General features: G+C 32.1%; 2 protein-coding genes across 6 annotated transcripts; one reads left to right on the plus strand and one right to left on the minus strand.

Moving 5' to 3' along the window:
- Positions 1–22,483: 22,483 nt before the first annotated feature.
- On the plus strand, positions 22,484–46,789 carry LOC139513386 (MOB-like protein phocein). Of its 2 annotated transcripts, none has more exons than XM_071301803.1 (8): positions 22,484–22,621; positions 37,943–38,005; positions 39,223–39,323; positions 39,982–40,024; positions 40,738–40,824; positions 41,847–41,926; positions 42,786–42,897; positions 44,450–46,789. In XM_071301803.1, exons 1-8 carry the CDS (start codon positions 22,553–22,555, stop codon positions 44,573–44,575), a joined length of 681 nt encoding a protein of 226 aa, XP_071157904.1. In that variant the 5' UTR covers positions 22,484–22,552; the 3' UTR covers positions 44,576–46,789. The 2 variants fall into 2 exon arrangements, with proteins under 2 accessions (XP_071157904.1, XP_071157905.1); XM_071301804.1 differs by lacking the exon at positions 22,484–22,621 and adding an exon at positions 24,597–24,603.
- Positions 46,790–62,884: 16,095 nt separating this feature from the next.
- Positions 62,885–110,546, minus strand: LOC139513387 (secretin receptor-like). Of its 4 annotated transcripts, none has more exons than XM_071301806.1 (14): positions 110,426–110,546; positions 81,028–81,086; positions 79,670–79,769; positions 79,118–79,228; positions 78,489–78,616; positions 76,584–76,678; positions 73,658–73,823; positions 72,168–72,324; positions 71,309–71,369; positions 70,540–70,609; positions 69,926–70,011; positions 66,874–67,012; positions 66,126–66,167; positions 62,885–63,519 (listed from the first exon to the last, which is right to left on the minus strand). In XM_071301806.1, the coding sequence occupies exons 1-14, from the start codon at positions 110,433–110,435 to the stop codon at positions 63,214–63,216; spliced, it is 1,530 nt and encodes a 509-aa protein (XP_071157907.1). In that variant the 5' UTR covers positions 110,436–110,546; the 3' UTR covers positions 62,885–63,213. The 4 variants fall into 4 exon arrangements, with proteins under 4 accessions (XP_071157907.1, XP_071157906.1, XP_071157908.1 ...); XM_071301805.1 differs by having other exon boundaries at positions 69,920–70,011; XM_071301807.1 differs by lacking the exon at positions 110,426–110,546 and adding an exon at positions 92,397–92,490 and having other exon boundaries at positions 69,920–70,011.
- Between the last annotated feature and the right edge of the window lie 33,633 nt (positions 110,547–144,179).

Genomic DNA, 144,179 nt, shown 5'->3' on the forward strand with positions numbered 1-144,179 from the left:
ACTTTCATTTATATGTAAGAACTTTTCAATTTTAAGACAGTAGTCATTCTTACTTATTCGCCTTGGTAGGAACACATTAATAGCCCCCTTTATGTGATTCAATAATAATTTTCTAGGTTTACTTACATACTTTAGCTTATTTTATTTTTATATGAATAAGACAAAAAACACAACAGATACTCATACCATTAAGCTATTTCGTGTCTGATAGTCTATTTCACAGAAGAAAACACATTTTGCAATCATTAATTATCGTTTTATTTCGTACTAAAGAAGTCAGGTGTTTCTGTTTCATTATTTTCATATTTATCATTTTCTTTTTATACCTTAACTTGTTGGTTATCAAATAAAACAAAGATTGAGTTTATATTTACGACTAATTACTATGAATTTAAAAAGGAACTTTATCAAATTGGGTTTGAAGCTGAGATTAAGTCAACACTTTGAGTTGTTGGATTTCATCATTTCTGATCCATGAACTGGACTGATTGTAATATATATGTTGTTTTTTTAACGATATAAACCTTTATATTAGATGCAATCAACATACAGGATAAAATGTTTTAAACATATCGAGAAACCCTCTCATGCAAGCTGACTACGAACTATTACTGTAGATCCCTTTTGGTTCAATTAAATGTTTGATATTCTAAATTTTGTATATAAATAAAATCATTATATATACCAGGACTAAATTTTGTATATACGCCAGACGCGGGTTTCGTCTACAAAAGACTCATCATTAACCTTCGAACCCAATCTGGGCTTTCTAGCTGAGAGTTAATCCAGAAAAAAAACATCGAAATGATCCAATATTATGCAAACAAACAAAAGTAAAAACCAATACAAAGATTGCAATCAAATACCAAAATTCGAACAAAAAAGAGCATTTTAAACTCAAGCAAATATTGTGGATGATCGCAGACGCTCTGTGTGGATCAGGATTGCATAGGTGTCTTACTGGGGGAATCATTCGTACTGCACATGGCAAGCCAAAATCCGGGAATACGTTGTATCTGATTAGCACCAAAAAAATGAAAAGAGGTAGAATTGGGACTACGACAAATGAAAGATTTAATACACTCAAGGTAGTCTGTGACACAGATTATTCATAACGATTGGTTTATTCGGAAACCCGACTGTCTTTTGCTAAATGCGTCCACTAACGAATCAAATTTGTTAATAAAATAATCAGTATTTTAATGAATCCACTGCTTACAAAGTTTGATTGTTATGTTGTCGTAAATGAAATAAAACAAGAGGCAGAAGAAACCTATAGGGGACAATAAAAAATCGTAAGTCGTTAACAAACGGACAATATCAACGACAAAAAGAAAACTACGGAAAGAAAAACCATTCAATAATGTTTTTTTAAATACACTTGTTTAACAAGAGAAAAACATATACAAATACAGTCACATTTATACCCTGTCTTCAAAACACTTCACAAAATTCTAAAGACTGAACAACACGAACCCCACCAAAACCAGAGATAATATCATGTGCTCTAGAAAGATACACCGGTCCTGCTCCAATAGAAGCAGCGTTGTGTTAAACCATGAATTAAAAAGTCGCATTGTCGATGTCATAATCGAGGAAATTAGGACGGAGTTGTGACTGCTTCAATTTGTTAAAAGATATTTAATAACAGTAAGTCAAATTATGATAGGGTTCGTCTTTACTATGAGAACATTTTGAAATTTAAAGTTGCTTGTTTCTTCATTCTGTCATTGAAGTTGGGAGAAAATGATATAGAATGACATGTATTCTAAACGAGCATTTAACGTTTTATAATAATTCGATTGCATTGAAAATTTATGAAAAGGATGCGATAATATTTGCAATGAAATGTACTTTTTCTCACCATTGCGAAATTTTTGTCTAATGCCAGGAGATTCAAAACGACTTAACAACTGATCTGAACAATCTAGCTGTTGCCATTAAACCTTATATTCATTTAAACTTACATACCGTGATTTTTTTTTTGTATCAAATTATATATTTGAGAAATGCTTTATAAACCAACATGTTGAAATAACACTACTGGAAGATAATAATAGGCATCACGGGAATTTTTCATAAAGTTACATGATGAATAAACAAATAGAATTAATTAATAGACAACAGGTATTTGGTATTACATTGTTTATTTTCCAGCTACTGTAACTTTAGTTTGATGTTGAGATGACTTACTTTCATAGTTATGTATACTTACGGATGCTAATGAACAACAATCCTAATTTCATCAAAAGTGCTAAATTGTTTCTCATCACTAGCAATATATCGCAATAAAAATACACAGCATCGCATTATTTGGCAAAATTAAACATTGTAGATCCACTAAGATAGAGGCCTTTTACAGGAGTAAATAGTCATCATGTCTTTAGAAATTATATCATTCTTGAAAACGACAAAATAGAGCTCCAAATCTCACAATTCTTGTCGAATTTCACAATCACTTGTCGTGGTTAATGCATTTTCCATTGAGCGAATTTAGCATCAAAATGAAATAAACAAGTATCCTCTATAATTATATGTTGGAGTTAATCAAGTCATTGTTTTATCAGATGCCACACTCTATTAATTTCCAAACATATTCTTTATCCGTAATAACTTCTTTAGATCAAAGATTGTATTGATATAACAACCTGAACAAACTATTCATCATAAGCAATTCATTACAACAGTAAGAATTAGTAACATTAGTAGAACGGTACACAGAATATATAGTTAGAAGGTTATAAAGTTAACCTATTCATTTGGAACAGTAAATGTTTAGCGTTAATCTGACAATGAGACGATCCGGATCGATATGTATAAAATAGTTAAATATAATTCAGTATACCAAAAATAACACAAAACCATTTGTCATTTAATTTAATAAGGTAGAAATGTAATTATTACCTCTTCAGAACACATAATTTCTTTACTTGATAATTTGGATCAAATTGTTTATACAGTTTAGTTCCACCTTGTTAAAATTTAAAACGAATTGTTAAATGTATTTACAAAAAGTGTTTGGGTAAAAAGACATTTATGTTTGAAGTTTTTAAATGAAATCCCTGATTGCATTGTATTATGTTTTCGATTTCATATTATCAACACAAAACTCCAATCATTTAAAAGAGCTTGAGAGTTGTGGTGGAAATCATATATATTATGTTAGTCCTTAGAACAGAAATAAAACGCGACCTCTTAAGAAAACAATATTGAAGCCTGAGTCTTCCTGTTGTGACATAATGAACATCTTAGTTTGAATTATCCTTATCTGATGTATAATCATAGAAGTGTTTTTTATTGACAACTGAGACCGGAAATTCCATAGTGGATCTGTTTTCCTTTCTGAATAAACAACGTTGTTAGAGACATATCTTCAGACATTTGAATCCGTCACTTCAACATTTGTCAAACGTCACAAGTTTCTAGTCATAATGTACGCTGTATAAATTGCATAAAGGGCAAGACGAAAGATTAAAAGATGAAGAGAAAAACAACCAAAGTTTTCTATGTACCAAAATTTGCTTCCACAAAAGCAGGGATATGAAACCAGGGCTTGGTGGTGTTTAGAAAGATGCTGGAAAGAAGATGATACAATTAGGAAAGAAACTTAGATTCTCTTATGAAAGACTCGGATAATACTCAAGAACTCATATCGTTCAAAAGACAATTTCAATCAGCATCAATTGACAATTATCCGTTGAGATTGAAAAGGAAAGAAACTTGGTACACCTGCTCATGAAAAGAGTGACTCAGATGTGAAGGGAACTTGTTTCAACCTTACATAGTAATTCAACTGTACAACTAGTCAGGTATGGAGCAGAGAATTATGGATAACTAGATTTACATGTCAAAGCGACGAATCATACGAATGTTGTAGTTTCCCTTTTTATTAACTCATGAATTCAGCGATGAATACCATTATCTTCTATACAAGGAATAACTGCAATGTGGTTTGTTTCTGTCTATGAAAAAATAACATAAGAAATGTGGTGCACACTGGTTTAAGCCCCAGTCCCACTAGACCACGATCGCACCACGTTCACCGCGATCTTGAATTAATTCAGATCGTGGTGAGGTCGCGGTATGAGCGGCATGATTTATTCTTTTATTTTCGATGTTTTCACGATGATACTTCGTCCTCATTACGCTTCTACATCGATCCTGCTACGATTATGCCACGTTCTCACCACGCTTTTTCTACGATTATCATGATCTTACTATGCTCCCACGTTCTCTCTACGACCATACCACGAGTTATCCGATTGCAACACGATCTTACCACGCTTCTACTGCGATTAAAGCACGTTCTAATCACGATTATACAACATTCATACCGCGATCTTACTACGTTCTCAGCAATAACGTCAACACCCGTGTTCCATATTTATACTGTTCTATTCTTTCTATTTCTGATCAATACGTAGATTTCTCGGAAACAACACAGTCATGCCACTAAAATCTACCTCAACACGTGGGCTTGGTAAAAGGGGTAGATGTAGAGACAGAGGGAGCCCTAATAGTAACAAATCCTAATCCAGCAGAGATGTCAGACCGACCAATCCAACCTGAATCACAACCTTATGTTGGTCTATCAAACCTAAAATAATGGATGTGTCAAGCATTGTTGAGCCGTTAGAAAAAGGACAAGAGGTCCAAATTACATACAGACAAACAAAACCTGGAGAGCTTTTATATATGTTATATATATGTGAAAATGACAATGAGCATGATGGTCGTTGTATGAAAGTAGTCAGATTGTAAGAAGAGCGTGATCAGGACGGCATGGGCGTGCTAGAATCGTACTATGGTCTTGAACGGCGTGGTGTAAACGTGGTATAGTCGTAGTGGAAGCGTAGTTAGGTCGCGTTGAGAACGGGAAGTCGTAGTGAGGTCGTGATAACGTCGCTAAGAGATCGTTGCGAAGTCTCTTCGAATAGATTCACACTTTCGCTACGCTCTCGTTACAATGGTACAGCGCCCTTTGCGATTTTACCACGTCCTAATTGCGTTTTCGAAACGCTTCTACTACGACCTGATTTCGTCACGATCGTTTTGAACATGTTCAAAGTTAGCCACGTCAAGATTTGCATTTGTTCCACAGATCGTAGTGCGATCGTGGGCTAGCGGGACTGCGGTATTACTAGCGTAGCGGGTTTTTCAAAAGTGTGCATAACATCTTTTATGTTATTTCAAATAGACGGAAATTTTTTTTACAGTCAGTCCTTTAATTCTAAATTCTATATTCAAAAAGTAAATTGATGATGCCACGGTCACATGACATAACTGTTGCTATGAGCTGTTGAAAAAAAACACACTTTTAGCCAATCGGAAGACGTGCTACATCCAAACAAGCAAACAAAATATCAATGATGAAATAATTGATATAAATCAAGCATGGTTTTTCATTCTATCTTTTTTTAATGGAATTTTCATTTTTTTTTTTCTGTTTGCCAAATAGCATGTATACATTGAGTTACTTATAGCTATTGCTGTTACCAAGTGTGCCTTAGTTACCGAGTTATCATATCGTTCCCAAGATTTCAGAATGGTGACAAGTTGAACTGTTTAAATCATCAGGCAAGTTCCGTCATTACAGACCACTTTTATAGCCTCAATGAGATTGCCTGGACGTTAAACCAATTTTACATTTACTTGAACTGGCATTACAAATAAATGATATATTTTCCGTACGCACAGATACCGTATTGTTTATTTTAAGGAACGCCTTTCGTATACATTATCCTTCAGAACTATGCCATTCAAGCATACTGAACCGTGCCCAAATATTATGTTTTTTTTTTCTTTCTCATTTTTTTTTATTTATCACGGTCTCGTATATTTAGTTATGATCACGTATGTGTCATTAATTGCTGATGGAGAACATCCGTACATGTATCTCTATAGTTCTAACACTTACCGTTGCTTATCAAGTTTCTTAACATATAAATAATTTAATTGTATGTTCCTATTACGGTTGATGATTGGGTGGATTTATTGCTTTATGTGATAAAGCATATTTATATTTCATTGGGTTAAATTTTGTTTTATCGCGACATAGGAAGTTTAACCTCGGCTAAATGTCTTTAGAATGGTGGACTTGTTCTGTATAATCTTTAAAATGTCCTTAACATTCAGCGGGATAATACTGAAAAGAGAAGTAGCTTTTATAAGGTCAAAAAAAAAATATCTGATTTTTATATCTTAAATAAAGGCAACAGTAGTATACCGCTGTTCAAACTCATCAATCCATGGACAAAAAACAAAATCGGGGTAACAAACTAAAACTGACTTACATTTTCATTGTTTTATTGGTTACTTTACAAGTAAAAAGAATATTGAACACCATGCACTCAATCTAATCTATGTGTACACTTTATATTGACATGTTCACCTGTCTGTGTGTAACATAATCACGTGAAAGACCATCTCATGTTGCTCATTTTCTCATTATTTCTGTCTTTATGTCGTAGATATTTCCACTTCTACGTGTTTACCTGTTGTCACTTTGGTAACACGATGAACATTGTACTGATAAAATAACAATAATAAATTGGCATCCTTAAATTTCAAGTGTAATTGATTCAACTGGCCATCTAATTTGTGTAGCAATCATTATTGGAGAAGAGCAATTACCGGTAAATGTATGCTTTTAGGAAAGATACAATTCCTGTATTAATGTAAACAAATCATCGGTGAATCCTGATACTCCGAGGTAATGATTTAAATTATCTCCAGTAACAAATATAGAACAAGGGAGATAATGATATCCGAGTGCATAAACATGTAATTCAAAACAAAAGAAATAATTGAGGAAATTGGAAAAGAACACGTATTGAATTCAGCATACATTTAACCAAGGTTATACTATCATAAAATATTTTGATCATTTAACTAACAATAATTTCAATGATTGAACAATCAAGTCGGTATGCACAGCTTACTTGATCGAACGAAATTTTAGAGACGCATGATTGATAAAATATTAATGTGGTAAAATCACAAATTCATTTGACGTGTTTTTCAACCGTGTCAACGTTGTTTTCAGTAAAGTGATTAGGTCATCTTATTTGACAGTTGGATTTATTTTTTAGGTTGTCTCCAGACATTTTTACTTTGATGCCTTGTTTGACCGTCGAAGTATTTAATTGACATTTCACTTCCATGGTTTAACATTGATGTCATACATTTTCAACGATTCATGCTGTCATAGCAAAAAGGAAAATCACTAAAATACCGAACTCCGAGAAAAATTCAAAACGGAAAGTTCTTAATCAAATGACAACATCAAAAGCTCAAACACATCAAACAAAATAATAACAACTGTCATATTCCTGACTTGGGACATACATTTTCTTATGTAGACAATGGTGGTTTGAACCTGGTTTTATAGCTAGTTAAACCTCTCACTTGTTTAAAATTCGCACCAAATTCTATTATATTGAAAATGATGAACAAAACAAACAGACATAATTAGTAAAATGTCAAAATTAGGGGTACAGCAGTCAACATTGTTTCATAATTTTAATCACAACAAAAACAATCGAATATTTACTTAACAAAGAAGCATATCAAATTCAACAATCTCATTCATTGCTTTGTATAATTAGTATTTTTTTTATGTATTTTAAATCCAACCATAAAGGATTGAACGATTTTAACTACTGTGATCGAATAGATTAACATAAACTATGACGTAGAATCGCGCGTTTGAAATATTATTATGTGAACAAATTGTAGGAATACATATTGAAAATCAGTTTTTTTTTTTTTTTAAATATGCATCTCATTGTCGAAATTTCATTTGATCTTTTTCAGGTATTGGTCAACTCATTTTATGCTACTGTCAATATTCATTGCTATGATTAGAATTCAAACATGTTTTGGTTCAAAAATTGTTAAATTGAAGGTAATTGTAATTTGTGTTTTCATATTTCTATAATTATAAAAATAATTTACTAGTATTTATAAATCTGAAAGATGAAGAACAAAGCTGATTTCGTGTAAACTTGTATCATAAATATATTAAGAAGAATATAATAAATTTGAAGTAAATGGAAGAGTGATGTAACACAAAATTAGTTAAACTAAATCAACCATTCTTCTATATGTAAATGAAAAACATCAGATAATGCAAATATTTGCTTTCTTAACTCTTTGGTAAATGAACTGTACAAGTGCAGATATTTGATTTCTTAACTCTTTGGTAAATGAACTGTACAAGTTCCGTTAAAATCTGATATCATGGCTGCAACTTTTCCTTCTCTTTGAACACGTTAAACAACCTGGCATGCTGTTGGAACTGAGTTTTTTACGTTTATTTACTTTGTGACTGACAAGATTCCAATTAAGTCCCAGTTATGTATTCTTTGAGATTCTATCTGTGGTAATTAGAATTTCAGCGGTTATTGCTTTTTCTTAAGATAATGACTTTGTTTTATACGATATTGATTAAATCTTCACCGATTTGTTTTAATAGTGAACGACATTCTATAAAGTTTTACAAGTCCTGCGTTAAACTGTTGTATTTAGGTTTTTTTATGTAAATAGAAATGTAGAACCATGAAGGGCTACAAAGATTGAATTTATTTAATAACTAAAATGTTTTAAAAAATAAATTATTATGCCGAATTAAAAACAAAAAAATAGCCAACAGATTTAAAGTCCATGGTCAATTGCGATATTTCAAATAATAATTGTTCTTTTAAACATGGGTTTCTTGAAATCTTTGTTTTTCACTGCACTCATCAGCTTTATCCGCAATGGAATAAAACTCAGGTTTGATATGAAATATTTGTCTGTTTTTAAAAAAGCATAGCTCAAATCTGGCATTTAGAAACTATATACATTCTACAGCCATGTTTATGGGAATTGTTACATAAAATAAATTAGATATAATTTAAGAAAACGTACATTTGAATGAAACCATCTGGTTGGCAACAGTAAATTATAAGTCAGAATTGAGAACATATGTTATGTAACAAAACATAGTCTTTGATGATATTTTAGTCAATATGTAGGAAGACAAATCTATTCATCGTAGGAAACACATCATTATCTTAAGACTTAAATTAATATGTTTTGCAGTAAAGTTTGAACATTATCGGGGAAGAGCAGATTGCTGACGAAAGGTTACCATACATTAAACGACATTACAAACATTGAAAAATACTTGAATACTATGATAAATACAAATATACTTTGTAGATTTGTAGAAAACACAGACGATATCAACGATAAGATCAGTTTATGCGACTGTAAGAATTTTAGCTAGCTATAAAACCAGCTTTAATTCACCATTTTTGTACATAAGGAAATGCCTGCAACAAGTTAGGAAAATGACAATTGTTTTCATTCGTTTGAGAGCTATTGATGTTGCCCTTTGAAAGGAGTTTCTGATTTGAATTTTCCTTGGAGTCTTGCTATCTTACGTTTCCCTTCTTTTTGTATATTTCGAGTTGATCGGTTGGCTAAAATTTATTAGAGTTGTAGTTTAAAGTGCGAAGGTTATATTCTCAATTATAAACTGATTTTACGGATAAAGCTTTCTTTCTGACTAATGTTTTTGGTGTATGGAGGACATTTGCCTCAAAAAAATAAAATCACAAAAATACTGAACTCCTAGGAAAATTCAAAAAGGAAAGACCCTAATCAAATGGCAAAATCAAATGCTCAAACACATCAAACAAATGGACACAATAGGTAAAAATGTCAAAAATATGGGAACAGCCGTCAACATTGTGTTATCATCCTAATAACTATAAAAAAAACAACCAAATAAATGTAACAAAGATGCACAAAAAGGCATACATCAAAATTAACAAACCTCTTTTTTTTTTTTATTATTATACGATTTTATTTATCTATGTAAGATACACCCATTAAGAATTTAAAGATTTTAAGTACTAGGACCGAATCCTTACCCTGCCAAACACATGGTTACACAGTGCAAACCACCACTATTATAACAAACTAGTGACTACTGACAGCTCTATGGTCGGGTTGTTGTCGCTTTGACACATATTCCTCATTTCCTTTCTCAATTTTATAGTATATGTTCAAATTCTGATAAGAACAGAACAAAACCTTTCAACTGCTAATCTGCAGATGTAACTATGGTGGGCTAAATAAAGGCAACAGCAATATACCGCTGTTCAGAAGTCCTAAATCGATTGAGAGAAAATAAATCCGGGTAACAAACTAAAACACATCAACTATCAGAGTAAAACAACGAAACGACGGAAACACTGAATAATTAAACTCATCATAGATACCGGGATTAAAATTTTATATTTACTCCAGACGCGCGTTTCGTCTACAAAAGACTCATCAGTGACGCTCGAATCAAAAAATATTTAAAAGGCCAAATAGTGTACGAAGTTGAAGAGCATTGAGGACCAAAATTCCTAAAAGTTTTGCCAAATACAGCTAATGTAATCTATTCCTGAGGTAGAAAAGCCTTAGTTTTAATTCAAATTTTTGTTAACAGTTAATTTATAATTATGAACATATCAATGATAGCTCAAGTCAACACAGAAGTGCTGACTACTGGGCTGGTGATACCCTCGGGAAAATAAATCTCCACCAGCAGTGGCATCGACCCAGTGGTTGCAAATAAACTCATCATAGATACCAGGATTAAAATTTTATATTTACGCCAGACGCGCGTTTCGTCTACAAAAGACTCATCAGTGACGCTCGAATAAAAAAATGTTTAAAAGTCCAAACAGAGTACGAAGTTGAAGAGCATTGAGGACCAAAATTCCTAAGAGTTTTGACAAATACAGCTAAGGTAATATATTCCTGAGGTAGAAAAGCCTTAGTTTTCTCAAAATTCAAAGTTTTGTTAACAGTTAGTTTATAATTATGAATATATCAATGATAACTCATGTCAACACAGAAGTGCTGACTACTGGGCTGGTGATACCCTCGGGGAAATAAATCTCAATCAGCAGTGGCATCGACCTAGTGGTTGCAAATACTCATCATAGATACCAGGATTAAAATTATATATTTACGCCAGACGCGCGTTTCGTCTACGAAAGACTTATCAGTGACGCTCGAATAAAAAAATGTTTAAAAGGCCAAATAGAGTACGAAGTTGAAGAGCATTGAGGACCAAAATTCCTTAAAGTTTTGCCAAATACAGCTAAGGTAATCTATTCCTGAGGTAGAAAAGCCTTAGTTTTAATTCAAAGTTTTGTTAACAGTTAATACATATCAATGATAGCTCAAGTCAACACAGAAGTGCTGACTACTGGGCTAGTGATACCCTCGGGAAAATAAATCTCCACCAGCAGTGGCATCGACCCAGTGGTTGCAAATAAACTCATCATAGATACCAGGACTAAAATTTTATATTTACGCCAGACGCGCGTTTCGTCTACAAAAGACTCATCAGTGACGCTCGAATAAAAAAATGTTTAAAAGTCCAAACAGAGTACGAAGTTGAAGAGCATTGAGGACCAAAATTCCTAAGAGTTTTGACAAATACAGCTAAGGTAATCTATTCCTGAGGTAGAAAAGCCTTAGTTTTCTCAAAATTCAAAGTTTTGTTAACAGTTAGTTTATAATTATGAACATATCAATGATAACTCATGTCAACACAGAAGTGCTGACTACTGGGCTAGCTGGTGATACCCTCGGGGAAATAAATCTCAATCAGCAGTGGCATTGACCCAGTGGTTGCAAATACTCATCATAGATACCAGGATTAAAATTATATATTTACGCCAGACGCGCGTTTCGTCTACAAAAGACTCATCAGTGACGCTCGAATGAAAAAATGTTTAAAAGGCCAAACAGAGTACGAAGTTGAAGAGCATTGAGGACCAAAATTCCTAAGAGTTTTGCCAAATACAGCTAAGGTAATCTATTCCTGAGGTAGAAAAGCCTTAGTTTTCTAAAAAATTCAAAGTTTTGTTAACAGTTAATTTATAATTATGAATATATCAATGATAACTCCAGTCAACACAGAAGTTCTGACTACTAGGCTGGTGATACCCTCGGGGAAATAAATCTCCACTAGCAGTGGCATCGACCAAGTGGTTGCAAATAAACTCATCATAGATACCAGGATTAAAATTTTATATTTACGCCAGACGCGCGTTTCGTCTATAAGACTCATCAGTGACGCTCGAATAAAAAAATGTTTAAAAGGCCAAACAGAGTACGAAGTTGAAGAGCATTGAGGACCAAAATCCCAAAAATTTTGCCAAATACAGCTACGGTAATCTATTTCTGAGATAGAAAAGCCTTAGTTTTCTTAAAAATTTGAAGTGTAACAAAAAATAAACATCTATAACATACATAGAAGCGAACCATTAGATAATAACTGCCAAATTCATGACTTTGGTACAAGACATTTTAAGAAAAAATGATGGGTTGAACCTGATTAGGTGGCTCGGTTTATGGTAATGGTCCAAGTACACAGTTATCGTCCCTTGATTTTCGCTGTCCACGAATATAGTCCCTAGTGTGGACAGTGTGTTACCTGCCAATTTTTGTTATACCCCTTCCAAATTTATTTCTTCATGTTTTATGCCTCAAACATGTCAAATAGCAAGATGGGGGATAAAATTACACTGTGAAAATTTACTTCATGAATTTTAAAGTAAAGTAGTGATTTGGTCCAGCTGAATAAGGTTAAAAATTAGTATTTCGGAAGCTGTCAAGAGATTTCAAGACCCCCTTAACATAAAATTGTCCATATTTTGAGTTAGAGGCGATGAAGTTTTCTATAATGTAGATATCATTTCTCCCAAAAGTAGTACAACACACTGTAAAAACATTATTGATAAAGTGCAGGTGGGATCTTTTTTATTTCCATTTATTGTCTAAAAGAAATGCACTACGAAAACAATCTGTCCTCGGACCTAATGTTAAATAAAGGGGGTCTTGAAATCTACCTTTATTTGGTTGGATTCCTCGTGTAATACAGTCACATCGCTTCCTCTAACCTGCTGATGTAATAGCTTTGGATGTTGCGAAATATACAATTATAAGATATAGGTAAATAGGAATATAAGAGAGCAATCAACTTATGGTTTATGTTCTGTAGACATACTTTATTGTAGTAACTTGAATACTGTAATCACACTGAGAAGAAAACACATTCTTACGTATTTAAGAGAACAAGCTGTTAACGACGTTCATGAAAAAATGCTATTAAGATTACACTCCGGTGCACTATAGCTATTGCAAAGGGGTGGGAGAAATAACGGTTTAGAATAAAAAAATAATAGCGTCATTTTCTTTCTTGGTAACAGTCTAAGAATTAAACCTTTTACTGCTCTGATAATAAAATATTAAAAAAGAACAAAACAATGGGTCTGCAGTGGTCTTTTGTCAGCTTTTATTGGAACTGATACTTTAACAAAGTGATTGATTGGTTGTTGGTGCTTTTTAACCACTTTTAAGTGCCATTTTTATTGGTGGAGGAAGCCCAGAGAATACCACCGACCTTCGAAAAACTGACAATCCTAGTCAATTAAGATTGAATTCGAGTGCACCCGCACGAGCGGGGTTCGAACTCACAACATCGGTGTTGCCTGGCTAGTGAATACAGTAGTAGAACTACTTTTCTCTTAGTAGAACTACTAAAAACACTTGGCTACCGAGGCCCCTTTTATAAGAAGATGAAGCTATCAAAATAAAGGACTTACACTTTCGAGTAAGAGATATTTTGCTTTCGTTAATGCCAACTATGAACCCAACGGTTTTCAATAGTTTGAACCTTTAATCCGTTGTCTTCGGGTGACTATAATGGTTAACTAGTGTACAGGAGTTCTTTGATAGTTAATTTTCTTGACATATGTAACGACACCGGAAATAGGAAGTCGAGGTATAGTACACTAGTACTAACGTTGTTACGTTATAAAGATTTCAAATGAACATGTCAATACATGGAACTTTCACTATTAGTTTTGAGGTGTAATGGGTTGATTGACTTGATTATAGACATAAGGTCACATCGACTTCTTGCATCAGACAGTAACACCCATGCTGAAGAAAGGTCCGTGTGATAGTTATCGGAGGGGTCCATACTAGTGTGGTATGTTGCAAGGAAAATTCAGCCCAACTCCAACATCCTCCCGATCTCAAAAGCGATAGAACCTTTTGCATTATTTGAACTCGTCTTGCATATTCTTCCAGGCAATAAGTTTAACAAACATTAATCACTATCTATCAGTCAGGTGTCTGTTTATGACCCATATTATCAGTAACATGCTCTATTGCAGATCGATGGTTTAGTATGGCTTTTGCCTATTCAGTATAATAAGTAAGTAAGTAAGTAATGACTTTATTTATAGTGGATGACTCAATTAGCTTTTGCTAACCTACATTGATGCCCTCACTCAGAACAAACAGTACAAATATTACAAAGCTTTTACAATTTTTAACATATGTAGATGCAATATTCATGCTAACTATAAATTGTCTGTAATCAGGTGCTTTATCGTTCAGAATTTTATGAACAAGAATAAGTTTATGATATGAAATTCTAGATTTGAAATTCAACCATTTAAGCTCTAGGTGTTTGTATTGGTGCATCAGGTACATGTATAATCCTTGCAGCTCTTTTCTGCATTTTAAGAATTTATGTATATCCCTCTTCATAGCAATTTCCCAATATTGAGCAACAAAAATCAAATATGGACAGAATATAAGCAATATTAAACAGCTTTCTACTACTAATATCTAAACATTTCTTAATTCTAGATAGTAGTGCGATACGAGAACTTAAGTTTTTACATCCATAGTCAAATCATATACAAAAAAGGAGCGTAATAACCAACATTACCAAAAAATGAGATATTGTTTTAAACTTTATGCACTGTTCAACTTTTCGCGAGAGCTCTACTCATAGTCGTTATGTGTAAAATATTTATTAAATGTATATTATAAAAAATCATTATATATCAGAGGTTTACATCGTTCCTATTATATCAAGAATTCGGAGGAAAACTCTCTGGCTAAATTCAACACCGCCAAATAAAGATTTACTCTGGTTTGTTATATATAACTTACTCAATAGCGCAAAAACAATTACAATAAAGGTTCAGCGGTAATCTAAACAGACTTATGATAAAACAAGTGGTAAGTCCAAAAAATGTTCTATACTAGATATAATGAATGTCACTGTAAATACACGGCGTCCGTACAGCTTGACCACTACCGGTATCCAACTGACCATTCGCATAGAAACGAAATAACAAGAATTCATTTATTAAACAGTATATAAATAGCAGCTTATATAAATATATTTATATCAATTTATTTGGCAACCGTCAATAGCAGTCAGCAGGGTTTAAGAACATCAGTTGTTTGACCTGTTAGTCAAATGCGTTTTGTTAATATATTTTTTCACTCTTTTGGTCTTTTGGAAAATGTTGTTTGTGTTGTATTTAGACCCCTCTACAACGAAATGTGTTACATGCACACGTATAAAATTGCGGTTTTTATCCAACGCGATAATAAGTTTGAACGTTGTTTTCAATATAGACTTGTATATATAATCGCATAGTCTCATGTCCAGCGCTCTAGACCACTCGACCACATCCGCTATATTAAAATATGACTTCAATAGTCGTAGTGTTACCTTATCACGGAAGGCGAATCTAGAGATAGACATAAGACATGTGTTTTAAGCGTGTGAAAATGTTATTATTATTTTATACACAATGTATTTTTATTTGTCAGCATTCTAACTCAACAATTATTATATACCGTATGGGATAATGAACCAATGTATTATACAATCATATATATATATATGATCCTATCCTATTATACATGTTTTAAAAAAAAAATTAAATATTTATGATTATGCAAACCTTTACCATCACCATGTCTGAAGCTCATTCACGTGTCAGCTATCAGATGTTTTGGCAATTTTAAAAATGGCAAGGTATGATGACATCATTGCTGACTACACAGCGATGGTAAATGCATGGAAAAGGATGACAGCTTGAATAAACTTAAAGTAGATATAATGAGATTGTCCGAATGGATTGCCTTAGGAAGAGTTGACTTTTATTCATTTAAATAAGTGATCATACTTGTTTCTCGTTTTTTTTATATAGATTAGACCGTTGATTTTCCTGTTCGTATGGTTTAAAACTAGTCATATTTTGGGGCCCTTTATAGCTTACTGTTCGGTGTGAGCCAAGGCTCCGTGTTGAAGACCATACTTTGACCTATAAAGGGTTTTCTTTTACAAATTGTGACTTGGATGAAGAGTTAATTGCTCACTGGCACTCATGCCACATCTTCTTATATCTAAATAGTTATTGCAAACAAATTATTTACTGTGGATGGGCTACGGATTTGGCATAAATCTTATTTGACCGATTTTGCTTGAAATTGAAAAGAAATAAAAGCATCACCAGCAAATGTTACAGCAACAACTGGTTCTGTTAAAGATCGTTATAACTAGTTCCAAATAATGAATCAATATTATATAGTAGGTCCAAAGACTCAATAAGTACAATGTATTAACTGTTGTTCTTTAGTGATTTTATTCACGCTGACTAAACCTTACAACATATATAACAACCATGAGTACACATTTCATAGACAACACATAACAACATAACACAGAATTATAGACAAAGGGAAATAAATCAAATATATTCAAATATATTCCAATGCTATTTATTACTTCTAAGTCTTATATTGAAATGAAACGCACACATAAAGTCTTATAATCATGTGCTATATAGAATTGTAAGTAAGCACTTCCAATCTCAATGTTAGTCTTCCGACATATTCATATAAATGCAATACTATGCTGTTTCAAGTAAAATTACATATAAACACAATAAAACTTTACAGTTCCAAAATAGACAAGACAATCACAAACTAAAACATGTAACACATGTTTTACCAAATATGTGGTATATGGGTCATGCATTGAACCGTCTAATTTAATTATTTATCATAACAGGGATAAAATAAATAGAACATTCATTCGTCCACTGACCTGGACATTACTCTTGCATCAATCAAAACAATTATGCATGTTGCTGTCCGTAAAGAGATCACTGAGGGGACATGTAGGAAAAGTCGTTATGCGTCTTTGACCTGACGCCTACATCACTCAAGTCATTGAAAAGATGGATAGCGTGTTTGGAGTTGAAAAGGAAAAGGAATCTGTGATGGAAGAATTGAAAGAATTTTCAACGCTATCCAAAAAGAGGACCAGAACATTACCGCATGGAGTTTTTGACTTGAGTATATATTGGAAAAGATCATACAGATAAATCTAGTCAAGAGACAAGATGCAGATGGAATGCCCGCGTCACACTGTCCCGATTTTTACGCCGATGGCAACACGATTATGGAAATTTTTAAAATCAGGACTGATCGTATCCAGATCGGGCTATTCGTAGTGCCATTTTTAACCATCGTAGAACCATCGGCCACTTTTTCTAGCCTTCGGGGACAACTTCGGGAAGGGTTCCAAATTTTTTAACATGTTAAAAAATCCCCGAAGGTGCGTCCGATGTTGAGGGTTCGTATTGAGTTCGTATCACCATCCTCACCATCGTAATGTCACCTGGAATGCATCTTTGAACATCGTATTGCATTCGTGTTTCCATCGGGCAGTTTTGACATTACGATGTCTACACGAATGAACCACGAAGCTACCCGAAGGTCTTACGATGACAACACAACTTCGTGAAGACCTCGTAATCCCGTCGTGTTGCCATCGAATAAAAGTACGAATGCGACAAGATGGAACTACGACGGCAATAAATCCAGCTAAATGTAAGTTAATTTTCGCGCTAAAATACATTTAAAGTGTCATGCGCGATATGCACTGGTCAGTCTAATACGACAGTTAGGAAAGACGTTCACAAAACATGGAGCAACGTGTAATTTATTCTCTTTGCAGAGACAAAACTTTGACAGGCATATTCATAACGTGTAAAGTTAACATGTATATGTATCATTAAAAATACGACATTTCTGTTTTATTTCTGGTTATAAAGAGAATAGGGAAAACATATTATTATTTACCTCCATTTTCATTAGAAGAAGAATCAGATTGTCTGCTATCAGTTAGGGGAGGCGTCGACGCTTGTTGTTCCGTCTTTTGGGGCTCTTGGTCCTGTTTATGGATTTCTTGTTCATGAATTTTCGATCGGACTTCCAGTTCTTTGTCTCTTTTTCTCTGTGCTATGGGTATCCGATTCCAAACTTTTCACTTCTATATCTATTTTTCTTTTGGTCTTGTACTTTCCTTCTAGACTCATACCCCTCCCTCTTCCTGTTCCTCTCCCTCTCCCTGATTTTGGTGGCATTATATGCAGACTCAGAGTCAAGTTTTACCCTTCAAGCCCACGGTCTTCCGTCTTATGATTAAACCAGAAATTAAATGTACAATGTAATATATATTCAATATTGATCAAACAAATTAAAACGCGTGATGCCTTCGACATATAATTTAAATGCATCGTAAGCTGTACACGACGTCTTTTAGACATCGTATGGCCATCGCGCCATCATCGTAATCCATCGTGTAGCCTTCGTAATCCATCGTATAGCCTTCGTGATCCATCGGGTAGGCTTCGGCTGAGATATGACGCTTAAATATCCGTCTTCGGGCAACCTTCGTATGTCCATCTTTTGCTATCGTATATAATTTCGGCACCATCGTATAGACTTCGTTATTCATCGTACTTGCTTCGGTCACTTTTTGGTATTTTAACGAGATCGGGACCAACTTCGTACGAACTTAAAATTTTCGCATTCGGGTGTCCATCGTATATAAAAATCGGGACAGTGTGACGCGGACAACAAACAACATTTTTACATGTTCGATATTTGTACAACTTTGATAATTACATTTCTTAAATAACCGATATGTATAAATATCACCGTCGCGAAAAGAAAAACAAAACCTTGCATTGTTCTGAAAATATATAAATCAAAGACCGTCATACCTAACTCAATTCAATATTTTTAGACGTCAAATCCCCGTGTATCATTGCTGTTGATAAATTGATAAAATCTGACGTGGCTCGGTACTTGCACATCCCGTCATTGTGTTATTGTTCTATGATAATTCTCGTTTTCTTGTCTTTCATTTTTGCAAATGTGCTATGTCTATATGCCTTTTGGCGTTACTTTGATACATATGACGTGGATATGTACTTATACATCCCGTTATTTTGCAATTGTTAAACATTTTTGTATTCTTTTCTTTCATTTGTGTATCCTTGTCTTTCATTTTTGCTAATGTTCTTTGTCTATATGCTTGTTTATGTTTCTTTGATACATATATGACGTTGCTCTGTGCTTATACGTCCCATCATTGTATTATTGTACCAGGGTAAATTTGTGTAATCTTGTCTTTAATGTTTGCTATATTATGCTTTAAAATTGAGAATGGAAATGGGGAATGTGCCAAAGAGACAACAACCCGACCATAGAAAAAAACAACAGCAGAAGGTCACCAATAGGTCTTCAATGTATATATATGCCATTTTGTGCTACTTCGTTACTTATTTGTTTCTTATTATAGTGATTAAGATTATAACATAATGCTGACTGCTGTGTCACTATTTTTGACATTGTTACCTATTTTGTCTGTTTGTTTTGTGCACACATCGTTGTCTATATAGTGGAATTTGATGCGACTGCCATACATGTAAGTGGTTAAGCTAGCTTTACAGGTTTAATCCACAATTTTTTACATAAAAAAATGCCTGTACCAAGTCAGGAATATGACAGTTATCCATTCGTTTGTTGTGTTTGAGCTTTTGATTTTGCCATTTTATTAGGGACTTTCCTTTCGGAATTTTCCTTGGAGTTCAGTATTTTTGTGCTTCTACCTTTTAATTGACTATTATGTCGTGAAATATAAGATACCAAAGGGTCTTACAATGCAAACAGTCACCAAAATCATTTATAAATGAGTTCAAAAAATTTCATAAAAAATAATGAGATACGATAGGTTGCCAATTAGACCGCTATCTATCGAAGTTCAAATGAAGTGGACGTTAGCAATTATAGGTCACCGTCCGTACGACCTTTATAAACAACGAGAAAAACCCACACGTAATCACTAACCTACAGGTTCTTCGTTTGGAATAGGAACATAAAGATTGTGGAGGGGTAAACATGTCTGTGGGCGCTCAACCATTCATCCTAACATGGAACATTGGTGGAACAGCACAAAATAAGAATAAACCGTTACCGTAAAAATGTTTTGAAAAAGGTCGGTACATTGTACGAGTCACAAAAATACAACTAACGTAAAAACAATAGACATAAAATACCGAGATAAGAGTATTCACATTTATTAAAAGCTAGGCTAAAACCCAAAACTGGTTTTATAAAACAATTTGAAAAACAATGAAAAAAATAATTCTTCTTAAACAGTTCAGCAATTGCAGCAGAAGCTATGCTTTTCGTTCATACTCATGGTAAAAAGTTACATAAAACTGTTATAGTACTATACATTTGTCACTTAAGTTTCTTTGAAATCATATTTTGGTATATTTTTTGTAAATTATCATAAAACAATGAGATGGTTGAATTTAACATATTTGCTGACGCCAATCAAAGTACGTAAATTAAGGTGACATGCAGTAACTTATCGATGGTCATATCTCGTAAATCAAGCAGAAAGGGACAAATCAATGTGACAAAAGACAACAACAGTAAAATGTCACAATCAGGAATAGAACACAATCGTTATAAGCTACAGATAAACCGATCAAACGACTATATAGAGATATCAGCAGGGTTTCCTTAAGAACATCTGTTGTTTGACCTGTTAGTCAAATGCGTTTTGATAAAAAAAAATACTTTTTCACTTTTTTGGTCTATTGGAAAATGTTGTTTGTGCTGTATTTAGACCCCTCTACAACGAAATTTGTTTTACATGCACACGTATAAAAATTGAGATTTGTATCCAACCCAATCATAGGTTCGAACGTTGTTTCAATTTAGACTTGTTTATGTGGTATGAGTGCCAATGAGACATCTCTCCATTCAAGCAAACGATTATAGGTCAAAGTACGTCATTCCATACGGAGCCTTCCATTTATTCATTAAAAGAGAAAGAAGATAACAAGGGTGCAATAAGGAATTAGTTCCAATCCACATTAACCATGGTCAAAAATAAAAATAAACACAGCAATTAATGAAGCATTTCACATGTACAGAGAACAGCATATTGAGCGAAACCTAACAAAAAAGAAGGTTGAAGGTAAACTGAGGTACTCCGGAAGTATAGGCAGTTTCTGCTCCATTGTTGATACCAGTCGTGTAATTGCTCATGTATGTTAAAAAAAAATAACCCGGTTATTTTACTTTCGAGGAAAAGAAGACAAGAATGTAAGAACAAGTGACACATATATTCGTGGTCGTCTGTCACATGAAATCGTCCGTATAACCTTCGAAAGAATGACATAATTTCCATGTGTAAGATCAAGAAAAAAATATTTTGTGAAGAACCACAATGATTCCCACACAAAATATACCGAGTTTTAGTAAGGTTATTTGACAGCCATGTCCTTTCCTGAATATACATACAAATTAATCAAACATGTTTTCAAAGAATTCTGTTATGACTGGTGGATGTTAGGTGTCTCTTTTATACAAATTAGATTGTTCTGATTTCACTCATTTTTTCTGTAGAGGGGATGAGCAGAATACTAACCAAGGTCTGTAGTCATTTTTCAGGAAACTTTAAGCCGGGATCACTCTTCTTAAAAACTGATGAAATCTGTCACGGTCTGATTTTTAGCCTATCAGAAAAGAATATGTTATTATGTCTCAATCAATAAAACAATCATTTATGTTATACTAGGTTTAACAATTGCTGATTCACAACATTTCATTAGTTTCACAGATATTTTGTCCACATCTGTAACCTTTTTTTGCCTCAAATTTATCCATAATTTTTTCTTTCTTCTCCACACCGCCGGCGGTTGGTTAAAAATTAAAAAAAGATTTTCTTCAACTATTTTGTATATGATATTTCATTTTCTTGCACAATAAGTTATGAATAGGAATGTGTAATTAACCTTTTTGACAAACTTTGAAGGCCTAATGGTTTGCCAAAAGTCTTAAAATAGGTTTCAATCGGCTTGCAAAAATCAGTGCATCTTTCTTGAAAATTCTTGCCAGTTTTCTGATTTGCGTTTCAGCTTATTCAATCTATTTACAAATTTTCTTCTAACTCTAGGTCTGATCCCGAGTTTTTGTTTAACAAAGATAAATAATACATTTTCTTTTCATATTAAGCCATGCCATGATCTTGTAAAATGTTCAAAGTTACAAAAAAAAGAGTAGAAATAATGATGCAAACGTTAGATAAGTTAATACAGTAATACCAATAGACAGGAAAAAACTCGGGAAATACGAAAAAAAGACAAACATCATCTGTGTATATAGGTCGAAATATTTTTCTCAAAGTTGCAGTTGTTTGACTCCATACTATACAGCTGTACAGTTTGCTCCTCCACGGACTGAGAAATCGATAAACCGAATGACACTAGTTATGTCCCTTGCTAATCTATTTTGAGAGGGCGCTGCAATGAAGATGAAAATGGCCGATGGAAGTACAGCAGTCCTCCGACGAAATCGGCCAGGAACAAAAGCTGAGGCAATTTATTTAGTCAATTATTTAGCTGTGCTATTACTTTGAGCGTATATATTATAGGTCACGTGTAACACTTATTGAAATGATCATACACTGCGATACAATCAAACGTTTGGCCCCGTTCGCAGAATAACATTAATTTTTTCTCACCCTCCCCGCAAAGAAAGGTTGAAAAAAATTACTTTCAAAAACATGAAACAACAAATACAATAAAAACATTTATTAGGCTAATGAAATGAATTCACACAACACAATAGTTCAATACTATTCAATAAACAAATTTAAGAATGACCAATATAGAAATTCAAAAATTGTTAATACATAAGAATTAACCCTAAACCAGTAGAGAAAATATTGAAATACCCAAAAGTAAAAATGGGCACGGGTGGGCGGGTTAAAAAATGTTCTCTAAACTACCAAAATGTGTTGATCGACACTTCAACTCAAATTTCAAAAATAATATATAATAAGAACTAAGTGTTTACCGTGTGAAAGCAAATCTTTGAGTGATGTAAAAAGGTATGTAATTTAACAGGTAAACGAAAGTGAGTAAAATTCAACTAACGAACCAATAAAAAAAATTATGACAAATTCAGTATGACGAAAAGAATATAGCATTGAAATAAATAAATTCCTTAGGAACAGAAAAATAATAACTCTAGCAAAAATATAAATTTCTTTCTCAGTAATTAATCATTTTTATCGAAAATAAAAATTTCCAAATTACTTTCAAAAACATGAAACAACAAATACAATAAAAACATTTATTAGGCTAATGAAATGAATTCACACAACACAATAGTTCAATACTATTCAATAAACAAATTTAAGAATGACCAATATAGAAATTCAAAAATTGTTAATACATAAGAATTAACCCGCCATACCGAAGGTCAGCCAAAAAAAAAACAAACCAGTAAGTGTTAAAAGAAAATTGAACCAAGAGTACACTCTTAATTTTGATATAGTCAGAATCTGCTAACAAATAAGCCTCCCTAGCGCCCAAAAAAGGACCAAATTAGAGATAAGCTAAAGTCAGCCTTCTGAATTTAAATGAGAGAAATCTGCTACAAAAACTCTCCCCCTCAAAAGGGGTCAGAAATAAATGAAGCCTTTCTCGTAAAGAGTGTTCCCTCAATTCAAATGAGCCAAAGTATTGGCTATAAAATGAACAAATTTTTGAATTCCAGCATGATTCAAATGCAACAGGTCAGTTTTGAGAAATAAAGGGAATATAGGACTATGAAATCTGTCATAGAAAGACTTACAAACTGGCATATAATTAACCTTCGCACATCCTGTTTGAGAAAAATCAAAAAGTTGTGAATTAAAATCCTGAACTAAGCGGTCAGATATCCTAAAATCTACTGGTCTAGGTAAAATTGAAGATAAAATAATTCTACAGGAGGCGTTTACACACCTAATTTCCTGAATAATTAAATCAATATTAAGCCTATATTGATTACTAGTTATTGCAAAAATATCATTAGTACCAACATGAATTAAAACATTACAAAATTCGTTAATATTAAAATAGCCATGTCTAATTTTCCATAGCAAACGTTCACTAGTTATGCCACCAAACGCTTGTATCTCTGTATTCTTTAAATCAGGAAAGTATTTAAAAAACGAATCACTCAAAATCAAAGTGCTTCTGCACCAAGCTTTGCCTCCTAAAACGAGAATAAAGTATTAGAAACAATTAACAATAAGACATCATTTTATTTGCTACAATTAGCTTTTCATTCAAACCATAACGCAGATAAAGTTTATATGCAGAACTTTTCCAGTCACCTTGAAGTTGAATTAAATCAGATGGTACACCACATTTGAAAGCCCACGTGGCACCACCCCTTCTAAAACTATGAGTTGAAAATTTACCTGCATCTAAGCCAATACTTGTAATGCATTTTTTCAAAAAGGCATTGAACATATTGTAAGTAACTGGTTTTAAAACACCATTTTTTTTAACAACAAAAGCTGAGGCTGAGTCTGGAACAATAAATTTATCGCACATGGAAACATAGGCCGTAAAAGGACAAAGAGGAGAAGAAGTATTTCTAACAAGAGGAATTTGCAAACTCCTTTCACCAAATTGTATAGTTTTGGACCAACTAAAATTTACAAGCAATATATTGTGTTTTACAAAAATATCCTTCCTTTTTAGACATTTCAACGGATCATCTGCGGTGCCTACCAAATTAGACTTCCGGCACATAAGAAAAAACGCAAACAAAAATAAACACCAAAAAGTATGATGATTACTCTCCTCAAAATTTAAAATACTTTTAAACTGCAATAAAATATTCGGAGAAATGGGAAAGGCTGATTTAACTTCATGCGGATTTACTCTTTTTAAACCTTTAAAAAATAATTTAAAATAGAAAGAATTTAAATGCGGAAAATCTAAATCCAAATACAAATGAAGACATTTAACACCATTTACATAATTTCTAATCGAGTCAGTGCTATTAAATGACCGACTTAAAAACTGACAGTATAAACATATATTCTCTATTGAACAAGGTAAAGGCACTAATTCATAAAAACTACAAAACAGAAAAAATGTTTTCCATTGTGTTTTCAAATTTTTTCTAGTACCAACTGCATAAGCACTATTTATTGAACATCTTGCTTCTCCTTTCAACCTGACTAAATCACCACTCATGTTGAAACCTAAAAAGAAAATCGTTTATTTCAATTTCCTGAAAAAACTGTTTGTCGACAAGATTAAAAAATTCCGACTGATAAAAGGGAGACAAATCCCACCTAGATAACAAATCGGAAACTCTGTTATCTTTTCCATTCAAGTGAATCGCTTTAATTTCACACTCATTTATAGCACAAATAAATGCAATTTCTCTTAAACAAGCTTGTAAAAACCTACTTCTCGAACGACCATGGTTTATGACTTGCACAGAAACGGCATTATCACAATAAATGCAAATTTTCTTTCCCTTTCGAATCCACACTTTTAAACAAACGATCACCGTCAACAATTCCAAAGAATTAATATGCAAATTTTGTTTTATAATAAAACTTGGAAAAGCACAGTGGAAATACTGTGAAGATGAAATACCACCGCATCCGGACAAACATGCGTCACATGAGAAAAACTGATCTGGTTCTGTCCATTCTTCCAGACTTAAAATGGAAATACCATTAAAAATCAGTAAGAATTCTGACCACCAGAAAATGTCCTTTTTGAAAAAATGTTCTCTAAACTACCAAAATGTGTTGATCGACGCTTCAACTCAAATTTCAAAAATAATATATAATAAGAACTAAGTGTTTACCGTGTGAAAGCAAATCTTTGAGTGATGTAAAAAGGTATGTAATTTAACAGGTAAACGAAAGTGAGTAAAATTCAACTAACGAACCAATAAAAAAAATTATGACAAATTCAGTATGACGAAAAGAATATAGCATTGAAATAAATAAATTCCTTAGGAACAGAAAAATAATAACTCTAGCAAAAATATAAATTTCTTTCTCAGTAATTAATCATTTTTATCGAAAATAAAAATTTCCACATGTAGTACCAGTAGTACAGTAGAACTATGGATATATGATGATTGGTACTCAGTTGACGCCTACATTGGTGATGTTGTATGTTTTCTACACAGGTCTCACGATAGACTCATAAGTAGGTCATTTCGTACCTTGATCGCCTTTGCCATTTCGTATCCAACATTAGGGACGGAAAGGGGTATATCAAAAATCTGTATTTTTTCCTCAGATGTATCTTCTTCTTCTTCCATATACAGTTCATACCACCATCTGGTGTATTATCGAACTGATGCTTGGTGCAGACAAACCAATATTTACAGTGCAGTTAAAAAATAGTATGCACAGTTAAAAATTTCGCACAGTCCTTAATACATCTTGGTCTTCTGCAACTCACACTTGAATGTGTCAATTGAGTTGCAGGCTACAGTAGTTGGTGGCAGACTGTTCCATAATCTGATGGCGTCTGGGAAGAACGAGTACTGGTATAGCTGCGTTCTTGTGAATGGAACAAGGAATCGTTGGTTGTGTCCTCTTAATGTTGCTGCTGTTGGAATTAAGCAAGATGTTGGTATTGCAACCAGGTGGTTAACTATTCTGTACATCATTATGATTTTGTTCGTAGCTCTACGCTCTTGTAGGGTTGGCCATTGCAGCTGGTGTAATAGGTTTGTTACACTAGTGGTTCGGTGGTAGTCACCAGTAACAAATCTTGCTGCCCTACGTTGTACCATTTCCAGGTTGTGGATATTGTTTGCTGTGTGTGGATCCCAAATGATGCTTGCATACTCCATCTGTGGTCTCACAAGGGTCTTGTAGCAGAGTTCCTTGGTCTTTCGTGGGCATTGGGATATATTTCTCTGTAGAAAAGCCCTGGTGTTGTTGGCTTTTCTTACTACTTGGTCTATGTGAGTAGTCCAGTTTAGTTTGTGGTGGATGTTGGCCCCCAGATATTTTGCACATTCTACTTCCTCTAAGACATGACCATGGATGATATATGGCTGTCTAATTGGTTTCCTCTTGTTGGTAATGTGGATGACTTGGCACTTTTTGGGATGAAATTCCATGAGCCAATCATTCTCCCATTCTTGTAGGGTTTCCAGATCTTCTTGTAGTAGTTCTGCATCTTTGGTGTTTTTTATTTCCCTGTACAAGACGCAGTCATCCGCAAAGAGTCTGACTGATGATTTGTTGACTGTGTAATCTGGAAGGTCGTTAATATAAAGTAGAAAAAGGATGGGCCCGAGGACACTGCCCTGAGGAACTCCTGATTGGACAGGTGCAGTATTGGATTTACCGTTTTCGAGAACGACATGTTGTGTTCTTTCGTTTAGAAAGTCTTCAATCCAGCTATGTATTATCCTACTTTAATACATATTTCTGAAGTAGAATGCAATTTATTTCATCTAAATCCTTCCACAAATAGTGGACTGTTGCCACTTTAAAGATGCCTAGATGGGTACCCTCTGACGTTTTTCTAAAGAATCCATTGAAAATTTGTCAAAAGTACTTGCAGTTTGAATCTTTTTTTAACAAAAAAGTATTCTTTAATATTATATATTCCATTATGAATGGTGGGAAGAATATACATACATGTAGGTGAACCTTTTCAGAGCATTTTTGTTCATAAAAAGTAATGTCTTCATTTAATGAATGGCTATTATCTATTTTGAATTTATCTGAACCATAAAACTAATTTTTGACTCTTCACATTGAATAATCCGCAAAAGCGGATTATGTAAAATGTGAAGAGTCAAAAAATAGTTTTATGGTTCAATAAAATCAAAATAAATTATTGCCATTCGCCATTCATTATAAATAAATTTCTATAAAAAATAACGCTCAAAGAACTTTTTATATGATGTATATTAACAATAACAATGTACACACATGTTGTCGTATGAATACACAACGTCAGAGTGGGCGTGTCGCCATCAAAATTGACAACATTGAAAATATAACTAATAATTTTAACCAGTCAGAAGACAGTAAAAACACCAAATTTATTTATATCAAAATAAAGAAATAAAAGGGGAGGTAATAATTTTATTATTATTTCTCCATATTTGGTAACAGTATTGTAAATGTTCTCAAGTCGTCCAAAAAGTCAATAGTCTCACATGAAATCTCTCTAAAAAAACACCATGTTATGCTGTCTTCTTAATCTGTAGAAACCTGAAAAATAAAAAAAAATATGTCAAAACCTTTTGAAAAAGCACAGCGAAATCATTCATTAATAAAAAAAAACGCAGAGTGGAATATTTATGTATATATTTTCCTATCCCATTTTTCTTTGACTCCATGGCAATTGCAGCTCCTTTTCCATGAGATCATCAGAGAACGGACTTACAAATGAATTTGCATCTTTACTCATTCTCTCTAAGTATTTCAAAAGTGCAAAATAGTTTTCATTTAAGTGTAACACATGTTTATTACTTTCAATTAACCTCCAAAGTGGAGCAGTAATCAATTTTGAAATTAGCCCCAAAACTTTACAGCAAGCAATTATGTATGTTTTTTTCACAAGTTGTAATGTTAGTTTGTGCAGTTTGTTTTTTGCTCCATGTACATGTTCGAAGAAATTAAGTATCCTTGGATGATGGTAATAGGCAATTTGTCCCATTAAAAATATAATGTTAAATCTATTTCCACGAAAATCGACAAACATGACTTTCTCATTTTCGTTCTCTACATGTGTTCGGAAAGAGCTGTAACAACCACTTTTTTCATCTACACCACGACCAAAACATTTACCACAAAAACGCAAAAAAGATATTGTTTTAGAATCAGTAGAGAATACTTGGATTTCTGGTGCTTCATCTTCATCTGAAAAATTGTCTTGTAAAGGAGACTTAATTTCTTGCATTTTTTCAAATAACTTTAAAATAGGAGACAGACACTCAGCAAAATTGACTAACAAATGTAGCCCACAAAAAAAATTGTTAACTTTAGATGCCATTGATCTTTCAGCATCTGATAATTCGTTCCAATTACTAATAAAGTTTGGCATGATGTCTAATCTATACTGCTCAAGAAGGTCATTAAAAGCAATATTAGTTTGCGCTCTGTCAGACATAAAGTCCCGAATGTTGCATAAAATACTATGCCCTGGTGATATTATATCTTTTTGTCTGTTTTGTTCACATATATCAGATATGTCGTCAAGTATGTTTTTAAATACATCCAATGTCGTACTTGCAGCATTATCTAACATGTCCCTTAACCCAAGAAAGTAGACATTTTTTTTTCATCGCTTAGCAAAAAAGTTTGATAAGTCTTGCCAAATTTTCTAGTCGCATCGCCATACAAACATGTATTTTTTTGTCCAATGAGTGTTGTCCCTATCTGTTTTTGACCAATGGCACTCTGCAATTATATTGTCAACAGTTTTTCTGGACGGTACAGCGTTTGGGCATTTTTTTGCAAGTTTCAATACTTGTTTTATTACTGGTCCAAAATTTTCAGAAGATACATTGTGGGAGGTTAAATTCAAAATGCATTGTAGAGTCTGTGGAGTGTACCTATTACTTTCTACATCAAAAAGGTTCAATTCTGAATTGTCCTGCAAAAATGTGTGCAAGTAGTCACGTTCTTCACTAATACTTCTGATGCTAGTTTCAAGATCTGTCAAGGAATCTTTTTCCTCCATAGAATCTAATGCTCCATGGTTGTAATTTTGTCTTGCTGTTCAATAATTTTGGCTTTGAGTTTCATGTTATCAAGTTTCAAAGTTTCAACCTCACTAATATATACACATGGAAAAAAGTATTGCAACACCTTGATTTTTCAAATTTTGGAAAATGAACGTCTTTTTTCAGGTCGAATATGATCAAATATTTGTATAATGATATTGGTACATTGTTAATGATAACTATGGCATTAAAACGACATAAAAAAAATGTATGATTTTTTTTTTTTAATAACAGCAATTTTGATTACAAAATGAAGTCATTTTTGTACAAAAAAATGCACTTTACAAGTTTTACTGTAATTGGATATAAAAATGTCAGACATTTCAAAACAAAAGTAAAAACGATAGTTTACATCACATTGAACTTTATAAGCCAAAAAATCAGTACTTGGTGTAACCTCCATTCACACGAATAACTGCCTCCAAACGTCTTCTCATGCCTGCTACCAATCGACGAATTTGTTGTTGGGGTAACTGCAACCATTCCTGGTGAAGTGCATTGTCTAATTCATCAAGTGTCTGAACTTGTGGTGCCCTTTCGCGCACTTTTCGGCCAATAATGTCCCATACATGCTCGATAGGGTTAAGGTCTGGGCTACAAGCAGGCCAAGGAAGAGTTGTTATTGCTTCTCCACGCAGATAATCGATAACAGCATGGGACCGATGTGGTCTAGCATTATCATCCATAAAAACTGGTCTTGAATTCAGAGGATGATTATCAAAGTGAGGCACTACACTTGCCGCAAGAATGTCTCTTTGATATTTTTGGCCATTCAGGTTTCCTCTAACGGTTTTAAGAGCTAACTTACAGTTATGTGAAACACATCCCCATACCATAATAGATCCACCTCCAAATGCAACAGTTTCAATGATGTTCTCTTCAGCATAGGCAGTATTTTGCTGACGCCAAACTCGTACCCGACCATCAACCGTGTGCAACATAAACCGACTCTCATTGGACCAATGGATCTTTCTCCAAGACCGTAAATTCCAATGTCGGCGAGGTCTGCACCATTGCATACGGGCAGCTTTATGTCTGTTTGTTAGCAAAATTCTCCTTACTGGTCTTCTAGCACGATAACCAACAGATTTAAGTCGATTTCTAACAGTTCTGTTTGAAAGTCTTCGGTATGGCAACCACTCACTTTTCAGGACTGTACTGTTTGCAAATGGTGTTCTTCTCACCAGCCTTCCTAAGGCTCGGTTTTCTCTATCTGATGTTACATGTAAAGGGGGTCTGCCTGATCTTGCTAGGTCTTTTACATCATTGGTTGTTTGTTTTTATTCACTATACGACTAATTGTTGAATAGTGATGACCAACATTACGTCCAATTTGTCGAAGCGACATACCTGCTGCTCGCAGGCCAATAATCTGCCATCTTAATGCAGTTGAGAGCTGTGGAGGACCCATTCTATTATTTTATTCATATAACTTCACAAACTTGGTAATTTAAAGGGTTGCAATCAGTGGGGATAGAAACACCTGTTTTATGGTTTTCGGGTACAGTACCTGCACGTGCGAATTATGACTTATCGAGTTGACCTTTATTTATTAAACTCAGGTGAGATTTAAATAATGATAAACCAGTTCTATTTCAATAAATAATATCACAAAGCAATAAAGGATGTTTTATAAATTTGTTTTTCTTTTTGGTGTTGCAATACTTTTTTCCAGGTGTATATTTTGTTACTTTCTTTTTTTCTTGAATTACAACTTTGCTCAATTTTGGACTGATTTTTATGCAGTTAAGCTGCATTATGCGAGCACCCTAGATTTGTATTCTACCCAATAAATCCTGAAATACTTGCCATTGTTATTATCTAGCTTGTTACTATGTTATATATAACTAATTGAACACTTTTTTAATACTTTTTATTCTGGATTACAAAAAAAATGACCAGAAAAACCTTAAATGATCGTCGATTTATCCAAAAGTTTTAAAGTTACACATAGGAAGTAGTGCTTATTAAAAATCCTTGTGTAGTTCATTATGACTTGTGCTTTTAGCTAAGATGTCAAAGAACAATTGTATGAAATATTTAATCGCCGAAAATTTCTTAAGACAAGCAGTTTAGATTTCCTAAATGACAAAAGTCGTAGGAATATTGTTTGTCATCAATACGTAGTACAACTACGTCAGTAGTCTATTATATAATTCAACTGTTCATGCTGTTGGCGGCAATTTCAAATTATAAAAAGAAATTTTCGTAGCTTTTCAATTTGGAGGCAGGTGTGCAAATTAGCGGTGGTCCGAGACCTTCCACTTTTGCAAGCGGAATTTCGACTAGGATAGTTGGTTTCTAGCTACGCCCGACGTAGTCGCCTTACATTTGAAAGAAAATAAGAAATTACTTTGCAAACCTTTTCACCATGTTCACCAAAGTCTCCAATTAAACGAGCTAAAAACTTATTTTTATCATTATTATTCATGACGGCGATGTTTATTTTGTTCAACCGCTAGCTTTATACAGAAAATTGCCGACAAATATTGTATAAATTCGAGTAAAATCGTATCTGATTGACAAAAACAACATTGTAAACACATAACAATGGCGGCCGTGAAGACAAAATTTTACAAAATGGGATCCGATTCCGGAAGCGGATAAGGGTAATTCCGGGTTTGACGATCATTTACAAAATAAATCCAAGCAGGTGAAAAAATACATCTATGCATGGTAAATGAATATAAACACTAGTATTGTAAACCAAAAGATATATGTAAAAGAAAGAAAAAGCAGAAAAATATTTTATTCAAAAACTAAAAATTACTTTTTGATAAATTTTAATTTAAAAATCCAATACAACGTGACAGCTGGGAACAGTATATCTAACAATATACATATTCATGGTCACAGTCTAAATTTTCTTTATAAATGATAAATGATGATAATGCATGTGAGATGCTTTTAAAGTGTAAACATATTACTGCAATTTCGAGGGGCTATTTGTTTTTTCTCAATTTTGAAGGGTCAATTAAGGTAGCTGAAAGTTTCATTCTTTATTTTCACAAATAATGCAACTATATTATATATACCTTAATGTAAGTAAATCATATGATATATAGGTGGCATTCTTTAGGCCACTACTCCCTCCTGTTTGATAATTTGGAACAATGGCGGATCCAGCCATTTTAAAAAGGGGGGGGGGGGGGGGGGTTCCCAACCCAGAGTAAAGGGGGGGTTCCAACTATATGCTCCCATTCAAATGCATTGATCGGCCAAAAAAAAGGGGGGGTTCCAACCCCCGGAACCCCCCCTGGATCCGCCACTGTGGAAACGGTCGAGCTCCCCAACCCTAATCCATATGTGGGGCAGATCCAGGATTTTAGGTTAGGAGGGGCGCAAACTTAAATTTTTGCTGAGCAGAGCGAGGCTAAAAAAAAATTGAGGTAAAATTATCGGAATTTTCTTTATTAAGCTGAGAAACAACCCATGCTTTGCAAATTTAAGGGGGCGGTGCAAGCCCGCAACCCTCCCCCGTCTAAATCCGCCCCTGCATATATTCAAGTATAGGAAAATATAATAAATAAAAAATGAAATATAGGGGGAGTGGAGTCCCTGGAGTTACCCCACCCTCCCTGTTTGAGAACTTGGAAACGGTCGAGATCCACACCCCTTAACCATATATATTCATGTTTGTGACAATATGAAAAATCAAATGAAATATAGGAAGAGTCGCTAGGGGTCACCCCACCCCTCCTGTTTTAGAATTTAAAAATGGTCGAGATCCCCATCCCTAAACCATATATATTCATGTATGTGACAATATTACAAATCAGATGAAAGATAGGGGGAGTCCCTGAGGTCACTGTTCACGCTATTGTTTGAGAACTTGGAAATGGTCCAGATCCTTACCCCTAGACCATATATACTCATGTATGGGACAATATAACAAATCAAAAAAAGTCCCTGTGGTCATCCCAACCCTCCTGTTTGAGAACTTGGAAACGGTCGAGATCCCCACACCAAAACAATATATATTCATGTATGGATCAATATAACTAATTAAATGAAATATAGGGGGAGTGCCTTGGGTCACCATACCCTTCCTGTTTGAGAACTTGGAAACCAATGAGATCCCCACCCCTAAACCATATATATTCATGTATATGACAATATAACAAATAAAATGAAATGTAGGGGAAGTCCCTAGGGTCACCCTACCCCCAGTGGCAGATCCAGAAATTTTCATAAGTGGGGCCCACTGACTGACCTAAGAGGGGCCCGCTCCAAGTCATGCTTCAGTGATTACCTATATAAGCAACCAAATTTTTTCCCAAAAAAGGGGGGGGGGGCGGGCCCCCTGCCCCCTAAATCCTCTGCCTACCCCTACCTGTTTGAGAACTTGAAAACCGTTGAGATCCCTACCCCTAAATTATATATATTCATATGTATGGGACAAAATAACAAATCATTTACATTTACTATGGGCAAGTCAGTCAGACCTCATCTTTGATCCCTGTTGTAGTGAACATTTGTCTGATTCGTGTCTCATAACTTTTGTACTATAGAACACACACTCAGTTTTCTTTCCAGGGAAACCAGTCCATTCATACTATTACATGTTCATACTACGTCAAATTGAACTTCTAGCAGTCAAATAAAACCAAGGTTAACTACCAAGTAGAACAACTGCAATCATTGGGAACTTGTACCACTGCAGACGCACCATAAAAATATACATTGATATATGCATTGCTTTTGAAACCTTGATAACATATAAATTATTTGCCTTAATAAATAAATCATTAGATAAACATGAATGTACTATATATGAATGTTTAATGTTGAGGCAACATTGCCACAGTTTTCATAATTACGGTTGCCTTGGTTTTTGGTTAACTGCCTTCAGCGCTTACAGCGCTTTGATTTGCTTATGCTTTTGACTTTTATACCGTGTCAATTGCCTCTGTAACAGGATATGCTTTTATGTTAAATCTGTCTTTGATTTCTTTACCTCCTTTAATTTTCTTCAGATTTTTGCTTTTTGTTCGACTCCAGAAGTGTTTTTTTGTCACTTTTTTTAATTGCTAATTTTAGCTTCTTTGTTGATTTGTTTGTATCTTGAGCATGAGACCTCTTTAATGATGTTAATTCCTTTAAATGCCTATATTTTATTTGTTTTATCTCATGTTCATGTTTGTTTTTTAGACTTTCTAAATCTTGTTTTGACTGAACTTGTTCATTGTGTAAATCTGAGGCTATACTTACACATGTATTTTCATAGGCAGCTATTTCAAAATGATGCAGTTTGCCTTTACTTTTAACTGGGGATATGTTGGTTGGAACAGGTATAGAAAATAAATCATTTTCAAACCCAATTTTAAATTTTCCTCTTCGCTTTTATTTTAGACCGATAACGATACAGTTTGGAAATAAGTGCATTTTTACTTATCGATGAACTGTCAATGTTAGCAACGGAAGCAAGCTTTCAATTAAATATACTTCATCTTGAGACTTACTCTGCTCAAATATTTCTAACGCAGTTTTAACATCTAAATTATAAGTTATTTTAATTATTCAGTTGATATCTTCAACTTAAAAATATCTACATATGTACATAATCAGTCGTCAATGTTTTTTATGCCCCACCTACGATAGTAGAGGGGCATTATGTTTTCTGGTCTGTGCGTCCGTTCGTCTGTCCGTCCGTCCGTCTGTCCATCCGTCCGTCTGTTCGTCCGTCTGTCCCGCTTCAGGTTAAAGTTTTTGGTCAAGGTAGTTTTTGATGAAGTTGAAGTCCAATCGACTTCAAACTTGGTACACATGTTCCCTATGATATGATCTTTCTAATTTTAATGCCAAATTAGAGATATTACTCCAATTTCACGGTCCAATGAACATAGAAAATGATAGTGCGAGTGGGGCATTCGTGTACTGAGGACACATTCTTGTTTCATACTGCATTCATGTACATGTATCTGTCACGCAGGACAGTATTTCTCATATTCGAACACAAGTTATGATATGGTGGATTATTTAACCTCCCGTCGTCCAGAGCATTATGTAAGGCCTTCTCTATTTTGTTGATTAAATAATATGTTAGTTCTTTGAATAGCTTTTCTTTGAAATGAATCTTTTCTGTTTTTTTTAAGTATAAGACCAGTTCATCTCTTAGAATGAGGACTTTAGTGTCAAAATCATTACAAAACCAATTCCAGACATCGTGGGCATCTCCATTTCTTAATATGTCTTGATCAATAAAATCAACCAAACTTACCGCTTTCTTAAAAATTTCTTGAGGCAGAACTTCTAAATCCTCAAGGCAGATTTGAGTGAGTGCTGTCTTCGTTCTCTTGTGAATATTAGTCTGTACCCAACAAGTTCTGGTTGAAATGTCATCTGTATTTGTTGCTGCATCAGAGCAGTTTATTCCAGGTGACTGCATGGATGATTAAGAACTCAATAAACTGAAAGAAATAACAATTTGTAATGTAAAAAGATACTTGTTCTCTTGCACCAAGATATATTAACCTATTTTGACCATGCAGTACCGCCAAATAAAATAAAACTTTTGTTTTGTTTATAGTTAAATGAAGGAAAAATAAAAAAAAATATGATACAGAATACAGAATAATACTACATAGTAGGGATTTATTTATTACATTAAGTCTGTAGTGTATAAAATGTATGACACAATTAGAGCAATATTCTGACTGAAATACATTAGTAACACTGCACAAGTGCATCATCACCTCAACTGAACTTCTCAAGTTCTTGAAAAAATACCCTCCCCCCCCCCCCCCTCTTTTTAACACACCACTGACGACTCTGTGATCAGAAGTTATAATATCCCTAAACTTAATGTATTATTCTTCATGATAGCGTCTGATAACATTACTTTGTTGTCTACAACCACTTTCCGCTGTTAATCTACTCATTTCTTACCAAAATACTGTCATTCACTGGGTGCCGCCATATTGAATCCAAAGCGAGGCTCTGATAACGGGAGTTTTCTTCAAATTCTTGATATGAAAAAATAAGTATTTCACATGTACACGATTCCGTGGATAAAACACAACAACATTTGGCAGAAATATGCCTTTATAATAAATATTTCAACAAATACATGTATATGTTTCAGAGGCGTAATAATTAAATTTTTACTAGTAACAACAAAGTCTTACCTTCAAATTTTCGTAATTTTCTTCTCTTTGAAATATTTTCTACCTCGTGGATGAATACGCGGGCTTTATTATTTACTGTAACCGTTCGTAACCCTTCGTGGCGCTGCAACCGCTCAGATTCTATGAAAAACGACGTAATTGGTACCTACAAACCAGGATTGAATCGGGAGAAAAACTAGAAATGTTCCAGACATTTTCTACAAGTCAAACAGAGTTATCTGCCTTACCATTTTCCGTCCCTACCAACATTAACTTCAATTGTGATGACTGTTAGCTTAATATTATTAACATGATTGCTGTACCCCAATTTTTCAAACAGTCATAGTAGTTTAAATAAAAAATATATAAAAATTTGGGTACAGCAGTCAACATTGAGTTATTAATAATCACTATAAAAACAAACAATTACAACAAATTGAAGTTTCTGTTAAAGTAATGATTAAAATTTGTAATCATGTTAAATATCTACAGATGTAGATCTAGAATAAGAGGAAAATGTGCATCTGACTAGTTTTTTTTTGTAAATAGATATAGGAAGATGTGGCACATGTACAAAATGTATGAGTGTCAATGAGACTAACTCTCCATCAAAGTAACAATTATTAAAAGTAAACCATTAAAGGTCAAGGTACGGCCTTCAACGCAGAGCCAAGTAACAATGTAAATAGAAACATGACAAACTGAAGAGATAGAAATAACTGCTCTTGTCACGTTTATTAAAAATAATTAAGTTTTGTTGGGAAGGGGGATGTATTTGAACATCATGAACATGTGTGAAAACTGACCATATTGACCAGGTAAAGCATTTACATGTTTAATACATTATAACAAAGGTACATTGTACAAATCTGAATAACCAACATGACCAACGTTGACATAGACCATTTGAAGCAAATTTTTGTTGGACATTACTTTACTATCTAGAAAATTATATTTTTTTAGTAGGAAATGAAAAGTTGTGATACTTTGAAATTATATCTGTATTTTTTGGTTTACAGATGTGGTCAAAATGGAGTGACATAGCTTATGAAGAAATGGATAATACATTAGCTGTACAACAGGTGATTTATACAATATTTAATATTTAAGGTAGAACTACTTGTATTTAAAATGATTTAAAAACTTTCGAGTGATAGATATCCTCGAGATATTTAATCACTTTGTTAAACATGTTAAACAAAAAAATAAGCCATGTCATGGCAATTGAATTGAGATATTTTGTAACGTTTTCCCCGTTAAGGTGGTACCCAACACTTTCACTAAAATTAATTTTGCTCGTTTAATTTTCATAAAATTTTGACAAAGTATCTACTTTGACCCTTTACCAAAAATGTAAAAATTTCAAAAATTTTGAACCAACCATTTTATCAGAAAAAATACACTGGTTATATAGCAGTTTGACAAACACCAATTTTTATCACAGTGAAACTTAATATTCCCTTTACAACACAACGTAATTAAAACGTTTAGCTCACTTTACAGAGTTATCTCCCTGTAGTGTTAGGTACCATCTTAAGCACTGATTTGTGTACTATTGATCAGGTGTATGCCACAATTTTCTATATCTGTTCTAAAGAAGAAAAAAAACTCGAATAAATAAGTATATATAAAAGGCTATGAAAAAATCCCTTGGAACTGCAGGCCCATTAGAAGAAAGGTTAGAGGAAATGTGTTACAAGAGTATTTCTATTGAGATGAAAGTATGGATTTTGGGGGTTAAAGGGGAAAAACTAGGTTTTTCTGGTCAATGGACTGTGAATTAAGACAGTTTAAAAGCAGTTTAAGGGAGGTAATTCAAAAACATTTAACATACAATATTGGGTATGTTCGGATCTACCTCCCCTACACTTCTTGTAAATTATGTATAATTATATAAAGAAATGTCGGGTTTTGGACTAATTGCAAAAATAGGGGGGTGGTAGTAGTTTTCAATATTTTTTTCCAAATTTCTCAAATTCCAAATTTTTGAAAAGTTTGAAGAAGAAATCTTTAATTGCACAATATTGCGCAATAGTTTTGTAAGATCTTGACATTTGTTTTGTGTCAGAAACCCATATTAGGTCAAAAATTTGATCACAATCCAAATTCAGAGCTGTATTAACTATTAATCTTGAATGTTGTGTCCATACTTGCCCCAACTGTTCAGGGTTCGTCCTCTGTGGTTGTATAAAGCTGCGCCCTGCGGAGCACCTACATGTATTATGCAACTTACACAGAAAACAGAAGTCATGTGATTTTTTTGTAAATAGCCATTTATCTATATTCTTTCTTTCTACAGTATATACAGCAAGCTATAAACAAAGACGTAAATGATGTAGAAGGTATCTTAAATCAGCCTGATGGTGTTGATGAAGGAGTTTGGAAATATGAACATTTACGGTAAGATGTCTAAACGATAATTAGTAAGGGTACAAATACAAAAGATAATGGTGTACAAAGTGAAGCATGAACTATACAGTATCAAAACAAATACACAAAATTGTTGCTTTCTTAATATATTGACTGAGTGTAAGCTAGAGATTTAAATTGCTTAGGCATCCCTGATAAGGGATTTGACAATCAAATAAGATTATTTTTTTCTAAAATAGAAGAAAAGAAATATGTTTATGAATTGGTCAATACTTTTATATACTACTCTTTTTATGAAATTTCTTACTATATATGACAGCAGAATTGACTACCATTAAAATTTGGAATACTTGAGATGAGTTTCTTTTTTGTCCCATCTAGCCCTTTATACAAACTCATGAGCATTTTCAAACCTGCATATTTATGAATGACAATTGATATAGTAATATAAGTTTAACACCATCAAAGAAAAACATCCCAATTACTTGTGTTTCACTTTATGTGGATGGGAAGAAGACGATATTCCCATTAACATAAAATGAAAAAAGACAATTAAACATTTTAATATGACTAAATTTAAGAAGGATATTTAATGGACAGGTTCAATTAATGGCTTTTGTCTGTGTAAGTGTTGCATATTTATAAACCAGTTTGCAGAATTAACATGATTTTTTTTTATCCATTTCAGGCAGTTTTGTATGGAATTGAATGGATTATCAGTCAAGTTACAGGTAATTAAAAAGCTTCATATTAGAAATAGTAATTTAGAAGTTTGCAGTAGAAAGAATGATTTATGGTCGTTCCTGTTTTATTTTTGTTTTCACTGACAAAGTCAAAAAGGGAAACTTAGGTATGCTGAATACACTTGTTTTAAATGGAAACTACTGAAAAAAAGTCAATAGTATTTGTTATACAGTTGTATAAGCATTGGCATGGAGATTTATATTTGGCCCTGCACCTTCAGTCATAGTTCATTGCCTTGGAATGTTATACATAGTTCAAGTTTGAAAATTGCAATTTTAATTACAATGTTTGCATTATACTATCAAAATTACTAAAATGCAAAACATATCTCTGTGTCAAAGGTTTTTGTTTATTTATCTGGAATAGATAGGACAAATAGATCAGATCATTTTTTTTATACAATGGTACTAAGTTACTAACCCTCTAAGGCATACATGATGAAATGTCTAAAATTAAAAAATTAAAACATCAACAAGAAAACTAACAATATAAAATAGTATAATGTTTTCAATTCTGAATTCTATTTTCACAGCACAGTGTAGGGATTCATAAAAAGGAAAGGTATATTAAACCCAGTATGCATGTACTCATGTGACATTAAAACTGTTTTTACACTGGAAAAAAATTACCATTATCTTTGTGATTGTCATGCCTTTGCTACATTGCTATAATAATATAATGAACATGATAATATTTACAGGCTGAATGTAATCCAGAAACATGTACACAAATGACAGCAACAGAACAATGGATCTTTCTATGTGCCGCACATAAAACACCTAAAGAGGTAAATGTTGAATCATATAAATTCACATACAAAGACAACAACCTCATTATTATCAACAGGAAAGTAGTCTAGTTGGATTTATTCTCTGATTATCACACATTAGTGATTTCATGTCTGCAGTATTTTTTTTATTTTAAAACTTCATTTAATTTTCATTTTAAATGCAAAAATACTAAAGTTATCTTTGATTGATTGAGCATTTTTACAAGATTGTCAAAATCTAGAATATGAATTGATAAAATTGTGACTATATACATTAGACAAGGATATTTTCTGATTTATTTGATAAAACGATCACTATCTATTGGGACAATTTTGTTATTTGGTTACGAATATAACTTGTAAATATGAATGGTTATAATATAGAAGACATCACAATTTATTACTTTGAATATGAAATTTAATTAACAGTAATAACAGAACATTGAGTATAATAGATTAAATAACACATAGCCAAAAGTGTAATAAAGTAGTTTGTTACTCCTCGAACAGACATTGTAAACCAAGGTGAATTTACTCAAATTTAACAGATTCTAGATCTTTTCTTTCGAATGGAGATGCAAATAATACCACTGCAAATATAACAGAAAAGTCCAAGTCAGCCTTTTCCCGCCATTTCTTGAAAATCAAATATGTCTAAAAGAAGCTCCATAACATGTCAACATTTTTAGCTTTTTTTTGTTCCTAAACCAAAGTTCCTCTGACCTAAAGCATCAATTTTATTTTGTAGATTGTAATTTCACCTAAGTACATCCTTAAAGCTCATGTTTTTGATTGATATATTGTGATTATCATGGTTATATATATTGTGTTCAGCACTGACTTTCATTACTGATTTACAGATTATACTCTTTATATTCTTTTATCATTAATATAACATGATTAAGATTAATTTTTGTTTCTTTTTAAGTTCATAAGTAAATTGAATGAATATCATGACCTCTATATTTATGTATATAGATAGATAACAGGGATTTCAATACAGCAGTATTCATTGTATACCTATAATTGTTTAATTTCAGTGTCCAGCAATAGACTACACAAGACACACACTAGACGGAGCTGCATGTTTATTAAATAGTAATAAATATTTCCCAAGCAGGTTAGTTAACAAGGTTTTAGTCTTTTATAGACTTGTCATGTTCTTTGAAAAATGCAAAACCCATCTGTAATCAAATTGTGGTGTTGTGATACTAATATTTTTGATTGAAACCTTTTTCTTACCAATTCAGATTTTTTCATCAACATTATTGTTGATTTTTTTTATTAAAAAAAAAAATTAAATAAAAAAACTCTGAGGAAACTTTAAATCCCTTATCAAATGGCAAAATCTAACGCTTAAACACATCAAAGGAATGAAAACAGCTGTCATATTTCTTACTTGGAACAGACATTTCTTGATGTAGAAAATGGTTGATTAAACCTGGTTTTATAGCTAGCTATACCTCTAACTTGTGTCAGTTTAAGACTTGTAAGTCAAATGGCACTGATTAAGTAGTGCATGGATTAACATCACAAAGAAAACTATTATTCTCAAACATATATTGATTTACATTGAAAAACTTGCTTAATCCTTGAAAATATTTTTTGCTGTGTCAGCATTCAACAACTGCTTTGAATGACAACATTGTGTCTTTTTGTGTCGGGATGTATAAGTACCAGGCCATGTCCACTTGTATTTCAGTGTAATTCAGTGGTTGTCGTTTGTTTATGTGTTACATATTTGTTTAATAAGTATTTGTATAAATAAGGCCGTTAGTTTTCTTGTTTGAATTGTTTTACATTGTCTTATCGGAGCATTTTTTAGCTGACTATGCGGTATGTGCTTTGCTCATTGTTGAAGGATGTACAGTGACCTATAGTTGTTAATGTCTGTGTCATTTTGGTCTTTTGTTGATAGTCCTCATTGGCAATCATACCACATCTTCTTTTTTATATAACACACTTTGTTGTGTTTTCAGGGTCAGTATAAAGGAATCATCAGTAGCTAAACTAGGATCAGTATGCAGAAGAGTTTATAGGATATTTTCACATGCTTACTTCCATCACAGAACATTATTTGATGAATATGAAGTGAGTTTATAAGTTTATTGATATTTTTACGGTTAAAAACAGAAGAATGCTAATGTTATAGTAAATAGATTTAAAATTAAACAGAAATTTTTATATGAATGTCTAGGAAGCCTGAATTAACATCATACATTAAAAGCTAAATGTTGATACTTTAGACAGAACAAGTTATGGCTCTGACCCATATTGCCAAGTTTGTCTGATTTTTCACACCCCTGGTCCTGTGATTCATAACAATCTGTTTTCTGGCTTTAAACAACATCCTCTCAAACCGATGCACCAGTTTTAACCTAACTTGGAACTTAATGTTTTATGGAATTTACTAAAATAATGTGTTTGTTCTTGCAAATCTACAGACATGGCTGCCATGGCTATCAAGATCATACAAGTAATTATTTAAAATATTGAAAAGCATAACAGCTAAAGAAAATCTGCATATGGTAAAAATTCCCAGAATCGTTTTTAAATCATCTCCTAAATTAATAGATAGAAAGAAAAGGTACACAGCAAAAAAGGCAAGCAGGATCTACAAATAAAGGAATAGTCAATCACATCTTTAATTTCCCTTAAATGACAATGATTTTGTCAGTTATCTAGAAAATCATCATATAGATCAATAGAGAGAAATTGAAAACAAATATTATCCTCAAATAAGTCAATATGACTGAAATTATCAAATGACTATAAGTGGAAATGACTCCTTATGGCAATGTTTGCCTTTAAATGGTCTTCTTTTTGCATTTTTATGCCCCATTTATAGGCATTATGTTTTCTGGTCTGTGTGTCTGTTCGTTCGTCTGTCTGTTCGTTCGTCCGTCTGTCCCGCTTCAGGTTAAAGTTTTTGGTCGAGATAGTTTTTGATGAAGTTGAAGTCCAATCAAATTAGAGATTTTACCCCATTTTCACTGTCCACTGAACATAGAAACTGATAATGTGGATGGGGCATCAGTGTACTATGGACACATTCTTGTTGGATATATTTTTGAAAAATACAATAGGAAAAATGAAAACAGCAAAAGTGATCAGATTGACAAGTTTTAAAAAAATGTGCAAACAAAACTAAATAAATTTATAACCTGAAACATAAATATTAATAAAGGTGTAAAGAAATAATAAAATGACATATTTTTGCCAAGTGAATAGTTCAGTCTTTTCATATCTCATGTATCTTAACAGCAAAGCTATTATACATTTTATGTACCAAAAACAATTTTGTCTGTAAAATTTTAATAATTTCTGACCAAAAGATAATTTTCATCATCATTTACCCCAAACTTTTGCTGAATAAACTATGATATTTCAAATATCATATCATAAGTTTATTAATGACAAACAAAAATGAAAATTACAAACAAAACTTGAGAAAAGAAACAAAAGGTTAAGCAAAACACACCACAGAAAAAAATGTTAACATTATTGCTGCCTTATAAAATCAGACTGTTCTTTTAGAAGTCATATTACATGAACCAACACTTCTACTGTTACTTTTTGTATAACTGATGTTCTTCATTTTAAGGTAGTTTTATCTGAACTATGCTGTCTTTTTGTATTTTAGAATGAGACCAACCTATGTAAAAGATTTACAATATTTGTGACGAAGTACAATCTAATGTCCAAAGAGAACTTAATTGTACCTATATTAGATGACCAAGAATTAATTGAAGGAGAAAGTGAAGCATGAACAAGTATTCACCACATTTATAGTCTTAGGTATTCTAAATGGATAGTAACAGCAATTAATGATGTTCACATTGCTAGGACACAGTAATAACTAAAAGGATACTCTATTGTCAAAGTCTACTTTGAAGATGTTTATGTTGAAGAAATAAAACTGTGTATTAAATTGACAAGATGTTTATCAGAAAATACTAATGAAGCTGATGACATTTAAATATTTTCTTCTCATTTAAGTACCATGAATGCATGATAAGAAAATGTATATTTTGATAACTGTTTTTTTTTTTGTAACAAATAATTACTTAAAACGTTTTTGAAAAATATATACTTTATCAGTTATTGCAAAGTTTCAGCTTTAAGGATTTTGTTTAAAGGATAACAGAAGAGTTAAATGATATTATCACAAGCATCTACAATCACTCTGTTATAAACATTCATTAAAGAATAATTGAACTCTTTACATGATGTGAAAATAAAGAGATGTGGTATGATTGCAGTTGAGAAAACTATCCATGGACCACTGGAGAAATATGCTAACAATTTACATATAAAACTGTTTTTGATGTTTACTGTTGTTAACTAGAATTTAAATTATAATAAAATGAGGAAATACTGGAATGCTGATTTCATGGTGTCTACTTTATGGTCAAAATTCCTTATTTTGAATGGTTTCATGTATAAATAAAGGAAACGTCATATATTGTCTTTAATGACATATGCTTGATTTCAAAGACGATGAAAATTTTAGACATGTTCCTTATTGAAGTATAAAACACTTTTTATAGTCATTGATAGTGAAGGGCAACATATGCTCATTCCATATATAAAATTGCTGTATAATCAATGTTCTGGAATTTGCAGATTATTTTACAATGATAATGATAGTACTTTTTCAAAAAATTGTTATGTTAGTATGAATTGAAAATTGTTTCATTAGTTTTAAATAATCAACAGTTTGTATTTCAATCTTGTATAAACTCATTAAAGGTACCAGGCTTATAATTTGGTATGCCAGACTTGTATATTAGTATCATGAAATAAAACTTTATTATGTTTAAAAAAATGATTTTAAGAGAATACATCTTTTGTGCTTATTTTCAATGACAGCTGTGAGCACTCTTTGATTTAGTATTATTTAGTATTGTTTTTTACTTATACCTGTATGTCTAATATAGATCTGATATTAAAGAAATGAGTGGGGTTTTTTTCAGAACTATTTATATTGTATGTTCTTTCTTGTATCTTGTTATTCCTCTGATCATAATAAAAAGGGAAAGGTTAGAAAAGAATTACTAGTTAGACCCCTTCACATGTTCATAAGCTCATCACAAGAACCTTGTCTGGTAATGATTGATTATTTAGGGACTTTGGTGTAGCTGGCAGACAGTCTCTTAAAATTAATTCATAACTTTGTAGACTTCAGGTAATTTAGAGCTTTACATTTTGGACACTTTTGTATTGTTGAATTCAATATGTCTTTGATATTTTTAGTCTTTTTTGTACTTTAAACATCATGCTATAGGTTCCTGTATGGTGTTGTTTCCAAATATCTTTCCTTAGTTTAATCATCTGTATTTTAAATCTGTATCACCAACCCTTCTTTTTTTTTCTTTTTTTTTTTTTAAAGATTTGGCATTTATTTTATTGCATTTAAATCAAGTTATCTACAAAATTCTGTGCTTGAGAAATGTTGTCAGTTTAACAAGATGTACAAAACTCTACATTTAGTGGCAAAATGTTGAGATCAGATTGGTCCGTCGTCTACATTAAAAAAGTATATTGGTCATAGTGGTGTTATTTAACATGTCTTGTACATTTCAATATTTACTGCAGAAATGGTCTTGATGACTTAATGCCCAACAATTATTTAGTTACTAGAGTTTTGAAACATAATGAAGGATCTGAATAAAAATCTAAAGGGTTGAGAAAAGCAATATAATCTAGAAATAAGATAAAATATCTTTCTATTCACAATATTTCACCATAATCCTCAGTGTGAACAGAATCGTCAATTTTATATGTATTTAGAAATCCATAACACTTATAATTTAAAGTAACATACAGGTATCAACCAAAATATATTGTCATCTGATATGGTATTTAAATCCAAAGCATATATTAATCATGTATTTATTTCTATGTTAATAGTTCCTACATAATTTCAGATGTATTGAACATTGTGTATTTTTTTATATGAAATAAAAAAATGTATAAATTATTTTTTATTATGCCCCACCTACGATAGTAGAGGGACATTATGTTTTCTGGTCTGTGGGTCCATTCGTTCGTCTGTTTGTTCGTTCCTCAAGGAAATGATATGATCTTTCTAATTTTAATGCCAAATTAGAGTTTTTCCCCCAATTTCATGGTCCACTGAACATAGAAAATGATAGTGCCAGTGGGGCATCCGTATACTTGGGACACGTTCTTGTTTAATTTTATTTTTTAGCTCTTTTGAACTTTTAGTGTGAGAAATCGTAATAGTAAAAAGTAAAATCACAAAAATTCTAAGGAAAATTCAAAACAGAAAGTCCCTAAGCAAATGGCAATTTTAAAAGCTCAAACACATCAAACTAATGGATAACTACTGTAATATTCCTGACTAGGTAAAGGCATATTCTTATATACAAAATGGTGGATTAAACCTGGTTTTATAGCTAGCTAAACATCTCACTTGTATGACATTGACAACCATGTGTGAAACAAACATCTGGGTGTGGGAATTTTCCGCTGCATTGAAGACCTGTTGGTGACCTTGTGCTGATGTCTGATCTTCTATGGTCGGGTTGTTGTCTTTTTGACACATTCGCCATTTCCATTCACAATTTTATATACATAATAAAGAAGCACAAAAAGGCATATTGACAAAGCACATTAGTAGAAATGAGAGACAGACAAACATAAATTTAGAATTGCACAATAGCATATTGATGGGATGTATAAGTACAGTGCCATGTCATAGATTACCTTAGCTGTATTTGGCATAACTTTTAGGAATGTTGGTCCTTAATGCTCTTCAATTTTCGTTCTTTATTGAGCCTTTTTAACTTTTTTGGATTCGAGCGTCACTGAAAAGTCTTTTGTAGACGAAACACGCGTCTGGCGTATATACAAAATTTAGTCCTGGTATCTATGATGAGTTTATTCATATGTATGAAAGAAACACAAAAAGGCATATAGACAAAGCACATTAGCAAAAATGAAAGACAAGAGTGCAACATTTGAATTTGTAATTTGAAGTCTGTGTATAAGTCATTAAATTTTTAGTGGTATTGATAGGAGTCTCTTGATAATTTTAGAAATGTGAACCCAATTTCCTAACAGAAAGAACAAATTTCCCACTGTGAAGAATGTATCTATCCTTCTTTAAACATTATCTTATTACTAAACAATATACTAATAATAAAATCAAATCTTATAAAGTAGGTAAAACAACAATGAAGAATGTATGGATATGCTTATTTTTTGTTCATACAGCGGTATGAATGACTAAAAGAGGGGCGAAAGATACCAGAGGGACAGTCAAACTCATAGATCGAAAATAAACTGACAATGCCATGGCTAAAAATGAAAAAGACAAACATAAATAATAGTTCACATGACACAACATAGAACATTAAAGACTAATCAACAAGAACCCCACCAAAAACTGGGGGTGATCTCAGGGAGGGTAAGCAGATCCTGCTCCACATGTAGCACCCGTTTTTTTGCTTATGTTTTTACAAACCCGGTAAATAGTCTAATTCGAGAGGTCATATACATGAACGGGAAGGGGACTGAGTTAAGATGTAAAGAACATATCCGATATCATAACGGTCAACCAACTGGTGATGTCTTCCGTAAAAATTACGAAGGATGATTTCAACTTTCCCATTTGGAACTCTTGTAAAAAAACCAATAAACCAAAACAACAAAAAACGTTCCATCTGGATAGAGTAATATAAATTTTGAAAGTGCCAACCCTCTCCTTAACCTTTGGCATTGGTTTAACAGTACAATAAAAGAACAAAGTATAAAAACGAGTTAACTAGAGCCTCTAGTGTTGCCCACCTTGGTATATGTGCATATTCCAAAAAGGACACTCTCCAACAATGTAGAAATGAAGAGAATTCATGGCAAAAATCTGTTTTGTTTATATTGTTTGCTAATTTTAAGCATGTTTATGTTCTCTCTATCTTCTATAGTTTTTTAAAGTGTATCTTTATCTATGACTAGTATAATTTTCTATCATGCATGGCAAAACACAAAAAAGAGAGGTTTAAATCGTTTTTAAAGGACACTAGTCTTCTGACTATTTCCTTCGTATTGTCTTCATTGTAAATTTTGTTTAGCTGGTAATTTTTGCCTTGCTTAGTTTCTATCTGTCATTTATCATGTTTCTAATTTTAAGATATACGAGAAAAACGCAAAACAATTGTCAAAAGCATCGTCTATATATCTTTATTTCTCAACAAACCAAATTACAATGATATAGAGATACAAACAATAATTACATAATGTATATGTACAGACATACAAAAATTATACGAAAGCAAGAGGGAGGTACATATCATATATTACGGTATACATATTAAACTGAATGATATCAAGTACATGAATTACCCAGGACAGTCTAAATGAATATTTATAAGTCTTATAAATTTGCACAAGTCGTTAAGATCAGAAAGATTTTTACTATTCATCAGTTCATTAAATTTCAATGAATTTGGTTGATTTCTATATCTTTTTCTCAAAAACTGTTTACGATCATCATTGAATACAGAACACATACACATATAATGCAATTCATCTCATATGTTGCCAGAATTACAAAGTAAGCATTTTCTATTTTATCTTGCAACACTTTGCCATCTACCAGTCTCAATAGGAAATCTATGATTTCCTGTTCTCAATCTACATAATGTAATAATATTTCTATCATCTAAATTTTTGAAATAATATTCAAATTCACAGTTTTCTTTATGTACATACGATAGTTTATAGCTTTTTGCGTTTCTTACAAGTTAGTGTGCCATTTCTGTTTAAATTGATCAAGAAGATTTTGTTTAACAATAGTATATAGCCATGTATCGTTTACAAAATATTGGGTATCCCACACAAATGATAAACCAGATTCATCAAGAAAGGATTTAACATGTTTCAACCAAGTAGTATCATTTTTATGTTTATACAATGAGTACTTGTATAGTATTTCAGGAAGTTTTTCTCACTTTCCAGACAATAATTTAGTCCAGTAGTTAATTATACTGAGTTTTATATCAATTTTTAAAGAATATCTGCTCAATTCTCCATATAACATGAAATTAGGTGTAGAATTTTTAACCTTAAGCAAAAGTTTGCAGAATTTCATATGAACTCTTTCTATAACCGAATTATTACCAAAACCCCAAACTTCATTCCTATAAATTAAAATAGGTTTAACAATCTTATCAAATAATTCAATTTTGACATTCAGTAGAAAGATTGTGCAATCTTCCTTTTTTGATAACGTCGTACATAGCATACATTGTTTATTTGCTTGTGCTTTTTTAGCCTTTAAAAAACTTCCTGTTCTACTGAATAAGACACCTAGATAAGTAAACCCATTAACAATTTCTAGTACAATATCGCTTTAATTAAACTTAATATCATTAGGTAGTCCAACTTTAGAGAAAATTACAATTTTACTTTTTTGTACATTCACTTTCCGTTTCCACAATTCACAGTATTCAGATAACGTATCCAGTTGCTTTTGTAAGTCAACTTGCGACTCTGATAACAAAACTGTATCGTCTGCATATTATGGCGCGGAATCAGGGTCAAAAATACTTCTTTGTGTATATACATAATTCGATTTACGTATATACAAAAATAATTACGTATTTACGTTAATCCAATTATGTATATGTTACAGTAAATAGGTGAAATTAGGAATCACATGTAATTACTAAAATTTAGGAATTACAGGTAATTCCCGATGCACTTAGTTAATACAAGTAATTCCTTAAACGGCCCAGTTATTACCAGTAATTACCAATTTTAAAATGAATTTTTACACCTATTTACTGACTGCTAAAACAATGTTGTATTATGGTTAAATGATCAAAAGTTATGGTAATACTATCTAGAAGATCAGTTAGTACTCTTAAAATTTTGAATGGTTGATTTGTATAAAAAAAATCTATTGAATAAATATGGACTTTCAAATATTTGGTTAAATCAGAGTAACTTTAGTTTTAATCCAAAATGGTTAAAGTTGACCATTATACAGATAATTTTTTACCAATTTCAGCAGACATGGAAATCAGAAATGGAAAATTCTCCCAAAGCATTATGTTTTAACTTTTTAAAGAAAACTTTGAATTTGAAGAATATTTAGACTTATTACCTTATAAAGATAAGATAAAGTTATGTCATTAGCTTCTAGATATAAAAAAATAGATATTTTTTTGTTGTTGTTAAATCATTAATAAAAATGATATAGTGAAATTATAATTCACTGTTAGCAGCCAATCTGGTTCTATTTTGTTAAATTAGCTGAGAAACAAGGTTGATGAGTTGTGCACTTGCGAGTGAATATTTGGACCTCATTGAATACCTTCAATTCAACTCCTAGCTGGAGATGGGTTATTGATGTATTAAGCTATTAAAATTGTAAGGGTTTTGCAGAACAAATAGTCTTCTTTTGCTGTTAATCGCAGGCTCAACAAAAATGAGGAAAAAATATTAAAATTTTCCTCTAGATACTATCTTTTGACTAGTACTGTAAGAAGCTTCTGTCAAAATTGGGTAAAAATACAGGATGGTTTATAAATTCTAATGTTTTAAAAACCGTAACTGCAGAGTGTATGTAATGTTAACTGGGGAAAAACTAGTTCTTTTATAAGTAATATACGAAAAAAAGATTTTTTTTTCAAACTTTACTTTTGGATATTATCTTATGATCATAAGCATTAAGCTTCTGTCCAAGTTTGGTAGAAATCCAGGATATTTGGAGAACATGATTTTAAAGTTTTAAACCACAGTGCATGATGGAGATTTTAGTTCAACAAAATTATGAAAATCAATTTTGAATTGATATCATTGTCTTGCATGCATATATTTACGGAGTTTCAAAACCTATAAAACAACCATTTTCCAGTTTCAATTCATAAAACACTAAAGAGTATGCACTTTTGATGTGTCTTATATTCCAACATCCCTAAGTAAGCTCACTTAAAATACCCTACCCTTTACTTTTTTATTTGGTATCTTGAACTATGTTTTGAATTTTAAAACAAAAACATCAAGTTAGTAAATAGCTGTAAAAATGACATTAAAAATCAGTGATTACCAGTAATCACTGAAACAACTAGTAAATACATGTAATTACTGAATTGGCTAGTAATTACAGGTATTTACTGAAATGTTTAGTAATTACATGTAATTCCTAATTTCACCTATTTACTGTAACATATATACAGAAATAATTCCGTATACACAGAAATAGAATTACGTATATACAAAATTAATTCCGTATACACAGAAATCGAATTACGTATATACAGAAATAATTCCGTATATACAGAAATATTTATGTAAAGACAGAAAGATAGTATTTCTGTATATACGGAATTCGATTTACGTATATACGTAAATCGAATTCTGTATATACAGAAATAATTACGTATATACGTTAATCGAATTCTGTATATACGTAAATCAAATTCTGTATATACGTAAATTGAATTTTGTATATACGTAAATCGAATTTCGTATATACATAATTATTTCTGTATATACATAATTATTTACGTATATACATAATTATTTCTGTATATACGGAATTCGATTTATGTATATACAGAATTCGATTTACGTATATACGTAATTATTTATGTATATACAGAATTCGATTAACGTATATACGGAATTCGATTTACGTATATACATAAATTGAATTCCGTATATACAGAAATAATTATGTTTATACATAAATAAGTATTTTTGACCCTGATTCCGCGCCATAGCATATAATATGATAAAAAGTTTAAGATAACAATCGGCTTCGGTGGTCGGGTTGTTGTCGCTTTGACACATTCCCCATTTCCTTTCTCAATTTCATTTTTATAGTTCAGTTTCTAATTCATCTGATAGAGTTTTCAATTCATCTATGTTCTTTTCTATTAGAAAATCTTCTCAACCAAAGGGCAATAACTCTAATAAGGAGTCAATTGACGATTTTGACTATGTTGACCAATTTAGCAGGCCAAAATGCAGAAAATGTTAATTTGTTATTTAAGGATAATTACTAGTACTATAATAAGTCTCACCTGGTAGTTTAGACATGTATAGACAATTGGTATAGCTCCACAATCTGAACATTTTTGCCTTTGTCAGATTTTATTTCTTTATAATGGTTTTCAGAATAATAATGATAGACAAAGCTTGCATTTTACACCCTATGTTTTATGATGCGTCTTGGTTGTCAGACGAGGTCATCGGACACAATTCTTTTTTAAACTAGATTCCCAAATAATGATAGTCGCCAAGTGTGATTAAATTACGAAAAGTACTTTCAGAGGAGAAGATGTTTTGTTAGAGATTACAAAAAATTACGAAAAATGGTTAAAATGACTTGAAATTAAAGAAATCACTGGAACCTCCAAGCTTGTTAAATTTATGTACATATACTCATTGAGTAGTCAGACTTATAAAAAGAACCCAAAGCGCAAGACTTGTGCGATGATTCAAAATGGCTGCCGATGCATTTCCCTTTTCTTCTTAATTACATACATTCATATGTTACCTATATATGATGTTGCCACCAAGAAACGCATATTCCAATTGGACATAATTCTGATCCAATTGATTGATAGGGATGTCTCCTTTTAATCAATAAACAAAAGATGCCGCTACGGTAATTTTCTTTCTATTAGGGTTTTGGCCTCCGGTTCGACGGCATAATAAACGTATTACTAGGAAAAGTAATAGTATACAAACAAGCAATCACACACACGTACACATACTTTATTTGCGCCCGAAATAAGCATAATAATAACTATTAAACACAATATAAAAAAAGATAAACAAAATATAATATTAGACAAGTTTCTATTTAATTGATTAATATCAGATGAAGTAGATAAAAATAAGTAATTTGTATTAATAATATATAATATGACGATTATATGTTCATGATGCTCCTTATATTGAGTGTTTCAATAGTCAAAGTATAATAGAAATGAGTTTATATTTTAAAACACACAAACATGTTAGATACATGCCCTCTGCCCATCAAATAAACTTACCATCGGGGTTATCGCAATGATGTAAAAACTTCACCGATGAATAAAAATCAAAATATATTTCATTTCAGAGTAAGTATAAACTTTGCAAGAGAAGGCCCATTGTTCCTAACTCTACTTCCATCCGATTAAGCATAACTATATTGATAAAACAAACTGAATAATCATACATGTCAAACCATTGCTTGAGAAAAAAAATCAACTCCTACGCAACCACTTGTTCAGATGTACATATTTGATCATATTTTACAAAGATTCTACCGAAAGAGATAATAGAATAAAATACTAAAATAATCCAATTATGGACCTTTGTGGGTTTTAAATTTCATACATGATTACAATGCTTTTTGTTATGACAATGCAATAATAATAAAATACAACACAATAGAACACTGAATAGTTATTGCATACACATGGAATAGAAAGTAAATATGGGAGACAATAAATCAATATGTAAGGATCATTCCCGTTGAACAGTATCTAATAATCTTTGAAGATATCGGTTTCACAAAAAAAAAAAAACCCGACTCATGGTGTTCTGAGGTTAATAAAAAGAAGCACAGACTGATTAAATATCAGGGTAGTTTTCTCCTATGTACACGCAGCTTCCAATTACTAAATTTATATTAAAGATAACTTTTATATCGTATGCTGTCAAGAGGTAGATGATAAATCTTCCCAAAATGGCAACATGGCGTATCTTCCTGTTGTGGCAAATGACTAACGAATCGAAATGCCACTGATAACTTAAATTTGTCTTTCATGTCATCTACCTGACTTTTTCTGTGAATATAGTAACAGCAACCTCCTGATAACAACCAACAAGGGAAGCAGCAGAAAATCATCCATTTTGACAGGAAACACTTTACCGGTTTGGACCAATTCAAAATGAATACGCTTAAATTCTTGATAGAATCTTCTCCGTAATTACGGTCGTCATTTCGGGTATGCCACCATTGTCTGATAAAAGGAGTGGCTTCTTCACACACATCAGCGTACCAAGACTCTAACCCTTGGCTAAAGTCAAGCTGCAGACACAATTTTTTGCCTTTTTCAAAATCTTCTCTTGCTTGTTGTAGTCTTGACACTAACTGGTCACGAATTTCTTCACTTGATGTATTCACTAGAACGGCAAATTCATCTTTCCACCATTCCCTGTTGAAATGTTTATCACTAACCTTAATTACTCTTTCATGCTTGATTTTGGTTCGAAATAGCAATAGTTTGTTTTGAATATCATGTGCAGTATGATTGAAATCATCTAAACTATTTACATCAAACATTGCTAATGCATCATTCGCCAAACCACCAGTTATATCTATAATTTGTTCGCTGCTTTGTCCGCCGGTATAATACCCATTTTTGAACACTTCATGTAATAATCCGGGCTGTTCTTGGAAATGGTTCCATAGCATCATAGTCATTGCTGGGACATGATTGTTTCCCTTATGTCCGCACCAGTCTTCTGTTCCGTTGTATCCATATTTACAGCAGACTGTAAAAAAAAATTAATAATTAAACAAAACACTGAATTTGTATTTCACATTCGGAGATTTATCTAACTTTGTTTTTTTGAACGTGGTTATCATCGGGGTTGGTCCCATACTCTTTTGAAGTTTAAATTGTAATCGTGCTGTGGTGGTTTTTTTTTTATTTCTTAGTTCGTTTGAATACTTTTTCTCTTCTGTCACTAGTGGATTTACATTTTTAACCGGATTTTTGTGACAAAAATGTCGGTTATTGATTTGGGGATGTACGGCGGGCGGCAATCAAATGTTGTCCGTGCATTTACTCATAAACCGTTCAACCAAAGCTTTTAAAATTTTAATATGTTGTTACTGACAACTAAATGAAGGTCAAGTTCAATAATGGCGAGTTTGACTTTTACCGTTCAGGTGTTATGGTTCTTGAAAGGTTGAAAAATGGAGTTTCCAGTCGTGTCCGTGCATTAACTCAGGAACCGTTCAACCAAAGCTTTTAAAATTTTAATATGTTGTTACTGACAACTAAATGAAGGTCAAGTTCAATAATGGTGATTTTGACTTTTACCGTTCAGGAGTTATGGTTCTTGAAAGATTGAAAAATGGAGTTTCCAGTCGTGTCCGTGCATTTACGCATGAACTGTTCTACCAATGCTTCCCAAATTTTAATATGTTGTTACTGATGACAAAATGGAGGTCAAGTTCAATAATGATGATTTTGACTTTTACCGTTCAGGAGTTCTGGTTCTTGAAAGATTGAAAAATGGTGTTTCCAGTCGTGTCCGTGCATTTTCTCATGAACCATTCAACCAAAGCTTTTGAAATTTTTATATGTTGTTACTGATGACAAAATAGAGGTCAAGTTCAATAATGACGATTTTGACTTTTACCGTTCAGGAGTTATGGTTCTTGAAAGATCGTAAAATGGCGTTTCCATTCACGTTGTTGCATTTACTCATGAACCATTCAATCTAAGCTTTTCAAATTTTAATATGTTGATACTGATGACAAAATTGAGGTCAAATTTGATATTGACGATTTTCACTTTCAAATTCATCAGTAATGGTTGAATAAATGTTAATAAATCCGGTTTGCTGTCGTTGTGACAGCCTCTTGTTATTCCTACTTTTCTAACCTTTCATTATATGCTAATATGTTAACCTTTTCATGCTTATTTTATGTTATTATTTTTACCTTTTTATGCTTATTTTATTTTAACCTTTTATTCTATTTTTTTACATCTTTTTATGCTTAATTTATTTATGTTTATCGACAAAATTCATTTTATATATGGGGAATGTGTCAAAGCGACAACAACTCGACCATAGAGCAGACAATAGCAGAAGGCCACCAATGGGTCTTCAATGTAGCGAGGAACTCCCGCATCCGGAGGCGTCCTTCAATATATGTATACTAGTACATTGATAATGGACGTCAAACTAAACTCCGAATTATACACAAGAAACTAAAATTAAAAATCATACAAGACTAACAAAGGCCAGAGGCTACTGACTTGGGACAGGCGCAAAATTGCGGCGGGGTTAAACATGTTTATGAGATCTCAACCCTCCCCTATACCTCTAGCCAATGTAGAAAGGTAAACGCATAACAATACGCACACTAAAATTTAGTTCAAGAGAAGTCCGAGTCCGATGTCAGAAGATGTAACAAAAGAAAAAAGATAAAATGACAATAATACATAAATAACAACAGACTACTAGCAGTTAACTGACATGCCAGCTCTAGACCTCAATTAAACTGATTGAAAGATTATGTCTTCATCATATGAATATCAGGCGCAATCTCTCCCGTTAGGGGTTTAGTATCATACTATCATAAAATATATGAGAAGAAAATAACCCATGTCATGCCAACTGTTTTTTTTTTAAATAATTGTGTTTAGTTCCGATGCAAAGACCCTATAAGTGAATCAATATTAAAGCCAAAATATGCAATCTTTAATGACCTGACAACAATATCGTAACTATATCCCTTCTTAATAAGTCTGTTAAAAGGTTTTGTAAGCTTTTGAGCTGAATACTGACATGTTTGTGCTTTGTAAAGATGTAAAGAATATCGGTCTCACTAATTAGCGACAACAAGAATTTTAGCGACAACAAGCGTCAACACGCGACAAGAAGCGACAACAAGAATTATTTTAGCGACAACAAGCGACAAGAAACTATTTAGCGACAAGAAAACATTTTTTTTAATTAAAATTAATTATTGCAATAAATATTAAAAGAATATGCAAAAGAAAATAATTTTAGCGACAAGAAAGTTAAAATTGATAGAAAAAAATGAAACATTATTTACATAATATTCTATCATTTATTATGAATAACAGCCAGTATTACTTTTAATTATTGTATTATGAGATTACTTTTCCTTGTGTTTTAGAACATATTATTTATTTTATAATAAAACATTTTAATTAGACATATCTGCATATATTTAAAAAAAAACCATTAAATACAAATTTCTTTATATCTAATAAAAAAAAATGTTTTCTTGTCGCTAAATAGTTTCTTGTCGCTTGTTGTCGCTAAAATAATTCTTGTTGTCGCTTCTTGTCGCTTGTTGACGCTTGTTTTCGCTTCTTGACGCTTGTTGTCGCTAATTAGTGAGACTCAAGAATATTACCATAAAAGATTGGATGTGAAGTACCTGAAGTATACGATGTCTGCATGTGGAGTTATATTTACGAATTATTTCCTTATACCGATGATAAAATTTAGTAAATATTTTGACTAGTTTGTGCTATTGAAAACCCTGGTGTAATAATTTTTCAGTAATACATAAATTTCTCTCGCTAAAATCTAAAACGTTGTTACATACACGAGCAAATCGTACAAGTTGAGATAAATAAACACCATAAGACGGTGACAAGGGAACGTCACCATTTAAAAATGGATAATTAACCATAGGAAATCAAAAATCATCTCTTTTATCATAAATTATTGTATTAAGCTTCCCGTTAATTATATAGATATCAAGATCGAGGAAAGGGCAGTGGTCATTGATAGTATTAGCTTTATTTTTGAGTAAGTTCAACAGGATAGATTTCTTTAGTATACATATTGAAGTCGTCATTATTGAGAGCCAATATATCATCCAAATATCTTAAAGTATTGTTAAATTTGTATCAAATGTTATTTCGATGGGTCTTTGCTAATTAGACTTTAAAAGTAATAATATCGCGTTAACATGATACATACATGCGAAGTACAAATTTTGCATAATTTTAATTTATAATTTAAAGAATGTGAATCTGTTATTGAGCTTTCAGTTAAAATTATATAAAAAGAATTTCAAAGTGAAAAGCAATTGTATAAAATCAGAAAAATATTCAATTTCTAAAATTATTCTACTTGGACAATAATTTTGGTTGTTTTCTGTAAAATTAGTGTTATATTCATCGGACTGCTTCCCTTACTCCGATAAAATAAATAATCCCGAGTTACATAGGTATTTGTAAATATACACACCAGTGCTGTTTATATTTCAGACCTCTTAAGATAATTATTTGACGAAATATAATATAATGATATAAGCTTACCAATGAATAATTTTGTAAATGCTTTCTGGTCCTCTTCTGTAACTATTGGGACATAACTTTGAGTACTTATAGTATCAAAATATGTCTATGCTATAAATGGCCTTCATGTTGTTTTTATATGGAGATTTAAATCTTGTTCGTATTTTATCAGTTAGTATTTTGAAATTTTCATTTCGTCTTTCATATGTTATCATTTCGAAATTTTCGCTCTATTCGAACATAAGATAAGAAATAATCTAGGCTACTACTGATAAATTCATTACATATTTATTGTTTTAATCAATTAATATAAAATTTCTCTGAATAGGTTAGAAATGTGCAATTAGCATACATTTGAAATTAATAATTTAAATCAAATACTGTAGCTACATTCAAATAATCTTTTACTGTTTTAGCTTAAAAATAAACAAAGAACCTCTATTGAAAACAAAGTGTGCCATTATTAAGGATAATTAATCATAATTACAACTAAAATTGAAATAATGATTTTTTTTGTTTTACAACGATGAAAATTAATCTTGAAAATCAAGAAAACATCAATTTTTGAATGATTTTAAAAAATAGGCTTACCCAATCCACAAATACACAATTTCAAGCAAATATATAGAAATATATACAAATAAAAGCCTTTTTATGAGTAAGAAACAAGGAAATCTTTTGCAAAGACGACATTTTTCCCTTTCATGTCAAGCTTTTAAAATTTGTATTATATTTGACATAATACATTCAATGAATAAACTGTACCATTTTAAGCGTCACACGTCTGGTGCTAAATACACTGTAATGCAAAAGATCGTAAAATGAACGAACAAATCCTGATTCGCGGACGCTAAAAACGAAAATCTTTTCGTTCACGATTTCATTTTCATTTCATTTCATCGTGACCCTCCTGTTACTACCAAACCTTACAACTTTTAGAAGTAACACATATTTCATGCACATTTAAAACGGTAACAATTCAAACAACTGAATCAGTTTTAAAACATTCATAACACATTTCCATTTATCTCTTTGCATGAATGACCAATTTCCCCTTTATATATAAAAATAAGGAGAAACAATATGATTACCAATTATGTCCGCCAAAGATCAAATGAAGTGGATGTAAGCAATTATAGGTAACTGTATAGCCTTCAGCAATGATTAAGGTGGTATGGGTGTCTTCCTCCATCTTGGATTGTAAAAAACAGAGAATCAAAGGTCCAGATTTTCCATCAAGTTAGCAAAATTTGATGCAGGAATGCAGATGTTTAATGTACATTTTCATTTAAAAGTACCAATTTATAAGAATATAACTTCTAAATATTGATATTTTTGCAAATGTTAATTATTTTTGGTTGTTTTTATCTTTTTTTAAAATTAGCATTTTAAGGGGAGGTAACTCTAAAAAAGTGCATTTTCTGAAGGATTCTGTATGGAATTTTCCTATTTTGTATTTTAGCCGGAAAAAACGTACGGTGACCCTATCTTTTCTTTTGATATTCTCAAAGCAGTGTCTGAAAGCTATCTTTTCCTGAAGTATTTAACAATTCTATCATTTTGTTTAGTTTCTAATCACAAAATAGTGTTTTTTCCTGTATAATCCATACAAAATGTGTCATTTTGTCCCGTCCTATAGCTTGAGAAAATGCGCGGTGACCTATCATTTTTATTATATTTTTCAACATGTATCAATAGATACAACGTTTTGGCAAAGAATGAACAAATTCTATCATTTTTATTTTAGACTCCCATACCACCTTAAAACACATTTCAGAAAAAAAGAGGTCTTCTTTTTAACAATACATTTAACGAAAAACAAATATTACCAACTACATCCACTGAAGTAAAGGTTCTTGACAGGTACATATATATTGTGATAGGGTTGAGCATGTTTGAAAGTGCCAACCCTCTCCTTAACCTTGGACATTGGTAACCAGTTAAATAGAGGCTCTAAAGAGCCTGTGTTCTTCATCTTGGTATATGTGCATATTCCAAAAAGAACCCTCTTCAAAATTGTAGCCAAGAATAGAATTCATGGCAAAAAGCTTTTACTAAACCATTTCGGCAAAATTTTATTTGTTAGTAGATCTTCACCTACTGATAATTTTTTAGATTTACCATCACTAATTGTTAACAGTGAAATGTAAAATAATTATAATTTTCTATCATACATGGCAAAACGCAAAAACGAGGTTTAAATTGTCTTTAAAGGGCAATAAATCCAATAAGGAGTCTTCTGATTATTTTCTTCATATTGTCTTCATTGTAAATTTTGCTTTGTTGGTCAGTTTTGTCTTGCTAGGTTTTTATCTGTCTTTTATAATTTTAAGATATAAGAGAAAAACGCAAAACAATTTTCAAAATCATCACCAAAGGGCAATAACTCTAATGAGGAGTCAATTGACGAATTTGACTATGTTGAACAATTTAGCGGACCAAAACGAAGAAAAGGTTAATTTGTTATTTAAGGGTAATTACTACTACTATAATAAGTCATCTGGCAGTTTAGACATGTATAGAAAATTGACTTAGCTCAACAATCTGAACCGGTTTTGCTCTTGCCAGATTTTCTCTCTTTATAATGGTTTTCAGATTATTAGACAAAATTTGCATTGTTCTATGTTTGACATACATGACATCTTAGTTGTCAGGCGGTGTCATCGGACACATTTCTTTTTAAACTTGATTCCCCAATGATGATTGTCGCCAGAGTGATTAAATTACGCAAAGTAGTTTCAGAGGAGAAGATTGTTTTGTTAAAGATTACAAAAAAGTACGAAAAATGGTTAAAATGACTTGAAAACTAAAGAAATCACCGGAACCTCCAAGCTTGTTTAAGTTATTTACATACTCTAATTGAGTATACAGATTTGTTAAAGACGACTGCAGAACCCAAGGCTCTAGACTTGTGCGTTGATTCAAAATGCCTGCTGATGAATTTCCCTTTTCTTTTTAATGATACATATGGGTTGCCATCTAGGAATGCATGTGTAAAGTACGATAACTTCCTCGACGGATAAACATACTGTCAATTTACAAGCTTTCGATACAATACAATAGACAACTTCAGAGTTCGATGCATTTCCGTCAAAAACTCTGGTTTAAGTGAACATCATTCGTGCGTTTAGGGGCATCGTCACTTCCGTTCCAATGTTGAGTGAGTGGTTGGAAAACTTTTATATTATATTGCACACATTATTCGGAAAATTAAATTCTCATAATTGTCTTTCGCCACTGCTGTCATTAGAGAATTGTGATTAAGTACCTACGGAACAAATATTATTTCTAGTTTATCCTGCACAATGACGATCACTTATTATAGACGCCTGATGAACGTTAATAGTGCAGGGATACCGGCGATCCCCTCTATCTGATAAATGACGTCATAAAGGCGCGCATAATTTACGAGTTTTTTCCGCTGACGGATGAACTCGAAAGTGGTCTATACAATGACATTTGTACTATAAAATTGAAAGATGTGTTACATATTTGTTTATCGTTCATTTTTTGTACATAAAGGATGCCGTTAGTTTTCTCGTTTAAATTGTTTTTCATTTATCATTTCGGGGCCTTTTATAGCGTACTATGCGGAATATGCTTTGCACATTGTTGAAGGCCGTACGGTGACCTATAATTGTTATGATATCTGTATCATTTGGTCTATTGTGGAGAGTTGTCATATTGGCAATCATACCACATTTTCCTTTTTATATTAACTGGAATCAACACTGAAAAGTTTGAATGGTTGCCTTTCAAAATTTATTGATCATTAAAAAGTGAGTGTACCTTATAGAAGTGAAGCTCCCATATATGTACGCATCTTAAACCAGGTTCCGTAGAACAGTTATACGATATCACATCGCCTATATAGTAGAATATTCTACGAATCATTTCATATTCTCATCAACCACATGAATATAACGCTAACATAAAACATTACAGCATGCTTATTCTGAGAACGCATGGACGGATTTTGAGTTACTGCCAATATTTCACATCACAAACATAAGTCTTCAACATTATGACTGATAACAATGACATTTTATTTACATGTTTCTATCTTAACATAATGTTAGAACTTATGCACAAGTTATAACAATATAATATACCATAAACTGTATACTAGTAACCAATACATATATATTGCATCGTATTGTTTTGAAATGACCATTGTATATAAAAAATGTTTCAATTTTCATATTGCGATCCTTCAAACAATAGTTATTACATCTCTACGTTTCATTAGCGAAACAAGTGCCAATTTTTTTTTATTGGTGGCATTTGTGTAAGTACCACGAATAGCACAGTCAATTATAACACAATAATGTACTCCAAATTTCTTCAGGAACCAATGTCAGTCATTTGGTCTGTGATTTTCCACACAGTTATCTGACTGATAATCTATCATTGGTGAAGATTCATCCTGCCACTGAACGTGTCCATTTGTTTTGTGGTTTTCATTTGCATCATTTTGAATACGTGTCAGAGGCTTCAGTTCATGGTTTGATGTTTTTCGTTCCGTCTCTGAATTTGAACTTGACACTATAGACCCACGTCCACGTGATACGTATGAGGTGACTGTATCTCGATGGCTTCGAATTAACTCACCTCCATGTGATAATCTGAACCGCTTCCAGGTTTTTGCAATTTCTGTTTGAACCTAAAAGACAAAAACAAAGTCACCATCACATCAAAGAGTTTATTCATTCTGTACAATAATACTTGGTAAATGCATCAAACTATTAAGTTTTTTTAACAATTGGTTCTTTGCGATTCAGATTAAATTATATCTTAGACAATTTCACGGGATGTCAGGAATATGACAGTTCTTGTCCATTCGTTTTTGATGCGTTTTGTTATTTGATTTTGCCATGTGATTATGGACTTTTCCAATTGATCTTCCTCTAAGTTCAGTATTTTTGTGATTTTACTTTTTTTGACCGTTATTGAATAGCTAATTGAGAGAAGACCATTATATAAAATTTAATTTTTGTTAAGGAATATCCGTTTCACAGATAAAAGCGGATATGTTTTTAAAATCTTAACTAAAATCCCGAATGTAACCTACCAACTTAGACTTATGACCGGGTGTGTACTAACACAAGCAACCAAAAGGATACCAAATGTGGAGCAGGATCTGTTTACCCTTCCGGAGCTCATGAGAATACCGTCAGGTTTAGGTGGGTTCATGATGCTAAGTCTGTTTTTTTTGTTGTGTTTTGTGTACTTTATGTTTGTCTGTACGTCATTTTTTTAATCATATCGTTTAAACTTTTCAGTTATTTTAGACTTATGTTAAAGTTTGAATGTCCATCAGAGATTATTTGCCTCTATTTGATGACAGTGATGCACTTCTCATTATGACATCAGAGAATGAGAAAATTACGTTTTGAACGGATAATTGATTTTGATTACTGTCCCCTGGCTAAGTAAATTGTAACTTGATTTATTCAGTACACAAAATATATAAAAAAAATACGCCTAAAGATTGTATGACAACACTAAAAAGAATATTAAGGTGGTATTGGTGTCTTTCATCATCCTGGATTGTAAAAAATAGAGAGTCTATGGTCTAGATTTTAAAATAAGTTAGCAAAATTTAATGCAGTAATGCAGATAACAGATGTGAATTTGCATTTAAAGGAACAAATTTATAAGATTATAGCTTATAAATATTAAAAAAAATTATAAATGTAGATTATTTTTTTCTTGATTTTTAATGTTTTGAAATTGGCATTTTAATGGAAGGTAACTCTGAAATAGTGCATTTTCTGATGGAATCTACATGAAATTTTGCTATTTTGTATTTTAGCTGGAAAAAACACACGGTGACCCTATCTTTTCTTTTGACATTCTCAAAGCATTTTCCAATAGCTATCTTCTCGTATTTTATTTTACAGGCCTATCATTTAGTTTAGCTTCTAATCAAGTATGATGTTTTTTACTGTATAATCCAACCAAAATGTGCCATTTGGTCACAACCTGTAGCTTGATAAAATGCGCGGTGACCTATCATTTTTTATTTTATTTTTGAACATATATCAATACATACTACGTTTTGACAAAGTATGATTAAGTTTTAATTTAGACTCCCATACCACATTAAATAATAAAAATGCAAAACTATATAAAAAAAAAAAGAAACCGCATGTAGTTTTTCCATATTTGACAAAGAGTGAACGGGAAAACATGTAAGATCATGGCAGATAGATTGGATTTTAAACACCTAAATAAAGGCAACAGTAGTATACCGCTGTTCAAGGTTTATAAATCGATAGAAAAAAAAACAAATCCGGGTTAGAAACTAAAACTGAGGGAAACGCATTAAATATAAGAGAACTACGACACAACAGAGACACAACACCGAAACGTAACACACACAGTCATTGGTGATACAGATATTTAAGCTGTCCAGCATACACATAACTAATTCATAGTTCATCTTTATCAGTTGCCAAATATTACATTGAAACATTATGTATCATAAGAAAGCCTAATCGACATTGAAACTGGTTATCGAAAAAAGATATTTCGTTCTGTAAACTTTAGAGTTATATGAATACAGCAACACCAAAAGATAGTAAAATATAAACGCCTTCAAGGAAAATATCAAACCGCATGGTATACTTAAAAAAGTGTAAAAAGAAATAAGAAGATGTTGTATGAGTGCCAATGAGACAACTTTCCGTCCAAATCGCAATGTGTAAAAAGTAAACAATTTTGGGTCACAGTTAACCCTCAACAATGAGCCTTGTCCAAAAAATAACAATTAAATCAGAAAAACCAACGGTCTAATCTATATAAAAAAACACGAAACGAGTAACACTTACGAACCACATCAACAAACGCTAACCACTGAACAACAGCTAGGCCATATACATTGGTCTGCTTGAAAAAAAACACCCACCCAAACGACCACAAGGGAAAAACTATGCTGTCCACTCATCATAGTTCTGTATGCTAACATTCACCTGTAGATCCTTTATTTTAGATGCTAGTTATTTCAGTTTTAATTATCCTTGATTCCTGGAATTAACTTTCAAATACGCTTGTTAGTAAATCGTACCATTCCTCGTGTATTTTTACATCCCTACATATGTATACTTTATCATCTACATCTGGTAGAATACAAATGACTCTTCTCGATGGCCTCATCTGCTGCCAATGTAGGCAATTAGGACAAGCAAGCTTTAGTGTTTTTATTACGTATTATCCTTTAAACAATATATATGTATATTAAAATATCCTAAAGAAATCAAAACTTACATCTCCATTGAGGAAACAAAATAATAACGCTACAACAAAACCCTGAAATAAATAAATAAATTAATCATTGGTATGTATAACACCAATAACTAGTAAAACATTATAAACTCTATGTGTTTATTCTTTCCTCTTCAGAATTATGCACCTTTTTTATATTAATAGTTTTATCATAGTGTATGTTGTAAAATATTATAACAGCTTTTTTTCTTTGTAAAACTAGCACAAACTGTTTAATACGCCAATACATGAACTCATTATAGACACCAGGATTGCAATTTTATCTTTGCGCCAGACGCGCGTTTCGTTAGATAAGAATCACCACTGACGCTTGAATCGACCACTGTTAAAGGCCAAATGATGTACGAATTTGAAGAGCATAAAAGAGACCTAAAATGATAATCCCTAAAAGTTTCGCCAAATACAGCTAAGTTAATCTATTCCTGAGATGCTGAGGTAGAAAAGCTTTAGTATTTCAAAAATATAAAGTATTGTAAACATATTAACTTATACGATTAATTAATTTGGTGTTATTGTAATTGAGTTCTTATAACACGTGGTTGGTTCTATGCTTCGTCGTTTTTATAATTTCAGAAAGAAAGCATTTACTTATTAAATTGTCAAATATGGTGACGAGTGAGCAGGATAATATATAAGATCACAAATTAAAGGTTAAACACTCACAGTAATTAATGTTAAGCAAAGTTAAATTTTCCAGTATACAAATAATCAAAATATAATATCAACTTACTTGAATAGAATTAAAGAACATTTCAAAATATAACTTAACAAGTTCTGCTTCTTTGCTGACGTTATCTGGAAGTCCTATGAACACAATGTAATGTACTCCAAATAAAGGTATCAATACCATTGTTGATTTTGCTAGTCTCCTGAAAGATCAGAACTTAAGTTTGAACCAGTACATGATAGCAAGACATTTAAACCTTTGAAAACATCGTGCATCTAAAAGAAACCGGACCTTTTAAGGTACATCACCGCTTTACATGATTTACTGAACTGGATTCCTGTCAGAAAATTGTATTCTTGATATAGGCAGATCCAGTGTTAATACTAAGAAGGTGCAAACTATCTTGTCAAATATTCATAATTGTTCGGTTTTCGTTTTCTATTATAATGACAATAATTTATTATTAAAATGCTACATAAGTACACTAACACTGACGATAATACACAAGATAGAAGCATTTTTATAACTACTGATATAAGTTGTCACTAAATGTTATTGGAATACGCTTGCCTGAACTAATTTCAGAAGATATTTGGATGCATTGCCACACAATAACAGGCAAAACCTGTAAAATAAGGGATTGCACAAATCAAACCAACAGAGAAATAAGAAATAAATTTATTCTTTGCTGTATTCACGAAGACATCTATCAGTTTGAAGTGAAAGGCTACATTGAAATAAAATGCTGTTCAACATTTGTTTGTCATAAACTGCAAATAAACAAATTAGGAAAGATATGGTTCCCTGAGTGGACAACTGTTTCATATATCAAAAATGACAGACGAGACACAATACAACATAATTTCTAATTATTGGTGTTCAAATCAAAAGAAAACTCAAATTATTTTGATAGACAAATGCACTAAAATAACAGAATCAAATAACAACAAAACAAATTCATCTTATAATATTAAAGGTGATTGTTTTTGCTATAAACGATTAGCAATTTCCAACAGTTTAACGCTCACTGGATTGTTTTCAACAAGCAATGCTTTTTTCAATTTCTAAACCAAACTTTAATGAATAAACAAAGGCAACAGTAGTATACCGATGTTCAAAACTTATAAATCGATAGAAAAAAACCAAACAAATCCGGGTCACAAACCAAAACCGAGGGAAACGCATGAAATATAAGAGGAGGATGACGACACAATATATAATGGTAGTTTTCACTAAAATAAAAAAAAAATAAAAATAAAAAAAAACCTTTTAGAACAAAGATACGGAAAACGAATTTAACTTATCATATAAAAGGTTTATTTGCAAGCTTAATGTACCTGAAGTAGAAATCTCCTAAATAGATACCATATTTTGACTGTTTTATTTATTGTGTCTGTTTATTTAACGCATCAATGTAAAAATATCGGAAATTGATGAGACTGTCATTAAAGTGAGAGGGTTAGCGCTATAGAACCAGGTTTAATCCACCATTTTCTACATTTGAAAATGCCTGTACCAAGTCAGAAATATGACAGTTCTTGTCCATTCGTTTTTGATGCGTTTTGTTATTTGATTTTGCCATGTGATTATGGACTTTCCCAATTGATCTTCCACTAAGTTCAGTATTTTTGTGATTTTACTTTCTACTAAAATATATATATACATCAAATGAAAATATCAAATTATTAAGCATTGGATTATTCATTTATTCACTACCGCTTTTCATATGGCCTGCAAACATGCGCTATTTTAGTGTTCCATGAAAAGACTTTGTTGACAATTGTCCATGATACAGAACAAAACGAAGTATAGCTGCAACATGAGCTGTAACATGAGATTTGATGTCAACATCTACCACTTCTTTATAAATGTCGATATGATAAACCAATACCATTGGTTCATTCTGGCGGAGAAATATCTTCTAAATCATTTATTGAAACCTAAAACTCAGTTAACTACTGTTGCCTAAATTCGTTTATTGCGATACAATGTAAGTAAAAGCTTCGTCAAACAAATTAAAATAGAATAAATTCAAAATGTAACTGTTCATGAAAACAAAAAAGAAAATACCATGGCCTTTCGTAAGAAATGAAAACAAAGTCCCCAAATATAACAAATTTCAAAATTTACAAGTTCGATAATCAATCAAAACAATATACAAAAATGTGTTTCAATAAACACAGAGAAGAACTTTTCGACACATGTTCATTCCTTGTACACACAATGATACAGAATCATGTTTCTGTATCCGTATTTGTTTTTTTAAACATTTATCAATATTGCTTTGAGCATTGTTGACTTTTGCTGTGAGATAACTACCAAGAAAATAGAAAAATATTACAATGCAGTAAAATAAATAATAGCAAAATCACACAAAAGCAGGAGTTTGACATATAGTGCTCTGCAGTCTGTAGGATGTGTTAAGTAAGCATTGGAGATGTTAGTCATTTGGTAAAATAAAACGACATCATTGTGAACAAACATTATATTAAATTTCATGGACTATATACAATACAATGATTTAAAAGTTGTAGCCCATTGATATAATATTTTAAATATTATTGCATATTTGTTTAGTGTTAAGATGTCGTTTTATGTTATTTACAAACCATTTGTTAATTTGTTTTGAATAATACCTGAAAGACAATTTAACAAGTTAAAACTCAATTGCGTGTCTTGGCGTGTGCAAAGTACCAAGCTTTACCGCTTCTTTTAGCAACACAAAATTAATATAAAATAAAAAGAAACTTCAGAGGTTTAAAGAAAAAACTCATCATGCGTTGAGTAGTGTTATAAGTTTAGTTTTATAAGAAGTAGTTAATAATCTCATATGCGGTATGTTGTTGTGCAAGGACATTTCGGGAAAATGTTAGATTTTATATCTAATGCAGATAATGTATTATATCTTAAATTAAATTCCGAGAAAATTGACCAATTCCTGTTACTATTATCTGTTATTTCATTGAAAATATGCAACTACTATTTTTTGAAATTCTATCAAAATTAATATAGTACCGACTATAACTGATGTACATACATGTAATTAATGAGGACAATCTGATTATAAGTAGCATGTCTATACTGGCTAAAAGAGTATTGTTCTACTTACCTATACCTGAATTTCTTTGTTTCAAACGAATTGAATGCTGTCAACTTTGTATATAACACCCGTATAGTGTTCAAAAAGATAATGAAGTTAACCTGCAAGAAAAACAGTTAAAGCTACTTTAAGTAGCCTTGATAGACACTAAAGTACAATCTGTCTTTTTCATTTTTAACCATGGCGTAGTCAGTTAATTTTCAGTCTATGCGACTGACTGTCCCTCTGGTATCTTTCGCACCTCTTTTACAGTAGTTATTTATAATTTGTAATGCAGTTTATCTTGGGTTAAAATAAAGCAAAGTTGTCGAAGTGACAAGTTGCTATCAAAGGTACCAGGATTATATTTTAGTACGTCAGACGCGCATAAGACTCATCAGTGACGCTCATATCAAAATTCAAAATATTTATAAAGCCAAACAAGTACAAAGTTGAAGCTTGCTACGTTTTGACCCCTAAATGCTCTACAACTTTGAATATTATTAACTTTAATGTTCGAGCGTCACTGGTAAGTATTTTGTAAACGACGTAAAAAAAAGCTTGTTATTTCTGATAAGTTTATTCAAACGTTACAAATAATCCTTAGTTCGCAAATAAGTATAAATATAACCATAAAAGTAAATACTTACAGCAACCGATAACACAATTGGTCCTCTCATTATCCAGAAATATCCAGAATTATTATGAGTATTCCAACATCTGCAACAAGATGTAATTTCAAATTTACATTTACGAACATACGTGACAGGAATATCAAACTATGTTATGAAATGCAATAGAAGGATTTTTCAATGCATTATCCACTACCATAACATACTTAAAGTATAAAAGGCTAAAAAGCTATAAAAAAAAAACCAGCAAAAGTATTGATTTTCGGGAGGAAACAATTGAAAACCTGCCCAAAGACAATTTACGACATGCATTTGGTAGTGATAACGTGAGAATGCATTTAAGAGAATATTCTGCCATTAGCATTTTCAAAAGCTTTTAAAAAGCGTCCCTTTTTGCCTTGTTATTGTGTGTTTTTTCCTTATTAGTTTTCAACGACGATATATGTTATACAAATGTTAAAAAATAAGTTTTTGATAGATAAAAGTAAACGATGTGAACTTAAAAGAACAGATTCCGTAGAACTGTTTGACATTTATCATTTCGGAGCGTTTTATAGCTGTCTCTGTGCGGTAGGGGCTGGTTTATTGTTAAAGGCGGTACGGTGACCTATATTTATTATTTCCTGTGTCATTCGGTCTCTTGTGGAGAGTTGTCTCGTTGATCATCATACCACATTTCCCTTTTTTATATTCATGTGTGGTAATGTTAATCTTAATTGACGGGGGATATACAATGCCGGTATCTTTCACTTGGTAACATTATTTATCAGTAAATATGTTTACTTACAATGTATTTTCGTAAATAGCACGAACTATAACCCAAGGTCCCACAAATACTAAAGGTGAAGCTGTGAAAAAAATAAAATATGAAAACTTCATTCTTTAATGCAATTCTAAAACCCTGATAACTATTCTATAACATTCATCTTATATCTTCTTATAAATAATATAAATTTCAGATATTATCAAAACACGGTCCACACAAACATGCCTTATTAACAAAAGGATATTTATGTTAAACTGTTAGCTTTTTCGATAGCTATCGTACATCACTCGATCAGAATTGTTTTTAATGAAATACTGGAATGTTGAAATTCTTTTGTTTTAAAAGCACTACTCTCTAGACAAGAAGTGAGAAATTTAAATCAAAGTTATAAAAGCATGTATAAAATTCTCTTGAGGCAAAGACAAGCCTAATTCATAATACATTTCGTAATGTGTTTTGTACCGTTAAAAGCTGTAACGAGTAAATGAACTGACAGCTAATTCACAAGCCCTCAACACAATATAATGCTAGTAAACGAATTTTCTTTTCTTTTTGTATTGGAATACCATATTATGAATGTAAGAAGAAACAACCTGGACCTTAAAGACAGATTCGAAAGAGGACCAATAAGGTGACGGAAAACTCGAATGTAAAGTCGAATAATTTTTCAAATGAATTTTCCACTCAAACCGGTACTAGGGCTATCTTAAACTTGCATTGAAGTGCGAGTTTTGTTGCTCTATGCTCTTACTATTAAATGACAAATGAGGACAAAATGCACGCTTTCGTACCTACATAATTATGTATTTATATTTAAATTGATACAGAAAGGAAAGCAAACATATACTATTAAAATTTAAATTCACAGTATTATAATTACCCCATCCAAAGAGAATGAACCATTTAATTCCACTTTTCTCCGAGAACACAGCTACGGTAATTAACATATTCAAATATAATCCTTCTACTAGAATCCAAATGTAATTCGTAGCCAGTATATAGTGAAACACAGTAAAGAATAGTTTGCACTGCCAATGCTGGAATAAGATAATTTCACTTTGAAAAAACACGTCGAAAAATCTTTTTTTGCGATAATCATTTTTTTTCATTAGAGCTTTCCATTAAATAGTTCTGAAGAAATATATTCAAAAAAATGTTTTGGACATGCCATGGACCAAATTTATAAAATTTTACTTTTCCTTGTTACAATTTTTCCTTGTTTATGTACATTCTCCACTGATGGATTAGTACACCTTACATTATACACTTTTCTTGATGTTTAGTTGAAGACACAGTCAAGTTCTTAATGACGATCTTGAAACTGGGGGAACGGGTATGAAATTTGCCAAAGGAAAAAAAAACACATTTTCACTAAAAGACTTTTTTTATATTATATAATAGTAAGTTATCTCCGAATCCCCAGAAAGAAAGGCTAATTACAGATATTCAATTGTCCAGTAACCAATCCAGAGTAGTCATACTATCTATAATTTAACCGATTGTGTCCTTGTAACTATGTGTATTCGCATTGCGGTTGATACACACATATCAAGAGACACTTACCCTGTTAACACACCTGGTCTCGCTCGCTCGATTTGAAGTTCGAGCAATTCTCTTAGTTTTTGTTTGTTAACTTTTGTCTTTTCCGAATCCGAATACGAGACTTGAGTGTCGATAAACTACTGTGGCTTTCATTCAGTAATAGATTATATCATACAGAACGTAACCCAACGTCTCCTTGCAATAATAGTAACGGTATTCGAACTTCATGTAACATTGTTATACTTTATTCTTGTAGATTTTTATTAATAAATACTGTTTAAACTAATAATAGTAACGGTTGACTTCAAATTAAGTCAATAATTGTACAGTTACTGTATTGTAAAAGTGCGAATGTGGTCCGAATAAAATGACGCCATCAGTGGTAAACATGTTTAAAAGAGGTTTTTGTCTAGCGTTTTTAAAAATAAAACGGCCATGCCATGCATATTGTTTGAATAATATTTCTCGTAGAATAAATATTTCATTAGCAAGCTCGCGTATTGTATTTATCTACTCTGTACAATATTTACTACTATTCAGGCAATAACAGTAGTTAGTAAGTGTTTCTAGTTCTTTTATTATGTCGATTATATACTAGTAGTTTGTTTTTCCTGTTGGAATGGTTTAACACAAGTCATTGCTGGAGGCTTTTATAGCTTGTTGTTCGATTTGAGCCAATGCGCCTTGTTCAATGCTCCACTTTGAACTATAATGGTTTACTTTTTACAAATTGTGACTCGGAAGGAGGTTTGTTTCATTAACACTCATACAATATCTCCTTATATCTAACAACCTTATGAAATAAGCAGAAGTGTTCAATATACTCACCGTTCCTTCCATTATAAATTGTAATTTACCATTAACTTCTTTAACGTCACTGGCAAAAGCAGCACTATTTACCAAAAGGTTTTCTTTCATAAAGGATATTGATGCTCGCAAGATAAATGATATGAAAAGATTGATGTGAACTGTATTCCGTGGACATCTCAAACGCCTGAAATACAAACGAAAGGTTTAATGAAAGCGTGTCTTCAACAGGATCATTCAATATTAAAATAAAACCATTTTGTTGAAGTAAAGTAATTCTTTAAATTGAGTGGAATTTCTACCGATGTTTTATTTTTTATCTTCGTTTTTGACAAGGCAATTAAACAGAAACATGAATAAAAAAAATATTAGAATAAACTCATCATAAAAACTAGGACCAATTTTTTTTTCACCAGACGTCCATTTCGTCTGCAAAAGACTCAACAGTAACGCTCGAACCAAATACATTAAAAAGAAAATAAAGTACGAAGTTGAAGAGCATTGGGGGTCTAAATTTCTGAAAGAGTTGCCAAAATACGACTTAGGTAATTTTTTTCTTGGGTAGAAATGCCTTATTTTGAACCGAGGATAAAAAGCAATTAATGCATTTGGGGACGCTATAGCTGAATGAATATGACTACATCGACCATACAATTTAGTATATACGTATACTTGCCAGAATAAGAACTTCGTCGTGATGTACAGTATGATTCATACCTCCTTTCATTCATATTAGATTACCGACAAATATATGATTTAAACTTTGGCTTTATTATTAATTCAATCTTTTATTGTCGACAAATGGAACTGTTATCTTCTAAAGATTAGTTTATTGTCAATATATAATAATTTAATATCTTAATTTTAATTCTATCACTAAGACTTGCGTAAATGTATCATTCCACATAAAAACTGGGATAATGGACGTATTATTCCTTAATTGATTTAAATCGATTCCAATTGTCAAAAGTAAAATTATGACATTACTGCAGCTGTTTGACGTGTTTAAGTTGTTAATACTGTTTTCAGTCTTTGACAGTATATGTCCTTTTGATAATAATCAGGTGGGATGTTGTACGTCATATGTCAGGAGTGCAGATGATTTTTTGGTTTTAATTGTTATACAGGAATAGTAAAGCTACTTCAACAGGCATTTTATTTATTTAAGCATTTTGTTTAATGACAGAATTTAAGACAATTCATAAAATGACAAAATTTATGACAATTCATAAAATGACAAAATTTATGACAATTCATAAAATGACAAACATTGACAGGCATTATAATTAATATTAATACAATGTCACTTCGTAAAATGCCTAAAAAATTAGATTTTGAATAAAATGCTGGAGTCGTTCAGACATTTTCTAAAAAGGCATCTAAGATACCGGCATTTTATACATAAAACAATGAAAAGCTTATAAACGACCAAAGCAGCGTTAAGTTACAAAAGTAGTAATCATCATGACAATTTCAATTTGTTACAAGTATATTCTAAAGGGCATTTTATAAAATGCCTGAAAACTTAAGGTATTTTCTCAAATGCCTTAGTTGTTATGCATTTTAAAAATGCATAAATTGAAAAAAATGCGTTTCATTATCGATGACTATATTCAACACAACTTAACAAACGTTCACTTTTAGCATGGGTTTTTATAGAATTTTGGGTCATCAATGCTCTTAAATTTCGTATTTTATATAGCTTCTTAATCTTTTTAAATCTATCACCACCGTTGAGTATTTGGTTGACGAAACACGCGTCTTGCGTACAAAATTATAAACCTGGTATCTTTGATAATTTTTTTTTATTATACAGGCGTCTTCTTATGTAGAAAATGATGGATTGAACCTGGTGTTATAGCTAGCTAAACCTCTAATTTATATGACAGTCGCATCAAATTCTTTAATTATATTGACAACGATGCGTGAACGAACCCCAGACAGAATAGGTAAAAATGTCAAATAAAGGAAACAGTAGTATATATCTCTGTTTGAAATTCATAAATCGATTGAGAAAAAAACAAATCCGGATTACAAACTAAAACTGAGGGAAACACATCAAATATAAGAGGAGAACTACAACACAACGACACACAACATTAAAATGTAACACACACACAGAAACAAACTATAATATCACAATGGCCATTTTCCTGACTTGGTACAGGACATGTAAAAAAATGGTGGGTTGAACCTTGATTTGTGGCATGCCAAACCTCCCGCTTTAATGGCAATGTTAAATATATAACATTAAAATGACAACATTACATGATAGGACTACAATACAAATAAATGGGAGAACATATAGGACCAACACACGAATAATAGCTAACAAAAGGTGACAGGTTGAAAATTTAAAAACTCTAATTTAAATCTCAATTTTAACAATTCTGTCAAAAATAGGGATACAGCAGTCATCATTGTGTTATCATCTTAATCACTATAAAACAAACAAATGTAACAAAGAAGCACAAAAAGGCATACATCAAATTTAACAACCTCATTTTGCTTTTTTATTATACGATTTTATTTAACTATGTAAAATCGACCCATACAGGATTGCAATATTTTAAGTACTACGGTCTATAAATTATGGGCAAATTATTATTACTTAATACAAGTCTTATCAAAATTTCAAACATTAAGAAACATCAACATTATTGTTAAAACCAATTTAAGAACTAGAACATCAGATCAAGCATAAATGTACCCGTCAACCGATCGACTGCGTATTTACACTTTTGTAGTTTGATCTCAATCTATTTTCAACACAAGATCAGCGCATGATGACGCACTTATTTCCAATAGCTTAGCAGCAAATGATATCTACCGTATGCAGTGTAAAATAACAAAAATACCGAACTATGAGGAAAACTTTAAACGGAAAGTACGTAGTCAAATGGCAAAAAATGGTAAAAGCGCTACTGTCATGATATGTTTTTTTTACCTGAATGCAATCATCAGCGTTGTGGCTAACACAAGTGACACTAAAGAAATTCCATAACCTATGTTAAACACCAGTCTGATGTAGGGCATATGTTTCTGTAAAATAAAGTGACATTTTCCAAGGGTAACAATATTATATACACAAGTTAAAGTACAACTAAATCAAAATAACACACGAAGACGTCAACATAATTTCAATAAAACTGTAAAACAACACATGTTCATATGATTGAAACATTATACGACGCTTTGCGATTTCGTTCGCCTCTCAGTACGCTTCTCATCAAATCAATCGATACTAGTTTACGACAATTAATGATGTTTCAGTAATGTTTCAGGCCAAAATATTTAAAAACCTGGACCTAAACGACACGTTGAAGAGTTGAAAAGTCATCACAAGACATAAAACATGTTGATAATAAAAAGATTCTTTTTGTGTTCACAATAATGGACGTTTATGTACATGAATAGTGTTGTTAAAATTATGTAAGTACGTTAGACATACCTGCAGGTCAAATATTGTCTAACAGTAATACGATGACTATTCGAAATGTCTACCCTTTGGGGAAAATATTCAACAAAACGTTCATCACAAAGAACTGTACGTAAAGATATGCATTTCAAACACAGCACTTCTAACAGTTAGAGAAAACAATCTTGGGTAATTCACCACAAGTATTCAACACAATACATTAGCACAATTTCAATTATATCGGATTCTTTGGAATACAATTAAATTACGATATCCTATCAATAAAAAATATTAATAATTTCAAAACTTATGTTTCTTTTAAAGAGAATTAAACAAGAACAAAGAAAGACATTTCGCTAAGTCATGTTTGTTTTAAACTGATCAAGAATACAATAGCAAAGTGTTAAAAGCAATTTGAAGGAATTCTGTTATCGTCAATTCATATATATCAATTTAAATCTCAGTTTTTACAATTCAGTCAAAACCAATAAAGTACTGTATCTTTGAATACACGAAAAATATCATGTCTGATAAATGAAAATTAATCATCTTTCAATTTTGGAAACAAAAAAAAATGTTCTTTTTTCTAAATTTTACACATGTAAAGGATATATATGATTATTCTATCAGATAACTATTCGAGAACTCACGAATTTTGAATTTTACAATATATTCCGTTAAATATTTCATCTAAATTGCATTAACCATAATATATAAAAGTGTATGTTTGGGACTTACTAAACTTTGCAGTACCACTAAAACATTGTGTATGTATGAAGTCGGTCTCAGATTATGATAAATAAAGACAACAGTAGTGTACCGCTGTTCAAAATTCATAAATCGATAGAGAAAAAACAAAACCGGGTTACAGACAACCCTGTTATCAGTTTTCTCTAAACAGGAATTTGGTGAGCATTAGATGCGAAAACGTATTGCACAGGATTGCATGTTCGATACTTAATTTCAGAAGCTCTAACTGATATTCCCAGAGCTAACTGCGACTACATTTCAATACCTGACCATTAGTTGTAAGAATAAGTAAGTATGCGGTTCACAAGAAGTTGAAGAAGACTGGATGCCAAAATGCTTCACAGTCACGTTAAAGCATGCTCACGATAAGTTTGAGTACCTCAGATAAAAATGCGACGAAAATTTAATGAAACGGACTGATGGATGGATAAAAGAATTAACAGAGGTAAACCAGTAGACACCCTCTGTTGGAGTATAACGAGCAAAGGAAGACGTACGACGCCATCTCCAAAGAAAGAGGAGAACAGATTAAACTCAATCCAAAAATACTAAACCTCGGTATACGTCAGTCAGGCAACATACCCAGCATCCAAACAAACAGAGGTCAAATATCTGAATATAAAGAAAACAGAATACTAGTATTTCATATTTAACATTTCTTTCTGTATATTAAGTCATCCATACCTTAATTAACTCTGGTATGTCTTCCATTATTGAAGTATATGGACAGTCTGTGTAATCAGTCCACGTCAGATTTAGAACTGGATGGTAAAACCATGTTCCATTACCGGTACAATATTTGTGTGCAAAAGCTAAAATACCAAATATGCTGTAATCATTTACATTATGATACCGTATTCGCTGCTCTGGTACCAACACTGTCTATATGATCTTGAATTAACATTTTACTTCAATGATATGAAACATTGGAAGAAAACAAAATCGAAAATTCTTGAAATTGTGCTTACACTAAATTATATCTAAGAAGTCACTCAGCTTGAGTGGCAGATACTTTTGTTGGTTATATACTCTCAAATGATTCCAAACTTTTAGCTTCGAGTGAACCTGACGAAGGTTTTTTGTTTAGTAAGAACGGAAATTGGCATCATACTTTTTAACTACCAATTATAACATCCTTCGTTTGAACAAGTACTTCAAAATGTTGAATTAGTAACACACATTTTTTCATATTAGCTTCAAAGACGTTATATCTTATGAAAATGGATTTATGATTTCAAATATGTTATCACTAGTGAGTGAATAATTTGGTTTTTTTTTATCTTTGTGCGCCCGATCTGTTTTAATGTATTTACCTGCAGTATTAAAACCATTGAGATAACTTGGACATGGTATGGTTGCCAAACTTCCAGGTGGTGTTGGTGGCCAACATGATATCGTATCCCAAACCCTTTCACAGAAACTATCTGAAAATTTGTTGAAATAAATGTATGTACATGAGTTATAAGAATAAAGCAATGCTAGAGAGAGAGTCTTAATTTCTGACATATTTGCTTGATACACTGTATTCCGCCTAGATCTACTGTCGATCAGTACGACAAGAACTCATGCTTAACAATTTCGACAACATTCATCATAACTTAAGGTCAAACAAAATGCAATATGAATATTTTTAGTTTCTCGAAGAAAAAATGCTGGAGACTATGACGGACTATTTTAGGGAAGGGAGGGGTTTTATCAGAATATCCAACGATGAATTCTTGTGTCGCTGAAATATTTATTTCTAAATTTATGAAATTGGAATCATCTTTGAAGAAGAGGACATGGAAAAATATTCAATATGAATAATTTACGGACTTTTGGTAAATCAAATTGCTCATAAAAGGATTTGGATTAGACATGCTTACCGTTTTTTGTATTTTGTTCCTTTTCAATAAGTTGTGTGCATGTTTGATTAGCCTCACCAATGCCTTGATTTTGTTCAGGTAATGTAATGTCTACAACACCCTTAAAGAGAAGTGCCATGTCTACATTATCAAGATTTAAAATCAAAGCAATTGTATTAAATTGTAAATTAATTATTCACGATGTTTATTGTTTGTTTCCGTAGAACTTGAATTTTATTCATTTATATGAGATAAACAGTAAAACTAAACATAAGTAGTGAAGGAAGGGAGTCACCATAAACATGTGAATAGTTTGTATGCAAATCAAGCTCATCAATTTTATGATTAGTTTATTTGAAACTGAACTATAACGTATATACTATAACATCTGTATTCTAGTAGATACCAACGAAACACGTAAGCTTCTATACAGACCGTTACCTACCGATGTGCAAAGTAAACAAATGCACACATTACCACAGACAAAATGTAATACTGCAAAAATCTATTCTTTCTACTGCAGATGCATTCATTGAAAAGTGTTGAAATATATATTTCATTGCAAAATTTCTAGAAAATCTGTATAGTCTTGCCCAAAACTATTGCAATAAGAAAATTACTATAAACATGACGATCTCTCAGGCTTGGAGAAAGACTTAAAATAGCCATTTCTATCAAATATATTGAATGTTTTAGGGGCATTAGCTGTCACGTTCATGTTTACAGAATGGTATATTTGATTTATAACATATAAAAAGAATATCTAAATTACAATAAGTCTGAAATGAATAGTTAACAAAACATGTACTCGATAATATATATCATAATGTTGTGTGTGTTTTAGTGTAGACGCCATCTAATTAACTATCAAGATGACCTCCAAATACTACCGACGGTTACATAACCCGATATAAATATAAATATAAATAGCATTTGACCTCGTGCTATGGGAATTTTTATAGGACTGTTTGATTTCATTTTATATGTTAAAAATAACTTTATTAACGCTTTTACCTGTATAAGAATGATTTAATTTTTGTTCATCAGATTCAGTTAACGAAATGATTAACCTTTGTTTCACTTTCAATGTTGACATTATTTTACTTTTAATGAATGAACACAACTTATGCACGCTTTACCAATCCCTAGCTAATGGGTTAAATTGAAGGTCACATGAATACGGATTTAATGAGGGCAAATTTTTCACTTGCAAGTGACTAATTCATCAGCGATATAACGTTGCTTATTTTGAAAAAAAATATAACCAAATTGACGCTAAAACGTATATATGTGATACGAAAATAACGAGGAGCCTGTATGAACAAAATATATGCTCAAGCAAGTAGAAATTACATCAGCAAAAAGAAAAAATGACTTACCCCAAATGCTTCAAGGAAGAAGAATGCAAGTAAAAATACAGGATTCATTTTAAATGCTCCTAAAAAGTAAAAACAAATGAATAAAACTATATAATAATAGATTGATTTATGGGAATTTAACACCACTTTAATCACTATTGTGCTTTTTCGTGGCGGTCAGTTTTCATTGATGGAGGAAGCCAAAATTCCTGAAGAGAAACACATGACAATCCTAATCAATTAAGATTGGAGTCAAGCGCACCTGTCACGTGCGAAATTCGAACTCTAGTGATATAAAAGGTAGTCAAACCACTTGGCGACCGAGGCCACCATTGGATTTTTAAAACTATAAAGTGATCATATTGGTATTTTCGGAGTTCAAGAACCTGATCTTATACAACTCTATCAGCCAAAGTTAACATTGCACAATCTCGATTGTCATGTATCGATAATTTTTGGTTTCAATTCTGTGAAATAGTTATGTATTTAGCTTTTCAAACTTTTGCTAGAAATGAAGGCATCTGAATTACGTGACAACCGCATTCATATTAGTAACAAGATCGGTTACAAAGAACCATGTTCTCTTCTTCAACAAGAAAGTCGGATTTACCCTGAAGAATATATGCTTTCAGGAAGAGATATATCTGGATGTGTCCAGACAAAAAAATATAAGGTTAAATAGACTGGATAACATTGATTTGAGTTGTTCAAAAACATAATATCTAATCGTTCAAACAACAATGTATTAAACATTTTCATAAATGAAACAATAGAAATACACATTTTGATATATGCGCTAAAAGGAATCTTCATAAGTGTTTTGGCTTTATTTGTTGACGATTAACACATATCTAGTTGACTAAGGAATTGCTAGTGTGTCAATATATTATAATTATGTGGCATCGCAATTTTGGATTATCTGTCTTGCATTCTACATTCGCAGTAGTAAATGTTTTCGTTCTGTTTATGACGATTGAAATTGTCTTGCAGATGGCATATATGTAAGACAGTTTGTAATTTGATTGACAACTGTTTAAGATAACCGTCGATAAAGACCTTGACATATTGTATCGAAACATGTCTTCTGTTAATCTATCAATATCTTCAATTGATGGTGTATTTGGGTTGCTATCCCATTGGAGTGCAACCCCCATTTCCTTGTTTAAAAGGACACGCAAAGACCTAAATTTACCATGGTTTGAAACTAAAATGAAGTTTTCTTAGGTTTGAAACTAAAATGGAGTCTTCTTATTTGTATACATATATTGACTTAATATGACGTTTGGAAAATAAAGGCAACAGTAGTATACCGCTGTTCAAAACTCATAAATCCATGGACAAAAAACAAAATCGGGGTAACAAACTAAAACTGAGGAAAACGCATTAAATATAAGAGGAGAACAACGACACAACATTAAAATGTAACACACACAGAAACGGACTAAGCATTAGACAAAATCCTATGAGAATAACAAATATAACATCAAAATCAAATACATGAATTTGGGATAGATAAGTACCGTGATTCGTCTTATAGTAATGTGAATTCACACTCAAAAATAAGAGAAAACAAACGACACAACGGAAACACAACGTTAAAATGTAACACACACAGAAACGAACTATAATATAACAATGGCCATATTCCTGACTTTGTACAGGACATTTGTAAAGGAAAAAATAGTGGGTTTAACCTGGTTTTGTGGCATGCCAAACCTCCCTCTGTTATGGCCATGTGAAATATAACATTAAAATGACAACACAACATTACAGGACTATAATATAAATAAATAGGAGAACATAATTGACAAAGAAACACACGAATAATAGCTAACAAAAGGCAACAAGTTTAAATTTTTAAACTGATCACATTGTAAATCTATGATAAGACTGCAGAGTTTCAAAATATAATTGTTTCTACTGTCACGTCTTTCATAAACTTCATTAGAGAATATAGGCTTATATGAGAACGATGTTCAGTATGTACGCTATATATGACTAGTATGTTCTTTCCAGTATGATCACCTTAACGAAGATGTCTAATAAGAAGAATAATTGGTTCATTTACTCTCATTTTCATTCGCATGACCCAAACATGTCATTTCTATAAAGGCGACTCATTTAAAGAAAAAAAGTGTCTTGCACTAAGATTTTCTTGTTAATATTTGGATATAAGTCAATGATTAACTGATGATATTTACAGCACATTATAGTTAACAAAATAGTTAAATGTGTAAAGATATTTTTGGGCTAGGCCTAGGTTCAGATCTAATTGCACATAAACTACATGTAAAAAGGTCATATATTTGGTCAAATATGACATGTTGCCAAGTGACCGCCCTGCACTCAAGTGTTAATATATCAATCTGTTTTCATAAAAAAAATCAGCATAATTTTCAATCAGTGTTGTTTTCAGTATTAAACCTTAATGTATTAGGAACATTCATTTAACAACATTAACATATTAAAGACTATAGAAAACGTTTCGGGGAATCAGAAAAGAACAGCTAAAACCAGTTTGGTTCAACTTCATGTCAGATAGTTGCAACCTTAGTTTGATACAATTACATAATTTATAAACAGATATATTTGCAATGAAAATTTATCATTTATACCAAATGATATATTGCATTGCGCTATTGTAATCAGCTGGAGTGTCATGTGTCATCAATATAACTTATGCAATAAGGTGCTTGTTATATGAGGTAAATCTTAGCATTGATTACAGTGTCATCACATTACTTTACAAAGATTGCATGCAGTTGTTTCGTTTATGATTGCATTTAAATTGGATTTTAAAAGATTGGCAGTTGAATAATTCTGCAAAAGTATGGTTTCCCCCGCACACCGCAGCACACATTATTTAAGCATCTAATAAAGAAGTAGAAAATGGATAATTGTGTTGAAAGAACAAAAGCAAGATGTTCAAAACATACATTTCATATCTAATGATAATTGAAAAAAATAATACATGTAATAGTAGATTGACAGGACTGACGGGCGTAACTAATAATATATATTGAATGGGGCAGATATCTTGTCTTGCATCAGACCACTTTCTGAACCATTGCTGGTCGATAACATAGGAAGTGTCATTTACGAAATATGCTTTAAAACTGGGACTTTATTACATATTGTATGCACGTACTATGTTTTACTGGTATATTTTGGGGCTGTGTTTGTTTGTATAGCTTCATCCGATTCATGTTATAATCTCGGAACTATTGGCATATTAGAAGGGAAGAAGATCTGTATGTTTTATTTTTAATGCTATTTCTGCATTATTTGATTGTTCATACCTTTCCTTTATTTTTCAATTTGTCCACTAATCCGCATTTTTGTTTTTTGTGTATAATTATTGTTTATGTTTTACCCATCATTCTCTATTCTGTAAAATTCTATACAGACCCTAGAGGAAGATGAACATCAAGGTTTGTGCAAAATTGATCAAGTGGTTCAAGGAAAGCAAACTGTCAATGAAAGACGGACGCAATTGAATCAAATTTAGTCAATCTTAAGGGAAGTAAATGTAATCCCCCCCCACCTTCTCCCTTTTTAAAAAAACTTCTTTTGTCCGTTTAACGTTAATACATTATTCTCGCTGTTAATTTCCGTCAGATAATGATCTTCATGCATCTTGTTACAATGGAAAGTATATTTATATTTGGTCAAACATGAGTTTTGGAAATCTTCAAGTTGGTTTAACCTGTATTTTAGTTACATGTATGACCATTTCTTCAGAACTACTAAACATATTATTTATTCTAAATTAAAACGGCTTATATTTTACCACATTGTCGTGCATGTTGTCGGGTATTATCTTTCCTATTCCGTTCTACCTCTTATTTAAATGAAATAATTCCAAACAATCCTTTGATTAAAAAAAGGAAGACGTAATATACTCAAAAGATATTCAAAATCGAAAATTTTGTGGCAAAAAGTGAAAAAAAAGACGGAAAAAAAGACACTTAACTTTTCTCGATAGAGGGTTGCTGCTCACAAGAAAGCTTCGTACATTTTACGGACACCATCACGAGTTGGTAGACCGTTATGGAATAACCGTTTAACAAATGATATCGGATATGTTCCTTACGTCGTTACTACAATTCCGTTCCCTTTCATGAATGTGACCTACCGAATTAGACTATTTACCGGATTTGTTATCACATAAGCAACACGACGGGTGCCACATGTGGAGCAGGATCTGCTTACCCTTCCGGAGCACCTGAGTTCACCCCTAGTTTTTTGTTGGGTTCGTGTTGCTTATTTTTTAATTTTCTATGTTGTGTCATGTGTACTATTGTTCGTCTGTTTGTCTTTTTTCATATATAGCCATGGCTTTGTCAGTTTATTTTCGATTTATGAGTTTCACTGTCCCTCTGGTATCTTTCGTCCCTCTTTTATATCAAGTTATAAGGCATCGAGCAATGACGTATTTTAAGTGACTCTTTTCTAACCCATAGACATCACTAACAAGTTGACAACTTTAAACAGTTTACACATAGTAACATTACAATTGGTATAATCAAGTAAAGTATCATATGCTTTAAAACTGGGACTTTATTACATATTGTATGCAAGTACTATGTTTTACTGGTATATTTTTGGGCTGTGTTTGTTTGTATAGCTTCATACGATTCATGTTATAATCTCGGAACTATTGGCATATTAGAAGGGAAGAAGATCTGTATGTTTTATTTTTAATGCTATTTCTGCATTATTTGATTGTTCATACCTTTCCTATATTTTTCAATTTGTCCACTAATCCGCATTTTTGTTTGTGTATAATTATTGTTTATGTTTTACCCATCATTCTCTATTCTGTAAAATTCTATACAGACCCTAGAGGAAGATGAACATCAAGGTTTGTGCAAAATTGATCAAGTGGTTCAAGGAAAGAAAACTGTCAATGAAAAACGGACGCAATTGAATCAAATTTAGTCAATCTAAAGGGAAGTAAATGTAATCCCCCCCCCCTTCTCCCTTTTTGAAACCTCTTTTGTCCGTTTAACGTAAATACATTATTCTCGCTATTAATTGCCGTCAGATAATGATCTTCATGCATCTTGTTACAATGGAAAGTATATTTATATTTGGTCAAACATGAGTTTTGGAAATCTTCAAGTTGGTTTAAACTGTGTTTTAGTTAGATCTATGAACATTTCTTCAGAACTACTAAACTTATTATTTATTCTAAATTAAAACGGCTTATATTTTACCACATTGTCGTGCATGTTGTCGGGTATTATCTTTCCTATTCCGTTCTACCTCTGATTTAAATGAAATAATTCCAAACAATCCTTTGATTAAAAAAATGAAGACGTAATATACTCAAAAGATATTCAAAATCGAAAATTTTGTTGCAAAAAGTAAAAAAAAGACGAAAAAAAAGACACTTAACTTTTCTCGATAGAGGGTTGCTGCTCACAAGAAAGCTTCGTAAATTTTACGGACACCATCACGAGTTGGTAGACCGTTATGGAATAACCGTTTCACAAATGATATCGGATATGTTCCTTACGTCGTTACTACAATCCCGTTCCCTTTCATGAATGTGACCTACCGAATTAAACTATTTACCGGATTTGTTATCACATACGCAACACGACGGGTGCCACATGTGGAGCAGGATCTGATTACCCTTCCGGAGCACCTGAGTTCACCCCTAGTTTTTTGTGGGGTTCGTGTTGCTTATTCTTTAGTTTTCTATGTTGTGTCATGTGTACTATTGTTTGTCTGTTTGTCTTTTTTCATATATAGCCATGGCTTTGTCAGTTTATTTTCGATTTATGAGTTTGACTGTCCCTCTGGTATCTTTCGTCCCTCTTTTATATCAAGTTATAAGGCATCGAGCAATGACGTATTTTAAGTGACTCTTTTCTAACCCATAGACATCACCAACAAGTTGACAACTTTAAACAGTTCACACATATTAACATTACAATTGGTATAATCAAGTAAACTATCATATAAGTTCACAAAAAGAGACAAACGTTTAAGGATAGTAGCAAATGTATAAAGTTTTTATGCACTTTTATAATAAAAAAAACAATATCAGGGTATAAATAGAGATTATTTACAATAGAAAATTAATAAAAAAATTCACTGTCATTTCAGATTCTCATTTTCCGCTATCATGTCTAACACGCAAAGAGAATGAACTCAGAAATAGGTTTCATCACGTTTAACTGTCATCAGCATTACAGAGTACTACATGTGCACGGAAACAATGTGCTTTGTCACAATAATCAATTATACTAAAGATTTTTATTTTATTATTGTTTTGTCACTAGGAGGTGATTTACTTCTACAATCATTCTAAAAAGAAATTAAACCAAGGAGACCTTTCCATCAAATTCATTTTTAAATGAAGTGTTTGCTTCTTGAACACATCTCATTCGATATAACCAATTTCCCTTGTTATTATTGTCCTCATTTAAAAAAATCTGTATTTCGAAGAGGTTATGTATTTTAGAAATGTTTTTGAATCAAATTTACTGTATAAGAGATATCTGGTCGGCTGTCAGTTTCCCAACCAGCCAGTACATTATGCGTTGGCATTATTTAACAGAGACATGTGCTACAACGAATGATGAAACTGCCTCATGCATTGTTTGCAAGATTCAGGATTCGAGATTTATTTTTCCACTATGACAGCATACACTACAACAAGAGGCTAACAGAATATATATAACAATACAAAACAGAAGATTGGAATACAAGCAGGTACATATATCACATGATAATTAACACCTATCACAAAGGTATCACGTGATAATTAAGATAAATACATTCACCTGAACAAACGTATTACGAGCAAACGTATCACGAGCTACTGACCATGCGAGGGTTGTAAAGCCAGTTAAGGTTGTTAAACACTTCCAGGATAAGTATCATGATATATAAATTCACCTGAGCATATAATACGATTGTTACATACATAATCAAACATGTGTCCATAGCACACGGATGCCCCACTCGTACTATCATTTTCTATATTCAGTGGACAGTGCAATGGGGGTCATAACTCTAATTGGCATTAAAATTAGAAAGATCATGGACTTCAACTTAATGGAAATCTACCTTTTATAACAGAAACTTTAACATGAAGGGGGACAGACGGATGGACGCAAAGACCAACCCCAGCATGAACACGAAAAATATAGCAATAAAAAGGAAAAACTGATATATGCGCATTATCACAACACTCAAAACAATTTAGCAATAAGATAAGACAAACATGTTTATTGCAAGAAACAATGTTATACTGTATCATAATGATATTCTAATTATTGAAATAGCCAAAAAGTAGGTCGCTAGTTGCATCAGAACGATACCGTTAGAATATCATTCTTATCATGTTAATCCTTAGCACCTTTTTTTGTAGGGGGGGATTTTTTTGTGATATCATTGTACCCATCAACATTCCCATGAGCACAATTATACACAGAAACTTGGCATTCAAATAAAAACAAGGTTTTGTAGATGACTCAGGAAACTAATAATTTCCTTCTCAGAAAAGAACCATGACATTTTTTTACATTCACATCCTCAATTTAAACTGACAAATTTTATTTCATGTGTGAAGCAACTTTTACTGTTTTATTGTTCAAGCCATCGATAAAAACTTGATAATTGTATACGAAAATAATATATTCAGGGGAACATAATTAATATCAATTAATTTTCGTATATTTTTCTGAAAAAATAACCAAAAAGGTAAGGTTAAAAAATGGCCACATAAAATATAAGAAAATTCCTTACCTCAAATAAATCGTACAAATATGGCATAGTCTTGTGATTATTTGTTTTGGGATGTAATAAAATTTTCACTGTGACCTATACCGTTTAAATAGATATAAATAACAGGTGAAAGAAAAATTGTCCCTTTAATCACTTTACAATTTTATGAATCGTCTTTAATACATGTTTGTATATATGATATGTTCTTTTCTGCCTCGATGTACAAACGTGATGTTTAAGTTATTAAAACCTCCGATAACAACCCAATTCATCATTTTATTCGAAAAAATACACCCTTCTTTTTTTAAATAAATGTATTTTTGTAAAATAAAAGTTTGTTCAAGGAAATTTAGCTGTTAGACCCACATTTATCAACAAAAGTTTGACAAGTATTTATTTTTATGGTTACAATTGATAAAATAATATCAAAATCCTGTCTAACATTAACAAGAAAATTGTTTACTTTTCATTTGAATCTTTTATACAATGGAAATTCATATTCTCAAATTATTACACATAATGCGTGAGTAACATTCTTATTTGATAAACATGTATTCAGTAATCCTATTGTTTGCCTTCAAGTTGGTCTATAGAAGATGGAGTTCATCAATAAAATAATATTAAAATATAGAAAACCTGCACGCTTCATGAACGTCTACAATTACAAACGTACTTTACAATACTGAAACAATTCAAAATAATTAGTTTGCTGATATTTTCAAAAATAATTTCAACACTATTTCATGTCTTCGGTTTGGTAAAAACAATTTCAAATATGAACATTGCATATACCTAGGCGTCCAAGTGAATAAAATCCGATGATATGTTTTGTTTCACGAAAACAGCAGCTACAGCATCCTGAAAACTACTAAGAATCCATGTAAAAGACAGTCCATTACAAATAAATTACAGACACTAAATCGTTACGGATTTAAATTTATAATAAAAAGGGGGTTACTTACAAGAATTAAAAACCGTTAAAAACTGAGTACATCATACATGTCATATATACCATACTATTTTCTCTTTTGCACTGATATATCGTCAGTTGATTTTTTGTGATGGTTGTCTCATTTGCAATCCAATTTGAACAGCGGTATACTACTGTGGCCTTTTTTTTTACCACAGCTTCTTTAAACGGGAAAAACAATGTACCTTTTTATTGACCCTCCCGATGTAAACCAATTATTTAACTCTATAAATATCATAATTATATATTTTTTATGTAGTTCAGTGAAACTTTGCTATTTGTGGTCCACCTATTGCATGTTCGTTGTTTTTATTTGTTTTGATGTTTTATTTCCAGTCCTTAACTTCTATTTTTAGATACAACATGATTTTATAAGTTTTTAAAACTCATCAAAGTAAGACATACACATACTTCAGATAACAAAAATTATATAATCTATTTCTCACAGTCATCTTGAAGTACTGGTAAGACATGTTAAATCGATAGTACAATGTTTAGTCGATGCATGTGTTATCAGCCGGAGCCATGTCATAAACTACTAAAACAAGTCTTCAAATATTTACACTACTGTTTCCTTATGTACACAGTTCTATTATAAGATCAAATGATAGTTTTATCCATAGTTATGATATTTAGATGCGATATATCAAACTTTTTATTCGTTATGATCCGATATGGTGATAAGTTATGAGAAAAGGGAACAACCAGAATGAAATAGTTGGGAAAGGAACTATTTAATATATGTTAAACTTAAAATAAAATAAAATGAGAACAAATTATAAACTAAGAAAGGTAGTTTTATAAATTTAAAGTTTAATATCACCACGAAGAATATTGATATGACCGCTTAACCTATCCCGAGGAATTAGTATACATGTGGGATATACAAGGTATATATGGCGATACAGCCTAGAATAGGTAGAAGTTCAAAATAAACTATTTATTGAAAACAAACAAACTAAACATAAAGCACGAATCAACATATTGTTTTCAATCCGTAAAATGATCATCTTAAAATCCCCAATACAATGATTAGAATACATCATCATTATTGTAAAAATAAACCAAGTCTGAATTAAAGCATTATTTTTAGAAGACACAAACTAATTGGTTTGCAATAGGAAGGATAACAAGTTGGATGTATTTTCCCGTTACAACTGTATAACAATAAGGAGCTGTGGTAGGATTGCCAATAAGACAACCATCACAAAAAGTTCAACTGACGAAACAAAAAACCTTTAAAAAAAATAAACATACCAGTCCGCAAGACTATAGCATACCCTCCCCCAAAAAGGGCTTGTATCGTTGCTGCTAACTACAAAGACAATGTACTCCCAAAACTCGTATTAGAGTCACATGTTAATAAAACCTTTATCAAAATGTTTTCTTTGGATTTACCTTGGAACAAATTATAATAATGACTAGAATCGCAAATGAGCATGATTGTTTTGACAAGAAAATCTTCTGACATAACTTCATATTATAGTAAGCAGCTTGCAAAAAAGTAAATATTTTTTTCCAAATTGTCAAAATTAATGGTAAGTATCTGACCTTGAGACGAAAATCATCTAAGTTCACTTTGTCAGTCAATATATATATTTCAAATTCAGAATTTTTATTTAAACATTTCAAACATATACGTTTTATTTGCATCTACAGCATAGCAAGTAAAAATTGAACCTAGTCAACCTTTATTCAATCACTGCTTTACCATTGTCGATTTTTCATGATTGCAACGTTTGAAAGATTTCTATAGCTACAAAAAGGTTCCCCGAGTGTTTAACAGTAAAAAATAACTTGTAAATATCCGATTTGTTTTACAGAACTAAGAAAGCACAACAAACTGATGAGCTATGAAATTGTGATAATCTTTTGCTTTTTAACGGCAGATGGTTTAAATTTATTAAAATAATGGCACTATTTATTTGATGATGTTATATTACTATTGTTTGTTAACGACTACATGTAACACTATACGGTCTAACTACCTGCATCTTCGTTTAACTTATTGTACTAATGAAATGGGAACCCTCAACCGAGATAGTCGTATTAGTGGAGTAATTATTAACAGCGTGTGTAATATTGTTGTTGAATGAAAATAATGAAAAAACCCAACAGAAATACGTTAAATGCAATTAATGTTTAATATTGCACCTGTCGTACGACAGAACGAACAACTGAGTCCACACAGAAATCTTACCAACAAGATGACTGCTCATTAAAATATCATTATTGAGCAAAGGAACTTCTGTAACGGTTAATATTTTAATTTTATTGCTACAAAGTGAACTGAGCTTTTATTAATATGTTTACGTCATCAATCATCGTGTTTTATGCTTCGCCATATGCTACACCCTTAAATCTCAATTTAAAAAAGAAGACCTTAATACAATCTGTAAATGTTTCATGACAGCTACAGTGATACCATTTTTTTTAAAATAAGTCATAATATTATCAGGAAGATTTACAAGTTAATTGATCAAAATTAATTAGTGCGTTTGTGTAAATACGTTTAGGATAGACTTATTTGATCATCGAACGAACTATATGTTGCCGAATATAACCAATCTATAGTGGTCATTTTGAAACTCAATACTGTCAATGTTTATATAATACAACTGTCATTTCTTTATAAAATAACCCAGTATAGTGTTATAAATTATAACAAACAACATACCTGATAAAAAGATCAAAAATCCCTTGAACAGTGGACACGATTGATACTCATGGTTTAAAATTTACATTCCAATATATCGATTACACAAAATCTAAAGATAAAATGTTATATTACAGAAAAAAACCCCATAATTTACTTCTTTTGATACTCATTATTCAAGGAAGCAGGAAAGATATATAGTCCCATTTCACTTATTGCAAATGTCGTTTTCAATGGTAAGTATATTTTTTTGTGACTTTTAAACAGTCAAAATACTATACTACCAACCAACCTTTCACACTAATCGTTCACCATCTGAAATGCATAGCACAAAACATACAGTCTTATAAAGACATAACGCTATTACATATATCTTTCCGCGGGCAAAGGGTGCCGTTAGTGGAGGAGTGATGGTATGTTTTTCACCTACACATGATTTCACCTAATAGTTTCTTAAAAGAGTTTGTAATGATTTTTTACTTTAGTTTTATGTGTTGTGTTTGCTCTTTTTCATTTTTCAAAGACTGTTTTTTGGGACCATTATTGTAATTCTTTTGTTTACGAGATAATGCTTCAATTTTAACTTCCTTATTCTTTTATGTATTGAAGTTAGATGATTTGCTTGTACAGATAGTTGTTTCCCGTTCGTTTGATGTTTTGATTTTGCCATTTGATAAGGGACATTCCGTTTTGGATTTTCCGTGGAGTTCGGTATTTTTGTTATTTTAGTTTATGTAATGATTGTTAATAACTGTATAACGGCTAAGGATTATCTAAGAGTTAGTAATTAATCCGCCATGACGTGATTCTTTTTCAAAAGCTAATACGACGTGTTTCACTAGTCGAGCATGACCAGCCGCTCTTAGCGAGGCAACGATTTACACCTTGATTTTTTTGTGGTTTAATCTTTTGTAATCTGCTTTTTTTTTACTAAGCGTTGTCCGTCATCGACCTATAGTTTCTAATTGTCCCTTGGTACCAGCTGCTTGGTTTCCACTTCTTTTGTCGCTCCAATGTTTTCTGGGCTAACTATTCTAGTTCATATAGAATTTTTGTTATACAATGCAGTATTTGACTTTAATACTGAATGCATTATTCACAGAAGTGACTTGAATAGTTACAAGCTTCCCAATTTTGGTAAGCATTTCTTAATAATATATGTACATTCTACAAATATTTCCAACATGTTGTAACTGCTTTTAAGACATTAGAAACTCATCAAGAAGCGTAGCAAACAGATGTCCTGTTGACAAGAACAAGATTGCAAATGTTTTCAATAAGTTTTAAGCAACACGCATCATTATCATTCTATCTTAGATCCATTGACACATACGCTTTTATATTTTGTGTATATACAGTGTCATGTAAAGTGATAAGAGATACAATTAATAATTTATATAGTAATACGAATCAAAGTGCCCTCATCGTGTAAGTTACATAGCACCATGTTAACTGTATTTTGATTGATGTAAACTATTCAATACGCCACTGAAATATCTAAGTACTAAAGACAAACTTAAGGCTTTCGTCTAGGAATGTTCAAAGTGGATATACAAAAAAACCAAAGAATAGTCCTTATAATATTTACTACTAATCTAGGGACAAAAAAAAATATATTTTAATGGATAGGAATGAATGAAATGTACTAATTAGCGACTTAAAATCCCATATGCACTTGACTAGTCTCAATTGCAAATGAAACTTTAAAAAATTCGTATAAGATTTTTAACTTCGGCTACACTTGTAGAAACCGTATATAAATACATTTTCAATTTCAAATGGCTACATATTTATAAATGGATTTAGGGTTAATCTATCGGGGCTTTCAAGATTATTCGAATATTTGTTGTCTGATGATCTTCACAGAGTCTTTTTTTAAAATCAATATCTGACTTAACAACACACAGAAGTCACATATGCAATGTACACTCTTCTTAAATAATGGTTCTCTTAATTGACATAACTGTCAAAAATGAAGAATTGTCTCATTGGAACCCAAACCAGATCATCTTATATTTAATAACTGTCCAAAAGTTTTTAATATGAATAAGAAAATGTGAAATATTCATCAATGAGATAGAAACCCGTGGTGTTACACCATGTCAAGCTCTATATATCGCCAATAATTTAGGAACACAGAATTTTTAATTTTCAGAAAGTAAACTTTGGTTTTTTTTTATGAAATGAATGACTTCTGTCAGCGGTTGCGTACTTTTGTTTGTGTTGAAATTTGTATTTACAAAATTAATGCAACTAAATAATTTCTTTCAAAAATAGAATTTTGAAGCTTATTGGAATATACATGTAATATTAAACTATTTAGAAGATGCGGTATATATGTCAGTAAGACAGTAACCACTTTACATATACAAACATATATCAACAAATAGTCTTCAACAATAGAAGTGCTGCGTCTTTAAATGTTGTTGTCATATGTCGAAACGTATTTTATTATCTGGTCATACCACGATTTTCATACAACATCATAGTCCCAGAGTAGTATGATTGTCTTTGTTATTTGTTTTGTGATGTTTACTTAAATTCATACATCTGTTAGTTGCATATCTGGAATTTGACGTTTTGTGTTTACATAGTGCTTGTTATATCGTATGATATGGTTCTGTGTAAACAACAAACGACGACTTCAGATTCGTAGATATCAACGTTTTTGCTATTTTGATAATCGGTAATATTTGTCTCAGTTGTAATCATACCTCCTCTCCGTATCTGAGGCAATGTAAAATAACATGATTCAAATTGGACTAAATTATCACGGTGATTATAACTCTCGGCTCACAGTATTAGCTTCTTCACTACAGCGGATTATTTAAATCAGTTTTGTTACACAATTACCGCTTCAAATTTTGAAAGGAAGTCGTTGTTATAGACAGGTTTAGATTAATTCAATTTTGTAATAATTTAATCAACACTATCAAATGAGCTTGAAGGTTTTTCTTGTTTGACTTGAAATACAATTATGATTAATTCTTATAAACCTATTCAATTGTAATAAACTAATGAATTAGAAGGTAAATAAAATAACTTTCATAAGGTGCAGATGTTAGAAAAACGAAAATCCAAATGCTCAATACTTAAGACCTGTTACAAATACCGCATACGAGCATGTATGCTGAAGTCTCAGGCTTTAATGGGAGGCTCTGGATGATACCGAAAAGGAAAAAGGCATGTCATAATCTATAAACATTTTCACACAAAAGCCTTTAAACTTAAAAACTCTGTTATGCCGAGTTTCTGGTTGTTTAACATCTAAGATTTGTAATTTTTATACATATACATATTATCATTATTATTATAACATATGACAAACATTCTAAATAGCAGGCAAGTTCCTTTACAATGAGTAGAACATGCACATTGATTTGTGACGGGATTACTTCCCTTACGTAGCATATATAATATAACTAAATTGTATTGATAAAAATTGCCTTAACAGTACAGACAAAGCATTACACAAATGAATCTGATTCAATTTCCAATGAAGCAAAGAACGTTATATGCATTTTCAATAAAAATGTAGAATTATTGTAATTTTTAGTGAAAACACTTATTATGCATAGATTCAGTATTATATTATTTATCTACGAATGCAATTTATGCTAACACAGTTACGTTAAATTGATAAACCACTTTAGTATATCTTATTTTCATTCATGTTTGATAACTCCGCTGACATTAAATGCAATTATGATACATAATTAAAATATAATGTTTATTTGAATTGATTTACTGTCTAGGTGCAGATTACATTTACTAGATTCTGAGCATTGGATTTTATAAAGGTTGATTATTGTAAAAGACCTGTAAGCTATAATTCAATCGAAATTGCATAGGAAATAGAAAACTATATTTATATATACATATTACTTTTATCCTTTCCGAGACAATGCATAAAAAGTAAAATCACAAAAATACTGAACTCCGTGGAAAATATTCAAAACGGAAAGTCCCTATTCAAATTGCAAAATCAAATGACAAAAACACATCGAACAAATGGACAACAACTGTCATATTCCTGACTTGGTACAGGCATTTTCAAAGGTAGAAAATTGTGGATTGCACCTGGTTTTATAGCGCTAAACCTCTCACTTGTATGACAGTCGCATCAAATTCTATTGTATGTGCAAGGTTTAATATTTTGAAATCAGAAGTACAAAGTTATCAACCCTAGTTTTTGGTGGGGTTCCTATGCTTAGTCTTTAGTTTTCTACGTTGTGAATTGTGTACTATTATTTTTCTGTTTGTCATTTCTTTTTTATCCAATGCATTATCAGTTTATTTTCGATCTATGAGTTTGACTGTTCCTCTGGTATCTTTCGCCCCTCTTTTAATGAACAAAAATGTCAAAAAATAGTAAATTATTTTTCTATGAATTCTCTTCTCAAAGACCTGTTACAGGAATTTTCTTTAAAAATGATAAGGTGTTTCTACTAAAATTTCCTTTTTATTGATTCAAATTTAGAAGCCGTCATTCAATTTTGTATTAATGTATAAATTATTTAAGTAAACGTGTTATATCTTAATAAATCGCAACATAGGATATTGATGGAAAATGCAGTCACGCTTACTTTTGCACTTTCAGTTGGTTTTTTTTTCTATTGCTGTTAGTACTGTTCAGGATATTTAACTATTCTAAAAAAGGAAATTCGATCGGTAACGAAATTGTATCATAAATTTCACTAGCAAGCCATTTCAGCCTTGCATTATATGTTAAACCAGTTGATCTAAAAATATTAAACTATTGGCCAGATAGTGCAACTAATTTCAAGAAATATCAACATCATAAATATGAAGCTTTGAACTCAATTAAAGCAGACTTATATTTTGTCGGGTTAGACAGTTCTAAAATAACGGAACGGTATATATAGGTACACATGAAACACTGCAGACAGGTTTGTTTAACAGAGGTAAGAGTTCAGTGATTAACTGAAATTGCTTTGATGTATTAATTAAGATACTATTTTAGGCTTTTTGTTAGTTGATGTCTTAACTAAAATATAAATGTTGAAACTAATTTTAAAAAGGCTTAGAAGGCAAATATAAGTTGTTCTACTAATGCACACAGAAAGTTGCGATTAATCACTTCTGAGAGATTTGACATTTATGCATTTCTTTTTCAAAAACCAGATTTGAAAGTTTGTTATTTCAAAACTGAAATGTATGTTTGATGTATATCATGATATATAAAAAAAATATATAATCGTAAGTAATAACAAACTGTTATTTCCGATTAAACAAATGATAATTTGTTGTAGCTTTAATTTAGAGGTTTTTTTGTTGTTGTATTTTTTAGTGGTCGTCTTAATCTCCATTTGAATTTTTATATCCCAAATTTACAAAAAAAAAAACAACCCTAAAAAAAACTCAAATAGCAGCTAACGACATCCACTGAATCGCATGATTCGAACTTAGAACAGGGACATCAGAATGTGGCAGTATAAGTATGTTTCAGAGTGCTCAACTTTCAATAATCTGAGAAATAAAGGCGTAGTAACAACACAAGAAAAAACCATAAAAATCCATTGGAAAAGGTTTTGATTTTTTTATCGGCGGTAAGCATAGAAAAAGAATAAGAAAAAGAAATAATACACAAGGTACCAATCTAAGACAACTCGTAGTTACTGAAAGCTCATTCAAAACAAACTAATAAATAAACTATACCACCCTGGACATCAATCAGTAGGCATCAGTCATGCAAGGACGCAGGACCAACTGTGTTCATAACCTTATAACCATACATAGTTGATAAAAACCACTTTGTAAATTTCGTGCGGCCATAGCGCTTTACTAGATTACCATAGTCAGCCAGGAAAACTAAAACCAAACATTTAAAAGCCAGGAATATATTCATAAATATGCAGTGAGGAAACGTTTACAGCTAACCTGACAAAAGGGACACACGAAAAATAGCTAAATTCAATTAGATTCAACTTTGTTGTAGGGATTTAGAAAGTTAGTTTGCTCATTTGTTTTCTTTATTTTATGTAAATTTTAGACACTATGTTGTCAATCACTGAAGTACAGAAGAACAATTTCTGAACTGATGATACCTCATGAATTTACAGTCTAACATCAGTGGTATTTGCAGAGTATTTAGTTATGTTTTAAATAATTTAGAACAAAATCAATATATATATCGATTTGAACAATATTGAAAAATTCTTATGACAGTATTAACCTTTGAGAGAAAAGATTTTCAAATGATCAAAGAATCAAATTTAAATATATCGTATCTGATACTTGTTTGGCTTTATAACTATTTGTGATCTGAGCGTCACTGATGAGTCTTATGTAAACGAAACGCGCGTTTGACTACCAAATTATAAGCCTGATACCTTTGATAACTATCTAGAATAAGATTTTTTTGGGCTTTATTATAGCATTATTCCATGAAGATTACACAACAAATACTGAGATGTTTCTACTTAATGAAAGGACGATATCCTCATTATTGGAACATATGTATGTTTATTTTAATTTTCTGTTAATATAGTGTTTAATTAATGTCAACTTATTATTAATACTTTAATAAAACAAATAAAAAATAAAATCACAAAAATACTGAACTCTGTGGAAAATTCAAAATGGCAAGACCCTAATCAAATGGCAAAACCAAAAGATCAAACACTTCAAACGAATGGATAACAACTGTCATATTCCTTACTTGGTACAGTATTGTAACATATAATAGAAGCATCTGATCATAATTGTCAAATTTAAGATTTTAGATTTCACCGTTTATTCCTGTTGTGGTTTTGAAAATATATGTTCTATTAACACATATTTCAATATTACGTGTAAAAATCCAACTTACCGATTATTTGATATATTCCTACACACTATACGATTAGCTATTCACTGATCTATCTTCAAATGTAGACTAAATAATTAAGCGAAAGATATTTATACAAAGTTTGATGTATTCAGAATATTGAATAAATCATCGATGAGATATTCCACAGGGTTTGTCAACAGCAGCAATTGACTTACAACACATTAATGCAGATTCGTTATCCTGTTGTATGATTGTAAGACTTTCTTTGAGAAAAGAGATAGTTGTGATCTTACATAAAAATGTATACAAAATTGTTTAAACAAGACTGCAGACTGATATATTGAAAATAAAAAGCTAGTGTAACTTGTGACTACCCTTACACATAATTTGTAATACTATAGAAAATACTAAATATTCTGAAAATCAAGCAATTTCTTTGTCACAAAAATAATGATAAGAAAGAAATACACCAGTAACAGCTTTTGTGGTTTCTAAATTCGAACAATGCTTTCGCTATAATACGTAAAAACTTGTTACCCAATTAGGTGTACATGTACTATGTGGCAGTCTAAAGAGGATTCGCAATTAAGCCAAATTATAAAACCCATAATACATGGAACTAAGGTAACAAAACATTAATATATATTAGGAAGACACTATCTAAATGCTATATAAAAACAAAATAAATAGCCAACTCAAAATTAAATAAAAAAGGAAGTCCAACAAATCTGACAAAATCAGATACTCGACTATATCAACCAACAACACGAATGATAAACAACTGTCATATCACTGACCAGTTCCACTAAATGTCAATTTTTCCTTAAAGTTGGAATTTAGTGTTTGTTTAATGATTTATACATTTATCAACAGTTAGTAAGAGGAAGGTATGAAATAAATCTCGGTGTTTTTTTTTATAAGAAAAGATAAAAAAAAGATTCAAACTCCATATGCTTTCGTTGCCGGAAGTGGTGACAGAATAACAAAGAAAACGTGAACATTTTTTGTACACAACTGTTAGATAGCTCACCCATAGCAGATATTTCAGTATGCAGCTATAATAAGCCTTTATCTTATTTTCAAGTATAAAGAAAAATATATGTTGATTGTCGATGATATATCATCATTCAAAAATAACTAATAAGTCAAACAAACGTGATCTTTGTGTTTTCTAATCTTGATAAGTTTGAAATTACATACACAATTATTCCGGGTTTATTTCACTTGAATGTCCACGTACGAATGTTTTTTGTATAAAGAATCAGAAGACGTTATTAGAATGACATGTTTACGGGTATGAGGAACCTATTACAGCTTAACTTTATGTGCTATGTATTGTTTGCTTAGATATTCTCACTCATAATGTTACTTATACATAACCATTCATAATTAGCAATTTCATTTCATTGTACTCATATAAGAAACTTTAGCTCTGCAAACATTTGTCTGGTTGGTCAACTCAATTAGTACAAAATCCAACAGAAAATAAAAAAACACTTTGGACCCTCTTATCACCAATTGTCCTAGTAAAACGACAAGAATTGATGTCATTCCAGTAATTTCAGACCATTATACTGTGTATGCAGTAATGAACACCAATCCAAAGACAAACAGCCAAGGCAAGAAAAATCCAACTTTATAGAAGAGCTAAATGTGACAGCATAAAAGAGGACATACATTTGCTTGATATCAAAATTCAAAAAAGAAATCCTGAACAAGACGCACATCAATATACACTGAAACACACCCAAAGAAGACATAGAAAGCAGTACTTACCTTCCAAAATATGCAATAATGACAAAAATTCATGGATAACCCAGAAAATCAAAAACTTTATGAGGCGAATAGACGGAGTCATACACAAGAAAAAGAAATCAAAGCATGCTACTGATGTCAAAAATTGAAACAACTGAAACAAACCTATCAAAGTAAATCAAGACAAGCCTATTGGAAATATTTAGAGTGCATAATGACCCCAGAAGATAACGAGGACATCCGATCACCAACAAAAAGATTCCGGACCTATATCAAACACAAGAAAAGTGATTAAAATGGTGAAGCACCATTTAGAAAAATGGGAAATTAGAAACTGACTCAATAAATAAAACAATATTCGGAATAATAAACTTCTTCGCTGCATGTCATCAGTAAAAGTGTTTTGAAAAGAAAAAAATCATGACAGATCTACCAGAAAACTATCCAGACAGCGAGCAAATAATCATCACAAATAATGGAGTGGAAACACAACTATAAATCTATAACTACACAAGGCTGCTTGACCAGACAACATCAAACCAAAGATTCTGAAAGAACTAGCAAGCAAAATTGCTCGATTTTTAACCATAATATACAATTTAACAATGGAGAAAGGAAACATACCCGACAACTGGCGAACAATAAATGTCACTCTGGCATGTGCGAAAGGTATATATGAAATACACAGCATCTAACCCTAATCCAATATTCCTTACATGTATCTTCTGCAAAAAAACATAGTCAACAGTAACATCATGAATCATGCAGAGGTAAATAACATCCTATACCCACTATAACATGGCTTCAGAAGTAAAAGATCATGCGAAACACAACTCCTTGAATGTATCGATGACATTACAAAAAAACTGGAAATGGAAAACAATCAGATCTGCTAATACTTGACTTCTCGGAAGCTTTTTGTCCCATAGCTCCTCCATAAACTACACCATTATGGAATCGGAAGTTAAACAAACAAATGGATAAATGAATTTCTTACCAAACCGAAGTGGTAGTTGTTGAAGGCGAAACATCTGACATAGTGAAAGTAGAATCCGGAGAACCACAAGGATCAGTATTAGGACCCAGTCTATTTGGTTTTGACATTAACAACCTATCAGGAGGCCTACGCTCCACAGTGAGACTGTATGCGGACTACACTGTAGTTTATTTGACTCCTTCCGCAGACAGCGACTGCCATAGACTCCACGAAGACCTGGACAAACTATCAAAACTCTGGAAAATTGAGTTATATCCTGAAAAATGAAGCGTCCTTACGGTCACAAAAAAAAATGCCAATCAAGTCGGACTACAAACTCCACGGCCACACTCTTGTGCATGAAACGTCAACTACATTCCTAGGATGCACCATTGGAAATGATCTAGATTGGGAAGAACATATTTTATAAAACAACATCACAGGAAAAAACAACCAAAGCATTGGTTTCCTACATCGTAACCTTCATATACTCAAAATCCACCAATGATCATGCTTATAAGCAGGCCTGGGATACTGGAAATTTCTGAAAAAATTCTTGCATTACAATTACATGTAATGTATTGAAAACTTTAGTTCAAAACCAATGTAATGCCTCCAGTATTGTACATTAATTTCCATTGCAACCTGGTAAAATACATAAAATTGAAGAATATAGTAAAAGAAAACTAAAATATTAACAGAAACAAAGAAAATATGGAACAAAATTATTGTCACAGTTAATAAGTGTATTAAATCAATAAAAATAGTTTCCCTTAAAACTTTTTCTTCAAGGATCCATAACTAAATCTACTAGGCCAACTTAACTTTAATCCAGCGAATGAAAACAAGTGAGTTGTTGTTAGTAAGAATTTTATTCTTTATTTGCATTTTCTTGTCATTGTTGAAAGAGATTTTGCATGGACAACATGTAAAATAAAATAAAAATAGACCAATTTACTTTACCACCTGACACTGATGGAACATTCAAGGCAAAATGCAGAAATTGTCCAGCATTGGTATCTGGTAGTTTGAAAATTGCATCAAACTTTAAAACACACATTAAGGTAAGAAATATAAAACTTCTTTGGTTGGCAAAAGAGGGGATGGTGAAAATTATCAAGTCTTGATCTTGGTTTCTGATATAAAAATTTGCATAAAATTATATTGGGAATATTTTGGTGTTTGGTGGTCTATGACAAATCTTCTAAATACAGACAACAATAGTATACAGCTATTCGAATTGAGAAAAACCAAATCCGGGTTACAAATTAAAACTGAGGGAAACACATCAAATATAAGAGGACAACACCGACACAACAGAAACACTAAAACGCAACACACACACAGAAACGTCACGAACAATACCATAAAACAATAGCCGTTTGCCTGACTTGGTACAGGATATTGTAAGAAAAAATGGTGGATTGAACCAGGAACCTGGAAGAACATACAGGACAGAAAAACACACAAATAAACAATACAATAGAACATTGCGACAAGCTAATAGTTATTAAAGTTACCTTATAATTTAATACGACAGACACTTAAACATTTATTAAACAAAACTATATAGATGAAAGGAAAAAGAATGAAGATAAAATTTTCACAACACCTTACTTGTTTTTCAATGAAAGATTGAATATTCCAATCAACATTTTTACACCAAACTGTGGTTTGGGTCCTGTCTGTGTTGTTGTTTCACCTAATTGATATCAAAATGTTTTTATTGCAATCAAATCTTCTCAACTTATATTTGTCCTCACAGAGCCCTTAGGTATATAACAAGATAATCCTTTAATGACACATTTAGTATATCTCTTTGAAATCCCTTCATGTTGTCTTAATGATTAAGTGATCAATGTAAAAAACAAAATAATATGATAATTTATTTATTTTTCAGAGAAAACACAGAAAAGTGCTAGAAATAAAAGAAACCAAACAGAAAACATTATCATCTAAAGTAACAAAATTTTACCAACTCACATCCAACAACAAATACCATAGTGATGATGTGAATCAGAAAATGTGAAATAATGCACTAATAATGTTTATTTTCGGTAATATTTTTCCATTGTCAATTGCAGACATTCCAAATTTTAGGCATTGTGTTGAGAAATTAGACCCGTATTACCAAATGCCTAGCCTCGATGGCCGAGTGGTCTAAGTAGTAACTACTGTAATCACTACCAAGTCAACACTGAGGTTGTGAGTTCGAACCCCGCTCGTGCGGGTGCACTCGATTCCAATCTTAATTAACTAGGATTGTCATTTTTTCTATCGAAGGTCGGTGGTTTTCTCCGGGCACTCCGGTTTCCTCCACCAATAAAAACTGGCCGCCACGAAACACAGCCCAAAAGCGGAGCTTAAAAGTGGCGTTAAAACACCAAAATTTAACAAAATGCCAAGCAGAAAACATCTGGTAACAAAACTCTTAAATGAAGAGTGTAGTCCAGAATATTTTGAAGGAAAAATGTCATCAGCTAAAAGTGTAAATTTTACAATTGACCTTCGGTCAAACAGGCAAATGAGAGCATTTATTGGGATAACAGGACATTTCATTTAAGACTATACAGCTTATTATGTTAAGCTTTCATGTAAACGCTTTAAAGGGAAGAATACGGCAGAAAATATTCGTTACGGTATTCGAAATTGTTGACAAGATATGCACAATTGTAACAAAACATGGTGGAGGCCTTTAAAACATTTTGCCAGGATTCGAGGACACAACAGATGAAGGTGATATTGGTAATGATAAACCAGAAGATATAGATTGTGATGATGAAAACGAATATGAATTCGAAATTTTACCAAATACACGACAGGTGTAATACCCATACACTGCAACTTGTTATAAAAGGATGGCTTAAAAGACAGTACATCGCATATGTGTACTGTCAGTGCAAAGGCATCCAAAATTGTAAAAGATCAATTCATGCAAGTGAAATGTTAGAAAGTGAAAATTAGTTACAAGCTGCAAACGTTACGAGATGGAATTCCCAACTAACAATGATCAAATGTATTTTGAAAATTTCCGAAGAGAAATTGAACAAAGTTGACAGTCCAGTTAAATGTCAAGTTACGAAAGGAAAATACTTTATGATTAAAACTTTTAAATTCTTGATCCATTCGAATAAGTGACTCTGCTGGTACAAAACAATGCAAGTCTCACAATTCCTGTAACTCTGGGTCTGAAACACAAGGGAATCAGCTGTCAAAATGTGGACAACAATAAAATAATGACAACATTCAAGAGCGCAATAAAAAATAGACTGACTCAGTTTTAGACGAACAGTACTTTATTTTGGCTGCTATACTTGTTCCCAGATTAAACGTATATGAAGTGAGCATGAAAAGGTTGCCCATATACATTATTACTGAAAAACACGACAAATGCTCTTGATTCGCATCTAGGTGATACTTTTGATCAAGAAGATGAATTTTCACCACCATCTGAGAAATTTAAAAATGACTTTTTCAGTTTCATGCATCCTACTACTCCATCAAAGAGTAGACACAGGTCTGGTGCAGTACATAATGTTGACATTTACTTGTCTGAACCATGTGATGAAATGTCCCCCGAAACAGTCCGTCATTAGCTGTTGGTAGGCTTGACTACAGGAAAACCGCTCAAATATTAGATATAGGGTTTGCCAGGCACGTGACAAATTTATGAAAAGAGAACTGCTGTTTCCACCATAGTTGTCCATCATGACAATTAAAGGGAAGCGGTAGCAATCACGAAAGACACCCAACAAGCATTAGCCATCATCACATAAATTTAAAACTTTCAAAGAGATTACACGAAGCTTACAATTAATAATTCGTTATAAGCAACAACTGTTTAAGTAAAAATCCACATAAACTCATCATAAAATACCAAGCTTAGAATTGTGTACTTCAGGCATGCGATTCTTCTACAAAAGACTCACCAGTGACGCTTCTATCAAAAAGTTAAAAAGGCAAGACAGAGAACCTGTCTCATAAAAATTAACCAAGTCACAAGTAACACTGTGGTCCACTGTTGTAGGTAATGACTTTTTTGGAGTTTAATATACATGTTTGTGTTTTATTCTGGTTGGTGCGATATTTTGTCAAGGTTTTTATTCATTAACTTTATTTTAGATATTGTTTAATTTTCTTCATATTAATATTTTCAGTTTTTCACCATTTAATTAGATTGGCAAATGGAATAATTATCAGCACCTACTATTTTGTGCTTGCTCTGTCTAGAGCAAATCGTTGGTAACACATACTGTATTGTAACATTAGAGTACTCAGTAGTTATATGAAAGATTCCATGTTCCCATGACATGTACAGCCAATGAAAATAACACTTTATAATAAATGAATCCAATACTTGCATTTTATGGTATAGTATATATGTTATACAAAAAGTTTTGAAGCAATTTTTATGTTATTCATAAATTAATTAACCAATTTTAATTAATTTAATTTTTTCTTAAATTTTAAGACAAAATCAGCTTATTTCTAGAAAAAAAAACCAACTCGAAAACCAAGTATCACAATGAAGCTATAATTCCTATTCAGTTGTAGACATTTCGATTGTAATCAAAATCAAATAATAAGCTCTCATGGTGACCGACAACGGTGGTTTACAGCGCTTTAATGCTGTCATTCAGATAACCAGTGTGGCTGAAATTCAATTTTAGAAGCTTTTTATTTTTTTACTTGGCACTTTTTTAACTATCCGTGTCACATTATGTTTATATCACTGGACAAAGATTCCACTTCATTGCCTTTACTCGATTATTAAGTTCCTATTGGTGTCCATGTCAATATGGTATACCTTTCTTCACAAAATTTCCTTTGAAATTGTCAATATGTGTGATATCTTATATGTAAAAGTTTAATGATAAATCGCTTTGAAACAGGATTACAGATTGGTTCATTTGCCAAGGAATTAGGAACAAGATATACCAGACACTAAAAACAATTTCGTTGAAAGCATATTGCTGTTTTATATAGGAAAGCAGGTATATGATTTGCTTGCTACTTCAACTATGTTTGGAAATCTGTTATCAAATCTTTCGCTACGACTTTTATTAGTCTTGCAATTTTCGATTAGTAGTAAAGAATGTCCTTTGTGGGTGCATTTCTCATCTTTATTTTAACGATAGATTGTATAAGATTTATTTAAACTTTTATTTCTCAACAATGTGGATAGAAACATTATCATATTGTATAACAGGGACTAATCATAGTTTGTTACATACCGCTGATTTCAACAAAGATTTCTTTACACATTACATCAATTGTGCTGGATTTTTTATTGAAAAAAATATGGCGTTATGTATATCCCATAGATGTGTTTTACATATAGTCTAGATTCCTATGGAATCAAATTGTGCTTCTCATTTTGACTAACTATTGAATTTCCTGTCGATGCAGTTCTAGAGATTTATTATTTTAACATTTTAAAGTTCCAACACTAAGTCTAAGTCTTATCATTCCAAAATAAATTGGTGACACTATTGGTGGCATCTCTCTCATTGAATTGGTGACACTATTGGTGGCATCTCTATCATTGAATTTGAACTCATGTATATCACAGATATCCAATTTAAAACATCCCATTTTACCTTTTGTAACATCATCTGCATGTTTCATAAAGGGCGAAAAAGAAAATATATCAGCGAGACATCAACCAAAGCATGAAATTAACCTAACTTGATTTACAGTGCTGGTAGATTGTTTGTGTCCTGACATATTTGTGTTTTTGTTAAGTAACACAAGAAAAGAATATGAAGAAACGTTACTTGCTCTTTTAAGACATGACTTGAGCCAAATGGAGTATTCAAAACTGTTTTCCTTTCGGATATTTACTTTTTTCCACAATATATTGATATTACAAGTCTGTACAAGATTTCATTCGAACTGTTCATAAGCAGTTCCAACGGGATTTTGTTGAAAAAAAGCATGAACTGAGTTGGTAATGTTTTTAAAGCGTACACTGCACAGTTTAATATAATTAGTCAATACTGTTTGTGAGCAAAGGACGAGCATTTAGGATATCAAACATAAACGTATGTTGTAATGTTTTCTTAGATATCCCTTGGAGAAAAAGTTCTTTCCAAAAAACTTCGAACATCAATGCATTGCTCCAGTTGTGTTTTGTATCCAAATATGACTAATAAACTGTTCATACTGATCTTAACACATTACAATTTCAATTTGAATCTAGCAAATGAAATGCTTATAATCACATACTGAAATCCCCACCACAGAAAGGCCGAATTGAAATTTGTATTTCCTGTATTGCAAGTATTTATAGATAAAAATACAACATGGGACAAAGTTACAAATCAAAATTGATGAGTAAACTGGCGTTTTGTTTGGTGAATTCAAAAGTACCAGTAAATTTTAACTTTTGACCAAACTTTATATGAAGTCAAACATCACACATGATGTGATCTAATCACAGTTCAAGCCGTCCATTATGTACTTTAACTAGGTAAACATTGACCATTCAAAACTACTGATTTTTACATACCTATATTGTATTGAGGTGTTTGATGTTATGATTATAGACAGGTACATGTCAATAAAACTTTTTAAATTTTTATGTCAACTAAATGTATTCACATGTATATAAAAAAAAATTAAAAGCCATAAACAAAAAAATCTATGACACATCTAAACTTGACAAACCTTTTTGTTATGACAAAGACTTTAAAAGGTGCAGAATGACAATTTAACCTTCTATACAAAATAGCAATTCACTTCTGATGACTTTTTACCCTCTTCAATATTATATTCACCTGTTCAGATGACAGTCTAAGTTGAAAAAAAAATCCTACTAATTTTGAAACATATGCAATGCTCTAACTGTGTCAAATGTTACTACATACTACATTTGAAGAAATTAAGCATCAAAAGAAATTAATGTCTTACTTAGAAAAATATTTTAAAATCATCTTTTAAAGTTTTCTTTGTCTGATTCAAAAGTTGCTTCGTACAAATGTAGCATGTTTGCGTATACACTCAGTAGGTCAACACGTAGCACTCAATTCACATATCATATAGAGCACGTAACACTATTCGTTCGCGAATACACTACAGATGCAGTAATTCAACACATATGTCAGTCGATTCATAAATCCGATACAACACGTAAATTTTTGTTCGCGTTTACACTCCGTAGAGTAACACGTTTTATAGTGCGGCGTGTATTCCAATAGCTCTCCAACAAATCCTATACGATACTCAACACTTCTTTCGAATACACTCAGTTAGTCAACGCGTAGCACTCCATTTCCAAAACCTATACAACATATGACACTTCGTTTGAGTATACACCTAGTAGGACAACACGTAGTTCTTAATCACAAATCACATACAACAGAAAACATTTCGTTTGCGTATACACCCAGTGAGGCAACGCGTAACACTTCATTCACAAAAAGTTTAAAATTTTCGTCACGTTTTTCTCAGGAACTACATTACAAGGATTTTTGAAAGTTGTTTTAAGGGTTTATTATAGTAGGCTATACCGTGCGATGCGTTTTAAGATTCATCACTCAAAAACTTCCTGTTAACCATCAAGTATTTAGGCGAGGGTATCATTAGTGAGCAGTAGCTCGCATGTTCACTTGTTGAACCTACAAAACGAAAGTTGATCGCGGTATACAGTCGGAATTAAAGCTGTTCTTTGAAAGCTGGAATATATATCTTTGATTAAAAACAAGTTGCGTAAAATAGCCGTGATAGAAGCCTTCAGTTCGGAAATGTAAAACTTTATTGACTTTGATTTCAATCTTTAAATGTATTTTTTTTAAAACGGAAACAATTTTGTTATTACTACGGATACATATTTGAATTTGTAAGAAATGAATATGTTAATGTGACTCGAACATCCTTTTGTTGTTATTGCACATACATTCGTATTCATCCTTTTTGAAAATCAGAAGCATACTTATAAATATTTGTTAATTGACCGTCCTTCCTATTCTTTAACTTTTACATTAACTTTGATAACAAAAAGTAATTTTAGAGATTCGATTTTAATTTATATTATTCACATATTGTAGTGCCGGTCTTAAATAATAACTGTAGATGTCTTATAGATGTTTATATCATCAATGAATACATTTGTAACCATTTCTTTTATTCATTTTTTACATATGAAAAACGTTTTTCTTCACAAAGACGATAATTCGTATCGGTTAATGTCAGAGTGTATGGTAGTGGCAGAAACATTATCAAAAATTTTACCAGGGTTATATTCGTTGCCACTGAAGTTGAAATACACAAAAATAGAAATGATAGATAAAAACAGACAAAACTAAATAATTTGTCTAACTTCTAATATACTCACAATATATAATATAATTTTTATTGCGGAATCTATATCTAAAAAAGGAATATTTTAACCAGTGGAATTGCCAACACTATTTTCACAAAAACGTTTTGCATTTTTTTTAAAGAGATTTGAATTCGTATAAAACAAACACAGGATAGCTCCGAAATTGAAAAAAAAAAATGCACATCATAACAAAAAGCTCTTACCTGCTGCCATTCCTTGATACTATCCTGTTAGAATATTCATTGACTTTGTCAATATTTTAATATTAAGATCTACTTCAATTGGAATTTATTGTGCGCATACAAAATATGTATTTGATTGAACTATGACACCAAACCATTATTGACTTATATTGAAAGTTTTTAACAAAGCATGTGTGTAAGTTTTAAAACTTTTATATAAACAGTTACCTTACGTGAACGAGATGATAAGTTTGTCTTTGTATGTTATGTTTGCCTTTTTAATTGTCCCTTTTTTAATTGGAACAGTTCGTCATTGATCTTATTGAAACAACTTATTGAAGAATTTTACACTTACAAGAATTGAAATGAAAATAGATATTGAAAATTCAATCACCACAGACTTTTGATAAGGAATATATCTAGTTTAAACAAAAATATGGACTATTCTTTCGCAGTGTTTTCAAACATCAATAAATGGTCTGACGTTTAAACCTGAGTAACACATTGATGTGTAACAAGTACTCTGACGATCTCAAATAACCCAAGTTAGACTGACAACCTAGTTTCTTGTTTGTTATACGATATTGATATTTTTTTTTTTCGAAATGATCAAATTAACAAATTTAAAGAATAACAGTAACACATAAAGGAAAATGTGCAATGGGTTATAATAATAAATATCAATAAATCAGTTTTACTCATTACATGTTCTTTTATTTTAAGAACTTCAAGTGGAATAGGAGGGGTAAGGGCCAAAGAACTCATAGTGGGATTGGGTAGATCGTCATATAATGTATTTGAACAATTCAAAAGTATCGTTAGCAGTCTTTTGTGTGGGGTGAGACATTTTAGTCAAGAAAACATTTTTCAAGAAAACGATAGTTGTAGCGCTAAGTTACCGCTATATACGAGACAAGGATGTGAAAGAATCATAATGGACAAAAATACGAATCTTTTGACTTATAATTGCACTTTGAAACTATTCAATAAAAGTTCGGGAGAGAAGACAATAAGTTTATAGCTGTTTACTATGAGATTTGAAAGCCCTAATGCTGATTTCTCTATCAAAGACAAAAATAAATATGTTTGTATCGTTTTAAAAGCATCCGTTAGATAATATATAGGGGAAAAACAACCATGACTATTTATGTTAAACGTCACCACAATTTTAAAACAATTTTTAGTTTTGTTTTAAAACCAATGTATCTGTCTAACGAGAAAATAATATCTGCTTAGTAATTTTCTCTGTATATGCAAATCCTTCTGTTATAAATATTGCCACTCAGGGATAGATAAAATGAGTTCATCTAATTTGTTTCAGTGTAATTTCAGGGTTTACATTACAGTCATGCATCTGAATGCTTTTTTTGGTATAACTAATTTTATGATTTTGTAAATCATTTAATCTAGGTTAAGTTTAATGTTAAAACAATTATAAAATATATAAGATATATGTCTTTAATTACAAAAGCGACAACAATGGTATTTTATCGTACGTCGACATGTTGCAGTCTGGATTGGGAGCCAGTTTGTCTTTCACTTATAAAAAATAATACGTAGTATAATTGCCAAGGAGACGACTCTCTACAACAGAAAAAAATGACATAGAAATTTACAACTATAGGTCATCGCACGGCCTTCAACAATGAGTAAAACCACTACCGCATAGTCAGCTATAAAAGGCCCCGAAATCAAAAATGTAAAACAATTCAAATGAGAAAACTAACGACCTAATTAATGTACAAAAACAAATATGTAACACAGCAACAAACGACAACGCCAGAAAAACAGGCTCCTGACTTGGGACAGGCACATGCATACAGAATGTGGCGGGGTTAAACGTGTAAGCGGGATTCCAACCCTCCCATAACCTGTGACAGTGGTGTAACAAACAGTACAACAAAAGAACGAACTATAAAAATCAGTTGCAAAAGGCTTAACTCATCAGAAGGATACAAATAGAAATACATCTTAACAAAAACACAGAGTGGACGTGGCCGGGTACTTGTATATCCCAACAAAAATGCCAAGATATAGGAGTCGACAGTTTACATGCCTTTTATGTCTCAACAATTACGTATGTGTTATTATGCTTTCTTGTTTTGTTACCGTCTTAAGGGAAAGTTTGTCGAATGAAACCTTCTACTTTTTATGTATGTAAGTTGTTTAATTTCGTTTAATCAGATTGCAGCTCGCACTTCTTCAAAATTAAATTTGATAATAAAATAATTTTTTAACACTTTCAATCGCTTAAGCAAACCTCTCTAAATAATCGCCTAGCCCCAAAGGACAATATACAATATTTCTATTTTAAGTTCGAACATTTTGATCTCTCTTGAAACTTTGAAGTCCATAAAGAGTTTTAATTCAAAGAATATAGTCTTTACGAGTTCTTTCACATCAAGGAGACTATAAAAGAAACATGCAATATTCCCACAAAACTTGTACATCTGAGTTTGTGATTTATAATACATTTTATAACATTTTTACATTAACGAACAATACTTGTATTTTGTTTTTATTGATTTTGTTTCCTACAAGTATTATCCTGAAAGCTTCTATTGTGAATACAAGAATAGTAATTCCAACACCAATACAATCAAACAAATAACTTTGTTTAAACATCAGAAACTAGTAAATCTCTTTGTGTTCTAAAGTGGCTAAAATTGATATTTATAGACAAAATTATTTTATATCGGATATAACTTATTTGCAACAGACTACAAAACAGTGATAAAAATATCTTTATAGCTGTTTACGTCTACAAAGAAACACTAAACCCATATCAATAAAACTTATTGTTCGTGTTAGTACATTTTAAAATAGAATACCGTATGTATACGAATGCCAAAAAGACTGGAAAATATAAACAAGTAAAGCTTAAGAAGAGGAAAATGCTCGTCTTGATCTTGCTGTAAGATTTGACTTCCGGCGAAGCAAGCATATTTTGTCAATATTAAGACACATTACACCCGAGGGCAAGCACAGAAAGCGCTAATACATCAATACCAACAACTGCTGAAACCTTCAAAGGCCAATATTTACAAAAGATTTAGTACACTTTGCATTATCTACATTTTGAAAATTAATTCTTAAAATGTAGCATTTCAATTACCGAATGAAAAAGGTAATATCATGAGCAATTTGATGGTTGTTACTAGTGGATCTGGATCTGTCACCCTTCCAGGGTACCTCAAATTACCCTTTGTTTTCGTTGACCAACGTGTTCCTTTAGTATTTGATATAATTATAGTAATTTCTGTCGGTTTTTTTTTTGCAATGGCGTTTTCAGTTTTTTTTTCAACTTGTGAGTTTTCAACGTCCTCTTGGTAAATACGTATCAGATTCTCTCTTTTTTTCTTCTTTTCTACTGTTTAACTATCCATTCCCAAACTTGACAGTCATATTTGAATAGTGTCCTGCTTTAAAAATCAACAGTACGACATTAAATTTAAAGTATTAAGATCTTTCAAAAAATAAAGCCTTCTCACTAAATTATAACAAATATATAAAAGAAGACGCGTCCCAAAGTTTGCATTTCTGTTAATTTAAAAAGTGGCACGAAAGCGGCACTGATTTAAGTTTGACACAATGAAAGGATGACAAATGGCTAATTTTCGGAATTTGTTTACAATGAATGCTTTAATGTCCGGTCAACAACAATCAATAACCATGCATCCTTTTTACAAATATTTGTCATGTGATTCAAAATTCAACTTGTAATAAAAGTTGACACCATAAAGTGTAATTTCATCTTCAAAATTTAATAGAATTACCAACTTAGATAAATACACTTTTTTATTAAAAGTTTTTGACCACTGAAATGACCTGACGTTTTTCTCTCGAGATATAAATATACATATAAAGTAAGTTAGTAATGTCCAGTTTGTTCCTATATTGAGAACACCATATTAAACAAATATTTATCAATAAATATTGTAAAGTCATTTATAATTAATTCGACTACTTTATGTCCGTTGTGGTCAAATATTGTTTGTTTTTCTCAAGAGGTATACCATATGTTATACATTTTACAAAGCAAATATAAATCAATTCACTGTCCACCCTCAATGAATATGTAACATAGAAATAGGCCGTTTCAATATTTAATAATAAAACCGACACAGGTTTAACCATAAGAATACCTCATGGGAAAATCACAGTTATGATTAAAGCAGAAGTAAAATTATCTTTGTAAAATATTAATTGTAACCAAAAGGGTGATATTATATACTCTCCTTGCTTACCAAGCTTTAAGTTGAATTTTATGATTGTTAATTATGAACATATAACCAGACTACTTAACACAAATGACAGCTATATGTGCGAAAAACTAAAAAGTATATCAATATTTGGTATGACAGTACTGCCCTTTTTCTCCCCTTTACCAGGTAATGTCTTAGCGCCTTTTGGCGGGCTTGGTACCAAGGTGCTGTGGTCAATGTTTGTATTCTGGTCTTTCATATTTGCTTTTGTGCTTTGTCTATATGCCATTTTGTGCTTTTAATGATTTTTGTATTTACTGACATATATGTTTGTTTTAATATTGATTAATATTAAACCAGGATAATGACTGCTGTACCCCTTTTTAACATTGGAACCTAGTGTGAACAATATTTTATTCAGAAACAGATAAATAAATGCGTACATAAATACAATACTATGGATTGGAAAACAAGTGACAAGTCACTTATACAAATTCCTCTCCTTTTGAACGGCAAAATCAATTACAATGGACAGAAAATGTACAATTATATAATATAATATCATAGAAAAAGAAATCAAATGTAATGGAAATTAACATGTAATGCAGATAGTATTTTTTTAAATATTGGGTGACATGTTGTTGGGCCAACAAGAATTATTATGTGAATCTCTTAGTTTTCAATATATAGTCTTGGACAATAAAAAAGTTGTTTTTATTGTCTATATCGGTAATGTGTGGATCACCATACAGTAAAATTGAGAATGGAAATGGGGAATTTTGGAAGGAAGTGTTCTCAGGTTTCTATCTGTTTACATTTACAAAATGGGTCTGATTCCAAATTTTTCTGATACAAGTGATCTCTAAGACTACTGCTCTCGGTACGAATTTGGGCATGATATATCTGGCCTAGTCTACTGCCTGCATAATAATAATTTGGTATAGAATGATTTATCTTAAGAAACGCTTTTAGTGGAGCGATAGAACCAGCATTTTTTATATCTGGGGGAAGGCTATTCCAAAGTCGAACTGTTGATGGAAGGAAACTATTCATATAATAAGTAGTTCGACAGGGTACTGATGGAAAATTATTTGCAGAACGAGTTCTATACTGATGAATGTTTCTAAACTGATCGGGTAGGATATCATTTAGATAACATGGGGTCCTTCCATTCACCATATTATGACAAATTAAAAAAGTATGCTTATCTCTTCGCTGTTGAAGAGTCTCCCATCCGCATTCTGCCAAAAGTAAGCGTAGACTGGTGAGTTTTGTTGCACCAGTAACGATGCGTGCAGCATCGTAAATTACTTTTTCAAGCTTGGCTTTTAAGTATTCGGGACAGTTATCCCAGACAACATCAACATATTCAAGTAATGAGCGACACAGCTAAAATAAATATTTTCAAGAGATCTTCTGTCAAGCCTAAATTTTAGGCGACGCATTAAGAATAGTCGAGGTAATGTCTTTGAAATAATTTTTTCGATGTGATGATTCCATGTTCCATCACTCGAGAAAGTTAATCTTAAGTGCTTATGAGTTTGAACTCTTTTTATAATGACGCCATTCTTATTCAAAGGGGGATGATAATCTAGTTCGCTTTTTCGTGAGAATACGATGGATAAATGGTTAGACGGGTTAAAATTTACTAACCATTTATCCGCCCAGCTATTTATTTTACACACGTTGTTGTTTAAAGAAATCGATGAAACCAGTGGATTATCTACAACAGCATAAATGCATGTATCGTCCGCAAATAATGTAATCTTACAGCTTACTTCGTTCATTAATATAAATAGGGAACAACAAGGGCCCGAGAATTGAACCCTGGGGTACTCTAGCATTTACATCAGCCCAGTAAGATTCTATTCCGTTTATGAAAACCCTTTGTTTTCTGTCCGACAACTAATCTTTAAGCCACAGGAGAAGGTCTCCAACAATCCCCATCATTTGCAATCCCTTATGCCACAAACGGTCGAAGGCTTTACTAATATCGAAAAATATGAACCTGATATCTTTGCCTTCGTCTAAGGCTTTGCTAAGAACGTTACAAATGTATAAAAGCTGATTTCTGGTCGAATCGTTAGGCATGAAACCAGACTGGTGCTCGGTAATCAAAACTCGTATGAAGTTAAATACGTGCTTATATACACAATGCTCAAAAACTTTACACATCACCGATAGAAGAGATATTGGACGATAATTACTAAGTAGGCTTTTATCGTCATTCTTGAAACAAGGAGTTACATTAGCTAGCTTCCATGCGGACGGGAAAAATTTTGTTCTAAGGCTTAAGTTGAAAAAAGCTCGTAATGGTTTTGCTATAATATCGGCAACCGGCTTGAGAATACGACCGCTTATAACATCAGGCCCCGAAGCCTTGTTGACATTTAAAGTTTGAAGAATGTCTTTAACTTCGTACGCATCGAAAACGATACTACTTAATCGTCTATCTGGAGGGATGTCGTCCCTAGGCAGTAATTTGTTGCTATCGTCGATATTAGACTGCGACGCAAAATAGTCATTGAATGCCTCGGTCTTTTGTTTATCGTCATCAATAATAGAGCTGTTTAAATTGATAGGCGGGATATTCATGTCTCGAGATTTTAGGTTGATTATGTGGTAGGCTAAATTCCACCAAACTTTGGTTGAAGACTTGGTCGTTTTAAGCTTTTCGATTAATTTGTCATAGAATTTTGTCTTCTCATTCCGTATTACGTTCACAGTTTTGTTACGACTTCTGCGAAATTGTAGCCAGTTTGCGGGACTATTTGCCTTTTTCGCCTTCTTTTAAATACGGTTTCCTTTTTCTAATAGTCCTGCGTATGTAATTATTTATCCACGGAGGATCGGTTTTCCTGACTGTGATAGTTTTATTTGGAATAGCTTTCGAAGCAAAATCTATTAATAGTTCGAAAAAATCTCTCGACGAGCACATCGACGTTATTGCTAGATTCAATAAAATCGTTCCAGCTAACATCTGAAAGCATCCTACGGAAAAGGTCGTAGTCGCCTCTGTCTTACAACCATATTTTGCGTTTGAAACACGTATTTGACGGTTTTTGAAATTTTAGTATACCGTTAACAGGAGAGTGAAATCGGATATTAGCAGGAAGAAACGGTTGGCCTACATGGACCAAATCTACTACGTTTAAGTTGTTACTTAATACAAAATCAATTATGAATTATAAGGTTCCTCTACAAATTGGGTCATGCCATATCTTGTGAAAATTTCCTTCATCTTAGATTGCCTCTGATTCATTTGGTCGTCATTAAAATCGCCTACAATTACGACGGTCTCGATGCCAGTATCTGAAGCGAGATAAAAAGAGTGCTCTATAATATTCAACAAATGCTGTGGTGAGTTGGGAGGCCTATAGAAAGTACCGAGCAAAAAGGGTCGACTCTGTTTTAACTTTAGTTTTAGCCAAACACTTTCTACCCTGTTTACTTCTAAGTCACATCTCCGTTTTGGAACCTATTACGTCTGTTTGTTTTATTCATATATTGTTGCCAATATAATGGAATTTTACGTGACCGTCACACAAGTGAGACGTTTAGCTAGTTTTCTACACAAGGGATCATGTCTGTACCAGTCAGGAATACAATAGATGTTGTCCATTAGTTTGAAGTTTTTGAGCTTTTTATTTTGCAATTTGAGAAGGGATTTTCCGATTTGAATTTTCTTTGGTGTTCGGTATTTTTTTGTTTTTCTAATTTTTTAGGTGGACTTTTTAAAACACCATTATCAACGTGCATATATTACTGTAACAGTTCCCCAATATTTATTACTTCATTGTTCTTAAACCAAGAAGATATCAAAACTGGTAAAAAAGACAAAATAATGTGTGCCCGTGCTTACGGTGTATTCCCTTATATGTTTACAGTAATCGATTGTTTGCATGTGAGAGAACTATCTACTGTTTGTTTTAATTATAACATATGAACTTTGGTGGATAAATGTCTCATTGGCAATCAAATCACTAATTATTGTTTTATACAATAGGTTATTTTGATTGATTGATATATGCCTACCGTCCACTGGTAGAAACATACGCATGTTCAGGACTATATAACGGAGTTTAGTATTTTTGTGATTTAACCTTTTGCAAAAGTGATATGATTAAAAGATATATTTTTTGTGTCGGACAAACAATCTGAGTCGGGGTTCTCAACGGTCCAACCAACAAGAGAATAATCTACAGAAAGACAAGAATAAAATGCGAAATAAAATTTCTATTTCAGAATCTGTGTTTTAGACATTCATCAATATGATATGATTTCATTGTTTCAATCACTCACCCCAATAAAATATTGTTTTGTATGAGTTACATTTCTCAAATGAGTTTCAGAAGATATGAAGGCAAACTCTAGTTGTCTTTTTCAATGTTTTTCAAACAAACGTGGCGTAATCAACCATGATCACCTTTTTGTTTATGTAAAACAATTCAATAGCTTCTTCATGTAATGTACGATTACTTAGTATATGTTTTGTAAATATTTATGATGGTTTTACTGATTTAACATATTCATAGAGGGTGTATAGCAATGCGAAACATATATTTAGATTCATGTAAAAAGTTGTAACTTTGACACATTCCCCATTTCCATTTTCAATTTTAAAGACAATTAATGAAAAACAAATATGGCAGAAAGCTACAAGCTACTGTAACGACTAGGAATAAGTACCAAAAATAGTGGCGGAGTGAATATGTTTGTGAACATGTTTGTGAGCGCCAAATTTTAGTTTGTTTCTTGTACAACAATAGATTGGCGCGGTATCACAGAATTTATTCATGTAGTTGCTTTGGTTGACAATGATGTTGATCTAACTGAAATAAAGAGTTTTTTCTCGACTTATATTTTGCTTATATCGTTTTATCAGTCTTATCTTATGTTGAACGGTCCGTGGTAGTTGCAGTACTCACCAACTGTCAAAACACTTTCAAATATATACATGTATGTCACTTATTATCGCAGAAATGGATGTTTTTCTTGAAGATAACTGTCGAGAGTTGACAGTTGAACAATCAACTTTGAGTGGACATTTAACACTAAATATGGTAACGAGCTTGATCTTTTTTTCATTTTTGGAACTTTTTGAAAACGAGTTAGTTAGTTTCTGAAAAGTTTCATTCATAGTTTGGTATCCGTCGGCTGTTGATGATACGATGTGTATGATTCAAATGTACATACATGTTTATATACAAGGTGTTATTATTATACACACTTTATTTCGCTTGTGTTGCAACTGAAATGTAATTATAACTCATTCTAAATAAATGGTTAGCATGTTTTACAGTTCTTAAGGAAGATAATCGTATTGTCAAATATATTTGTGATATCTTACTCGGATGTTCCTTATAGTTATCATAAAGTCGATAAAATATTTAATCTTTCATGCCAGTCAGACAGTATCTCGTAGTTATTTGTCAAACTTCCGTTTTGATGTCTTCTTAATAAGAGTAAGCTCCGTTTTATGCCGAATAGATTGGACAACTAAGAATGAATTTGACCACATCTGATGAAAATCTACCAGAATACAGAGCATAATTCCTTTACGACATTAGTTATGAAATATTCTTTTGCTGATACGTTTTGTAATTTAGATATTAATTCTCAGACTGATATGTCATTTGTTTGGAAATGCGAGATGCAGAATCAATCTTATCAATGAGAAAACTGTGGTCAGCTGGTATAACCGATTTCACTATTACCAAAGGCTATTTGTTGCCATCTTATTTGTTTTGTGTATCTTCTAAATACATTTTGTACTTCTCAACTATATTTTACACTTAATTCTTGTTAAAACAGAGTTCATGTTATTGCATAAATTATTGCGTACCATTCAATATGATAAAGCTTTCTGACAGTTTAATATAAGAAATATACTACAAGAACGCTGCGATTTGAAGCAAAGATCTGGATTCTAATTTAACGATACATTAGTTTATATTAAAGCTTTATTATGCATGCCTTCAAATGTTTTTCTGGTTATTATGAAAATATAAGGAGATGTTATAGTATTAATGAATGGGTGTTTTTATAATAGCCCTGTTATATGTCCAAGGTCTGTAATAATGGTCGAGGAAGTCTGTAATGTCCCGAGGCAACGCCGAGTGCCATTACAGACTTCCGAGGCCATTATTACTGACCGAGGACATATAACAGGACCATTATAAAAACACCCATTTCTTAATACATTTATTAACCAACTGAACAAAGGTGTATGTGTTGCTGCCAACTTGATGTACTCTCTTCTTTTTTAATGACAGTTTAATTAAAAAAAAAATACTTTGTACTTCACCATAATAAAGCTTTTTATATACCAAAGGTAAAGGTATTATACTATTTACAACTTAGTTTTATTAACTTTATCAAAAACCCTAACAGGGCTTAATACAGACAAACTGGGCATTAATACAGGGCCATTACAGAAAAACAGGGCCATTACAGAAAAAACAGGGCCATTACAGAAAAACATGGCCATTACAATAAAAACAGGGCCATTTCAGAAAAACAGGACCATTACAGAAAATATGTAATTTTTAATAAACAGTCACTTTTGGCAATAATGCACTTAGTTGGTTAATAAAATATGATAGCGAATGAGAGAACTACCCACTCGAGTTCAAATGAAGTGGATGTAGGCATTTGTAGTCTATCATAATTATGGTCTTCAAAAGTATGACAAAACTCCACACCGTAAAGCTGGCTTTAAAATGCTTATGTTTTGAGCCGACTACAAATACAAATCCTATTTTGAGACAATGCTTGTATATAACTATTCTCTTTATACTGCAACCTTGAAATACTGGGGAATTTTGTTTTTTGAAGCGACGCCGAAAAATTCCGGGAACCTGTATTCTTTATTGGCGTCAGAAATAAAACTAATTAAAAACGCATTGTCGACCTTGGTGATTTACAGTCTGTATATCACAAATTAATATACGATCCTTTCAATTTGACTGCGCAAAAAGCACAGTTTAAATAAACACATGTAACTTCATGTACCACTTATTTTAGACTTATCGTCTACTATGTTCTTGATTTCTTCTTTTGAAAACAAAAATAAAACAAAATATACACACGATTGAAAGGTGTTGTGTATAAAAATGTATTAGTCGAAAAACACCAAGCAACACCGTGGTCTAAAAAACATATTCATTGACATCAGTAATAAAAACATAACGGTCAACCAAGTCATTATCGGATTTTATGAAACGACTTGACCTTTGCTGCTAAAATTCATTAGTTTAATAGCTTTCTTATAATCTGCAACCTTGTATTTTTTTTTGATATACGATAGGGGAGGAGGAACATTCCCTTTTCTTGTATCTAATGTCACCCTGGTCGACATGCAATCGTCAGTTTAATACTTGTGGATTTCTACACGATATTTTTATTTGATGCGGGCTCATTATAACAATGCTGAGAGACAATATATTTAGACTGGTACTAGTACTGTTAACAAAGGATGTAGCTTGATAGGGACAATTTATGTTTGGTCAATGTATAATTTACAAATGTGTTTATCTATGTTCCAGACAATATGAGTATTTGGACCGTACGCGTACGGTCCGACCATACGACCGTACGCATATGGTCGGACCGCTTTTAGTATACACGTACGGTCTAGTACGAGCTGGACTATGTGGGCTAATTTTAGGCGAACATTTATTTAAACAAAATCTTATATTGATTTTAAGAAATTAATATCATCACAATTAGATGAATAAAGTGAATAAGTGAACATTTTATCAATGGCAATTAAGTATTTATTTAATAGTCTATATGAATCCTAAATGTACATGTATTTTGGCACTCTTAAACAACAATATGATTACTTCCGATAACTTCAATTTCAGAGAGCAAAATTAAGTTCCATGTAATATGCTAAATACAGGCGATTGACAGATTAAATTGACGTCTTTTTTTTAAATAGTTAGAATATTACGTTTTTATTTTATTTGCAATTGACCTTTTAAAATTAATTCGAGATTTCAGTTATCTTGATTTGTGTTATATATTCGAATCTAATAAACCTGACCAACTTTTCAAAATCATCCAGACCGTACGCGTACGGTCCAAATACTCATATGGTCAGGAACATCTACACACGAGAATTGCCTTAATTGCATAAGGGTATTCCCAAAAATGGTGCACATCCTGTCAGTTTTCTATTCCAAAACACTAAACATACAGTCAACTCGCATCAAGTGCTGGCTGTATACAATTTTGGATATTGACCAGATTATAATGCAAACAAAATATTCATTAACTGCTTGACCTTCTTGTACTGCAGCAAACATTGTTATAGTGTCTGTATTCTTTGAAAGAAGTGTTTAGATTAACAACAACAGATGTCATTTCCATAATTATTCAGTACTTGACAACACTTACAAATACTTTACAAATGATGGTCATTGTTCGTCAAATAACTTAATCAGGTTTCGCAGAAATTACAGTAGACAGTTACAAAAACGTCTGTAGTGTACCAGATACTTGAACATTAAAATGTCATTGTTTACTGACCTTGTAAGTCAATAATAAAAGGTCAAAATATGAACGGCAATTAATTCTAGCTCATAAATCTTACAAGAGTAAACTGTCTATCTAATAAACATATAGCCTTCAGATGACCTTGATCATGAGTATGCACTTCACCTTTCATTATTGTAAGGAACCGAGTTGTTAGTATATATATCCATGTATACATTTGTACCTTATATATATGTGATATAGATACAATGGATAAGCGTTGATTCTTGAAAAAGAAACCATGAGCCCGCAGGGCGAATGGTTTGTTTTTCATGAATCAACGCTTATCCATTGTATCTATAACTTAAACTATTGTGATAATATCTATTCAAAATTAAAGCCTTATCTTAATTAGAAGGTATTGTAAGTGAGTTTAAATAACCGAGACATGTTATCGTGACAAACGATGCATTACAATAAATTATATATTACAATTAAATGGTTAAAACAATACAAATACATGTTGAACACACCACGTCTGCCCTTAAAGATTTTCATTTATCAGGCATCTGAACATTTTTGACAAAATGAGACATATTCTATCTTATTTCTCAAAAGATTGAGAATGAAAATGGGGAATATGTCAAAGCCGGGGACAACAACTTGACAAAAAACATATATATAGCATATATTTAAAGCATGTGTCCGAAATTTCTTACAAGAAGTCTTATTCTAGGTATATCACGATTTTCTAGCATAGGAATTTGCGTATAAACAGATGAATTCATACTATATTGATTTATAAAACAAAAATGAACACCTATAATGTAAACATTTTCATTTCAAACATATGGAATAGCTGACAATGATCCGATTAAAAACGGAGAAACTCGCTTTTATTAAACAAAATATCCACAATAACTTAAAAAACAAGAAACAAAACCGGAAAACTAGAGAATAGGTGGCAACAAAAAAAAATACAAGGATTCGAACCTAAACCGCCAAGTTCTAACTAATTAAGCATAAACATGAAACCTCGCGGCTACCAACTGATACACTACGATTGCCTATTATTGTATATATAAATGTACAATCTATGTGTGTCCGTTGCACCGATGTATATCAAATATTCATTTATATATATAAGTTAGACAATTAAATCGTAACCAATTGGTAGCCGAGAGGTTTCGTCGATATGATGATGTTAGTGACACTTAGGAGAATTCATGGACGGGTTCGATTCCCAGTGCAGGCATATAGAAATTACAAAAATTAAAGGTAAGTTTTTAAAATAATTCCATTAGTGAACAGAAATCAGTAAATTGGTCAATTCAAACTTAATGAAATTAGACACACAAAGAACACAATTGAATATAATTTGGTGAGTCCATTTCAGCGACGGATTTAGGAAGCGTTGATTCTAGAAAAAGAATCCACGGTAAATGAATAGGTTGACGTCACCACAATGGTTTAATTGATTTTACACATGTATACTGCTAATGTTTCATTTAGACTGACGCTTTTGAAAAAGGTAAAGGTTAATTGGGACGAACTACCATTTTTTTAAATAAAAAAAAAATAAAAAAAAAAGATAACTCTAAACAGGTGCCAAATTCTTTAAGATCAAAATATATAGACAGCATAATTAAATGGGGAAAGTTTATATTTGTGTTGGAACAATAAAAATATCGTAACATGCAATTAATGCTAGTTTTTTTTATTTTTATTAACAAAGCATTTAGAGTTCAATAGTCTTTATTGATACAAGACTTGAGTGATTCATACAATATGTCAAGCTTTCAATCAGTTCCCCTGTTTAGAAAAGTTAAAGGTGAATTTAAAAGACACTGTCAAAGATTTCTTAGCTTCTCATACACAAATTCCACAAAATGACAAAAAAAGAAAACTTTTTAAGAGAGAAAAAATTGTAAAAATAAATATACACAACTAGAGAGTTCTTGATCGGCCACAACCACATTTTTGATAAATAAAGTCTTCATGGGATATAACGAATTTGCATGTCTAGGTAAATCTTTATTTGGAGAACATCATGCAAAATAGTTAGAAAACTAAAGATTCATAAATACATTGTATGTTAATATATAAAACGAACTAAATGGCATATATATGAAAAGAACTATTATATAATATTTGAAGCCTTGTGGCTTCTTTTGTCTCCACGAGTTAAGACTCACGTCATACTTTAAATGGCACAGTTCAGTGTTGATCATGCAATCGTTTCTATCACATTACTGTGTGAAATACATGGTGATGATATGCATGTTCTCAGTTTTAATATACACTTATTCAACTTGTTACCGTTGTAAACTACTGTGTTGTGAAGTTTTAATTTCTCATAAAAGTACACATGCAGTATTTTGATTGAAAAAATATATTTCGTAATGAAATATTTAATCGTGAATGTATCCAGCATAAAAAATTTACAGATTCAGATTGCTAATCTAGACAGTAAGTCGTAATGGATTTTTTTCCCTTCGCCTTATGCTTAAATTAAATGTTTTCGTTATTTCAGATTTGTCTTCTGTGAAATTTCAATCAGAAATTAAGTAAAAACGTCGTCCAATTCCTCACGTACAATATATTACTTACCGCAAAAGTTTGGAAGGGAAATTAAAACTCGACGCTTTTTTACTATGATACAAGATCGAGTTGTCAACGTTATTGCTTCGGATTGATTGATTATATATTGATGAAACTGATATATGATATAATAGAATCTGATTTAAATTAGAAAGAATTTGTGACATGAAGAATTGTTACAGTAAATTGATTCATTGTGTTGGGTCATCGAAGCTGGTTATTTGATGCCAATCGAGTGTACCAAACTCAGATGACACAGAAATGCACGATTTACAGCCCTATTTTAAAACTCTGACAATGATTTCAATTTATATCGAAAGATCATGATAATTACAATCTAAATCATTATTAATACCATGGAATAAAATGTAACTTGTGTTCACTAATCTTGCATTAAAATCAAATAATAGAGATTATAAAGAATAAGTGCAGATGAGTAAAAATTTATACAATTTAAGAAGAAACGGCATATACTTTAGGATAACGTATGTACTTCAATAATAAATAGTGAATTTCGTATTGTGTTTTTGTTAGATGTATTTCTATTTGCATCCATCTGATGAGTTAAAAAACGTTATCAACTGATATTTATAAAATGTTGTAATGTTGTACTGTTACACAACTGTCCCAAGTCAGGAGCTTGTAGTTCAGTGGTTGTCGTTTGTTGCTGTGTACTAACATATTTGTTTTTTCTTCATTATTTTGTACATAAATTAATCTCGTCATATCGAGGAGCGTTTAGTACAGGGATTTTGTCATAGTTTGGTTAAGATTGACATGGTTAATTTATGTTACTTCCCAGAACAATTGCCTCAGTTCTATTCAAACGAACAAATCGTAAGCAAATAAGATTATTGAATATGTATTGTATGTCAAACGATCTACATTGGAATTGTTGTTTCCAGAAATTAACACAGAATAAGCAAGATATCGGAATTGGTATGGTTTGGTTAAGCGATTGGCATAATTTGGTTAAGTGTCTAGAAATTCGTCATGGTTTTGGTTAAGTTTGTCATTGTTTAGATCGAAATTAATATATATGGTTTCACCTCAGTACTAATAGTTTGTTTGATGACGCTTGTTATTAAACGAAGTTACACATTATATCAACTGCATAAAAAGAAAAAAAGCCTTTTTAACAAAATTTGGTGAGTGTAATCGGCATCTATTGGTCATTTGAAGCTGCTGGTGATACAGATTTAATTGAAGAAACAGTGGTTTCAAACAATAAAGATGATAACGAGTTAGATGAAAACTATAATGAAGATCAACAGGGTTTGCCAAAACCAACTAAAAGTTCAGTGCGACATCTGTTCTAAAATTCTTGAAAGAAGATGTCTTACACGCCACATGAGAACACACGGGGATCAAAAGGATTTTTCCTCATCGTCCATCGATTGGCTTTGACGGAACATGAAGCACGACATTCAAACCCTTTGATGTGCTATGTTTGCGGCAAAAAAAACCGTCAAGAATCAGCATAAGTCGTCATTTGAGAGATCATGATAGTTCACGCCCAACAGTGTGTGATATTTGTCATCAACGGTTAAATGATCATAACCATTTTGAAGGTCATCGCAACAGCAAACACCTGAACTACAAACCCTTTTAATGTACGGTATGCAGCAAAGCTTTTGCCTATAGACAATTCATGACAAGGCATGCCAAAGCATGTTAAGGGAATAAGTCCTACAAATGTATGGAATGTAATGCTGTGTTTAACAGCGAGCGTTCGCTAGACCAACACCATAATTAGAAACACGGGCAGAAAGTGCATACATGTATGTGTGAAAAGTCCTTCCGTTGGGTTCGGTCATTCACCAGACAGAGTAAAATATGTAAAACAAAATAATAACTTTATTACGGAGTATTGATTACATTTAAAAGTTTTTTTTATATTTTTTTCTAGCATTCATAAAGTTTAAATGATATATTGTCTCATTTTCATGGTAATGACATTTTTGAGATATCATAACATGCTCTTTTGTGAGGAAGGATTTTTTTCTTCATATTTCTTATGGTACTGACGAATTCCTTGAGCACCATGCGCAAATCCATCATATGGGTTCACCATTGCACTGTTACGTTTATCAGTTGATCTCCGGGGTTTGACAAACATTGCATGGCTTCTGAAATAAATAAAAAAAATGCAGTAATGTTTAATTAATACAATGGATTCAAATTTCTAAAATGACTTATTTAAAAGTTGTAATTGGTTTGAAACTAGGTCCCAGTACTTTATTTGTGTCTTACGTGTTTACGTTACTTGATGCTATTGCTTTGAACCGATCTATTGAGTCCTTTTTGACAGATTTTGACAGTTTGTTCTTCTTTGTTGTACTATTAAACGTTTAAGTCGAAGAAGGGGTTGGGGAGCCCTCAAAAAAGTTAAACTCTGCGATATTCTGTATATACTGTTGCAATTTAAGAGTCTGTATAGCCAGTGACTATTGTAGGTTACTTTATAAAATTGAGAATGGAAATGGGGAATGTGTCAAAGAGACAACATCCCGACCATAGAACAGACAACAGCAGAAGGTCACCAACAGGTCTTCAATGTAGCGAGAAATTTCCCGCATCTGGAGGCGTCCTTCAGCTGGCCCCTAAACAAATATATATACTAGTTCGGTAGTAATGAACGCCATACTAAACTCCACATTGTACACAAGAAACTAAAGTTAAATATAATACAACACTAACAAAGACCAAGGGCTCCTGACTTGGGACAGGCGCAAAAATGCGACGGGGTTAAACATGTTTATGACATCTCAACCCTCCCTCTATACCTCTAGCCAATGTAGAAAAGTAAACGCATAACAATACGCACATTAAAATTCAGTTCAAGAGAAGTCCGAGTCCGATGTCAGAAGATGTAACAAAAGAAAATAAACAAAATGACAATAATACATAAATAACAACAGACTAATAGCAGTTAACTGACATGCCAGCTCCAGACTTCAATTAAACTGATTGAAAGATTATGTCTTCATCATTTGAATATCAGGCACAATCCTTCACGTTAGGGGTTTAGAATCATACCATCATAACATATATGAGAAGAACATAACCCGTGTCATGCCAACAACTGGTTTTTAAAATAAATGTGTTTAGTTCCGATGCAAAGACCCTATAAGTGAATCAATATTAACGCCAAAATATGCAAACTTTAATGACCTGACAACCGTATCGTAACTATATCCCTTCTTAATAAGTCTATTTAAAGGTGAATAACATAGTTTGTCTATTGTTTTGAACAGACACCAGGCTGTTTTCTCATTTAAATTCTTCTACATCTAGTGTTGTCGCAGCCTTTTGAAACTTGCTAAGAAGTATGGTTTTGCTCATTTTTGAAGACTTTAAGGTGACATATAGTTGCTAACATCTACGTCATTAGATCTCGGATGAAAAAATGTAGTTGTCTCATTGGCAATCATATTGCATCTACTTATAACATGTTACTACATTATAAATGCGTTCATATATCCTTTAGAACGATTTTTTTTGTGTAATGACTGTTTATTTTGATCGTTACTCTTCATTATACACGACCAAAATCACATAACTGAACCATGTCGAACATGAACTACACCATGACACGAATGAACCAAACCATGACACAGTTTTTTTGAATTGTGTGCAAAAGTAGGTATATTTCGGAAAAATTGACGGCAGTTTTATATCACAAAGAGATATGTGATGTAACAGACAAAAAGCAAATTTTTTTTTTTTCATGCACGAGAAACCAAACAGCAACTTTTAAATTTTGACATACGCAAGCATTGTTCTGTGTTAAATTACAAACTATATGTTATAAATGTTGATGTACTAACATATTAACTATATAGAAAGAGACTTTCCAGCTTGAATTTATGGTCAGAAGTTCCTTTACAGAATATCCGAATGTTTTATTACATTTTGGCATTGATTGTGATTAAAAACACTTAACACCGTCATGTCAAACTTATCCAAACTATGACAAAATAACTGTCCTAAACGCTACTCGATATGACGCGGTTACTACCCGTGAATTAGGCCGTTAGTTTTGTTGTTTTGTTGTTATACATTTGTCATTCCGGGGCCTTTTATGCTGCAAATGGGCTTTGCTCATTGTTGAAAGCATACATTGACAATTTCTGTGTCATTTGGTCACTTTGGGAGAGTTGCCTCATTTGCAATTATACACCACTTTTTATTTTCATATCGTATCTAAAATTTCAATGTATTAATTTGTATGTGATAACTGTTAGCCATTGCATTACTAGTTTATATGTCTTTATGAAACATTTATATGACACTGCACATTTACTGTTCATTGACCTTATCATCATATACCCGAGTTTTTATATTACCTAATCTTTGTTGTAACACAGACTATTTACTTTATGTAAATGGCCCAGGTTTGTTAATGCTTAGATAGTAGAATCAATTGAACTTTTATACTCTACTGCTATTTTTATTTTCCCCTTACTTTTATTAGACATTTAAATAAATAACCACCTCGGAGTAAAACAAAGTGTTGTAATATTTATAGTAACACATATTAAAGATCTATAGAACTATTTGAAAAATCTTGGTAACTTTTGATAGACATGAACCTTATACAAACAGAAAGGATATTTTTATGTTTTTGAACAGGTAATATTTTCAGATATTTGCACAGTATTTATCACTTTTAATAAATTGTTAAGATCCATTTAATACCTTCTTTTAATAAAATAAAATAAAAACTTTACAGTGCCCAATTGGAATTCCATTAGCACGAAAATAGCCATTTTATTGTTGGACGGAAGCTTACACTTAATGTTAAAGTACACTTTAATTTCAGCACTTTCAAATAAATAACACAACACTTCAGATATTATTTTTATTTTGGTTTGTCATCAAACATTTTCGAAGCACAGTGGTGTAGAGCTTTTGTATTCAAGTGAAAATATAGTCCAAGTAAACTATGATCAACTTACAATGTCCGACTGTTCTGAATAAGCTACATTGCATGATATATATGGAGTGAATCCAAAAGTCCAATATAGTCCATTTAGGTAGGTTGTTCATTAGTGCGAGAACATATGAGTTTGACTGTACTGTGTTCCAACAAATCGTATGCTTGTCTGAACTAATGTGGAATAAGAAAACTATTACAAAATATTTCATTCTTTAGTGATATAGTGATATGTGAATTTCATATTATAGTCTTTATTTCTGCCTATAAAAAAAGTAAAAGTCAGTTTCTATGAAGGTCAAGATTATTGAGAAAATTTATCATTCATTAATATTGAGTACTCCATATCGCTTTTGTTTACAAAGAAAAGATTTTGGGATTCGAAAATAGGAAACAGCTTTCCCTTACGTATGTAACGACAAAGTTGACATTGTAGGCACTTTTTCTAGTCCCATGTGTACATGTGTAGTGATATCAACACATTTAAAAAATTAGTTCGACTCAATAGGTGTCACGCTCATCGAATTCAACACATACACCAACTGCAGTTCATAGAGTTTCTAAAGATGGTTTGTTATCCTCTGTTCATAAACCCTTTGGGATACACTATTTTCGAACTGAACATTTTTTTTATCTTTATATACGCTCAATTCACTATTTCAAGAGGCCGAAACACTTTGATTATTAATACAAATTCTGCTGAGTAAATAATAGTGACAATAATTATGGAAATTGATAACCAAAAACTAATTAAAAAAGTGGCGAAAGATACAGAAGGGACATTTAATTCAAAGGTAAAACCAACCAGCCGACCATTCCAGGGCAAAACACGGAAAACCGACATTATTTTAAAGACAAACAATAAATAAATTATAGTGACTGTATGAAACGCAACATGGAAAACTATAAGTTAGTATACTATGTAGTAACAATAACTTCCAAAGATGATAAAACATGTTATCATCTAGAATTTTCTAATAATTACTATCAGCAACATGGTCAACTTAAGATTAAGGGTATATTAATGAAAGTTGAAGAGTTTGTTTATGTCTTTATATTTTCCTCGATTTTGTTCCAGAGACGACTCCAAACTAGAATCTATAACAAACGTGATGGATTCAAAAATGTATAACAGAAATAGTACTGAAATCCTTTCCGAATGTCATTTTTCCAACTCCTAGCAGTAACATGCCCTCTACTAGTGATCACCTTTTTATTGAACTAAATGAATGAAAGAACTATATGTACATTCTAATGCACATATTTTATCTGTACAAGGGCAATAACTACAAAATAATCATAAAATATCCAAACGTTTTCATCAATATCCTACAAGAATCGGACAAAATTTTAAACCTAGAAACCGTAAAACTGTTGGCTATTTTGGTTCCAATAAGTCCATTAGTGTTGGAGAAGATTTTGTGTTAAATGTTAACGGACAAAAGACGCAAAATGATAAAAAAAAAAAAAAAACTAAAGAGCAACGATCACACAGAAAGTATCGATTCTACAACTATGAACACTGCTTTTAGCAGCAACACAGTGCAATTCGGAGAAATATCCCTGTGTAATATACCTATCGGCGTATAAGATATTGCTTGCATTTAACAAAAAAATCTTTCATTTCATATTTTCATTGCCCCCTTCACATTAGTACTACAAACTACTAAGAACTGAGCATTCTTGAACATGCAACTAGTACTGGTGCTCAATCGTCTGTAAGATCAATTCCATTGAGGAAACTATTATTAAAATACTTTTTGCTTGGCTCATAGTTACTCCCTTTTATGAGCTGTTGAACAGTAAAGATATTAGTCTGTTTAAACTTTGCCACATATTTAAAATATTGGTTGCCTTTACTAAGAGTTTTTATTCTCAAGAATTTTTTTTGTGTCTTCTTCTTCAGACATTTGGAATTGTTGGTAGTCCCTTTCAGGTCTGATCGATTACTTTTAAAATCTGATATCCACTTAGCAAAATAGCTTCACAGCTTGACAAACAGCGACTAAAATAGAGTGCTTGTCAACCATTAAAGACCTGAGGTTAAAATGTTTTGGTTTGTTTTTATTGGAGTTTTGCTTTATTCACTTCCATTTTGTAATTTCCACAACAAATAGTCGATTTGTCTTATAATTAGTTAGACATTTTTATTTTACGTAAAATTATAAAGTTCAAATTGCGAGTTGTGAGGCAAAACGTTCCCTCTCTTTCTTTGACGATTGGACACTGGATACCAGCTTCATCTTTGTTTTCATTGGATTGCTTAAATTCAGAAATGAAAGAACTTCTCCGTACACTATTTGTAGTTTTTATTTATGGCATATACACTTTAGAATGACCCATCGACTACAAATATATCAACATACTGTTTGGAAACGTCCGTTATTTCATCCAACCAGGTATTAACAAACTAAGGTCCCTAAACGATGCCAAACATTATGTTTGATTGTATGATGTCTTTGTCATTTAAGATTATGGGACTTTTTATGTTTCGCTAAAATTAAGTTTGGTAAGTTATCCATAATCATTTCCTTACTTGTCTTTCAAGAGTTGTAGGACTTTCATCGTTACAGAAAAATACACGAAAATTTCCTAACTGAAGATAAGGGTATATGTTACAGCAATACTTTTAAAACTATTTATAAAGATAGAACTAAATGTTATATAGTTGCTCAATCCAACTATAACAACTACTCCTTAATAATTCTGGTAGATAACTATGACTTTCGATTCAGTAATATTTTCTAGATATTCATTTATTTACGTGACACGTTTTGTAATATGTATATTAATTCAGATTGTTATTAAATCCAGGGATACAATCTAAAATATCAAATATATCGATGGACAGAGACAATGGTCAATCTTCGTGACTAATTCCTTTGTGATTGTTTCTGGTCTTTGTCCGTGCTTTTATAATTACTCTGTGTACTAAGGTTATCAAATAGTAAAGCATCAAGCTTTATCAATTATATATGGGTATTACCTCTATTAGGTGCTTGATCATATTTCTTCACAGGTGAAACGATCGCTGATAAGGTTATGATATCCCCCGCAAAGTGAATATGCAGGAATTATTTTGTCAAGCCGGACTTAAAAGTAAAATAACAAAAAATAACGAACTCCAACGAAAATTCAAAACGGATACTAGTATAGTCCCTTTACAAATGGAAAAATCAAAAGTTCAAACACATCAAACTGTTATATTGGTTAAACAAAAGTAGAATTATAGATAATGTTATGCGCTCAAGACAAGTTAGAATGTTGGTTCTCTTTAGATTTTCAAATAGATACTCTTTGAAATTATATGGTGTGTCTTCTTTAGAACCCATCCTCTCAATTTAATTCATCGTAAAAGATTTATTGTATCCACCAGAGACAGAGTACATTGTTATATCACATATCCAGATCTAGGCCTGAATGTATTTTTTTCAATAACTCGACATGAGTGCATGTCTGTCACAAGCCCGGAAGATCGTCAGTTTTTATTTTATGCCATATCTTACGTTTTTTTGTAATTTGAAAAGATATTATTGATAGTAGATCTTTAATCTTTTTTGTTTTCATTTATCCACCCAACTTACTTATAGTTTGGATCTTGATAGTTGTTTTTCACTTTGATTTGAAGCGTTTGATTTTGTTATGTGTATGAACTTCCCCATTTTGAAATTGCTTTGGAGGTCGGTATTTTAGTCACATTTTTTTTTTTTATCAAAAGAAATTTTTTAAAGAGTTTTCGTATTTTCAAGTTTAAATTGACATTCGCTATTGTATTCTAATGGTCAGTGAACGAACATGGGGTTCCTGTTGCTAAATATTAGTTTTCTGTCTGGTCATTAGTCAATGTAGATACATCAATTTTAAAATTTATTATTCAATGAAAAAGCAATTATTTAGATTTCGCATGGCACTTCGACAGATGCTACATACGTTTAATGATCAACACTTGAATGTATCCGAAGTCTGCATCCAATACGGAAATACTGATTTGAAAAACAAATATACAGTAGTTTACTTATGTTCAAATCTCATTAATGTATTGAATAGAGTAAAATAAAAATTGAAGCAATCGAATGATTATAAAAGGAGCTAGACCTGGTACGTAGACAGTGTTCAAATACTGACTGAATAATCTTAGAAACACATATTGTTTACATTAGATTGTAAGGATGGAGCAAAACATTAATGAATATTGGAAGTTTGATTATGAACTTTAATGAACATGGCCCGAAAGTTAAAAGGGGGGACAATGATTGTCATTTGGTTTTGCCATGTGATTATGGACTTTCCGATTGGATTCTCCTCTGAGTTCATTTTTGTGATTTACTTTTTTGTATCATATATGTACATTTTGAGAGGCTTCTATAATGCGCTTTGGGTTTTGTATATATTCTTGAAGGTATGATCTGAATGACCACACAGCAACAAATAATGCTAACAACAGTATAAGACGTAGTGGGTGAGAAATAAAGGCAACAGTAGTATACCTCTGTTCAAAACTCGTAAATCGATGGACAAAAAACAAAACTGGGGTAACAAACTAAAACTTAGGGAAACGCATTAAATATAAGAGGAGAACAACGACACAACATTAAACAATTTTATTTGTTGAGACACGATTACATAAATGTTCTAAAACTCACTTCTTTGTAAATTAGATCTTCACTCGAATATAACCCCCTGATCCCTGTTCCGCTCCTTCAATAGGTTGGGTTCGTTAAGTTTATTTATTCAAAATGAATTTTAGATTAATATTGATCGGGGCTTTAAACGCCATTTTCAGCCTGGCTGGATATTTCGTAGTCAGTTTTTAATGGTGGAGGTAATCGGAGTGCTCAGAGAAAACCTCGATAGTAAATCTGACAATCCTAATCACATTTATGGATCGCACTCACATTATTAGTGTTGACTCAAATGTGCCCTTTAGGCCACACAATTGAGGTCCCTCAAATTTACAGAAATGAACATCAGTTTACTTATGTTGCCTTCAAGTTATATTTTACTATATTATTAATAAGTCTGTGCATTTAACATCTAAATACTCTGTACAAGGGAATGTTTTGTATTCGTATTAGGATTTGAACCTACTGCAATACCACATAGTTTTGTATGAAGAACACCAACCTATATTTAGTGTGAGACGGCATGAATTCTTTTCATTAGGTTTGCCTCCAGTAACTGCGGCATGTCTTTGATAATTACTGTAATATTTACTTTGTGTTTTGTTATCCTTTTTGTAGAATATAAAATTATTTTTCATGAACTGGTTGTTAGTGTAAATAAACAAGAAGAAATTGTATTATACGTATAATATCTGTATGTCTCACTAGGGCATCGAATTAGAAACAAAGTGCTTTAATGATTGTTTATTGTATGAGACAAAAATCCGAGACAAATCTAATGTCGTATATGTGAGCATTTATAGTCAAGTATGACCTATAACAATGAGCAACCTCATTGCTGTATATATAGCCGACAAAAGTTAATCGTCCACATTTAATGTCCTATTCCTTTTTCATAAAAAAGACAGTTACTTTATATGATTTATTCCCATAAGTCATGAATGTGTCTATAATAACGGCTAGTTAAGTACATATAAACCAATATGTAGAATGAAGACAACGTGAGACAATTTCTTTACAATTAAAATTGCATCATATCAGGTTTGATATACGAAAGCTTATTGTATATACAAAATGTATACAACTCCAGTTTCACAATTGTTTCATTCGACACATGTTCCAATATTTTCACAATGAACAATGACACGTACTTACATCATACTGTGATGTATTAAAAGATATCCACGGTAGTTCTATTTATGACAGTTTGTGAGAAGTATCGGTTCCATCTGACAAGTGTTATGATGTATACATTATTGCTGATAATTATTTTAGGAGTGCCGTTTCAACATAAGCAACATTTGTCATATATCTAGAAATAAAGTTGTTAAATTAATGTGACTAATTCTCTCAGACTTCGTATAGATTTTGATGACTCAGTTAGTAACTTTCTTTACCAATGTAGGTTATTAACCTGGAAACCTATATAGATGATTTTTGTTCATCTATTATTAAAAGAACGCGAATAATAAAGAAATAATGAAAGGTCAAAAACATCATTATTATTTGCATTTGACCTTATTTTTTAAATTTTCTAGTGACTTGCTGTAGTAAACTTGTAGTTTTTCGTGTTTAAAAGAGGGGTGAAAGATGAAAAAATACAAACAATAGTGCACAAGACACAACAGAAAATAGAAAACACGAACCCCAACAAAAACCGGGGGTGATCTCAGATGCTCCAGAAGGGTTAGCAGATCCTGCTCCACATTTGGGACCCGTCAATGTGCTCATGTAATTACCAAACCATTTAATAGTATAATACAGTAGGTCACACTCGTGAAAAGGAAATAAGGGTTTAGTCATTTTCTCATTTAAAAAAAGGAACGGCCATTCCTTTCTGTCTAGACAAAAGCTTTCACGGTAGGGGTTGTTTTGGGGGACAAGTCCCATACCTTCAAATCATAATTACATATAGGTAGTTACATACCTTGAAAAATGTCGATAAATCACTCTAACCCATAGGAGCGAAAAATCGTACTTTGTAAAAATCACTCTGAAACTGACATGATCAGCTGATTGATTTCTTGATTGACAACATATTTGTTATGTTAGGAGGACTTGATTTTCAACAAACGCATTCCCATGGTAAATCTGTTCTACTCTTCTTGCGGATTTGATCCTGTATTCAAAAGTTAGCAATATTATTCAACTTTACCTTCCGCTTTATGTAAGTGACCTCACTCACTTAATACATCGATGTATGGTAATTATGTTTAACGCATCTATCACATCGAACTTAGACGAATAATGCAAGATACAGTAAAATCGGCCTCATATCTGGTCTTGCATCTAGAAATTGACAATGATTACCAGTTGTGAACAAAACTTAGACAAAAGTGATGATTTCAGCTTCCAAAGTGTGAATGTTATCCCTTTCTATGTAACAACATTCCAGCAGCGCTTGCATATGAAGTATATCCAGTCAAAGCGAGATCAGACCGATAATTCCGTTCAAGATTTTTTTTATTAGTGTTGCTGCTTGCAAGGAAGCTATTAAACAGTTCCAAATGTGAAGTCGAAATCCACCTAATAATTTTACAGACGCCATCATGAATTGATTGGCCGTTACGGAATATCTGTTTGACAGATGACGACGGATAGTTTACAACTGTTACTACAATCCGTCCTCCATTCTTCGAGGGTGATCTACCAAAATACACGACAGGTGCTACAAGCGGGATACGATCTGCTTACATGTCCGGATTAACTTATGTATCTCTGGATATTGATGAGGGGGGGGCAAGGGGGGTCCCCATAACAGCAAAACAGTGATTTGATTTGGTGAAAAACAGATAACAAGGAATTGGAAAGGGATAATAACAGTAAATGAAATATGAAAATAAATCTGCCCAGGACCAATCCAGTAGATGACTCGTAGATCTTAGTATATAAATTGTGGTATGGACCTAGAAAATTGTAATTTGTGTAAACAAGACGTTTCGGCCGTTGAGGCAGTTCTGCCTTGGTTGATTTTTTCCGTAACTTGTACAATAAGTTATAGTATGATTGTTGAATTTTTCTGAACGAAATGACTAGTTTCTGTTTTTGATATAGGGATATTTTTAATCTAGGGAATTTGAGGGATCAATTGTTAAAGATTTAGGTTTTTTTATTTAATTTTTGAAAATAGTGCAGCCAGTGACACTTTATTATCAATTTGATTTTTAGATTTTTTTCTTCTGAAAAGCAATACTTTACAAGTAATAAAAAAAAAAATGATGCACAATATATTTTTTTTATTTAATGACCTCCTGATAAAACTTACTTATAAAATACAAAAATACCCAGATCAGTTGAGACAGGACATGTAACTGAAACACGCATGCCAGTTATGGTTCTTCTGATAATAGAAATTGCCTCAAGTGACAATTCTGATAGTATAATAGAATGTGGACCTAGTGAAAATTTGGATGACACCAAGTGAAACACCAATCATGCATCTTGTGTGAAATTATAGAATATGGAAAATTTGGGTAAAGCATGGGAGAAGCTGTAGGATTTTTAAAAAGGGTAAATTTATCGAAAAATTAAACTGAAGACACATCTTTATTTGCATCAATGGTTTCAGAGCTTCAATTTTCGCCATGTGAAGCAGTTAAAAAAACTTTTAAAAATATGTTGGTCAGGGTTCTCTTTCATATAAATGAAAAGAGAGGGAGTAGCACTTATAATATAAATGCTAAAAGAAAAAGATGTTGTATAATTTCAAAAGCCATAATTCAAACCCATACCACTTAGTAATGTAAAATAATTCAAAGGAGAAAACTAACTGCCTTATTTATCCACAAAATAGTGAACGAGAAACTTAGTAACACAGTAACAAACTACAACCACTGAATCCAGGCTCCTGACTTGGAAGTAGGCACATACAGAATGTGATTGCGTCAACGTTACCATGCTATAGGTGGTGTCCAATCCTCCCCTAATCAGGAACAGTGGTGTAACAGTACATCATACAGATTATTATGTGCTCATTGAATAAAAATAATCTATAGGGTGTACCAATGCTTTTTTTATTACAAAATCCATACTATAAGTTATTGTACAAGTAATAAGTGAATTATAATAATTTGTACGAAATGCTACATGTTCATAGACAATGGAATTTAATACAAGGTATAATAATAATATATACTGGAATGGTCCTGGGTCCAATTGATTTTAATATGTTTATGTGATGTATGTTACTGAAATTCTTCTGCAAATACAGGGCCACCCGATATTATCAGTAGAAAGACCCCAATAGATATACATTGTAAGAAGATGTGGTAAGCGCGCCAATGACACTATCATGCATTCAAATCACAATTTTCAATTATCTTCAAGTTCTACGGAAGATTGGCTGTCAAAATGCTAGCATTCCAATTTTCAATAACAGTTAACAGCAAATACATTCTCACAATAACAGATAAAAAAATAGATAATAGTCCTATAACAGCTAACAAAGAATAAGTCAATAACAGCTAACAGTAAATATATTTTCAGAATAACAGATAACAAAGAATTAAAATGCCCCATAACAGCATAACAGTTAAACCCCTTGCCCCCCCCCCCCCCTCATTGATGGATTTCATGTTGCAAAGTGATTTAGTCTACCATTTAAGAAAAGGGGAAACTAAAAAGAGATGCAATTACTTCCAGAAATTCAGGGCCGTTTACATATTTTATATCCCTCAGATAACTTTACTGATAACTGTATTTTTCTCATATAAGATTTGACTTAGAGCGAACTTTTATCAGATTAATACAAATTTTGACTACTAGAAAACATTAATGTACTCCGCAGCTGAGGATGTTATTCTTATTTGTGTCGTGAAGCGCCACTGTTGCAGATAGTAATAGTATGCATTCATATCAATATGTTACGGTGCTGCTTAAATCAATTTAATGCTACTACGTCCTCATTACGCATCTACAACAACCCCGCTACGATTATACTACGTTTTCATCACGCTTATTCTGCGACAGCACTACCATTTTCACCATCTTACTACGCTCATTACGTTCTCACTACGACCATACAACGATTTTACCAAGCGTCTACTGTGATTATTGCACACTCTTACTATAACCATTCTACGATCATACCACTTTCATATCGCCATCTTACTACGACCTCAGCAATAACGTAAACATCGTATTCTCTAACAATACTGTTCCATTCCTTCTATTTCTCATCAATACGTAGATTTCTGGGAAACAGCACAGTCGTGCCACCAAAATCTAATGAAAATGGTAGAGGTAGGAGTACAGACAGAGGGGACTCTGATACGACACCTGATTCAGTAGAAATGTCAGACCGACCAATCCAATATAAATCACCAGCTATTGCTTGTCCAACAAAATCAAATGACGATGTTTTAATGAACGTAAATGGAGATGACACAGATGTGTCAAGTATCGTGGTTGGGCCATTGGAGAAAAGAGGTCCAAATTACATATAGATCTAACCTTAGAGGAAGAGCAAATCATGGTAAAAGGGTTGGAGGCGCATCCTATTTCATACAAGAAGAAGATGACTACGTACAAGGATACCGGCATTAAAGAAAGGGTTTGGCTAATAAAGCAGAAGAACTCGGCAAATCCGTCTTGGTGCTGAAGACATGGTATTCCAGCATGAAAACCACATACGGACGCTTGATAAAAAATAAAAACATCGGCGATGGTGACAAAGAATTTACAGAGGGCGATGATTGAGTGATAAGGACTTAGGTACTTCGTTTTCCTCCATCACCATGTTCGAAATAGTGACTTCGTTGGATTCAGACGGATGGAGCCTGGCATATTTCAAGAACTTTTGCTGAGAGTTGCCCCTCGCATCACTTATAAATCGGGTCTTTTTTATACACATCGTGAAATCATTGTGGACATGTCTTAGCTGATGTGACCACTCGAAATATGTTTTTGACATTTTACAAGACAGTGCCATGACAACTATTTAATAGATCTTCCACGACAAACAATCGTACGATCTGTTGTGACGGGGCTTTAGCAAGACATGTTTTTCTTTATCTTGGTCACCAACGCTGTTTTTTTGTAGGAAAGAAGCAATGATCAAAATAAGTATAAAGTCTATAACCTTATACCCTGTAGTATGATATAGAGGAAAAATATATGCAATTATTACATTGATTGCAGTGAAAAGTATAATTTCTAAGTCAAATACAAAGCAAAGAAAAACAGTTTCTTTGATTTTCAACTCTATTTCTATTTGAGAGACAATGTAATAAAATAAATCATTACTCTGAGAATCCAATTTAAAACAAAAATCAGCTCGTGACCGAAGAACAATGATAATTATTTAATAAAGTAAATTTGTGTCAATCACATATTTGTGAATCATGAAGGATAAGGGCGGAAATTATAATGTATCTACAGACCCCTCAGAGAGTTGTTTTAACGATTCTAAACGTGCATTGAGCACGACACTCTCTTTACACGAGGCATCGGATTTGAAGTGCCCATATGGACTAGAAGTGACTGCGTACTTGTTTAACTGCACAGCCAAACGGACGCCCCTTGCACTCTTACAAGGTTTTTACTGCTGTCAGTAGAAAATTAAAACATTATATTCACAAATTATAAATGAGAAGGTCCGCTAAAGGTAAATTTCGGCCTAAAATTCGAAGTACATCTGATGAAATATTTTTGATTTTTTTTATACACTTAAGTAATAATAATGCTAGTTCCTGATGCAAGTCTATTGTATTATTAAAACAAGAATGTGTCCTCAGTACACGAATGACTCACTCGCACTTTTATTTTCTATGTTCAGTGGACCGTGACATTGGGAAAAAAAATCAATTTGGCATTAAAATTAGAAAGATCATATCATAGGGAACATGTGTACAAAGTTTGAAGTTGATTGGACTTCAGCTTCATCAAAAACTGCCTTGACCAAAAACTTTAACCTGAAGCGGGACAGACGGACGCACAGACCAGAAAACATAATGCCCCTCTACTATCGCAGGTGGGGCATAAAAGAACCATAATTATGTACAAAAGCATGTATCTTTCCAATAAATAAGTAAAAATTTAACTACATTGTAAGAACGCTACATTTTAGGCCAAAAAGGGGTCTTACTGGGATTACTCCTTTATCGTTTACTAGAAGACAACTAGTAACTAAACAAACAAAGGTTATTCAAATCTGTAAATCGTAAAAAAACCTGTTCCTTTATATCACTCTAATTTGCCCAATTGCTCATAAATTATCCATTCATGTTAATAACTTCGACCCATTAATTTGGTTGGTCTTGTCTTTGTTCTCCTAAAAGTAGGTAAGGACACAAACTGTACTTTTATTTGGCCTTTTTCATTGTTCATGTTTTTAATATAATTGCATACACGATATAAAAACGATAAAAAAAGTACACGCCAATCTGTCATATAGTTTTGATTAAAAAGGCTGTTATTATTAGAACAGACTTGTAAAATAAGTAGGAGATTCTGTAGGTCAATACACATTATAAATTGTTAATATTTATTTATATTAATATTGACTTTAGAATACCATTATTATACCTTATTGAATGAACCCCTTATTTCTTGTGTATAAAACCAGTCAATAAGATTACCAAGTACTGGATAACTATTTTAAGGCTTACAGTTGTCATGATTTATTAAATACAAATATGAAATAACCTTTGATGTACAAAACATTTCAACGGAAAAATACCTCTTTTCAATATTTGACAAACAACTCTACTTCAAATTTCACACGTATTTGTCAACACTTCAAATATGTAAATTGGTGTCTTTTCTTACAATTTTTGCACTACAAAAATCGAAAACAATTGTTATAAAAGACACGGCTTCCTCTGCCTCATTTTTATACTTATACCTCGAATTTGACCTAAACTGGCTAGAGATATAGGAAGAGGATTGAGATCTTACGAAACATGTTTAACCCCGCCGCATTTTAGCGCCTGTCACAAGACCTTTATAAGTCTTGACTCACTGATGAGTCTTATGTAGACGAAACGCGCGTCTGGCGTATAAAATTATAATCCTGGTACTTTTGATAACTATTTACACCACTGGGTCGATGCCACTGCTGGTGGACGTTTCGTCCCCGAGGGTATCACCAGCCCAGTAGTCAGCACTTCGGTGTTTACATGAATATCAATTATATGGTCATTTTTATAAATTTTCTGTTTACAAAACTTTGAATTATTCGAAAAACTAAGGATTTTCTTACCCCAGGAGTAGATTACCTTAGCCGTATTTGGCACAACTTTTTGGAATTTTGGGTCCTCAATGCTCTTCAACTTTGTATTTGTTTGGCTTTTTAACTATTTTGATCTGAGCGTCACTGATGAGTCTTATGTAGACGAAACGCGCGTCTGGCGTATAAAATTATAATCCTGGTACTTTTGATAACTATTTACACCACTGGGTCGATGCCACTGCTGGTGGACGTTTCGTCCCCGAGGGCATCACCAGCCCAGTAGTCAGCACTTCGGTGTTTACATGAATATCAATTATATGGTCATTTTTATAAATTTTCTGTTTACAAAACTTTGAATTATTCGAAAAACTAAGGATTTTCTTACCCCAGGAGTAGATTACCTTAGCCGTATTTGGCACAACTTTTTGGAATTTTGGGTCCTCAATGCTCTTCAACTTTGTATTTGTTTGGCTTTTTAACTATTTTGATCTGAGCGTCACTGATGAGTCTTATGTAGACGAAACGCGCGTCTGGCGTATAAAATTATAATCCTGGTACTTTTGATAACTATTTACACCACTGGGTCGATGCCACTGCTGGTGGACGTTTCGTCCCCGAGGGTATCACCAGCCCAGTAGTCAGCACTTCGGTGTTTACATGAATATCAATTATATGGTCATTTTTATAAATTTTCTGTTTACAAAACTTTGAATTATTCGAAAAACTAAGGATTTTCTTACCCCAGGAGTAGATTACC

Source organism: Mytilus edulis, chromosome 2, assembly GCF_963676685.1.
Source record: "Mytilus edulis chromosome 2, xbMytEdul2.2, whole genome shotgun sequence".
Lineage (NCBI taxonomy): Eukaryota > Metazoa > Mollusca > Bivalvia > Mytilida > Mytilidae > Mytilus > Mytilus edulis.

What these genes read in the sequence shown, in the direction of transcription:
- LOC139513386 (XM_071301803.1), top strand. Translation starts at nt 22,553, where the DNA reads ATGAAGATGAAAATGGCCGATGGAAGTACAGCAGTCCTCCGACGAAAT. An exon ending in GGCCAGGAACAAAAGCTGAG is followed by an intron (nt 22,622 to 37,942) that starts GCAATTTATTTA and finishes TTTGGTTTACAG; the next exon opens with ATGTGGTCAAAATGGAGTGA. An exon ending in ATACATTAGCTGTACAACAG is followed by an intron (nt 38,006 to 39,222) that starts GTGATTTATACA and finishes TTCTTTCTACAG; the next exon opens with TATATACAGCAAGCTATAAA.
- LOC139513387 (XM_071301805.1), bottom strand. An exon ending in ACATACCAGAGTTAATTAAG is followed by an intron (nt 76,679 to 78,488) that starts GTATGGATGACT and finishes TTTATTTTACAG; the next exon opens with AAACATATGCCCTACATCAG. An exon ending in GCTATTTACGAAAATACATT is followed by an intron (nt 70,610 to 71,308) that starts GTAAGTAAACAT and finishes ATCTTGTTGCAG; the next exon opens with ATGTTGGAATACTCATAATA.